We start from the raw sequence: 144179 nt of genomic DNA, 5'->3' as shown, positions 1-144179 counted from the left end.
CCCATTACTCTACTCTATTCAGAGTGCTTTAGATTGTTTTCTGAGAATTTAACAGAACATCTTGAGTCAGGTTATCTAGAGGTCCTTAAAGCAAGGCTGACTGGGATATTGGTAGCAGGAGCCAGCATTTTTTTTAATGTTTGTGAGATTGAGCTCCATGTTATGTTGCACAAAGAGATATCAAATATAAAATTATAAAGAAGTACTTTATTATCTGTTAGAAGGACTGTCAGGCTTTTCATCAATGTCAGCTAAAACAAAGTTAAAATAGTAGCCATTTTTTATTACTCAGGCTTGTGGCTGTGAACAGAGCATAGCGTGCACAATCATTTTGTGTGTCATAAGGCAATTCTGTCCATCATCTCACTACAGAGTGTAAGTTTATTCATTTGAAACCCAGTTTCAACATTATCAGTATTGGCAATATATTTCAATCCAAAGGGAATAATCAAAAACGTATTTCTTTTAATATGTCTTGCTTCATTTTCAGGTGTAGTTTAATAATGCAGAAAACATCAAACTCAGATTTATATTTTTAACATTTTTGTCAGGGTTTTTTATATATATTGAAAGCACTTTCTTGTAAAATGGTTACAAAAACTTTTCAGTTAACCAAATTGTAGAATTTGTATTTTAAGGATTATAAAGGGAAGCAAGTACAGATTGTTTCCTGTAAGTTTGTCTCTCGGCAGAATGGTTATCGAATAGATTTACACTTACTAAGTCAGTTTCAGGTTACTAAGTTTCAGTTGCATGTAAAATTACCAGGGGCCCGGACAGACTAAGTAAAAGGATCTATTTCTCTTAGTGGAGGAGCTGAGAACCAAGGGGCATCAGTTTAAAGTAATTGGAAGAAGAATTAGAAGGTAGATAAGGAAAAGAAAGAAGGTGGTAGGGATTTGGAACTCGCTGTCTTCTAGAGGCAAAAAGTACTTGAATGTGGAGGTGAAGAGCCACGACCTGAAGGGTTAAGGATTTAGTACTGTGCTGGAAGGAGAGATCAGGAACTGGCACAAATATGATAGGCTGAATGGCATCCATCTGTGTTGCAAACTTTCTCTGATTTTTGTAATCACCAGTCCCTTCTGTAGGCAGGTAATGTTAATGAAGAAATTTCATATGTTAGGCACAATCGTTAATGATGATATTTAACATTAGCTAGGGCAAAGCTTTTTTTTTAATTAAAAGTAACAGTGCAAATTAAAGGTGTGGTGTTATTAAAGCTCTATGATCTTGTAATACAAAAATTCTGAATTCTGAATAATAGCTGGCCTGGAGCACTGTATTCAGCAGCCTTTAAAATGGCATCTTCACTGTTAAATCTGCATTTTTTTTAATACTGCATTTTCGAATATATACATTTTTACTGCAATTGAGTCTGTTTTAACCTAACTCAGTTCAAGATACAGACAATTAGCAGTCATTGAATAGGGGTATAAATCTAACAGTGAAAGTAATTCCCTACACATTATGCCCCACTAAATGAAACAGTCTCAGATGAAGGCCTGAATCCCAAATCTCTTGCAGAGGGCCACCTCTGTCATTCAAAACAGAAGTATTAATGTAGGAACAAAACTAGCCACCTATTAACAGGCTTTGTATAACAAAAAAAAGGCATGCACAATTACCTTCATCTGACACCATACAGGTGGGGTCAGAAGTAATTGGGTAAACATCAATCGGGCATTTGTTCACTGTGACAGCTTGTGTGTGGCTCAGCACCCTTGTTCTCCTGACAAAGTACATGGCCTTCTGGAGGGTTGGAGACTTCCCAAACTTGTGGGAACGAGTAAGTAAACAACTGGATACTCAGATTACAGTAAAGGAAGCTGTGGAAGCCATATGGGGGGATGTAATCTGGGAAAGTTCCAAGTGCAGACAGCTTCCCCACAGTTTTATATATGGAAAAAGGCCTTGCCTTTATTGTGTCCAAACAGGTTTGTCTACACAATTATGTTTGGGAGTCTAGAATCTTACAGAGCTCAAATCCGGATGTGGTATCCCTGGGCATCAATATAAAGGAAAAATAATCATCTGAACATGTTTATGGTCACCTGGTTCTCCTCTCACAAATTGAATGTTTATGTTTTAGATGGACAGAAAGACTGCCTAATTTGTTCACTCAGATCAAAGGGAGCTTTTATTAAACTCAGATATGTTTTGTTACTCAAATCATATAAGATTTGGTAATGCCTATTAACATCTGTGTGTGTATACATGTATGCATGTTTATTAGCATTTTATTATCGTCCCACGTGATTTTTATTTTGGTGAGTCATTCATTAGTTTCATCCAAGCCTTTATGAAGCTGAGAAAGCAGTGGATGAATAAATGCTGACTTGCTGTTGTTTCATATAAGGAACCTTTTGCTTCCCTTCCAGCTTTCATGTTTACGGTAGAGACATTAGGCACTGAAAGGGAATACAGGTCTGAACATTTCTGTCAGCAAACAAATTATCCATCGTGTCAATGTGTATCATTGGCAGCAGTGTAGGGAGTCCATCATGTTGCATTTTTGTGGACCCAAAATAAGCATAGTTAGGTTCTTGCAACACTCCACTTATGATCAGCATTAACTTTTCGTGCTTACAGTTTTTAAATAATTCTATCATTATAGACGGCCTATCATTTTCATGGCTTTAGGTGCTATCTACACCCTGCCGTTACAGTCATGTTCATTGGGTATAGCTGAGGGGATCTTCACCTGAATGGGACTCCTGCATCACTGACAAGAAGTGTTTTCAGGTTTTCCCTGAACTTTATGCAGCAAGAGAGGATGCACAGGAGCAGCGAGGTGTTGTGCCTGAGGTAGACTGCTCAAACCTGCCATTACTTCACCTGCACATCTTTAGGCTAGGGCAATGATTGAGGAGCAATTCCTTTGGGACGCTGTTATAGGGTTGTGCCATCTGCTTTGGAAAGACCTGGAGCAGACATATGCATTGACCAGTGTCCCTCAACTTTTGTGCCGTCTGCTCTTTTCAGGCATATGTTACTTCAGCCAAGTTGCCGCTTGTATATCCACCAAAGAAGTGATAAATAATACAATTAGGACAACCCTCTCACCAGCTGCTGAAGGCTCTGCTTTTCCAGCTGTATGTGACTATGATGGAGGACACATGGTTGTCACAACTGTGTGTAGTCATTAGGCCATGGTCTACAGGAATTTCAGGACTAACCCTACCTTTGAACTGGCCAATTGTGCACAACATCTAGCTCCTAAAATTACTTTCTGTGAAAGAAGCAAACATTTTTACTGGTTGCCCAGAGTTGGAATTCAGGTGGCTCTTTACCTCAGCTTAAGGAGGTAATTGGTCCAACTGGGGCTTCCCATTTTCCAATACAACTATTAACAATTGTGTGAAAATGCTGGCGTGACAACAGCCATGGCTTACCTTAGATATGACACCTCAGATGTACATTCTGTTAGAAGGCAATGAAATCTAAGAGCACAAACTATAATGTCACCTCCATCTGATCCCCCAGCATGTGAACATAGGATCACAGATGTGTGTGATGCATGAAAGGCCTGATGCCATCCAGCCAGTGAAACCAGGTAAGGACCAAAAGAGAGGCCAGAAAAGGGCCAGATGTGTACTTATGAAAAATATTTTGTGGGTCAGGTTAGGAGCAGGTAAAAGCACAACCCCATAAATTGCTTTGGGGGCGTTTTGTAGGTCAAGTCTCTGTGGGATTTGTGGCCCTCTGACTCAGAGGAATGATGCTGCTCATTCAGGCATGACTGACACCTGAAAATCCAGTCCAGTGTCAGCACTTACATTAGTAGATATAACTTGGCAATCTGAGGTTGCTGTGAAATTCTGTATAAAATATCACTCCTATTTTCACAACATCCCTGCACCTATTTTAATTTTCTTCATACTGCAGCAGACAAGGAGTTGCACAACAAAATATACCCTGTATAAAAGCAGAGAGCTGCAATTGGGAGATTGAAACAAAACTCCTGTCTTGTTGCAGATCCCCAGTATTTGGAGTGATTATCATGTGAGCACAAGACATGTCAAAATATGTATATAGTCAATTGTAAGGATGCAGTAATGGATATATTTCACAGCTTGTTTTTGCTTAAGCTTTTGTTGCCAGGGGCAAATAAAAGCAATTGGACAGAACGGCTATTGGACAAGTGATGTTTCCAGGGCACATTATTGTCCAAACTCAAACTTGGGAAGTACTTTCCCTGTGACTGATTCTCCATGTTGACATATGTGCCAACTCAGGGACTAGTAAGGTTAACCTATGGACACCCCGTATATACGAATGAGCATTTGGAAGACCGACCTATGGACACCCCGTATATACGAATGAGCATTTGGAAGACCGACGAGATGGATGAGGATGGATTTGCTGGCTGCAGGGGGGCTGCAGGCATCTTCTGTCAGTGAGGAACAGGGCATTTCCATGTCTTCTCTCCCCACTGCGGTCACTGAGTCAGTGAGGCCGGCTGGCAGCCACTCTTCCCACACCTGCTCACTCTCCTATCACAGCTGTTTCTGGGATCCTCTCCCACACACTGTTTTGTTCATTTCTGAACTACAGGAAGTCTCCAGGTTGCAAACAATTCTCAGGAACAGAACCCTGTCATAAGCTAGGGACTTCTTGTCGTTCATTAGAAATTATGGTGGCTGAAGCTGATTCAGCTTAACATCTCAATTAAACATTTTGATAACTATTCCTGTCCTGAATATTTATGAAAGGTTTAAAATCTATGCCGAACAGTAGTAAGACTATGAAATAATCTGCTGTTGCACCACTGCAAAATTCTCGAATTAGGTAGGTCTGGACTCTTCAGCAACAGAGACACACAGGCATGGACTTGATGGGCTGAATGGTCTCCAGTGTTGAAAGGCAATATACAGATGTGATTTATAAGTTATCAAGTGCTACATTCCTCATAGTAAATAAAGCTCGAGTAGTGTATATGAAGAACAACCACAATATCAGAGGTTTCATTGGGGTCCTCCAGAGATTGCAAGTTTGGAACTGGTTCACGATCACTTTCTGAATAAACATTCATTCCAAATGAATAAATGTGAGTTAAAACAACTGGAAATGAGTAATCATTTTGAAAGTTAGTTCAGATTCAAAGCATGAACAGAGACTCTGTGAGTTGTTACATCAATAACTTGGTTGTCTCTAAAACCAAAAATGGCACTTTTCCCTCCGCACAACTAAGACGGAGGGATGTCAAATGTTAGCAGGTTTCTGTAGTGAGGACAAATTGCGATGGCAAGTAAATTATGAGCAGCCCAACTGAAAACTTGTATAATAATCAGGGTTACTGAAGACAAATGGGATTTCATGACATTCTCAGAACATGAGCACGGCAAATGAGTGCTCATGCCTTTGTGTCAGAAGATTATCAGGTCAAATCCCACTTCAGAGATTTTGAGTGCATATACCAGCCTGGTACTCCAGCATGGTAATAAGAGAGAGCTACATTGTTTCAGTCCAATATCTTTTGAGTGAGTCATTCAATCTCAGGAGAATGTAAATGGGTCCGTACCACTATTCTAATAAAGTGGCAGGAGAATAGATTATATAGAATTAGAATCAGGTTTGTTATCACTGACATATGTCGTGAAATTTATTGTTTTGCAGCAGCAGTAGAGTGCAAGACATAAAAATTACTGTAAGTTACCCATAAATAAATAAATATATAAATTGTGCAAAAGAGGAATAACGAGGTAGTGTTCATGGACCATTCAGAAGGGGAGGAGCGAAGGGGAAGAAGCTGTTCCTGAAACGTTGAATGTGGGTCTGCAGGCTCCTGTACCTCCTCCTGGATGTTGAGGGACCTTAATGATGGATGCCGCCTCCTTGAGGCATCACCTCTTGAAGATAAGACAAGATTTCTTTATTAGTCACATGTACATCGAAACACACAGCGAAATGCATCTTTTGTGTAGAATGTTCTGGGGGCAGCCTGCAAGTGTCGCCACGCTTCCAGCGCCAACATAACATGCCCACAACTTCCTAACACGTACGTCTTTGGAATGTGGGAGGAAACTGGAGCACCTGGAGGAAACCCACGCAGTCACAGGGAGAAGGTAAAGCTCCTTACAGACAGCAGCTGGAATTGAACCCGGGTCGCTGGCGCTGTAATAGCGTTACGCTAACCACTACGCTACCGTGCCTGCCCAAGATGTCCTTGATGGTGGGGAGGGTTGTGCCCGTGATGGAGCTGGCTGAGTCTACAACCCTCTGCAGCCTCTTTTGATCCTACACATTGGAGCCTCCATACCAGGCGGTGATGCAACCAGTCAGAATGCTTTCCACTGTACATCTTTAGAAGCTTTCAGAAGTCTTTAGTAACATATCAAATCTCCTCAAACTCCTAAATCTAGAGCCGCTGGCGTGCCTTCTTCATGATTGCATTAATGTGTTGGGCCCAGGATAGATCCTCTGAAATGTTGATGCCCAGGAACTTGAAGCTGCTCGCCCTTTCCACTGCTGACCCCTCAATGAGGACTGGTGTGTGTTCTCCCAACTTCCCCTTCCTGAGGTCCACAATCAATTCCTTGGTCTTGCTGACGTTGAGTACAAGGTTGTTGTTGCAGCATCACTCAACCAGCCGATCTATCTCACTCCTGTACGCCTCCTCGTCGCCATCTGAGATGCTGCCAATAACAGGGGTGTCATCGGCAAATTTATAGATGGCATTTGAGCTGTGCCCAGCCACACAGTCATGAGTGTAGAGAGTGTAGAGCAGTGGGCCAAGCACACATCCTTGAGGTGCGCCTGTGTTGATTGTCAGCGAGGAGGAGATGTCACTACTGATCTGCACTGCCTGTGGTCTCCCGATAAAGAAGTCGAGGATCCAGTTGCAGGGTGAGGTACAGAGGCCCAGGTTTTGAAGCTTGTTGATTAGTACTGAGGGGATGATGGTGTTGAACGCTGAGCTGTAATTGATAAACAGCAGCCTAACTTATGTTTTGCCGTTGTCTAGATGCTCCAGAGCCATGTGGAGAGCCAGTGAGATTGCGTCCACTGTAGACTTGTTGCAGCAATAGGCAAATTGCAGCGGGTCCAGGTCCTTGCTCAGGCAGGAGTTAATTCTAGCCATGACCATCCTCACAAAGCACTCATCACAGTAGATGTGAGCACCAACAGGTGATAGTCGTTGAGACAGCTGACCCTGCTCTTCTTGGGCACCAGTATGATTGATACCCTTTTGAAGCAGATGAGAATCTTTGACTACAGCAGTGAGAGGATGAAGATGTCTTCAACACTCCAGCCAGTTGGTCGGCACAGATTTTCGATTCCCTGTCAGGTATGCCGTCGGAGCCTGACGCCTTGCGAGGGTTCACCCTCTTGAAGGATGTTCTGATGTCAGCCTCCAAGACAGAGATCACAGAGTCACCAGATGCTGTGGGGATTCGCACAGACACAGTGTTATTCTCCCTTTCAAAGCGTGCATAAAAGGCATTGAGCTCTTCAGGGAGTGAAGCACCACCGCCATTTATGCTGTTAGGTTTCACCTTGTAGGAAGCAATGGCATGAAAACCCTGCCACAGCTGTCGTTCATCCGATTGTGTCTCTAGCTTCACAGAGAATTGCCTTTTCGCTCTCACAATGACCTTCTGTAGGTCGTACCTGGAGTTCTTGTAGGGTTCTGGATCACCAGTCTTGAACGTCACAGACCTAGTCCTCAGCAGACTGCGAATCTCCTGGTTCATCCAGGGCTTCTGGTTTGGGAAAACTCGGTGTGTTTTTGCAGGCACACACTCATCCACGCAGGTCTTGATGAAGTCGGTGACAGCCGTGGCATATTCATTCAGATCCGAAGATGAAGCCTTGAATATGGTCCAGTCCACCGATTCAAAGCAGTCCTGTAAACGCTCCTCCGCCTCCCTTGATCAGACCTTCGCAGTCCTCACCACTAGAGCTGTGATCCTCAGTCTCTGCCTATATGTTGGGAGTAGAAGTACAGCCAGGTGATCAGATTTGCCAAAGTGCGGGCGCAGGGTGGCACAGTAGGTGTTCTTAATGGTAGTGTAGCAGTGATCGAGTGTGTTGGCTCCTCTGGTTCCACAGGTGACATGTTGGTGGGAGTTTGTCAGAGACTTTTCAAGCTGGCCTGGTTGAAATCCCCCGCAATGATTGGGAAGGCATCAGGGTGCACTGTCTCATTACTGCTGATCACGGTCCTCAGCTCCTCCAATGCCAGCTTGACGTTTGCCAGAGGTGGAGTGTACACCGCCACCAGCAAAACGGCAGAGAACTCCCTCAGCAGATAAAATGGACGACACTTAACCGCCAGACGTTCCAGGTCGGGGGAGCAGGTCTGAGACAGAACTGCCACATCTGTGCACCACGAAGGGTTAATCAGGAAGCAAACAGCGGTGCCTCTGCATATACCTGATGCTGCCGTCTGGTCCATGTGGTCGATGGTGAAGCCCTCGGGCTGGAGCACTGTGTCCGGAGTGCTGGGAGTGAGCCATGTCTCTGTGAAGCAGAGTACACAACAGTCTCTGATATCCCTCTGGTACTGCAGTCTTGCTCTGAGGTCTTCAATTTTACTTTCCAGAGACTGTACATTAGCCAGGTGGGTGGGGGTGGGGGGGGGGCCTTAGGACCCTGCGTTTCAGTTTTATTTGCAGCCCTACGCTGCAGCCAGGTTTTCTGAAACAAGTCAGACTTTCTGACTGCCTTCAATTTGTGTCACACAAAGATCATTGAATAAGCTGGAGTACACATTATTGAGGGTATGATACTGGCATGGACTGAGGACAGGTTAACAAACAGAAAACAGTGAGTCAGAATAAACAGGTCATTTTCAGGTTGGGAGGCTATGACCACTGGAGTGCCACAGAGATTGGTGCTGGGGCTACATCTGTTCATGACCTTTTGTTGAAGGGATCAAGTACAATATGTCCAAGTTTACTGGTGATACAAGGCCAGGTGGCAATATGGGGTGTGTTGAGGATGTAGAAAGTCTTCAGTGAACATAGACAGGTTAGAATATAAAACATAGAACAGTACAGCACAGGTACGGGCCCTTCAGCCCATAATGTCTGTGCTGACCATGATGCCAATTTAAACTAATCCCATCTGTCTGCACATGGTACGTATCCCTCCATTCCCTGTCTATTCAGGTGCCTGTTTCAATGCTGCTTAAACATAGCTTTTATACCTGCTTCCACCACTTTCCCAGCAACACATTCCAGACATCTACTCCTCTCTGTTTCTTAAAAAAAAACTTGCTTCACATATCTCCTTTAAACTTTCCCCCTCTCATCTTAAAGCTATGCCCTCTAGTATTTGACATTTCTCCCCTGGGAAAAAGACCCAATCTATACCTCTCATAATTTTACACTTCTATCAGGTCTCCCCTCAGCCTCAGTTATTCCAGAGAAAACAATCTAAGTTTGCCCAACCTCTCTAATCCAGGCAGCATCCTGGTGAACCTCTTCGGCACCCCCTCCAAAGCCTCCACATCCTTCTTGTAATGCGGCAACCAGAACTGCACACAATACTCCAAAAGTGACCTAACCAAAGTTTTATACAGCTGCAACACAATTTGCCAACTTTTATACTCAATATCCCAAATAATAAAGGCATAAATGCCATATTCCTTCATTACTGTACTATCCACTTGTGTTCCCACTTTCAGGGAGCTATGAGCTTGCACCCAAAGATCCCTCTGTACATTAGAGCTCCCAAGGGTCCTGCTATTTACTGTTTACTTTCCTTTTATATTTGACCTCCCAAAGTGCAACACCTCACACTTGCCCATATTGAACAACATCTACCATTTCTCCGCCCATATTTCCAACTGATCTACGTCCTGCTGTATTCTTTGACAACCCTCCTCACTATCCACAGCTCTGCCAAATTTTGTGTCACCTGGAAATTTACAAATCAGACCACCTACATTTTTGTCCAGATCATTTATTTATATCACAAACAACAGACGTCCCAACACTGATACCTGTGGAACACCACTGGTCACAGGCCTCCAGTCAGAATAACCCCTCCACCACTGCCTGTCTTCTATGGCCAAGCCAATTTTAAATCCAATCTACCAAGTCTCTGTGGATTCCACGAGCCATAATCTTCTGGATCAACCTATCATCAGGGACCTTATTGAATATTTTGCTCAAGTCCATGTATACAATTTCCACTGCCCTACCCTCATTAATCATTAAATGAATGGACAAGGATATGGAAGATAATGTGGAAAATGTGAGATCGTTCACTTTGGTAGAAAATATAGAAAGGTAGAGCATGTATATTTTAGGAAAATGTGAAGTTGTTCATTTTAGGAAGAAGAACAGAAGAACAATATTTTTGAAATGGAGAAAAACTGCAGAAAGCAGCAGGACACAGGGATTTGGGAGTTCTTGTACATACGATGCAAAGCTAGCACTCAAGTGCAATGGGTAGTAAGGAAGGTTCATTGGAATATTGACCCTTATATCAAAGAGTTTGGAAAATAAAAACAGGGAAGTCTTACAGCAATTGCACAAAGCACGAGGGAGACCACATCTGGCAGTTTTGGTCCCCCTGTTTAAGGAAAGATCTTTCATTGTAGGCAATTCGGGGAAGGTTCACGAGGATGAGCCCAGGGATGGAGATATTATCCTACAAGAAATGGTTGGGATTTGGAGTTTAGGCAATCTTGTTGAAAGATTTAAGATTGTTAGGGGGCTAGACAGGATAAATGCTAAGTGGATGTTTTTTCTCATTGGAGAATCCAGGACCAGAATAGGAGCATCCATTTGAGACTGAGATGAGTTTTTGAAACTCCCTGCCACAGAGAACTGTAGGGGCAGAGTCCTTGTGTATTCTTGAGGGTGACATAGATAGATTTCTGATCTGTAAAGGAATAAAAGGTTGTGGCAAAAGGGCAGGAAAATGGACAATGAATGTTGGATGATCTATGACCCTATTGAATAGCAGAAGAGGCTCGGTGCTGAATGATCCTCACCCTCTTCCTACTACTTGTGATTATGACCACTGGGAGCTTGTCAAAGTTCCATTAAACAATAGAGCATGCTGAGAAACAAATAGTCATCAGTACAGCAGGTGAGCCATCAACAACACCTATTCTAATGCTGCCTGTCTCCTCTCTTTCCATTTCTATTTGGTGGCTGAGCTTTGGGGTCATGCAGGCCCTCCTATTTGGGGCTTTCTGTCTCAGCCTTGCTTCCTCTTCCCTGACCAGAATTTCCGAACAAGCACATCTGAAGCACTGGTAAAAGTGCTTATCCCAGAGTCTGTTACACAAAAGGAAGAAGGAATCGTGGCATGGGGTCCCTTACGATTCAGAAAAATGGATTGTTAAATCTGAACTCAAGGGTACATCCCATTTGATGTACTGGCAGCAATAAGAAATCCGCCACAGTAGGAGTCTACTACAGACCCTTCAATTTTCCCCCTTCTTCCCTGGGACACCAATGTTAGAAGCTTTGACTGCTGGTTTCAAACAAACTTCTCTATCTGTAGCTTGTAGCTGTTCTATACAATTCCTCTGACATTTCATGATACTGTCTGAAAGAATTTTTGGACATTTTTAGAACAGAGCACAACTGGGGCAGATATTTGAGGTGCACAATTCAGGTACCAACAGCAAGCGGAGTCAGCTATCATTTTTATACCTGAATCACTGAGCAAAAAGGAATAAAGCATGTTTATTTCTGGTTAATCTGGACAGAAAGGATTATAAATGGATATTCATCCTTCAGTGCACAACATGGTTAAAAATTACCTGCCCCGATGCAGAGTTTTGTAGTAAGGTTTCAAAAAATTATATTGGGGCTGGTCATTTCTTTAAGATATTTTATTATAATGTATGTTATTGTCCTGCAGGGTTTACATCAAGTTAAAACTAATGAGTCATGTTCTTGCAAACTGACAAATTACTGTAATTTATCATGTCCAAAATTGCCCATAATGCATTTCACCTGAAATCACTGCCTAAAAATGCAAGAATAATGCCTATATCTGTTTTCATGAAAATCATGCAAATTCGCAGACTGAAAACATAAAATTATACCTGTTTTTGAGCCCAATAAATAATTAAGAAAGCAAAAACATTTCCAGAATTTTGGCTCCAACATTTACTGAAGCCCAACTGGGTTATGGGGAATGGAGGCCTGAAGTACATTTTGTAGTTTTTAACTGGAGGGCTTGCATTAATTTTTGCTTTGGGATTCCTGTCTGTCTGCCTGAATGCTCTTTATCCTGGAAAAAGTGTCGTAGGACAGACAGAGGCTTGGGTAGGTCTATTGTGAGAATGAGGACGGGGAGTGTGGGGGGATTTCAGTGGGTGGTGTGCCACGTTGAGGGGAAGGGTACAAGATGGCAATCGTAAAAGGTGATATCGTGACCATGAGGTGGTGTAAAAGCAATTAGAGGAACAAGATGGGGATGAGATGATGGGTAGAGCTTGGGTGATGGGGGAATGAGATGGGATCACAAGAGGGAAGGATTGTTGGCGCAAATGGGAAAACTAACAGATATTGAGGGCTCATTGTGTCTGATGTGAGTGCAAGGTGGATAGGTGGTGATTCTGGGGAAGAGAATAGAGAATGCAGCCGATGCTGAAGTGATTGTGGTCATGAGCTGACAAAGCTGGCAAGAGGCAAAATAGTGAGCAGGAAGGGGTGGCAAGATGGTGCTCACAGGGGTGTGGTGATGGGGATTTCAGAAGGCAGTGAGATCATTACCTCAGGGTTTAGACAAGTCATGATGATCTATGGGTTCACTTGTTGAGCCTGTTGAAAGCGTTACTGTTCCTCCTGACTCACAAGCAAGGTTTCAATGACACTACCACATTGAATCAGACCTTCTCTCTTTATTTTACCTCTTGATTAAATTGGTAACACAGTCAATGAGGTAAAAATATAGTGGTCTGAAAAGGTAAAAGGAACTCATTTAAGAACATACAATGACTGACCACCTTCCGCCCCCCCACCCCACACCAATGACACTTCACTCCACCTATCCCAAACTGGCAAGAGCAGATTAGTCATCCATCCCTGTTTCATATCCATTGAAGAATGACCAAGCACACAAGAGAGCAGAGTTAAGACAACCCACCCATTTACTATCAGTCAACAACATAGCAAGAGGCAAATGTGAGAAAGAAAGCACTGTAAATGCCCATCTTTTCCCCAGCTCATCAATCACAATCTTCTCAGAAACGAACCTGCCAATGTCCCAACTCCATCTCATGGACGGCTCTTCCAAACGACAGGAAAAACATTCGTTTGAAACCCAAGTATCCTTTTTCAAATATGTGGTTTCAACTTTGCTGAAACCACCAGGCCAAAGCTTTTTTTTAACTATTTGAGTTTGAATGGGAATGGCGTATCGGCACGATGTTGACCACGCCCGTTGATGCTCATCATGGATGCTGCATGATGTGTGTTTACCGGGCGGGTTTACAGTTTACATTCCTTCACAGAAACATTGTGCTATGTGAAGGAATTTCTAGCCTTTTATATTTTATGTATTAGTACCCTGATGAATAACTGATATGAAATATTAAACTATTTTTTGATTGAAGGTATTTTTTGCTCAAGATAAGCATATTTGTGTTCTTTTCTATGGAACATTTCATTTGAAAACTGTTGAATGTGTTGTTTTACTCAAGATGGATCTTGCACATTTATAACTTTATGATTTGGAAGATAAACATTAAAAGGGAAGGTCCTGGAATCTATCATCAGGGAGAGGATGACTAAGCATTTGGACAAATATCAGCTGATCAAAGGGAATCAGCATAGCTTTGTGAAGGCTAGATCATGTATGACTCGATGAAGTCTGGAGGAGTTTACTCTGAAGGTGGATAGGGGAGTGCCTCCTGATATATTTCCAGCAGGCATTTGATAAGCTTCCACAAAATTATCAATAAAACAAAAGTAGATGTAAAGAAGTAATCTTGAAAATTAGTTGAAAGGTAAGGGACAAACAGTAGGGATAGAAAAAATATACTGGTTAGTGGAATGTGACAAGTGATGCTTCCTAGGCATCTGCATTTCAATGTATGTATTAATGGCCAAGATAAAAGAACAGAACCCTGCATCTGAATTTGCAGAACGCACGAAGCTAAGAGGTTATATGGATGAAAGCAGGTCTACAAAAGGATTTGTGTGAATTAAACAGATGAGTATAACTGTGGTGACTGCAGTTCAATGTGCAGTTGTATCCTTGGCTAAAAGGAAGTGTAAGTGGAATAGTAGAAAACTAGAAACTGCAACAGAGCAAAGGGTCTAGTGCACAAACACACGTTACTGAATTCCATTGCAGTAAGACAAAATACGGTTGTAATGTGGGCCTTTATTGACAGAGAGTAACAACACAGATTAGCAGACATGTTTCAGTTGGGCAGAAATTTGATCAGACCCATCAGGAGTACTGAATGTACTTCTGATCCCCCATACTTTGAGAAGAATAAATTGGGTTTGGAGTCAGGTTTGCCAAAATTATATTGAGGCTCAAATAGTTAAATTTCCAGATAGACAGTTTAGGTTGCATCCTCTGTATTTAGAAAGTTGAGGGCTGATTTAACTGAGCTCTTTAAAGTGATGACACAGAGAAGCTTTAGGTCTGATGGGGAATCCAAGATAATGGGGTATAATCTAAAATAAAGATAGGCAATTAAAGTGTGAAGTCAGGAAGCACTTCTTCCCTCAAAAGGTAAGGATAACAAGTGTGGAATTCTGTCTGTGAAAGGTTTTGCTTGTTGGATCAATTGAAATGCTCAAGGTTGAGATCCTTAGGTTGTTGTTAGGTATGTCTATAAAGAGATACAATTAGATGCAAGTAAATGGAATTGAGGTTCAGATTATCTGTGATCTAATTAAATGTTGGAAGTGGCTGGAGGGGCTGAATGACCCAATGTTCTGGAAAGTCCTGTATGCAAAACATCATGCAGAATTCTGAGACCTGAGGCGGGGAATACGGTACCCAGGAAATTTTGGAAAACAAGGGTCCGAAGAAAGTTTGCTAAATTTAACAGCAGGACTTCAGGATACTCTCTCCTTGCCCCTTGCCATGGAGAAGCTGGCAAAAATGATGGACCAATGGGTAGTAAATCAGCAGCAGGAAGCTGTAGCTGTGGACCTCTGGATGCTGTTCAAAGCAATCAGAAGGGAGGACGTGAGAGATTGGGAATGTGAGGTGGAGACTTTGGTTTGGTGGGGGGAGGGAAGAGCAGAAAATGGGAAGGAGCAAAAGATTGTGGCTTGTGTGGAACGGATGGTTAATTGCAGCAGCAGAGAGAAAGGTGCCAACTAGAATGACTAGAATGACTAGAATGGGAGCAGGAGTATGCCAAGCTCTCATCAAGCCTGATCCACCATTCAGTACAAGATCATAGTTGAGCAGATCTTTGGCCTCCGCTCCACATTCCTGCCCAATCCCCCATCTATACTTCTGTCTACACTTCCCGCTGCCTCGAGAAAGCAGCCGACATAATCAAAGACCCCTCCCACCCTGTCATTCCCTCTCCTTCCTATTTCCGTCAGGCAGAAGATACTAAAGCTTGAAATCATAAACCACCAGGCTCAAGGACAGCTTCTATCCCACTGTTAAAAGGCTCTTGAACGGACCTCTCGTACAATAAAGATGAACTCTTGACCTCTCAATCTACCCTGTCATGGCCCTTGCACCTTATTTGTCTGCCTGCACTGCACTTTCTCTATAACTGTAACACTATATTCTGCATTCTGTTATTGCTTTTCTCTTTGTACTACTTCGATGTACTTGCGTTTGAAATGATCTGTATGGATGACATGCTTTTCACTGTATCACAGTACATGTGACAATAATAAACCAATTACCAGCCTTTTATTCCCCTGTAGACAAAACAACTATCTTAGCATTGGTAAGCTTATTGGCTCAGTTTCCCCTGAGGTGGAGAATTCCAAAGATTCACATCTCAGTGGCTGATCACTTGTCCTGAGATTGTAGCCAAGAGTTCTCACAGCATCTATCCTGTTAAACACCCTTATGTTTTCATATATTTCTGTGACATCAGCTCTCCTTTCAAACTGCTGAGGCTATGGGCCCTATCACATTATCATGGAGCCATCTCTCAGAAGAGAAATCAAATGAAGCTCTCTCTAATTAGTGAGGTAAATGTAAAAGAACACTTGGCACAATTGAAGAAAAGTCAGGACGTTTCTTCCAATGCTCTGGCTAACATTTATTCCTCAACCAATTTATCAGAATGGATTAATTATTTACTTAATTCTAATTTGTGGGAAGTTTTGTGCATCTGTCAGTTGCTATATTTGCCCATGAGCAACATTTAAGCAGCGCTTCATTGGCTATGAATCACTTTGGGACATCCTGAGGAGGTGTGAGGTGCTAAATAAATGCCAATTCCTTTTTCCTTTTTTATATGTTTAATACCTTTCATTGAGTGCAGTTCAATATGCAGAAGTACCTCTTACTTTGCTTCTTACGAACAGGTGATTGTGATGGCAAAGCTGACCACCTTAGTGAGTTTTGAGCTTTCTCAATCTATCCTTACACTGTGAGTATCTCTCAAATAAACAATGCCGGATCGATGTGAGGGACTGCTTGAATTGTTCTTGATTTTGATTGTATCTGAATGTTGCACTGATTGTAATTTATTGCACATGTAATTCATTATTTATAGTTGCATTGTACAATGTATTTGTATTGGTTAATAACATTCCATTTTTAACTGATTCTTGTATGTTATTAATATCATTACAGGTATAGAAATCATGTTCCATATTCATAATTCAAATGAATATTATCAGAATTAAAATGTACCATGTAACTGCTGCACCAAAACATTGTTTTAAATATAAATTTGAAAGCATTAGCATAAGCATATGGTGTATTTATTGATGTGTTAAATATCATTTTGTAATTTAGTATAATTAAATAAATGCAGAACAACTGTTAATAACATTTAAATAACAAAATGATAAATCTTTTTTCCTTTCCATCCCCCTTCTTCTGTTTTACGTCTTTTTCCAATCTTGCATCTATTGACGTGTACATCTCCACTCATTCTCTCTTCATCCTTCACCTTGGTTTCAGATTAACTGGATTTTTAAGTTATGAGCAAAAGGACGTAATCACTGTTAACTTCAAAAGAACCAGTCCATGAAGATTCAGAAGACTTCTTCTTCCTTTACTTTTCCTGTCTTAACGGCATGACTGTTATAGATTCTTGCTCTCTACCATTTTCAATCTCACCTGGCTTTTTCTGTCATAAATCTCTCTATTCCTTCAAGCTCATTCTTCCTCTCCCATGTGGTGCCACATGAGTAACATTAATTCTCATGTATTCACATCGAAGATTAAGCAGGTTCTGTGGCATAAATGTTCTTATTCCTGATGTGTGTTACCATCTAGTATCTTCTGTAGCCTCATGGTGATTACAAAAGGGTGTTTGGTCATTCTAAAGTCACTATGATAAGCTTAAAGTTGAAGGACACATTCCTCGTTCTCCTACAATATGTTGTGTTCCTTTTTTTGCTGACTTGTCACACAGCCAGCTTCATGGATAGACGTAAATGTATTTTCATTTCCCTGAACCATGAGCTGTGCTCAATCTTGGCAACATCTTCCTCAGTTTCTAATGATAGCTGTTTTGCTATTATATGGTTATTTCTCACAAATACCTTCTGTAATGATTCACTGTAGGCTGTCGGGAGAAATTGAACAAGTATACATTCAAGCAGATGTAATGAACTGTATTTTGGGAAGACCAGAGAATATACAGAGGATGAATAGCATCAAGGTGAAATTGGGCTGGTACAGAGGGACAGGTGGCTTTGGGAAAGGTGAGTTTGCATTGGCGCATTGTAAGAAGATGAGAAAGACTAAGATGGACCAATATAGAAACCCCTCCTGAAGTTGTCTGAAAATCCTAGAATGCAGCCCTTGCTAAATGTAATATTTTTCTTTTATTTGACATTGCTTCACAGGTGAAGACGAAAGTTAAAGACATTCCTTTGCTGGACTGTAACTTTGTGCAATTCTGTTAAGTACTACTGAATAGAAAATCATCCTTGCTCAGTTGTGTTAAAGTTGCTAAATATTAGCATCTATGTGTTGGACTCTGCCACTGAAGTCATATTGAAGTGGATGAAATTGAATTTTGCAAATATAGTACAATGTGTGGTCACTACCTTTATTTTCTCCAGGGCTGAACTTCCAGGGGTATTCCATGGATACTGATTATAAAATGATCTCAAAGCATAATCATGACCTTATAGTACATTTGGTGCAAAATGATTCCCCACTGCTATGAGCATGATGCACCTGCCTGGGTTGGTTGGGTGGCACCTAAATGCAAGGTCATTGTTGGAGACGTAGTGATGGGAGCAAAACTATTCTCATCCTGAACCCCACAAACCCATTGATCCTTCCCCAAGGCAAGACAGAAGTTGGCTTAGCAACTTGCTGGAGTCCTATGACATCCTCAAGGATCTTGGTAACAATGGACTCCAGATCCATGACACAGTGGACTGAACGTGGCCAGCTCCAGCTGACCCTGGGTAGGCGTCATCTGAACTCTCACTTCAGGACTAAAACTTTGGGTGGCTGAGACCTTTATCTTCTATGACCACAACACCATTGGCTCTACAAGTGTTGATTTGGAGTTGACCACCACTTCCCAGGAAAAGGAAGGAATCCAGGCTCCATGAAAATGCTAAGCTGGAATGGACTTTTTGACATCCCGCTCGAGCTTTGGTTAGGTCAGCAAATGTCCCGAGCACCTCCACGTGCTTATTCAACAGCCTATGTCTCAGTTTGTACAATCAAAATCCTCCTCTAGATTTTCTAGATCAGAACCGGTGTTTCAGCACAGAGACAACCTGGCATGGGCACCCTGTGCCGTTCTTTTTGTTTATGGGTTTTTGAATATACACCCCATTAACCATGGTTAAGTCAATGCCTGATCACAGCAATTACTCACAGTTCCCTCAAAGTACTGGAACCAAAAAAAAATTAACCAGATTTCCATCAGGCAATATAATACAAGTAAATCCATTTCAGCATATCTTCTGAGGGAGTACAAAGGGTCAGAAATCTAATTTATCCCTTTCCCCATAAGAGCTGATTATAGCGGATATGACTCATTTTTCAGCTCCCTCTGAAATTTGAAAGGGCTCATCACACTCATGGCAATAAACTCCATCTGGTTGACTGATCCATATTAATAATCACTGTAAATTCTTTGAGGTTTCAACAGCAGGGAGAAACCCAGAGAGCAATAAAAAAAAGGAAGCCATTCGTTTGGATTTGGTTCCTGTTTCCCCCAATGTATCAAATGAGTTTTCTTGCAAGTCAAAAGAATTTGAAGGAGTGAAGGGGGCTGATTTAATACTCCTTTACTGTCTGTTTATTGTTAATATCTTTTTTTCAGCTGTCATTGAGAATTGCCTTGGGGTTGTCTTCGCATTACAATATTAACAAGGTTATGAAATCTAATCACCAAGATCAAATACTGCAGAACCTGGAAATCTGAAATAAAGACAGAAAACTCCGGCGAAATTCAACAGGTCAGGCTGTATATGCAGTGAAAGATATGGAGTTATGTTAGGCGAATGACCTTTCTTCAGAACTGTTTAAAAAAGGTTTTGAGGAAATACTGAGCAGGGAATAGTGCAGCTGGGAGGAAAGTTTGTGTAGAAGGCAGGAGAGATTAAATAACACAAAAGGTTGATGATGCAAGACAAAAAGAGGATGGTGCTGGGATGGTGAATGGATTGAGAGGAGACTTAAATAGGAGAAGCAGGTTAATTACAGCAAGCCCCATCTGAAAAAAATGAGATTGGTAGTTATGACCTGAAATTGTTAAAGTTGTTTTACTGAAGGCTGTAATATGCTTAATTGAAAGATGAGGCAATGTTGCATGAACTTCCACTGAGCTTCGAAAGTACAGTGTAAGAAACAGAGTGCAGAGAAGTCAAAGTACGATTGGAGCGGAGAATCAAGATGGCAAGCATACAGTAGCTTGGATCATGTTCGTGAATTAATGGAGGTGTTCTGCAAGGTCTATGTTCAGTCTCCTCAATGCAGAGGGGACCATTTTGTGATTAGCAAATGTAGTGAAATAAATGGAAAGAATTTTCAGTTTTGTTTTATTTATCAAGACTTTACAGAATCCTACGAACATAAGTTTCCACATAATATGGTAAAATAAGTGCACACTGAATTCTATGTCACTAAGGATTAAGTAATTCTCCCTTCAGACTTCACTTTAGTAAAAGTGGCAAGATAAACATTCTGCTACTGCAAACAAATCATAGGTATGAACGGGAAGAAACAGAGCCAACATTTTTAAGGCTGTGATTTCCCATTAGAACTGGAAAATGTTGCAGATGTAATAGGTTTTAAAACACAGAAGCAGGGAGAGAGGGGTGATGGAAAGAAAGCAGGGAGAGGAAGGATTTGGATGGGGTGGGAGGTAGAGGAAGGTAAATAATGAAAGGGGTGATGGTTCATAGAAAGACAGAAGTAAAATAGGACAAGTAACAAAACAAAAGATGGGTCTACAGGTGGAGTGAATGATAACAGGAAAGGCTTTACCAGAGAAAAAAAATAAAAATCTGCAGATGTTGAAAATCTGAAATAAAAACAGAAAATGCTGGAAACACTTAACAGATCAGACAGCATCTGTGGAAAGAGGAGCAGAATTAATGTTTCAGGCTGAAGACTTTTCATCAGATATACAACACTAAAGTCAGCTGCAAGATGGTCTATGATAGTGATAACCCCAAAAATTCAAGAGAGGTACATTGTGGATTCATTACAGTGGACCAAACAGTTGTTCTATCTATAATTAGAAGCAGTTGTGTATAGGAGAAGACAATTCTGACAGGATCATGAACATATCTTCATTGTGAACAACTACATCAGTCATGAAATTTGCAATGAATAAGGAGATGTATTTCATGCAACAGGGAGACCAGAAACAAGTACCATTTAGTCTTGGGTAAGAGAAAGGAGTCAGCAGTATACCCTCCAAGGTGTATTCCATTGGCTCTCAAGGAGAAATTTAAGACCCATGTAGAGAGAGTGAGCCTGAGATAATTGTGGACATGCTTGCCCCCAGCTGGTGTACGTTGAAACAAAAAGGCAAGCTCAGAATCTGCCTAGACCTAGGACACCGTTTGGACTTCTGAAGAGGAGACACCTTCCTATCGAGATGGTGAAGGCACCTTCCAGATCAGAGGAAATTAAACGTTTTCAGTGTGCTGGATGCAAAGAATGGGCTCTGTCATATGGAGTTTGGTGAGGAGAGTTCATATTTAACCTGTTTCAATGCACCATTTGATGGCTATTGTTACAGAAGAATACAGTTTGGAATCAACACAGCACCAGAGGAAATTTTGCAAAGAGTGGAGGCTACATTTGACAGCCTCCTATAGGATAAAAAACTAGGAAAGATTACAGATAGGATTTTGGAGAAGAGAAAACAGTAGAAGAGGCAGAATTAGACCATGACTGAAAGCTGAGAGCCCTGATGAGCACGTGTATGGAGACGCAATGGAGTTGTTCAAGCAAAATTTGAAGTTCCAAATGAAGGAAGTCTCCTTCATAGGTCACGGTCACCAGAGTTGGTCTGAAATCAGATTCAGCAAAAGTCAACGCAGTGAAGGAAATGCCAAGTCCAACAGATGTTATTTGCATACAATGCTTCAACTAGCGAAACAATGCCCTTTCCCCTGCCACAGTGTTTGTCAAAAACTATTGTATCTGTAATATTTTCCACCTCTGACCATTCTGACCAAAGGCCATGGGCACAATGAATTAGCTGTTTCTCTCTCCACTTCTGCCACCTGACCTCCTGAGTATTTCTAGGATTTACTATTTACCTTTCAGGTTTACATCCACATATTTCATCTTTCATCATAGATTTAAAATCCTTTTTCTGGACATCTAAGAAAATATATGTAGATTTGTATCTCGCATCAAATTATTTCCCTCACAGAAAGAAAAGTGCCATTACCTGAGTCTAGTTTGTTTTTGAAAATCTGAATTTGCAAGGCCTAGAGGAGTGACTAGAGTGATGTGAGTTAAAAGTTCTGAAAGGTCTCCTGTACATATCTGGTTGTCATAGCCAACAATATCAAGATGTTTATCAATGAACTGTTGGGCATGGTCACCTAATAGTTACTGTAGAATTTTAATCCCCAGAGATTGCCAGTTATTCATAGCAGATGGGAGTAGTAAAGGTACACCCTGACAGTTATAGTAGCTGCTGGGATCTCATAGATAGCCTGTAGCCTTCACAATCTACTCCGTTTTCAGCACTGAAAGCTCTCGTTGGCAGATATTTTATAGATCCTGTGGAAAGATGTAACAACTACGTTTTGCCTTGTGCAAAAGGATTGTGAGGAAGGTGCAACATTTGACTTGTCATAGGCCAGGAGTAGCAAAGGTGCTGATCATTAAATTTTCTAAGTTGGATAAGAGGCACCATCCTGGCATTAGTTGTTACACCAAAGCTACTTAAATACTTCCCTACACCAAGAAAAAACTGTTTGGGTTAAGGCCTAGAGGAGAAGATGCTGCATTTGCCTGCTAAAATAGAATTGTAAATTAAGGTCACTGGTCCTCAATCTTCTGTGATCAGAGATCTTGGTAGAACAAGAGCAGTTGCAACAGCATAATCAAACTGATGGATTCTGAAATATCCTCCATATGTTCAACCAGCAGAATCCTGGGAATTGCAAGCAAGGGTGAAGATGACAGCTCCACTAAGCTGACAAAGTGATAGATATGGCAAAACATATTGACTGTAAACCTTGGTTTTTCGGAAAGTCTGAGGTCTCCCAGTTAAAGCATCAATAAAATTGTTCAAAAGTAGACATTAAAGTAGGTTCAATGCATTTTTATAAAACATGTATTTTTATATTTTTATTTAAATATGGTTCTATAATAGTTGAGCTTTTTGTATGGAGACTAGGAAAAAATGGCAGACAAAAATTTCAAGATGTATTTTGATTAGTGATTCTTTTTCTCTTTTATTTTTTTTTGATTAACCATTTGGAATTGATTTGTTTTCATAAGCTCATAGTAGTTTATTCATTGTTAGTCTTCCAACTGCTTTCTATACTTTTGATTTGTAATTTTCATAGCCCATCAGTTTTAATTTCCTGTGCTTTGCTTTGAGCCAATCAACAAAGTGTAACATCATCGCGTGATACCTCAAGTATGACAGATGTAAAGCATGTGTAAGTATAAAGTTCTCATCTTATAAATAGCCAGTCTCCCATGGCAGAGCCTATAAGCAGCTAGGACCAAGTATCACCTTCAACTGAAGCATGGCTAGCTGGCACAAGACCCTGCTGGCAATAAGATGTAACTGTTCAGTTTTTACATTATATAGTCTGTCCTTTTTTCTAGGAAGAATGTTTTTTTTGGTACTATTATTTACAGGTAGTTTCAAAATGTACATCAAATTAGGGAGCAGAGTTAGAGAGGTAGTGGAAGGTAAGTGTTCCTCTTTGAATATAGGGTGAAACGTTGGAAGATATAAAACTGAAACAGTGAGACATCACCAGCAGCGGGATGGTAAATGACAAAGTGACAGATTTCCAGGTGGGTTCCATTATAAATGTGAAGACGATTATTTCCAATGAACACATTTGACAGGAAATATACAAAATGCAAGATTTTTAAGAATAGTGAAAGCTCATAATGATGTCAATTCCAGAATTCATCAGAGTCCATTCAAACAGACAAATCTTAATGGTTTAACTAGTGCAAGAAAAGACTAAACCAATCAACAAAGTATAAACTCAATGTGTGACACCTCAAGTATGACAGATGGACAGCATGTGCAAGTATAACATGACATTATTTCTAATTAAATTTGACTAAAATATTACTCTGCCTTAATTTTAAGAAGTCCATCTAACAACAGTCTACCACACACCTCAGCTGGCACTCCTTGATGCCAAATAAATACCGAAAATGCAGCAACAATAAAAAAAAATCATTAATATTGGTCTCAAAACTGGAAAATTTACTTTGAAAACATCTTCCTGTGAAAATTCATGTAGCTCTCCATTTAAGAACTTGTTTAAAGTCTACAATTAGCCTAATCTCCATTGGACATGCTCCACTGGGCAGAGTGCACAAATCATTTTTCACAAGCAAATTTGGAATAATCTCAGTTGTTTTCATAGAACTAAATAAAAAACACCAACGATCTCATCTCAGTCCATTGTTCCATTACCAGCTCTTTCTTTGAACTATCCAATTTGTCCACTGCACTTTCCCTATGGTCACACAAACTTTCCCCATACAAATGCACGGTGCTAAAGAACTTGCCAAGCAGAAATTGAAAGCTGTCTGACCACCCTGTTGCCAGATGATGTGTTCTTTGACTTGTTAATATTTAAAATGTGTGCTTACAAGTTTTGTACTAGATCATTGAAGGGCAGTTGACAGATTGTAAGCTGCATGAATTGGGCAACTATAACAAGGGATTTCCCACCTGACTTCCTTGTTCCCACTTGCACATTCTGTGATAATCAAACTAAACTGTCGGACAGCAATATCGTTTTGTCCTTAATCATCACCATAACCATGAAGTGCCATACCTTAGACATATAAAAAAACTAATGCCAAATAATCTTACCCTGTGTAACATCAGAAGGAGCCTACATTGAATTCTGACTTTGATTCAGTTCACATCTGTCCCTATCACATGTGGTAAAGAAACAGTAAAATTAACTGAGTATTGACAGCACACAGATGCAAAGCCCTGAAGGGATTTCAAGTTTCTGTTAAAGTTCAGGCTGATCTGATGTGTGACCAGATGATTCTTTGTTTTGAAGCTTTCTTTCTTGCTTTAGAATAATGATGGTTGGCTGTCTTCCAGTTCACATTGCAAATTATTCTGCCATATTTTATAACCAATGCCTCCCTATTCTTTTTCATCCCCTTTTATAATCCCCAGTTTAACAGATAGTGAAGCAACCTAACTCCTAGATTTACATTTTCAGTTCATTGATTATAAATAGGTGTAACTGTTGTCCTGGGGTCAAAAAAGCACAAATGAGTAGCAATGGCTCTTCTTACTTACTTGTAGGCCTGGTTCTTGATGTACACTGCCACCTCTTAAATAGTACAACCGATGTTTGATGAGTACAAGTAATTATCGTCCAAACAAGATCTTACCAATCTCTGGCAAAACATGAAGATAGATGAGCATACTGTATCACTTTCCCAATGTAGCCCCATCCACTTAACAAGCATTCATAGAACTGGTGCCAACTTAATCCTTTGACAATGGGTCCATTGGAACTAGGCCCTTCCATAGTGCCTTTAAATGATTTTGATCCATTCAGAGGCTTGTACAAGAGAAAGGCAAACTGGGCATCATTTCCCCCTTCTCCCCAATCAAGTGTGTAACAGGATGCAGGTGCACAATGTCACCCCGTAACATTAAAGATGATGAACTGCCCCTCAAGACACTGGCACATTAAATTCTTGTGTGTGTCCTCGGCTGCATGAAATGAGTGCACGCAATAGTATTTTAAGTCGTGTGTGTATTGTGAACAGAAATGACTGAGCCTCAGTTTTTTTGGAGTGACTGTGCCATATGCTTTATTAGTTTGAGTTTCAGATGTAGTGCCAATGATGTCAAGAGGAAAACACAAGACTGCAGATGTTGGAATCTGGAGCAACAAACAACTTGGAAGAACTCAGTGGGTCAGGCAGCATCTGTGGAGGTGGGGGGGAAGAAGTTGTCAACATTTTGGGTTAAAACCTTGCATCAGGAGGGTCAAGAGGAACCCTGATTTGTTCATTAACAATGATTACAGCTATTTTTCCAGATTTTCTTGTGTCCACAGGCAATGAGCATCCTCGTGACATTGCAGCTTGTTCCCTTTCTTATTCCCTCTCATTAATGCATGTACTTTCCAAGAAGGGTTTGGGAACTGGTGCTGATAATTTTTCCATCTCCTGAATCCATGAACAGTTAAGGTTTCACTGTTATTCAGATCATTTAACTCGGAACAAACTAGGAATAACACTAAGGATCTTCCTTTCCGTACGACTTGAGTATACACTCTCTCCATCAATCTCATTATGGAAGCTAAAAGTAAGAAGTTCAGAAGTTCCACACTTGCACATTTCTTTCCAAAATTTCTGTATGAGATCAGCGGGAAGAATTCACAATAATGTCAGACCCAATGACACATGATTAACCCATTCAACTAGGAAAGGACAGTGCACTAACTTTTCCTTGTTTGCTATTTCTATGATTGCTGCATCCAGCCAGAACTAGCTGCACAATTAACATAGTAAGAGGTCCCATTACACTATTTCGAAGGAGAACAGTGGAGCTATTCCTGGAGTCTTGGCAAAGAGTTAATCTGGTCATTATCACATTACTGTTTGTGGGAGCTAACAGTGTATAAATTGACTATCATTTATAGGTTCTGAAGTGCTTAGGGATGATATGAGGCTGTGTAAAGGCACAATGTTAGTGCGAGTCCTACTTTTATTTCTTTCTTGAAGACACATGGAGAGTTTGCTTTTGAACAATGCAGTACATCATTCATTGTTTATGTAAAAGAGAAAACTGTAAATGCATTTCTCCTAACACTACAAGCTAGTGTTTTTTAAGTTGGCCATCAAAGCAAAACAATTAATAGTTAAGAATCTGACATTTCATGTTGATTATAAACCCATAACTCTTATTACTATTGTTATGTAAGTTCTTAAGAAGGCTGTCATTGCCAGCCTGATTTTTATTTGGCAAAAGCAATGATAGCATTGACCCAAGTTCACTTGAGGACCTGCCACTGTTCCCGTACATCATTGTTTGATGTTTTTGATAGATAGCTCGCTACTGGTGCCCAGGCTGAACTTGTGAGAATGTTTTTGTTGCTGACCCAAGGCGAGCTTTTGACACAGTCAACCATGACCTGATTTAAAGTGAAATTAGGATTCACTTTGGTCTCTCTCTCCTTCACTGGTTAAAGAGTGACTTTACTTGAAGACAAAAGCATTAAAATAGAAGCTTCAGTCACTAACTTTTAAACATATGTAGCAAGGGATTTGGGTCTTTTCTGAACTTCTTTGATTATTAATTAATTTAGGATTTCACTTAGTTTGGGCTGGATTTTATTATCAAGAAAAGTGTGAATTTGGGAGCAAGTAGGGGAGCTGAAAACAGCTGAAATTGGCAGTGTTTTGGAAGGACATGTCGACTCACAACTCTGAGATTCACTGTGATAGACCCTTCTTGACAAAGGTAGGTAGGTTGAGGATTAACAAAAACTAATTGGTCAACTTGAGCGATACAGACATAGGTCTTTCATCTTATCATTGATTCTGAGTTTCACACAGTTCCAGGAATTTGTCACTGAAACCAAGGCAAGAACACAAAATCAGTAAAGGGGACTGAAGCCAATTCAGGGAAGTCTGCAAAGAAGCTAACCCCAACTTGAGGAGACAGTTTGTTCATGGTCCTTTCGATGAGAGGTTACTCTCATCAGCGAAAGTCTGTAGTTCCCATACTGGCCTCATTAGTCATCTCAAAAGCCACAAAACTGGAGTGGAATTAAAGCACTTCCGATCTAAAGGGACTGCCTATGAAGATGGCATTTTGGAGGTTTGAATACTGCCTGAGATTTGATCAGAACAGCTTTGGTAATGCTCAAGTCCATTAAATTCCACACATGATGACACCTAGCAGCAGCAGCAGCCCACTGGTTACAGATCTGTACCTTCATAAGAGAGAGGTGAGAAGAACAGAGGTTCAACTGGCAGGAAGTTACCCACAGCATAAGGGGAATCCAAGCACAAGATAAACTCCCGACCAGTATCACAGGAAGTGCAGGGGATCAGATTATCTCCAGCCTGCTTGTACAGGCTCTGGTGTTAATTGGACCCACTGGTCTTGCTTTCCCAGCCATTGTCAATGTTATCACCTCCCTCAACGTTTTTGCCATTGGATCATTCTGGGGTTCCACCAGAGACAAGTTTAGGACCTCACAATAATTAGCACATTAATGGATAAAGACCACTGATAGATGACCTGTGATAGCAGTCAGAATGAATAGTCTGTAGATCTGGCTGCTTTTGTATAGGTGCAGGACATTATCAGCTACGAACGTGGCCAGCTAAAATGTGCATTGATCACGCAGCAGTGTTTTCATGTACTTCCACTTTCTGATGTACAGTTGGTGTGTTCTACCCATCGTTGTCCAGCAGTGAGGTTTGCACCTGCAGAAAAACATGTGTAGAGTTTCTTTAAACGATTCTGAGAAGGAAAAAGAAGAGGAAAGTGATGAGGGCAAGGTGTTGAATGCACTGTATTACCTGCCCTACAGGTTGCTGCCCATGATGTCCTGATTATTGTGAGACTCACTCAAGTATTAGCAATTCGCCCATCACAAAACTTCGGGTGAAAGCCAAAATTTATTCCTCCCAGCTCTCCTCACTTCCAATATCACTAACACAAGAGCAATCCTGCAACCAGCAAAGTATCCCTTCCATACTCAGTCTGATGCTATCAATTCTGGTCCTCCCATTCACCAACACATAACCGAAAAGGCCACCTGTTAATGAACAACAAAGAACTGGCAGCATGGAAAATGGTGCTGGCAAAGATATTTATCTCCATCAAATGCAAAAAAAACACCTTGAACAATATGTCAATGTGTAAGAGACCCAAATGCCTATGCATTGTATCACCCAAATGTTACCATTTCTACTATTGTTTTTGTGAGTGCAACCCCTGGTCACAGCAGGCTGCTCACATTCTTACTCTAACTCACAATTGGTTGAAGTCTTCTACCTTTTGGAGCTATGCCGCTGCAGAGAGACACTTGACTATGGGGACACGATTGAACCTTTTGGGGACTGACTCTGGGAGAGGGAGAATGGATGAAAAAAAAATATTTTGAGTGGGAAGCACAGATCCATGACTTTTTTTTTGCCATTCTCTCTCTTGTAATCCATTTGCACTGTTCTTTCTGTGCAGAAGAGCTTACCTCAGGTTAATTGGGTGTAAAACACAGCTGATACTGGGGTACTGTTGAACCTACTTAGTGTGGCCAGAGCCTGCAAGCCCTTGTTCAAAGCCCACGTATATCCATTTGATTGCAGTATTTGCTGTTCTATGTAGTTGGCCATCCTGTGCTTTAAAGAAAACATTACAATTGCCTGAAACTTAAACTTGAGGTGAACTCCACTCTCTCTGCAGCCTTGGGGTATGGGATTCTATCATCTCCTTATACACTGGTCATTCTCTGCAATTGCTCCACAGTTATCCTATTTATTGACCTTTCCCCTGAAATATATCATCTGCAGAATTTGGAGGGAGGAGGGTTGTGCCAAAGGGTCAAGGAAACAGAGGTTTTTGAATATTTTAAGGCATAGGTAGACAGATTCTAAATAAGTAAGGGGGTGAAAGTTTGTTGTGAGTGGGTGGGGATATTTAGCTGAGGTTAAAGCCAGCTCAGTCATTATCTTATTGAATGGCAGAGCAGACTCAAGGGGGTCAAGTGGGCTACTCCTGCTCCTAATTTGAATGCAAGTTATCTTGCTTCCTCCAATGCAGCCTCTATAATCTTGACCTTGACTTCACCATCTGCTCTTGCTCATTTTTGAAGCATGAGTCACTGGTGGAAACCAAACTGGCTGTCTGTCTGATCCACCGAAGTGTGAACATTTGCATGGGATTAGAGATCACTCAAAGGGGTTTAGCTTTTCTGAAGAACTGTCCTCAGCAACTTCATCCATCTCCTGCTGCATGTGTAGAGACCCTGTGGGAGATAAAATATATGAGTGAGTCTTTTCTAGATCAGAATAGTAGAACATGGTTATATATGGTAAAACATGGTAGAACTGGTTATTGATACTAAGTCGACGTGATTGACTACTGTAAGTGTTGTAGGTGGATGATATTTAATTCTGCCATCTGGTAGCAGAGAAACCCTCATCTCTGATGGGCGGGCATCCCACGAATCCGCTGATCTCCAACATTTTCTCCTTCACCACCAATTTATTTTCTTTTCCTCTCCATGGTCTCCCACAAAGAGAGAAAAAGACCTGTGACAGGTGCACTTAACAACTCTCTGGATTTTGCACTTCATGTTGAATCCTGGTGAATCCTGTACCCCATCCACTTCTCTTCATCAATTGCTCCTTCAGCATCTAACTGTTAACATCCAACTGTTTGTCATTGTGGTTGTGATGAATGCAGTCTTTGCAACATTCAAATTCTCCCAAAATATTATCAGCTGTGATACTCTTTGGGGAACCCTGCAGCCCTGAAAGATACAATATACATGTAAATTATTTTAAACATGCCCACATGCACAGAATTCAGACTGCACATTTAAATTTCTATTTGTAGTGTATTTGCATTGAAAACTGAACCTCCACCTTCCACCTCTGAACTCTGGTTTAAAGGTGACTGTGAAACAAAAAGATTTGAATCAGTCAATGCAAATAGCCTGATTTGAATTTATGTACACTTGTTGCCAAGAGGGAAAAACAGCACAATGGTTCGGCTGGTATCTCAAACCATCTGACACTCAATGGCCGTGTACAGATGAATATGAATGCTTTGATACCACGTTCAGTTTGGATGAATTATCTGTGAATGTAAACATAGTAACAGTCAAATGCTGTCACATACTGTATGAAATCCTCACTAGACAACAGCAAGTTTACTGTTGTCCTCGGGTTTTATTTCCTTCTGAGATTTCTATTTTTTTAGCTTTCTTAGTTGTTTTTCAGTTTGCTTTAATAAGTTTTCCTAGTATTCAGCATGTTATTCTGTAAGAATAGATTGTAAGCTTTAAAACTGCATCATTCTTAAACCTGTTGCGTTATAGACAGGTCATGAATTCTTAAAAACTTCTTTTTTTGGTAATACATTAAATTCAATAAACATCTACAAATTAATTTCTCTTGTTAAATATATAAAGGAAAAATCTCTGCCTTTATCATCATTCTGTGTGCTTTGCAGCCTTTCAAAAGACTGGAAGATAGTTTGGTGTGTCTCATTTTTCTTTGTGGCCTTCAGTGAGGTTTCTTTCTAACAAACAACAGATGGGATTTTGTTTTGTAGTTGTTATTTTATGGTTGAGTCAGTTTTAGTGGTTGACAAGAGAAAGTAAAAATGATCTTGACTGCCTCTGAACTCTCCCACTGTCCAGCAGTGTTTCTGTTACTGCATCAGAAAGACAGCCAACTATTGGACATCAGATTTGCTCAGGGACAGTGGCAAGTTTTTTTAGGCTGAAAGCCAGAATTGGGTGTGCACCTCATCCATCTGTTTCCAACCTAAATCCAAATCTGTCGGCATCTAAGTCAAAATGATGTACAGACTTAGAATCTGAAACTCTATGATGGCTGGGTTGCAAAGTTATATATGCTTGCCTTTCAACTAAATAGGCCACCACAATTCAATTGGACTCCACCAAACCACTCTGACAAAGAGCCTTAGATCTGAAATTTTGACTCTGTTTCTCTTTCCACAGATGCTGCCTGGCCTGTTGAGTGTTTCCAGCATTTTCTGTTTTGAATTTCAGATTTTCATTTAACAAACACTTGTCCTGACAAAAATAAATTCCTACAGAGAAGTAAATCAGACCATAATTTTATGCTCACTAAAGTTAGTTGTTGCATTAATTCTGCACTCTAATCTCATGTTAGCTGATAGTAACCAAGGCAGAAATTTCAATCCCTTTGCAAACTACTCTATTTTTTTGTCACCCTTGGATTTCTTCTGGCCCTATTGTTCTACCACGTTCTTCATAACTTCCTGGCATGTCCATTCAAATTTTAAAACAGCTGGACATTATTTTATTTACTGCAATGTATTGTGAGTTCTTTCACATCTGTGTTAGAAGTACTAACTTCTCCTTTTCCTTAGGCATTCCCTTGGGGTTCAGGGTGACTTACTTCCACTCTGTTTTGTTTTAGGTTCTGAGGTGGCTGTTATAGGCGACTGTTGTAACTGCAGACTCTTCCACCGATATGGCAAGTCATGGGTGGAAAGGTGGACATCTTGTAAGGTGGTCTGCTCTTCCTGCTGCTTACACAGAACTTCTTGAAAAATGGATTTTAAGAATTTGTGACCTTTCTAGGTGGCAGCAGGTTTAAGAATGGTGCAGGTTTAAAGCTTAGGATGAAGTCCCACAGAATAACATGCTGGATATTAGTAAAACTCACAAAAGAAAATTGGAAAAACAATTTAAGAAAACTAAAAAAAACAGAGTAGAAATGCCAGGAGGAGATAAAACCCAAGGCCAGCTGTATACTTGCTGTGGTCTACTGAGGAACTCATACAGCGTGTGACAGCGTGTGACTTTTACTATGGATGAATTATCTGTGAATGTAAACAAACTTGAAGTTCTCATTACCATCCCAAATGCTCCATCCCCACTCAGTCACAGGCCAGAGATTCCAAGGAGTTGGTGAGGATGTCGCATTTCTTCAAGGGGGCTTGGAGCACATTCTTGAATTTTTTCTTCTCTCTGCCTGGTAGTCTCTTCCTGTGACAGAACTCGGCATAAAGCACCACCACGTCATGAGCATATGTGAAATACAAGTCCAATGTGCACCTCCATCAATGACTGCTCTTTTTTTAAAAACAAAATCCAGACAGCAATTTGCTCATACTATTAACGTTTTCAAAAGAGAAAACAAGAGGTTTTACTTGCGTTGATGAAAACACAGCAGGGTAAATTAAAATGAAGAAGAACGATTAAAAATGTTAATAGAAATGTTAAATGGTATAATCTCACTGGAGGCAAGTGGTTTCCAACTGCAATTGAATTCCTAATTAAAGCAATGACTGGTATTTATTGTGCAACATGCTTATTTGTGTAGACTGGCTGCTGCTGCTATGGAGCTGTGTCTGTTTCCCTGACTAAGCTCACGGGTTTATTGTACTATCACATTTTGAATTTAGTTTGTGAAATGCTCTTTCCACATTACTGCACTTACAAAAATATTCTCAGTTTTTTCATGTGTGTCCGTGCAATTTGAATTTTACAAACTGGTCGTTTAGAACATATTAAAGGTTATTTTTGCATGATTTCTGACCTAGGTCAAATCATGCAGAAAGAAGCAATGCAGCGGAGGCCTACATATCGGTTGGATAAATAATGATTTATGACACTCTATAATGAATAGTGAATATATGTAAAACAAAATTATATGAATTATTATTCTGACCGTGTGCAATTTTTTTGACCAGATTGGTTCATCTTTGTCACAGAAGATGAATCTGCTTAAACTGAAAGCCAGTGTTGTTTACTTTTTCTGAAATGTGTGTTGCTTTTCCTTTACGTGGTATCTTCTGTATGAATCCATACTGTAGGGATCCAATTACAGTTGCAGGTAATTACACATCTGCAACTAAATAACCAATTCTGTGTTGAAAAGGGAAGTTAGTAATTGTGGAATGATCGCAGTAATAGCTGTTGTAATAAACAACAAATCTTTTCAACATATTTGCATTGTAAATTTGTTTTGATTTGTCAGTAAATAAAGGTATGACCTTGAGGAGATGGTGTTTTGTATTAGTTTGGTTTTACACTCGATAATTAACAGTCACGCAACAAAGATCTGAGACACATTACCCCATCTGCAACTGGATCCGATTCTGTATCTTGCTTTGAAAAAAAAAGCAAACTAATGTTGCTGCATCAGAACACTGGAGACCTGACAGCTTTTTAAAATTTGAGTGGGTTCTTGAAAATTCTCCTCTCTAATAAATGAAAATGATTTTCTTCGCTTGAATAAAATGATGTTATAAAATGCTGTCAGTCAAATTACTCCAAAAAAACAGGGAAATTGAACCATTTGGCAAAGTCAGGAGATTAGGGGTGCTGAGAGTTGTATGCAAAAAATTCTTTTACAATTTGCCACTCTGCAATTTTGGGAAGATCGTAGGGAGTGGGTGGGGGAAACATGATTTTCAAAGCCATTATTAATTCATATTGGAACAATATCTTTGTTCGGGTGACGTGTTACATAATCTCAATGCTGGAAATTCGGTTACCTACGACCACAGGTCGAATAAATAATACCTTGTTTTGGGGAATTTTGCACACAGGAACATACTTGAATGAGCAAAAAAAACTGGTATAAAATAAGTCTACATATCTTTAACATTTTTGCAATCTACAGCCATTTTATATCTAGTTGTGACTCAGTTTAATCTAACAATGTAAAACAGGCAAATTCAATACAATAAATTTGTACTGCATTATAGAACCAAAAACATAATCAAAAGCAATATACCATCGCATGTTCTGCACAGAGGTGGTTGGTCGATCATCCCAATGCTGTTCTGACACTTCTCAGAAAATCCACCATCAAACTGCACCATAGCTGATACTAATTAGATACTCTCCCTCGGAGATGATCAAGTGCGTTGCTAGAGTATCAGGCTGGTGCAGGAGGGACTATTGCATGGTAAAGGGATGGGATTCATTAGTAGGTAGCTTAGTATGAGCTGCAGTTTGTATTTAACACGTGCCATACTTGACCGGGTACACCCTGATGTTATTGTAACTTGAAAGGTGAAAGGTACTGGATTTTATTGGAATTGTAATTGCTATTTCCTGGGAGCAGACATCATTTTGGGCAAGACCACAGGATAAAGGGAATTTCAACTTGGACAGCTGCTGGTGAACTGAGCATTTCAGTTGCCAATACTTGTGGTGTCAGGCCTGGATCATTTCAAAGGATAGACCTAATTAGTAGACCAGTAATCTAAGCACCCAAACAAATGTCCAGCAACTTCCTTATGATCTGAAGCTCAGCTGGGCAGCAGGAAAGTATGTCCGAGTAGGTAATGCTATGATAAATGGGGAAGATGTAGTGACAGTGGCTCATAATGTATAGGTGTTGTATGGAGGTTTAGATCAGGAGGCATCTTGGGGCCTCCACTTTGCCCATAGGTTGGTGCACAGAGGGATCTTAGTCTTCTAGTCCATCAAATGCAGAAAGTAAGCATGGTGGACAGAAACCAATTTGTCATGGCTATCATATGCCGGGCCTTATTGTGAGGGTGATTGGCTTGCTAAAGTAAATAATCTTTGCTGCAATTTACAGAGCTTTGATAAGACTGCACCTGGGCTATTTTACACTTCATAGTTTCATGAGATTGATTGCTGGGTTGAGGGGGATTTCCTAAAATGTGAAGTTCAATAAGACTGGCTTAAACTCTTGAATTGAGAAAAAAATGTGAGGTGATCGCATTGAGACATACAGGAGAATTGACAGGGTTCATATCAATAGGTTATTTGCTCAGATTGGAGAGTCTAGATGCAGGGAATGGTCTCAGAATAAGGAGTTGCCTCGTAAGACTGAGATGAGCAAGAATTTCTTCCTCAGAGGTTGGCAAATCCTTGTAATTCTCTAAGGGGAACAATGGATATGGGCATGTCCAGCAAAGTGGACTTAAGATACAGGATTATATTCAATGGTAGAACAGGCATGAAAAGCTCTTCCTTGTAGACTGTAGGACACCGGATAAATTAGTTGCATGAGGCTAACCAGCAAACAGCAGGAAACATGGTGAAGGGCCAGATTCAAGACTATATCAACCAGCCTGATTTCAACTATGCTAACCATCTATATCCCCTACACCATCCCACCCATGATTTCCACCAGATGGTGAGAGTTAATATTCAACTAGAGACATTACATATCATGAATCATTTCTTTTTGCAATTTGTGTAATCATTGTTCAGCCTATATTAATAACAGCTACAAGGTGCTGTATAAGAATTAATACTATCAAAACTTAGCTTGAAACAGGTTGAAAATGAATGAAAATCTGATTTTTATGCAGTTGTACCATGTACAAAATTTATAACAAAGAATCCTTCCATTATATTAAATCCATTTGTTTCATTCTCCCTTATAGCTATAGTTGAAGCATTATGAGGATGATTTGATGGTTGCAGTAGCAATGCTAGATAACGAGGTACTCGCAAAGAAAACAAATTAAATGCAACTTCACAAAACCTTTGCCATTTGGAAAAGTTGAGGAGAATTCTATTGTATGTTCTAGTCCAAAAGCATACTTATCCAGCATTTAGTTAAAGATTTTGCTTCAACATAGATCAGAAAAATCTGGGACACAGGCATACATACAACATGCAAATATCCTAAGAGAACCTAGCTTTCTCACTTCTGTATTAAGTCATATACTACAGATTCCCATTGGGTTGTCACGTTGTTGCTGTCGATACCCACTGCATAACTGACTTCAGTTGATGTATTCCTGACACCAGGGACTGCAACAATGACATCAAAAGGCAGCTTTGGTCGCTAAGGAGTTAAAATATCTTACTTTTGACTTCCTTAAAATTACTAACTATTCATTTGCTATTGGTATGAGTTCTAATATGCCTGTTACAGTTCATCATTTTGATTCTTTTGTGTAGCTTAGATTGTCGGAAATCTTAATCTTGGAAATTCTGTGCAATATTTGGAATTTCAACCCCAATGTTTTAAAGTAATGTTACAGGAAACCATGACATATCCTATGTATTTTAAAAACAATTTATTAGAATAATGACATCCTTATGGAATCATCAATCATGTGGTTAAGACATAATTGCTGGTAAACCATAAAGATTATATTTTTATTATACAAAGATTGCATTTGTGTGGATAATATTGTTTTTGGGCTTAAATTAATTCAATTAATGTCTGGCTAATATGTTTTATATTATAATATTATGCTTATCAAATTCTATAAAGATGCACGTTTTGATTAGGGATCAGATTCTGCCTTGTCTTTCCTGAGATTCTTTTTAAATGATCTACAGGGACACACTCTACAAACAGGGTTTCATCTCATAGTATTCCCAGGCTGGATCCAATGAACAGAGAGCAGTGTAGCTGTTAATAAGGGTATTCATCATGAGACTGACTATTTTTGGCGTTGTCTATGACAGTCTCAGTAACTTACAATTGTCCCTTGAATATGAACTTATCATTTAATTACGCACTGAGAGACTGCCTTCATTTCAACCTGTAAGTTAGGTTAGTTAAGCTCACAGCAATTCTCCAGCCAATCAAACTGTGATTGGATCAACCTCAGACAGCCATTGCTTTGCTACTTGTGAAAAATCTTTTACCTAGTCCATTTTAATCTGCCTATTGTAACATGATTATTTAAAACACTGGTAAACTGTAGATCTGCAGATAGTAAGGAATATGATATATGCTGCTGAGCTATGTAGTACCAGGAGTTTTTTATTATTGCCAACAAAAACATGTTCCTGGTTATTGTACATAAATACTCCTCAACAAAATAACTGCTTCATAATATCATAAACTATGAATAAGTTTATCCCAAAAAGTTTGGCATTTCTTTTATTTGTTTGATAGTTAGAATAACAAGCCAAAGAAGAGCTCTAAATTTGGAACACCAGAAGTCAAAAGTTATTAGCAACTTGCATTACAAAATCTGTTTTTTTGCCCAACCGGTCATCTAGAAGATACTCAAAATATATCACAAAGGCAAGTTTAGTCTGTGAACTTTTACCTGTTTCAGTGAAATTAAAAACAGAACTTGTGCTAAGTGCTGAAAAGACCACGGGTCTTACTTAATGCACCATAATATCAACAATTGCTGGAAAGCATCTTTGCAAAAATAAAATTCAATTCAACATGATTTTTTTCCTTCTGGTTTGAATGTTCCATTTGATTTCTAGTTCGTAAAAATGTCAAGTTTTTATTCTTTAAGTTTTAATTTTAGCAATTTAAATCTATAGAAAACAAAATGTGAGCTAATCAGCCTTACATTTCAAATGCTCCCATTCTATCGTCTCATGTCCAATTAACACTGTGCAGCTTTCTGTCATGATGCACTGTGAGCTGTCTATAATGACATTCAAGAAGACATCATATTGAGGACAGATTTTTAAACATACAAAGAATAACCGTATTCTTACATATTATAGCTGGGTTACATATTTGGCAGAGTTACTTTAAAAATATAAGTATGCACATGCACAAATATAAAAGGAGCATGAATAGGAGAAAGAGACTACAGCATAGGCAATATATAGGCTGAAGACGTTTATATATTTATGTCTGTTTATATACATCTATTTATAATATGAAAACAATGAATCTATTCTTTAGACATTTCTGCTACCAGCTAAATGGCAAACCATCTCATTAGTCTGCTCTAAACATTTTCAATAAAATATCATGCTGAGACCAAAGAATTCAAACCATGTGTTGCTGTGAGTGGAATATTTAGGAAAGTCACATCATTAGTTTGAGGGGCCACTTTTGATTTTAATATTGTTAAATAATTACCTCAATGTGTGCTTGATCACAATCACAAAATTAAGTTGATACAGTGAAAACACTGGAAATTATGAAAATTAAAACAGGTCTTAATTTCACATGGATTGGGGGGAAAAGTTAACAGAGAAAAATGGGGGAAACACAAGAAATCAATGCATCCTCTTTTAATTCTACTTTCTTGACTTCTACACTCTGTCAAAATAACCTTTCAAAGAAGTCTGATTGGGATCTGGCTCATCACACTGTCACCAACTCACTTTTCATTAGACTGTTACTCTCTGTTAGCCTAGCCAAGCAGAAGAACTCAAACACATGCGCAAATTAAATCGACATCCAAACTCCTCCAATATACAAAGCAATTTAAATGATATTCATTAGAGCGATGACAAGTCCTGATGAGGCTTTCAAGAGCTGAGTCCTTCAGCTTTTGCAGACTCCGTTTCATGACCACTGAGGCGTAACCAAGGCGACTGTACCTTCAGAAAAGCTGACAATTTTACTGTGCTTCCTGACACACCTTCCTCTTCTGCATTCAATACTTACCCATAGATTTAAAGCAAGTCCTTTGCATAGTCCAGACACTGCATGTTCCTGCCAAAATCTTCAGGCTTTAATATAAAGGCCACTTAATTGTAACAATACTATGTACTTTTAAAATAGCACAGGACCAACTTCAGATCTTTGCCTTCCAGTACAATGTTATAGATGACATATAGTTTAATTCGACTTAACATGGCTGTGCTACGAACCACTGAAAAGCATTTATCTTGTTTGCAATAAAATTTGAACCAGTGGGAACTGATTTTTTTATGATTTTTTTTCAAAACTATGAGATCAACATTTAACCTTTTTTTTAGATTTAATTATAGCAATCAATGTCAATAAGAGCTTTAATAAAACAAGAAATATAAATAATCAAGATGTAAAGTTGCTAGATTTGCAAGACCTTATACCTATTTCTAAATTGTGTCCAAGAAAGGATGTAGAAAGCATAATCTGAGAACGTACAGACCTATTGCTAATGTGACTATTCTGATCTGCACTGCTTCGGCCAAGCAGTTCATAGTACTAGGGTATTAAATAATAAAATGGCAAGAGTCCATTCCAGTTCTTCCCCTATATGTTCTCTATTAAGTGTACACATTAAGAGCACAGCATAGTATATGTTGAATACACACTGACAAGGTACTAATCATTCAGTGCTTAGCCATCTCTTCACCCTGCCCCATTAATTGCAATGCAGGGCAGTGAAGTATCACTTCTTTGAAGTGATGCTACTTCTGTACAATGACCCCTTCTGCAAATGTATTGAGCTTGTAGCTACTGACAATGAGAGGGTAATCACACTTAATAGTTTAAATGTCATTTTAGCTGCAAATGCCCCTTTCTTCAGGGTCAGGCAAATGGCTGGGGACATAACCTGAACCATGGTCCCAGGAGAGAGGATATTACCAGGATTTTTAGTTAAACAGAATTATCCATACCTACATATCTCCCTAAGGAGATAATGGTCAGCATTCATATTGACTAATGCATAAGTGTTCAGCAAAGTATGGTGCAATTAAATACCAGACACTCCTCTTTAACCAATTCTTGTTCTCTGGAACTACTGGATTTTCTGAACTACAATCATGCCTCTAATTTTAACTCATTGATAGCTGGCGCACAGTTCTCTTAACTTTGATTTATCCAGAGTGAAAGGTTGCCTCCAGAACAGTGCAGATAATTGGATGTATATTGTCCTTTCAATCCATTGTTGGCTTTGCAAGATATCTCATATTAATCACTGCTGTCCGACAGAATGCCTGATATTCAATGCACAACACCCTTGAGTGTGAAAATGTAATCTGAGGCTGCACAACAATGAAAATGAGAGCTGACAATTAAAGATGTATTCATGCAAAGGCTGGGAATTTCCTTGGAGCTCTCCCATTCCACTACTGTTTGCCAGCAGTTTAATGAAAATCCCTTCATTTATTTTGCCTTCTGCTGATTTTAAGTGTTTTTACACTGCATTAATTAACATGAGATTTTGAAGATAAATATCTGTGACCTTGCAGAATCCAGCTGCTTTTGGCACTAGGTCATTTAGTTCCACTGTGAGAGCCCTTGACCTGTAACAGATATCATTGTGTTTCCAGCCCCCTGCTGATCATTTGGTATAGATAGCCTCCATGGCTGCGTAATAACTAGATAATAACAGATCGTCAGGATTGTCAAATTGGGTTTCCTCATTGCTGAAAACGGCTGCAAAGTTCACTTGAGCTGTGGACATTCTGCTAATTGCATTAGCAATTTGTCTACAACTGAAATGATATGACTTTAAAGCTTTGAACAATTTTCTGTGAGTGTGCAGCTATTTTCATGTGTATAAATGCTTGTGATATTTTTTTCTTCACATTTCCAAGTGGAAATAAGGACAATGTCATGTGGTAATGTTTTCATTGGACAGGATGTATATGCAGACACATAAACACACAGACACAAAATGAATGGCATTAACCAATAATCACCACTCAGACTGGCCACACTTTTTACAAGGGTATGGAATTCCTACGTTGGATTTTGCAACATGTATATTTCTTTTTATTGTATCCTGTTACATTCATACACTGTTTTTGTTGCAGTGGTCCAGAGTGCTTTTGTACAATAATCGATTATGTTAACATATAAAATATTTTCAGTAGAAAAGATGTTGACATTGTAACAAAATTTAAATAAACAATTTTAAGGAAATTAAGAAGACAATGTTGACTTTACATGGAATTCAAATTGCAACTACTTTCTGAATTTAACACTCAGGTTAATTGCAGCTACCGCTCCTGTTTTACATGTTTAAGAACACGGCTCAGCAGAATCCTAGAAATTGTGTAATTAAATTCTCAAATATATAAAACAACCAGAATTTGCCTGCTAACATGTACAGAACATATGCACAGTATGTATATCCGTTGTATTTGACCATGGAAAGCAGGTGACAATTAAAAATCCATTTAAAGTCCAGCAAATACAAAGTGGGATTGAACATTTAAGCTGATTGTGAAAGCTGTCCAGTATATATAGTGTTTCTGGTAAAGAGGTTTAGGGAAGAATCTCAGATAAATCTCAATGTTTTTTGAGCAACACAAATCACATACAAAAGAGGGGTAAAAATTGCAAAAAGCAATCCTGAAGTTTCAATCGGCTTCATGGTTTTTCATCAAGTAACCACTCATTAGATGTTTGTTAGTATCACAGTCAAGCTTGCTGGGTATGGTGGATTTTAGATTATGCCCAATTTTTAAACATAACTCATGGCTCCCTGTCATCCAGAGCTGGTGTAGCGCCTGCAAGAGAGACAGTTGACTGGGACAAAGTCAAGATCATTGAAAAGATCATTATGTACAGGACATAAAATATTATTACAAAAACTGAGACTGCATGCACAAATGTTGGTAGTTTTGTTTGTTAGTTACTAATCCTTTATTAAGTTATCCTTTGGTTTACTATAACCACTCTGTGGTCACAGACGGGACTATGCTCCTTGGTAGTTGGTTTCTGCTAATTTTATCTTAGCAGATAGCTCTCTAAGCCGTGGCATATTGATTTCTTGTTGTGAAGTGCACTGTTCAAGCTCCATTTAAGATTTTCATCTTGTATGTAGCCCTGAGCACATCATAGTGCCATAAATTAGGTAAATTGCACATTTATCACAAATGTTATTTTAAGATACTGTGTAAATGTGACGGCTAGAAGATATACATTGTGTCGGAACAAGCCAGTTCTTGGGTGGGGTTACAGTTAGGTCTTCCTAGCGCACCTGTGAATTAAGGCCTTTCGAAAGGTGCTAACCCCTAAAGCATCTCTCTGTAAGTGCTCCAGTTATCTGACAAATAATGCTTTGAGCAAAACCCTTGCCTGACAGGGCCATAAACCCACTCAAACTCCAGCTTGGAATATGTAATATCTTTACTAGTAATGTGCTCATTACCTGTAGCACCCTAAATGTAGACTATAGTGTGAAAGCAACACAAAATTATTGTAAAATGTTTTAATGGTGCAGTAGGAAAAAAAGTTATGTGAATGACAATAATGGTGTTTCACTTCCAGCAACAAAACAGGGCACAGAGTGCATTACAGTATCTGTGCTGTTTACATGCCTATTTTATACATATATTCTTGTATGGTGTCAGCTGTCAGTTATTTCTGCAAATTAACTGAAAAAAATGGAGATGAACAGACTCACTCAGTGTGCTGGTAACCACGGGTTACCTTTTATATGCCAAAATATAAAGATGCAGTAGGGAATCATGGGAGGATAATTAGGCAGAACAAAACTTACCAATCAAAGGCATTCTACACATGATGATCATTAAAATAACAAGTGAGAGTGCTCATAAATAAGTAAAGGAGGTTACATCATGGAATGCCTTTTTACATTTGTAGCAGGATCTCATAGCATAAACCTTTTGAAGGATTTTGTATATTACTGTTGAAGGAATACAGTACAAGTTGTTTTTTTTTCTAATTTTATTAACCCTTCAAGCACTGCCTATTCATTTTAGCTCTGAACATGGTTGGTTGATTTCCGTTAAATAATACATTTGAAAATTATATTGTGTAATGTCATCTGGACAAATATCATGACAATGAACTGAATAAAGACCAATGCAGATCATTGTTTTAATAATGGCTTTCAGTCAGTGATCTGAAAAATAAGAATGCAGCCAATTTGTTTTTGCAACTTAATGCAGAAGTGCTTCAGCAGTGCTCGGAGGGTTAAAGGTTAAAGGCTGAGAAATACCAGCACACTTAAGTCATATGAGAAAGTGCACCAGGTTCAGTATTAAATGCTTAACTAAATTGTCCATTACGCATGCAGCTTAATGCATCTGAGCGATACACAGCAACTAAATCCAATTTACACAAAATTCCAAACACTTACCATTTTTACCCTTGTAATCAACCAGTAACAATAGCTGATTACGTGCTTCCATTAAACACTGTACAGTTATATAAAAGAGTTCAGATCAGAGTGCTACTCTGCAATAAATCAAGAACATGTGCCAAGAGTTGTTACAGTAGCTTTAAGGCTTCTTTCAGAGTTGTCCTCAAAGCAAACAGTTAGGTTACTAAAGTAAATGCTACTGTTTCTCTAGCTCTATAACATACAGAAGATGGTCCTCTGGTGATTTGCCATGAGTTTTACTGAGATGCAGTTTAACTGCATGCTTACTGGCAAAAGTCCGATTACAAAGTTTGCACTGGAAAGTTATACCAGTCTCATCGTCTTGAGATGGCAACACCAATTTTTCAGAGGGCAGTTTTGCATGTGTAATCTGGCTGCTTATCTGTTCACTAGAAAGTTTTGATAAGTCTCGTAACCTGAAGCCTAAGTGTGATTCTAAGTGACTGATATAGGTAGAAGGAGTTCTGATCTGTGATGCACAATCATTACAAAAAAACACTGGATGACCAGAGTCCAGGTTTTTAAGAAATTTTGTTCCACCTGTCCTTCGAAGCTGGTACTTGACATTGGCTAACCAGTGGCTGATTGTTGTCATGGAGAGTCCTGTAAACCTTGAGATGTGCATTCTTTCCTGTGGGCTGAGGTCCGACATAATGAACTTCCCATCTGTGGTTTGTCTCAGGCTGGCTGCAAACTGGGCCTGCAGTATGAGCAAATGCTGTGGGTTCCAGTTTGACTGCCGACCTTTGCGTTTCTGAGCTGGCGAAATCTCCTCTGGCTCCTCCATAGTGCTACCATCCACCTCAGATTTGTCTGAAATGCTCGTAGGTGTAGAAGATTTTGATGTGTGACTTCCTGTCAGGTTTTTCAGCATATCAGATATATCTGACAAGGCATTCTCGCGTAGCGGCGAGTTTGACATGAATGACACGACTGCAGATGTCTTTGCTGTTGTCACAGTGGATGAAGAAGATGTTGACGACGGGGATGTGGATGACAAAAGCACTGAACCCAAAGAACCACTTTTGTCACTCTTGGCTTTCGTCAAATCAATGGGCTGGTCACTGCTGACATGATAGAAATAACGGTCCACGGGCTCTGCTTTTTTGGCCTGCAAAATTGGTGCGGCCACAGCAGCCTTTTCTGCCAAGCTATTACTCATTTTGTAAAGCATGCTCATAGGGTCCAGGGTAGGCAGTGTAGGTTTAGCTGCTTTCCCCAAGTGAACATTCATAACGGACTGCAATGCACTTAATGGATTAACAAAAGGTTGTTCAGGAGGATGATCTGTAATAATTGCGGTGCTAGTGCACATAGGATTTGTAGTGAGTTTTAAGGCCTCTGTACCATTCTCTAAATGATCCTTCGATGGACTCTCTTTAGCAGTGTCCTTCTGATTGTTGGAAATACTTTCATGGCTCTTAGGACTTGCGTCTTTCGAAGTCTCGCATTTCTGTTGTTCCCCTGCTTCACTGCCACATGGGGAAGGTGTCCCATGTTTCAGTCGGGATAATTTATTCTCTGGCTCTTTACTTTTCTCTTCAGTTTTTGCTACCTTCTCTGTGACTTTCTTCACCAGCTCTTCCATAGCATGGAAATTGTTTTTTGGTACAGGAGAGTTCTGACTGCTGGGTGGTGAAACCAGTGGCTGGCTCTTTGGAGATGCCATACCATCTATGTTGCTATATGCTGATTTCAATTGTGTATTCTTCCCTGATGAACCAAATGGTAACTTCATTATATTAGGGAGCTGGTAGGCAGCATGAATACTGGGATAGCCACTCCAGCTCGGAGTCCCATTCTGAGCTTTGTTAATAGCAGAGGTCACTGTATTTTCTAAAGACTTTAGGATGTCTAGGCCCCCTTTAGGATTTTCTTCCAGGTCTTCTTCTGTCAGATACTGATACTTGGAGGAAATGTCATATTTTTCCTCCTCTTCACAGACTTTTTCTTTCTCTTTAACTTTATCTTCATCGCTTTCAGAATCTTTTTCAACTTCCCTTTTCACTTCAAGGTTTAATTTTGGTGAGACGCTGGCGGGGGTACTTAATGATGATGTGAAAGCGCTTGCTGCTAGAGGAACGGACTGCACCTTATCTTCTAGGATAGCTGATACTGGCGTCGGCGTCGGCGTCTGTGGCGCTTCAACCATCTGCTTCCCTTTCTTGATTGCGGAATTGGTCACTTTAACAAAATGTCCAGTCACCATCATATGTGCAGTCAGTTCCTGCAAAGTATCATGAGAGCTCCCACACTCCATACACTTGAGGATTTGAGACTTCCTCGCCTCAAACTGCCAGGCATAGCTGGCACCATTCTGGTGTCCATAGCGGTTATTTGGTGTGACATAGGGATTTGAGGACTTCTGTAGTGCATCACTTGTGTCAGAGAAAGATGTTTTTGGTGTACCACCTGTGGAATCTGGAGAACTAGGCAACTCAAGCTCAAGCAGCGGCCTTTTCCTGGTGGAAGGGAGAACCTTTGTGGAAATTGGTGTCACGGGTTCCTTCAGAGGCACTTTCTGATAGTGTTTTGTTTTGATCATGTGCACACTTAAGTCCTGAAGAGACTCAAATGAATGACCACAGTACATGCACTTTAGAACCTTCTGAGCATCTTCCTTTCCCTCCATCTCCAACAACGAGCGTTTACGGGGCTTGGACCATTTTTTAGGATTGTTATTGTCAGTTTCATTGTTTTCATCTCGGTAATGTCCAGTTTCATTCATGTGCACAGTCAGCTCCACCAAGGTGTCATAAGCAGCACTGCAGTCTTTACAGCGGAATTTGCTGGCCCCGCTGAAAATGGAGCCATAGAGCTTGCTGCTTTGTCTATACAACTGCACTGTGCTGAAGAGGCTTGGCTCCTGCATAAACCTGGTCTGAGAGACTTGCTGCAATGTCTTGGACATAGCAGACTGATGCCAGTCAAAGCTGCCACTCTCACAACTGCTGCTGCTGCTGCTACTGCTGCTGCTGCTGCTGCCACCATTTGTCACCGGCTCGCTCGGCTGGTTGAGGCCCAGACTCAGAGACGACCAGTAGGAATTTGATAGGATATTGTTGTATATTGCTTTCATTTGTTCTAAACTATCCTGCACTCCTCCTTCTTCAGGTGCTCCACCACCCTCCTTACTTTCATCTTCATTCTTTATGGAGTTGCTTTCAAAGTCTGCCAATCGATCACTGGTCTCGCTGACATGTGACGTGCTGTCCATCTCCTGGCCGGAATACTCAGCAGCTGGAGAGTCCTGGTAGCTAGGAGATTCCTTGCTAAATTCCTGCTCGTTGCACATGTACTTTGAGGATGATTCCCCATCAGCTCCAGATTCACTAGCTTCAGCTTCCTCGTCCCCTAATACTGCTGCCTTCAATTCGTCTGAAACATAAGCTGTATTAAAAGAAGAAAAAGGGAGAAAGAGAGAACAGTTTTAAGTTAATTTCTGCTTGTGTGGATCAAAATTAAATGTGGCAAAACATCATAACTGGTAACATCTGCTGCAAAGTTAGACACTTAAAATGTAGTGTTTCTTGGGTGCATAAAATCGTCTCTTCAAATGTGATTTGCCACCTTATTCTTCTCAAGGGGCAACAGCTTGAAATTAAAACTAAATTTGAAATTAATGAAGCAAATTCTGGAGGTGGCATTCATTTCAAAAGTAATAAATTACATGTATCAACCTCAGAGACAGCAGTTCCTTTCTGTCAATTAATATGTCTTGTGCTTCTTCTACCCCGAATGCATTTCCAAGCCGAGGCATTCACAATTTAAATTTTGTAACCATTATAAATTTCTGCTTTTCAAATCTTAGTCAATTCCAAACACTGCAGTTAAAACACAGCTTGAAATATATAGATTGACTATCTGCATTTGGGTTTCACGTTTCAAAACCATGAAGAAATAGAGGGCTGTATCCATGTTTGCCCTTCTATACTTCAAAATTCTACTATGGAAGAACAGATGGTTGAAAAATTCTGTACTGACTAATCACTGCTACATACAGGTTTATGGAAGAATGTTACTTTCGACCCACTGACATTTAAGTGTGCATCATTTTAATCAGACTTTCACTCTGTCAAAACAGTGAAATGCATGCATGCCTGCAGATGTCAGAAATGGGTGTAGAAAAAAAGCTTTTGGAAAATATGACAATAACAAGATTGCCAAGTTTTGGTATAAGATTTGATGTTTTCATGCTGCAGTAATTTTCTTTGAATAAATTTATAAAATGCTACTGAAAACCCATGAGAGGAGTGAGGTGTATGAAAATGTATGTTGTTTATATTACATGGTTTTTACATTCCAGTTTAGATTTTTTCACCATTAGTGACGATAGAAAAAAGTATCAGCACTGAATGCAAAATCATTTACTGTAAAAACTCATTCTCATTTCATAATTAGTTCAGTAAAATTGAACTCAATTCACTGGAATTAAATAAACCACTGCAATTCACAAGGAAAATTGTGAAGAGGAAAAGGAAAGGTTCTGATTTGAACAGTTGTTTGGAAGAATCTGTACGTGCCAACAAAATGATGTCATCATCCAATTTAAACTAGCAGAAACAGCATGTGAGAAAACAGCGATTAATCACTGCAAATACTAGCATCATACATGAGCCAAGCAACAAATCAGACACCTCCCCCAGAAATTGGAATAGCAACATTTTTTGCTGTTTTGCAATTTTTTTTTCATTATATTCCAACAGGTCAGACCTACAGTAATCATTTAGGGCACTGCTGAGAGAATTGTTTTCATGCATCATCAATGATCAAGCCATAGAACTGTACAAAGAATCAGGTCATCAAAGGATTCAAAAGCTAAAGACCAGTTTTCCACATGATTATTGTTTACAGCTGGGAGCAGAAATGATGAAGAAGAAGGAGTGTTCTATTCTCTTAACTCTGGTCTCAACCAGAACAGGAAATACAATGTGCAAAACACATCAATGAGGACAGCCAGCAGCAAAAAAAAACGCACAAGAGGCCCAAATCAGAAAAGATACTTGGGAGGGTAGTTCAGTTGTGCAAAATGAAAATCAACCTATTATTAAAAATAATATTTTAAACAAGGTCATAAAATTTCACACCATGTAGGTTACCTGGACTGCCCACACCATGGAAATCCATAGGTTTCAACCTATTTCAATCTAGGTTGCTCCCCGTAGATATTGATACACTCCAGGGACTGCACTTGGACCACTGAAAATCCTCACATATTTCTGGGATCTCTCACAAATAGTCAGGCATTCCTTAGGACCAGTACTATTCTGCAAACATTAACACCACTGAAAATACTGAGATACTTTTGCAACCACTTTCAAATATTGACACATTCCAGGGCAATCCCTGTCAAGGTGACCATCATTCAGAGACACCCCTATGAGTACACTCAAGGGTGGCTATAAACACTGGCACACGCCTATGACCTACCGAAGATATTCTTGTAACTTGTGAAAAGACATTCATAATCACAAAGGCTTCTTAAAAATACTAGCAATGAAACCACCCTAATTTCTAACAAACACATTTAGCTAATCAAAAAAAAACATACTACTACCCAAGCAGAAATAGTTGATCACTATATCCCTTAGATTATAGAATTACCTAAGTTTAATGTTACATTGCTAGTGCACAAAACATGGGACTCTTTGGATCTTCGGGGGTTTGTAGACCCCAATTTGAAAACACTTGGCTTTAAGTTGAATGATATTTTCAGCAAAGTAATATTGTTATGCACATGTTTTTTCTTCTTGGGAGTCACACAGAATTTTAACAAAGGCCTATCCTGTTGAAAATTTCCCTGTGGTGCTATTCATTTCTCTGAGGAGACTGTACATATAGGGTCAAGTCCATTGTCCACTGTGCTCTGCTCCAGGCTGTGGCTGTCCAGAGAGGGTTTCATTCCTCAGTTTCTAATTCAAAGGCAGAAATGGTATCACTAATGCAAAGGGTCATTGTGGATCAATATCCGCAGTGAGGCACATTATAGATGGTCTCTAGTGCAATTGACCAATTTACCACTGTTAATCCAGGTTTCTTAAGTTCTTACAATGAATATACAAAAGAAAACATGACCATGTCTTCAGAGATACAATTCAAACTGAATAAACTGGTTCACACTATCTTCTTTCTTCCCCCATCTATTCTTTGTAAAGTGCAACCAGCAAACTCCTTGCAGTAGTCCTTACACCGACCAACAAGAATGGCAAAAAGACCATAATCAGGGCCAGCAAGTTCATGTAACTGGCCTATTATGAGTTCACTCTAATATTTTTAACGTTGGGAGTTCATTGCCCCTTGTTGTCAAACCCACTGCTTCATCCACTATGTATCAACGAAAACACATTTGAAGTACAGGTGATTATGTTTTTTTTATCTTGCTGGCAGCTGTGAAAGCCCAGTGCTCACCTATTAATATAGATATTGTTTCCCATAACAGAAGAACCTTCAGCTGCCAGAAAGCAGGCTGTGGGGGCCAGGTAAAAGAGATGCTTTATAGGTACATAAAGAAGAGGTTCCATCCAAAGGTCAGGGTTACATTTATATTATTATTAGTTTTGAAATTTTAATCCCATTTAATAGGATATCCCAAAGAGTCTGAATAATCACTTTACACTGAAAAATGCTGCCATCGTACCACGTGGCAAGTTGAGAACATGGTGTGATTTCCATGCATGCATCAGGTGTGGAGAATTCTGCTCTGTTGCAATAGTAAATATTGTTGCAGCTTCTCTTCGTCTGCCCTCACTTTCAAAGTAGTGTTGCATAACCACAACTGTCCAAGGAATTGTATATTTACCATTTTAGATTATTAAAATTGTACAGTGCCCAAGGGGGGCATGTCCCAAAACCCCTTGCTGGGCTTTGGTCCTAAACTTTTCATAACATATGAGTTCTGAAAGCAGTGTGAATACATCAATTTTATTGTCTAATAAATTACTGCACACTTCAAATTTCACTGCAATTTATCTTCTTCTTTAGAATTATGAATGAAACATATCTATTAAACCATCATAGGGGGTTTGTAAAAGCTTTTTGAATTCTGATCTTGCAAGAGATAAACAGTGATATATTACTTTTGTGCTATGCTTGTAATGATACACAGTATTCAGTATTTGAGGCCAAAATAGTCAAGTGGCTCTGAGCAAGCACTTCTGTAGAACCTCTCATGGTTTTCAGAAAAATAGCTGGAAGTAAACATCCTGAAAATACAGGCTCCAGCTATCAGAAAGCTACATTTAAGAGCTTGCTAACTGCAGGACACATAGCCGCCAAGACCATAAACAGTCAAACATAAAAATACCAGAGGCTAAGGTAGATGCTGTAGTTGTGGTGAGGGCCTTTTAATGCAGAGCAGTCTGGAGAACTCTAAAGAGACGACTGCGGCCTCGTAATGGATCTTGGTGGAGCCCAGGCATGGTGTCATCTTATCAGAAAATGTAACCCTTTGGTAACTGAGTGAACACTTCTCTATTCAAATAGCTATATATTTATTTTCCTTATCATGCAAAATTTCAAGAAATGATCTGTGTGTTACACACTGAAAATATACATACATGTAAGAAATGTAATCAATAACAATATTTCTGAAATTCCAATGTTAACAAAGTAAAAAAAAATACATAATATTTTTTTAAAAACTGATCGTTAATAAAATGTTGTTGCGGTGCTCAAGATATTAAATATTTCTTTTGAAAATTTGTGACCGTAACAAGAAGAAAAAATTCTATCCTTGGACCACTTCCAGCCTAGTGTGACATTAAGTTTTCACTTTTCTGAAAAATCATATGCTAATCTCCTAGGAACATCACTTACACACTTCTCCCTTGTACTGTGTATTGCATGCCTAGATTTACTAGGAGCAGGGTTTTAGTTGTTTGGTGTGTATCAGCATGAAGTAATTCACTGATTTCAAGGAACAAAAGAGAGTGACTCTACTTCCACTAATGGTTTAAATCATTTTGTTGAATCAAGCATGGAATCAAATATTTTACTCAGTAGAATTCTGCTTTTCACGATTGACAAACTAATCACTAGGTTGCTAGGATACAGAAATTCTGAATACCATTGTCATGGTTAAAAATTAGTATGATTATTGAGTTAGCATATTTTTACATAACCCATAACATTTTTTTCTAACTGTGGAAAATAAAACTACAGACCATATCTAATGATAGAAACTACAGTCTAATTTGTTTTTCTCTGTTTCCTTCTAGAAACTAACTTTCATAAAATAAGCAGACTGATGTTACTGCCATGCCTTAAAGGCTTTAACTCATAACTCACACAGGGTTTTAATAATAAAGTAGGATTGTCACTGAAGACCTCATGCTCATGGAATTTTGGTCCCTTCCTTGAATTAACTAGAAAAAGGAGTAAATGAACTGTTGTTATTCCCATCACAAGACACTTTACAATTAAATTTGTGCTTTCAAGACCTACCTTTGTAATTGTGTCCTGTGGTGAAGGAGTTTTTGGAAGGCTTTCACAATTTAAACCTGATGGGGTTAAAATAAAATAATCTTGGCTGGCTATAGAGGTTAAGGGATATTAAACACATCCATTCCTGTGTCTCACCTTTTGAGGTCAAATTGTGTAAGTCTTCCACTTACGTCATATCATTTTAAGTCAAGCTATAGCATCTGCTTTTGTGCTTTGAATGCAACTGATCACAAATAAAAAATCCCCATACCATTCTGCAAACTCCAATGATGTAATGTATTGGACTGTACTTTATAACTGGTTCTGTGATGTGAACACAAGCTGCATAAACTCTCTCCTCTCTATTCATTGTCTAATTAATTCTGGTGACTAGATAAGTGGGCCTGGTACAAAATTCCTTCTTTATTTGAATTTAGTGGAGTCACATTTCACATCACTTTCAAGTGCACAACATTCTTATTGCAGAAATTGTTAGGTGTAATTTTTTTCTATTATTATTGCTAAATTTCCAACTTCCGCCTCTTCCCCTGCCCCTTTCTGGAAGGTGTCAATGTCTTGCTGGAATCTAGTTCCAGACTTGTGTGGTATGTTTCATCCCTTGTCTGAGTGGGAATTCTTCATGCACAGACATTACATGGATTGTTAGTAGGCTACTGAACTAACCCCATATGATCCTATCCCCAAATGAAATTCATGTACACACATTTGCCACAGATATCCAGGTAATGGGAACCTATGTCAATGTCACTCTTACAGTTACACAGAAACTAATTCTGCTATCCTGGATGTTGAATACAACAGAGTGAGAATTGGATGTGAAAGGATCTTCATATGTCAGGCTTAGTTACTAACCAAGCCTTTGCATGTGCTACAGCTCAGTTGTACAGTGAAGTGCATTACTTTACAGACCATCCTTAGGTAAAATAGAACAAAGGAACACTATTCCATTGGCTGATGAAGGAAACATTGAGGACACAGATTTAAGTTTTTGGTCAAGAGGAACATTTGGGAATGCAAGGATGAACTTACTTCCAGAGGTAAAACCTGGAACTCACTGCTTATTGGGTAATGGAAAAGGAGACGATCAATGACATTGGATGGAACTTGAAGGAAATAAACCTATTCAAATCTATTGGACTAAAGTGATGGAGAAAGTCACAGGGCTGACTGGACTGCTCCAAAGAGAGACAGCATAAACTCGATGGGCCACAGATTCTATGATAACTGATTATATTGAGATTCATTTTGTTATCTATGAAAATGGCCGAGATTTTGCTGCCACGGTGTGGCTGCCCATGGTCACCTCTTGCCTTAAGTTATATTAGCTAAATCTGGAAGGCCTATTTTGTTGGCCTAAAGTGTCCCAGAGCTCAGCACTAGGTCTCCAGCAGTGGCAGGGCCTCCGATGAAGTGACATGGGCAGCAAGCACTGCTCAAAAGACCTGATCGCTGTCAAATACCTGAACCCCACTCCCTCCACCCCAGATTTGGCAACTGGCAAAGCTATCAGAGTTTAAAATGATCCTGAACATACATTCAAAAAATTAATAAAAACTAAATAAAAACAGGTAAAAGATTTTTAAAAGCAAAACAATCAATTAAAACACTTAAAACACATCTAAATAATTAATGACACTAGTCAAACTACAAATAATTATAAATAAAGGAAATTAATAATTTCCTTTCCCTTTTTCTTCACACTCCAAATCTCATTGAAGACAATGGGTTTACAGATGCTGCGTTAAATCTAACCTGGTGCAGGTAGTGAGAGCAAATTCCCCAGCTTAAAAGCTGAGTAGTGTCAATGAAATCTAGCTCTGTCACTGGAGAGCACAGGCAGGAAAATGGGCTTCCAAAAGCACATGAGAATTCCAAAACCCACTGACACTTGTGCTGAGGGGTGCCAGAAGTTTGACTGGAACTGTCATCATTTCCCAACATAATCCAAACTCTTGTCTTAATACTGCATACTGTTCAAATTGTCCTGATCTAGGCAACTCTTGGCTATTAAATATTTTCAATCTTTCCTATCAATAAATTTACATAAAATTTTCTACTGCTGAGATTATTTTGTTTATAGCTTACTAGATAGTTACCACTTTATGTTAAACATCCAGACACAAATAGTCATCACTACATCTTCCCAGTTCTTGAGAGTATAAGAACTATTTTTTCAAAATGCTTTAATTGAATAAAATACAGAAGACATCTCAGGAGTACAGTCAGGAACATGGAGAGGGTCCGCTGTTCCCGCTCACCATGCACAAAATGGAAGAAAATAGACAAGGCTGGAAATAGCAAGCCAAACGGCATCTGTGAAAAGGGAAACAGGGTTAATGTTTCGGGTTGATAACCTTTCAACACTTTGCTAAAAGGTCATATGCCTAAATTGTTAACTTTGCCTCTCTCTTCAATGATGCTGACTGATCAATTCAGTATTTCCCATATTCTCTGTTTTATTTCAGAGTTAAAGCATCTGCATTATTCTGCTTTTGGATTGTTAAAATAGATTCATTCAAATTAATTGGAATAATTTGCTCTAGAAGCAGAATAATTGCCGCGGGATCTAAAAATTATGCTCTGTAAATGTTTTTCCCCAATTCGAACTTTATTTTCTTACCCAGTTTTTGGTTCTCCCAGTCTTAACCAATTGGCAGTAACTCCACTTTCAGCTCTGGACTACACACACCATCATTCAGTGGTGCTGCACCCTGGAGTTCCTACATACTAACTTACCCTGTTTTAATATGGATTCTACTTAAAGGAGCATTTTTGTCCTTTTGCCAAGTTTTCAGACTGGTTAAGTTACTTACTGATTCATAAGCAATCTCCTCCAAAAATCCACTTACTTATCACTGGACACATCTTGACTCATATTATTTTGAAATAGTTTAAAAATAATTACTGATTTAATTTTCATAATATCAATGGATATCACATCATCAGCTCGTAATCACTTGGTTGCATCTTTTAATCACATACCTACATACATGACATAGTTACTTTTAAGGTGGGGAAGGGTTAGATAAATATTAGAGCAGGATAAGATGTTGGCACAACATCGTAGGCCGAAGGGCCTGTACTGTGCTGTAATGTTCTATGTTCTAATAAAAGGAGAGGTGATAGAAAATTTCCTGTTTAAAGAAAATGTTGATCAAATATTATATATTTAAGCAGGAGGCATGGAATTCATGACATTAATTAGATTACATTATAAGATGAAGGAAAGGGTGATTGATAGCCGTCTTAGAAACTTCCATCAACCCAGATCTGTAAAAAGCAGAGCATATTACACTCTATATCATATCATTCAGCTTCAACAGTCCTATTTCTAATTTTATTTCCATTTCTGTGAAAATTATAATGGTTACTGCTGAAAAACTTCTGTTTCATTAACATAATATTCAAAGTTTTAGTTAATGCTTCGAAACATTTATTGAACATCAGATCAAAGAGATCTAAAATTTGAAAGCACAGACATTGAATTTATGGCTTGCACATTCAATACTACTGGTTTCCAATTTTTGCCTCGTTTATGTTAATTCTAAGTGAACTTACATTTCAACTTGACAACCAGGATCACAAAGAAAATAATATGAAATATTGCAATATTTGTTAATTGTAGTCAAATCTGCTATAGGTTTAAATTACTAGCAAACAAGGTCTCCAAATATAGTCCTTTAATGTGGTGAAAGCGTTTTACTAATTGGCCTAAATGCTGCAATTTTTGATCTGTGCACCATGCAACCAATGTTGTAAATTTTGCAGTAATTCAAATGGTACTGAAGTAACTTGGATACATGATAAGTAGTCTTGCCACTGAACCAGATTCCTGTGTAAGTTTTTGCTAAACAATTCTCATTCCATGAGTTGTCTTTCTTGAAGATGCACTACATTTTTGGCACTGTTAATTTAGGGAAATATACAGAAGATAATAATGTTTAAAACATCAACATAAAACATGCATGAAAACTATTAAATATGTTGTAATCTGGTGCCACTTTGTTGTTTGTGGCTGTGAGTATTCAATTCCCTCCACAGTTTCCTTAACAGACTCATATCGTTAAAAACCAGCAAGCATGGGCTTATACAGAGTACACTGAGCCCATAAAGCTGCAAGAAACATTTTCTCAAAAAAAAAGATTACATATGAGCACAATGCTTTTGGATAAACTGAGCCAAGTTTCAGAAGAAAATCTTTTGATACTAATTGTTGTAAGGTTTGGAACATTCGTTCTATATGGCTTGTTGGCTATATTTTCAGGTTTGTGCCCCAGTAGTAATTTTTTGGATATAGGTCACAGCATTATTATTGGCCAGGCTCTAAGGTGCCAGGGAAGCAACAATATTATATTGTTGAAAAAAAGTCTTGTTCTGAACAGATATTTACTCTCAAATGTTTTTTCGGGGATGAGTCTTCTAAGCTCGGACAGAACCTCTGTGGGAAAAACAACAAACTGACTAAAAATACCCATGTGTACTGCTTAATGACTCCTGGGGAGGATATGGAAGGTGTGACCCAATGTCTGTGGATACAATCAAATCCAGTTGAGGAGAGAAGACCTGCAAATAAGGATAAACACTGGTCAGGCATCCCCCAACCCTCCAAACCTGAAATATTTGTATCAATCTAAATATTAACATTAGGCTCCCTTCTTATTCCTTCCAGGCCAATTATTTTGATTAATGCTATCAGCAGGACTGGGCCTTTATTAGAATCAGGCTTTCTGTTCGTGGGAATCTTTTTAAAAAATGAAAATTATAATGAGGTACAGGTGTAGGTTCCTAATGACAGCTGGGAACTGTCTGAGCCTGGAACAATCACACATGCTGTTGTAGTTTACAGCACAAACTTTACCAGTTCCGAGTGGGCGTTGTTGAATTAGGTGTTGGCACATTCTCTGTCTGGCCAGCCCCTCCAATCACCTCGATCTAGCCAAGTGTTAATGCAGTTAATTGAATTTAAGATCAATAATGTTTAATTATTACAATTTGACATTGTGAGATGAATGGATTTGTGACTTGAGAAAATGTGTGAGTATTCCAGGAGAGCCAAGTACATTGAAGCCTTCGAGAGATCACAGGGACCTGCAATCGATTGGTCCACAATCCAATTGACTAATGCTCTGACAAATGTGGTTACCACGTTACTGCAAATAAACATTCCATAAGAATGCTTTAGCTCCTGTCACTGAACATATCCAGTCCAGCACTGTCCTGCAATCTGCTTCAGATTGGAATGGAAAGAATGACTACTGGAACTTAAAAACATCTGTCTTAACGGGGTATGTGGTTTGTTGAAATGAGAATCGTTACTAACTCCTTGCCATCCACCACCCAACATCCCACTCCCCATCAATAAATGTTGAGATTTTTGTACAACCTAGTAATTCAAGGGAAAGTGCTGCTGTTGCATACAGATTTGGTCAGCAATATAAGTGATTGGTTCTGAATACTAACATGAATACGCATGAACTTTTTGTGTATCTCAATTTCACACAGCAGGAACCTTCACTGCAGTCTCAAACATCCACTCGACTAATCGATCATATACTAATTAATGAATACAACATAAAGAATCCTCTTACAAGTCATCCACTTCTGAGGCAGTTCATCCAGATTGAGGATGAGGACTTGCTTCCACTCCACTTATATGGTATTAAAGGTGGTTGATGAGGCAAATGTGGGAGCCACGGCTTGATGAGGTGGAAGGTGGATAGTTTGGGAGGTGATACACTCCTTCCACGACTTACACTGGGCTTTTGTGTGCTCCTTGTCAACATAGCTGAGCTTTTCAACACCATCCCAAATGCTCCTTCTCCATTTTTTCCCTCTTGATTCAGGAATTCCCACAAATTGGATATTACACTCTATCAAGGAAGCTTTCAGAACATTCTTGAATCTTTACCTCTATCCACCTAGTAATCGCTTGCCATGGTGGAGCTCAGAACAGAGTGCCCACTTTGAGATTCTGGTGTCGGATCTTTGAATAGCGTAACCTTTTGACTGAGTACAGTCAGGGCCTCATTGCTGGAGATGTTGGAGAGAGAGCACTGACATCAGCCTGATTAACCTGCCAGAGGATTTGGAGGATGTTGCAGAGATATTAGCATTAGGGGAATCTTTCCAATGCTTTGAGGTGCATGCTGTAGATAACCATGTCTCAGAGGCATACAGGAGGGCAGGGATCACTGCTGCATGGCAGACTGAGCTTTATGCCAGGTTTGATATCTTGATCTTCAAACACTCTTTTCCTCAGATGGAATAAGTCTGTGCTGGAGCACTGAAGGCAAGGGTGAATTTCATCATCGATGTATTCGTTCATTGAGTGATGCCTCCCAGGATATGGAAAGCGGTTACAAATATTCTCCAAATAATCTCAAAATAAGGCCCAATATAGTTAGGTGGTATACTCAATAGCAAAAATAGGATGCATCCTATTTTTTTCCAAGAGGAGCATTAGTCTGGGAGTAAAATAATATTCCTGGCTGATACTGAACTTTTAACAATACTGTTCAATGTTAGCTTTCAGTTAGGATTTTTATTCCTTGACAGCAGTATATTATCATTCAAGTGTTCCTTTCTCCAAACAAGCAACTGAAATTATGGCATTATATCTTGAAGCAGGCATATTTCTGATGTTAAGTACTTCACTATTAATCCCAATGATCCCATGGCACTTCCCTGATGTATGGGAATTCTTTTCAAATTATTTCTCCTATGTTTTATAGAGAATTTCTGTTTAATCCATTTCAAATTACTAAAGGTTCATAGGAAGAGTAACATTGCGAAGCAATTTAACACTTGAGAAGCCATACACCACCAGATTGAACACTAAAAATAGCAAGAGACCGAGTGGATAAAATTGGTCATGGGATCAATGTAAAATAGGTGAGAGTGAATTGGCAGTGCATTTCACAGCTGGCATGATGTTGTTTTCAGTGAACAGTTTGCCAGAAGCTTTTAAAACAATGACCTATCTTTTACTGAAAATACCATAATATATATCATATTGCATTGGCAGACATGGAGAATGAATTAAAGGCAAACTAAATTTTTGGTCTGGATATTCCTGAATATTTGACTCATAAATTGACATATCAGGTTTCAACCATTTTTTCTATTTCTGTATGTAATCCTTTTTCAGTTTTTAGTTATGAATAGTAATATCTATTTTACTCTTTTCAGCATCCTACAAAGAACAATATTTGAATGAACAAAAGCATACCATTAAACATATGCTAATAAACAGAAATTTTTGCTTAAGTACGATAGCAACTGGAATGCATTTGTCATAATCTTAACCAAGGGCAGGGGTTAATGAGTTAGCAAGGTGCCAATTCACAGGGTGCATTTTTCTAAGGATAAAATGTCAATTATTGCAGTGTTCTAATCATTTGTGAATTAAATTTATTGATAATATTTTAAAATATCTTTGAATTCTGAAGGTACAGGACTGTCAAGCAGGTTCATACTTAATACACTAGCTCTAAAACGTAGTCTGTGCAAGCTAATAAATGGAATATCATCTATTTAATGCTATTAATATATCCACAAGTTTGAAAGAAATGTATGTTGCTTTTGTGTGTTTAGTGCTACAGCCATATCCCAACATTATTTATGTAGGCTGCACAGTCCCAGCTCTCTAAGAATGTCACTTGAAATATATTGCTTTGCTCAGGAGTGGTGTACGCACACGCATTAAAAGCCTTTGAATCAATTGTAGCAAATGCATTAAAACTTCATTAGAAAATACAATAAAAGAAGCTTTCTGACTATCAACTCCCCATTTTTATTAGGTTTCTACAAACAAGTGTTTTCTCCTGAATGGTGAAAATCAACTGACTGTGATCTGCTCTTATAACAGTATCTGCTGTGACGCTTGCTATTGTGGCAATTTCTTCGAACTAGCTGGCCTGTCACTGTGTGGATATTGCATTGCTGGCCTTTTAGAAATCACAGCAAATAACAAGCTCTATTTTTGTATTATTTAAACAAATGTCAAGGCCTATGTTGGAAATCTATAATCAGAGATAGTGTTACTTGCATGACACAAGTAACATTGCTATATGCTCAGTGCAAAATAAAATTCCATTTTGTGATGACAACTGGGAGTTGACCATAGTGGCCTCGATTTTCCATCGGTCAACCGTTATCAGCAACCAAATGAAATATTCAAGTCAATGATAAATTGGTTTTGAGATGGTACATAACCACTCCCATTATCAATGACAGTGATAAACTTAAAAAACATTGAGTAATTAAACAAACTGTGGTGAAAATATTTATTTGCATCATTGTTCTTAGTTATGTGCCCTGAAAGAAACTTGCACAGCACAATATTAAAATCATCCCTTCTTCAAACTTGGGTCAAGTCTTGTACAATGAAAGAATGTGTAATCATTTTTTAAGCCTACTTTACACAGGGTGTTGGTTTAATTGTAACTTTCCTGCTCGGTCGGGAGGTAAGTGTAGGAGCCCCAATCCAGATACCCTTGGAAAGTGGAAATTATATGCAAACTCTAAACACCAGGTTAACATCCACTGAGCTCCTCTGGTCTGGTTCATTCATAGATTAGTTAGACATTTCTATTCCCATCTCTCATAACATCATAGAATGATACACCACAGAAATGAGCCCTTTCTGCCCACCTTGTCCATGCCAACCATGATGCTTATCTATGCTAGTGCTATTTCCCTGCATTAGACCCATATTCCGTTATGCCTTTCCTGTCCAAATGCCCTTTAAATGTTTTAATTGTGTCCACCTCTACTACTTCCTCTAGCAGCTCATTCAAGATAACCATCACCGTCTGTGTAAAAAAAACTTACTCCTCTAACTTAAACCTGTGCCCTTTAGCTCTAGAGTTCCTTGACCTGGCAAAAAGATTCTATCTCTCCAATCTAAGCCCTTCATAATTTTATAAACTTCGATAAGGTCACCTCTCAGTCTCCCACGTTCCAGTGAGAATAAACCCAGGATATCCAATCTCTCCTTATAACTACAGCCCTCCACTCCAGGCAACATTCTGGTGAATCTTTTCTGCATTCTCTCTATTGCTACCACATCTTTCCTGTAGTGTGGCAACCAGAAGCATACATTGAGTTGCAAAGGTTAGGTTCAGACCCCAGGTCAGTCTGCCCTGGCAAGTGGAGGGCAAAGGATCATGTGAATACTGGATAAGATCAAGCAGAAGCACTTGTGGCTGATGGCTACAAGAATGTTCCCTCCCTACCACCCCACCCCAACTCTCACCTCTTCCCTGATCATAAAGTTACCAAGGGTGGCACTGTGACACTGCAAACGGTACAGCTGTCTCAGCTCTAGCAGCCTGGGTTCAATCCTGACCTCTGGCACTGTCTATGTGGTTTTGTAAATTCTCTCTGCGACTGCATGGATTTCCTCAAGTGTTCTGCTTTCCTCAAACATCCTATAGATGTGCTGATTGTTGGGTTAATTGGCTGCTGTACACTACCCTTCGTTTGGATGGTTGATGGGAGAACAGGGGAAATGAAAGAGAATAGGTTACAGAGAAATAAATGGGAGAATGGGATTGCTCTGTGTTCTTGCATACACACAGTTCAGGTACTCAATCCTTTAACCATCTTTGGGCAGGAAAGCAATGATAATTGCGTTGGCACAGTTTCCTTGTTATCACAGAATATAGCATTTGAGTAATTTAACAGTTTTGTCCAACTGTGGCTTAATAATAGACTTTAAAACTAACCTTTAAACTGTACTTCCCCAATACACCAGTATAATATTTGTCCATTTCTCACAAAGTCAATCAAAGAATCATAAAAACATGCAATACAGAAATGGGCCTTAAGGCCTACCTCGTCCATGCCTACCGTGATGCCTTTCTATGCTAATCCCATTTTCCTACATTAAGCCTGTATCCCTCTACTCCTTTACCATCCAAGTACCTGTCCAAATGTCTTTAAAATGTTATAATAGGACAGGTACATAGATGGAAAAGGTTTAGAAGGATCTGGGCCAAACACAGGCAAATGGGACTAACTCAGGTAGGCAATTTTGTCAGCATGGACCAGTTGGGCTGAAGGGCCTGCTTCCATGCTGTATGACTCTATGACTCCATCTGCTTCCACTATCTTCTCTGGCAGCTCATTCCACAGAACCATAACCCTCTGTTTGAAAAAAGTTACCCCTCAATTTCCTTAAATTTCTCCCCCCTCATTTTAAACCTATGCTGTCTAGTTCAGGACTCCCTTGCCCTTGGAGAAAAGATTTTGACTATCTATCCTATCTATGCCCCTCATAGTTTTATAAACCTCTATAAGGTCACCCCTCAGCCTCCTACGTTCCAGTGAGAATAAACCCAGCCAATCCAATCTCTCCTTATAACAACAGCCCTCCACTCCAGGTGGCATCTTGGTGAATCTCTTCTGCACTCTCACAATACTCTGAGTGCGTTCTAGCCAAAGTTTTGTACAACTGCAACATGACATCCCGACTCTAATACTCAATCCTCAGCCTACAAAGACAAATATACAGAATGCCTTTTTCACTACTTTATCCACTTGTGGTGCCACTTTCAGGGTGCTATGAATGCTATGAACTTGCACCCTAAGGTCTCTGCACGTCAGTGCTCCTATGTTCTAGGTTGAATTTGACCTCCCAAAGTGCATTAGCTCACACTTGCCTGGATTAAATTCCACCTGCCATCGCTCCGCCCAGCTTTCCAGTTGATCTACATCCCAGTGTATCTTAAACAACCTTCCTCGTTATCCACCACTCCACCAATTTTTGTGTCTTCTGCAAACTTACTGATCATATCTCCCTTATAGATCTCCCAAAAGACTTAACAATTTACTGCCTATTAGAGCTGATTCATGGGTGATTTTGTGCTTAATTAATAACTGATCTTAAATGACCAAACTAACTCCAACTAAAAAATTTATACTCCCATGTAGGGAATGATGCTATTCCACAAATTTGGGCTGTACACAAAGGGATTAAAAGACAACGCTCTGGGGTAGATTGAGGTGACTGCTTGCCTGGAATTTACAACAGGACCTGGTTTTACTAGGTGTTCACCCTTTTTCTTGTTGGGAACTGACAACATGTGGTTGTTATTTTGATTTCAACAACAGCTCTGCTGATTGCTGTCTTGATGAGTAGCTCGCTATATTCTCATACTCAGGGGATGTAGCAAGATCCATCCAGTTACTCAGTAATTTTAATCATAGAAATTTAAACATAGAAAGAGACAATTTGGCTTAAAGCAGATGAAGACATAAGCAGGAAGATTCTCAGCTGAATCTATCTAGAAGCAGTAATCTCACCACATTCATTTTAAATTCTCTGAAAGAGGCTACAAAATCCTTCGGTTAGCAAGATAAAAATAAGCCAAGGATCCTGCTCTCTATCACAATCCAACATCCCCTGTAAGAATTGCCCATGGAACTCAGATGAGAAGGAGAAAAGAAAAGGAACAAAAATTTCAAGAAAAATCTGGTTACTGATATATTTGTTCTATTCTCTGTATATACAATGACAGCTGTGACTTAGTTACATCTCTTTGAGAAGATTCAGGGCCTTCTGTAGACACTCGACTGCATAAATCTAGGCTGATGCTCCAAGGCGGAACTAAGGAAATCCTCAGATGTCGGGGGGGCAAAACATTGGATGAGATGTTAAACCAAGGCTCTCTCCGATCACTCAGGTGGATATTAAACATCTCATGGCACTATTTTGATTCATGTTCTGATCAATATTCATTCCTTATCAACTTCATTAAAAGGAGATTATTGGGTCATTATCAAATTACTGTTTGTAGGATCTTGCTATGTTCAATTTGGATGCTTTGCTTCCAGCTTCACAACAGTGACTAGAGTTCAAAGGTACTTCATTGACTGTAGAGTACTTTGGAATATCCTGAGGTAGTGAAAAGTGCAAGTTTATTTTTTACTGATGGAAATTAACAACCCTGCTTAATTTTGTTTCAAAAACAATTTATCATTCACTCCTTGCTATACTTACAACTATCATCACACTTCGAAATAACTATTTCCTTAATATAATGAAAAGAAAATCACATTTATCACAATATTCAACTATTACTTATTTCTGAACAGATGAATTTAAATAAATGCCCACTGATTAGGCACCAATTCTGCAATCTCCCAGATACACAGCTGTAACATTGAGCAGAAACGAACCAGACTGCAAATACACATTTATTTCTATTCTTTCCGACATTTTGGTTCTATGAATTGCAGGAATCATAGAAATATATATTACAGGAGCAAGCCACTTGGCTTATGTTGGTCTATGCTGGCAAAAATAGAACGGTCTGGCCCAATGTCCCTTGTAAGAACTCTTGGTCTGTAGTCTGCATATCAAGTATTCTTCCAAAGATTTGTTAAAATGAAACCTAGTCCCATTTGCCAAATGCAGGGAAATGAGGTTAGCTCAGGTAGACAACTTGGTAGGCATGGATGAGTTGGGCCGAAAGGCCTGTTTCCATGTTGTGTAGCTCTATGACTTAGAGCTACACAACATCTTTATTATCCACTTAGGCAATGTTACAGGCTCGACCAGTGTTTGGGTGAAAAAAAATCCTCAACTCCCTTTTAATTCTCCTACTGATTAATTCAAATCTGCGTACCATAAGTATGCACCTCCCTGCCAAGGGAAATCAGCCTTCTCATCCACTCTGTCTAGGCCCTTCATAATTCTATGCATCTCTATTACATCTCCAAGTCCAATTTTTCCTACGAGTTAAGATTCTCCAATCCTTCACAAATCTCTTCTGCAAGCTGTCTAGCACAAATATGTCCTTCCTGCAATGTGGTGATCTGAGCTGTAGGCAGCTCACTGCTGTGGTATAACTAATGGTTTACACTGTTCTAACATGTACTGCTTGTTATTATATCCCACATCTTTGAAAAAGGGAAATATGCATCTTTAAGCACCATATCTACCAGTCTTGCTGCTTTGAGGGATCTGTGGACATGTATTGCAAGGGACTGCTCTTTCTCTATACTCTCACTATGTTACCATTAATAGGGCATTAATTGCCATGCTGTTTAACAGATATTGTCTATGATATATTTACAATGATCACTGACATTCTATTCTTAGTAACTATTGTGTTCAATGTATGGTTGGAATGCTGTTTCTTAAAAAATACAGTATTACCCTATAAGAAAAAAGTGGCAAACTTTGGAATCCAAATTCATTTGGAAAATAATAATCATTACTGCATAAAAACAGGAAAGGCTGAAAAGCTCCTCAAAGCACTGTCATTTCACAGCTGACCTGTTCTGCAGTTATAACTTACTGGCCCATAACTTATCACCATTGAGCCATGCCTACTCATTTCTGACCCACATGCTGAACACAAACTTACCTCTTGCAGATTTGTTGTTGTCAACCTGCTTCCAAGATGGCCCAGTCATTAACTATTTCCCAACTGATGAATTGTCCCTGTATGGAGGTAGGACCTTGTGGGAAGTAATGCCATTGCATGAGCAGGGGAGAGGGTTTGTTGGTGGGTTGGGGGCAGATCCACAACAAGCTTTACCAAAAAATTATTGACAACTGGCTACGCCATGTCCCCCAATTTAGTTGGCTGTCAAACATTCAAATACATTCAAGAATTGTTAAAAACAATTCAGAATCTAAAATATAAAAACAAAATTTTAAAAAGATAAACATAAATTTCAGAACACCTAAGAACACTTATAAATAATTAAAATCATTTAACTAAACTCTTGTTATTAACCTTTCTCCTTCTTATCTACAATTCTTCATTTAAATAAATAGGAGCTGTTGTTCCTGCATTAGGTCAAACTCTTGGAGGATCAGAGGGCAAATTCCCAGTTTAAGGCTGGGGAACTGCTGTGTTAACGCTTGGCCATGTCCATTGATGGAGCACATTTAGGAAAGTGCCCACAAGTTTGGGACTTCCATGACTGCAAGGGAATCCTGAACCTAGAGACACTTAAACAGAGAAATACTAGCTTTTCTACAAGTTTTGGTTTATTATGTCTTGTAGAAACATCCCAAATGCTTCTCCTCCAATGAACTCCTTGTAAGAGCAAACACTTTTTTTCATGTAGGCAAGCAGTAAAGATTTTTTTTTTTACACAGTGCTGTCAAACAGAAATTAGATGAATGTTCTGTTAAGCTGGCTTTGGTACAAATGGTTCTGATGTTGGAACTAGTCACAAGAGTAGGATTCTGCAGCAAAACCTTTCACATGTCACCTGAATTGGCAGATGCAACCATATTTTCACATCTCATTTGAACCATCTCTGACAACCCACTTGCAGTATTATATGAAACTCTCAGGCTAGGTGGAACCATAAGGCTTGATGGTAAGGGATAATGACAGCCATCATACACAGAATTTTCAGCATTTAGGGACATTAAGTCCCACCACAGATTTCCTACTTTGAATTTGCTGGTTGCTCTTTGCTGGCAATTTCCTGACTGCATTCAGACACTGAACTCCTCATAGATTGCAACAAGAGTCCAAACTGGTATCAACTCACCAGCACTTACACTGGGGAATCAGCTGAAATTATGCCAGTAGATAGGTTCCTTTAAAAATGCTCAAGTATCTTTAATTGTTTCATTTTTGTTTCTTTTTAAATTTTAATGTTTTAATGTTTAATCATTTTTAGACTTCTTTTTAATGTTTTTGAATATTAGTCACAAATAGAAATATTTTTGATAGATTTAACAGCCTGCCAAATAGAGTGTTGAGGTTGCTTAAAGGCAGGACTTGTCCCGATTCTCACCGAAATATCTGCATTATGTCAATGCAAACTGACAAGGGAGGATCCACAAGCCATGTCAGTCAGCAACATGTGCAGGGAAGGGCGGGGTCACCACAGGCAGGTAAGTCAGAGGGTAAGTTAATAGAGTGCTCCTTTCACATACTTCAACTATAACAATTACTGAATTGAGGGATATTAAACACATCATGACCAGAAACACCAACCCATTGTTTTCAAGAGACTTGGTTTGCTAACAGGTTGGGAGGCAACAGCATGATATGGTGAGATCACAGCAGCAAGTCTGGATCATACAGTGTATACCACTGAGGCCCTGCTCCCTAGAGCGTCCTCACAAGTCTTGAGAGGATGGACAGCTGGTGGCAGAGCCTCACCTTCTATCAAAACCTACCATCTCAAACACTCAGAAACACCTAGAAACTATTACAATTACTTTATGTAATTCAAACAGAAAAAATTAAAAATAATGAATTTAAAACATATTAAAATGCCAGGAAGTAAATACATTAAAATTAAATAAAATCAGTAAATTTAAAGCAAATAACTGAACTTACTTACACACCTGTATCAATTCTACAGAGCTGAGAAACCCCATTCAAATTAATGGGATTGCTGCTCCTACACCAGGTTTGACTGAACTTCAGTTTGATCAAGCCCACTGTACTCCATGGAAGGTTCAGCGACACAGCACAATGACAAATGAGGTGGCATCTGTCATTCAGAATATCTCAGGCCCAGAGCAGATTTACACAAGTCTGGAACAAACTTACCTGGAAGCAGCTGAGGGCCCATAGCTCTCTTTGGACCAGCAGGCACAGCCACAATAATTAGCCCAAAATACCTATGGGAACATCAGTTGTTTACCATGAATGGAGCTTTGCTAAAGAATTCAAATTCACTGCAAGCAACAATAACTTCACTTTAACCAGAAGTGCTACTATATTCAGTTGTATGGTAAGAAGACTAAAAGATTTAGTGGCCTTCCACTGCTAAAGCTGAGAACATGATTCCAGAAGTGCATTTTATTGTGGAGCTCAGAGAATATGGACCACAAAATTAATGCTGAATTATTACTTGAGCCCTCAAATAATGTTGCAATTTCAACTCCTTTGCTGGTCTCAATGTACATGAATTTCGATAGTCTTCATTTCAGCTTTATCACTGTTTGCCACCCTTCCTGGCCTGCACATGTGTATCAGAATCACTTCAAATAATATTCACAGGAGGGGTTTGTCACATTACCATTCAGTATGGAAAAACATAATTAGTCATAGAATATGTGGAATTTGTGCGGTTGGTGTGTCTAGTAAGTTCTCAGTTCAGAAGTCTTCAATAAACACATGCATGGTCAACTCAAAAATGTTTTTGAACTCTAGTAAAATCTCATTCTCCTCTGGCTTGCACGAATGAAATGGTCATAACACAGCTTCACTCCTCAGTATCTTTTTACACGATTACTCAGTTTGGTTTGTCGAAGCATCCAAAAAATACAACAGGAGGCCAGTGAAGTTTTTCAGCTTTTGTCAGAACATGACTCATTCAGAAATCAGCTTAATTTAGCTGCCTTCATTTCATACTTGATAGCCTTCCTCAACTAAAACTCTCTCTTTCTTAACCAATATAGGATCAATATGCATTTAATATATTCCAGATTTCCTCGATTTAATTGCAAAATTGTCTCGCTCTATTTTAAGACTGTGCACCCTTATTCCTACATACCTAACTGAAGTCCTTAACCATTGTTCTTGTGGGTAGTCCATGCACTTGGCGTGCTAATGCACAGGATGCACCTGGACACGCACAATGGTATCCAAAAGCATGCAACATACGTCAGGACACCATTTCTGTATAATTCATTAGCTCACCCATGAGTCTCGGTAGGCGGAGGCCAATCATGCCTGCCTTCATAAGAGATGTATGGCCAGTTTTGCTGGGAATGGAAGGGAACCTACTCTGGCAGGTCTGAGCCCATAGAATCCAGTACTGAGAATATGCCTCAAGTAGGTCCTGCAAGTAAAATACTCACTGCCCTACACAATGGTTTTGCTTTGGGCTTCCATCCAACTTTTAACCTGAATGTGACCCTGAACCACTCCATCATGTGATCATGACTTTAACCTTACTTCCCATACTTAATTGTGAACCCAGTCCGCCAATGCTATTCAGCTGTGATCCTACACACACAGCTTTTGATTCCACAACACCTTCCAAACCACTTGATAATGCTAACTTCACTCCAAGGCTTCATTGAGCCTCTTATCCTCTCACATCTCTCGCACTATAACCAGTAAACTACGCCAATGACACACCTGGTTTCCTCTGAGGTAAAGGCCACTGAATAGGTTAAGCATGGGCTTCCATCCTTTTCCATTACGCACAATGTCCTGGGTTTCAAGTGCAATAGAATTTTGCAGCTGCAGGCTCTATCAAAATACATTTGTTGGTCTGCCACACCCCACACATTTGACACCCTTATTCAGTTGCCAAAGAATTTCTAGGCCACTGCGTTTAACATAGGAATCATCATAGTAACCATGCATCAATTGATGCTGAGCCAGTGAAGAAATTATAATGTATCAGAATGTTAGGATAAGCTTGGTCAAAGTTGGAACAATCACAGAGGATCTTAAAGGAGGAGAGGAGAGCTTACACTCTGATTATAATTCCCTGGAATCTAAATAGTTGAGGGTGACTTGATCCTCAAAGTCGAAAGGGGAAATGTAACTTCTGTTAAAGCTGATAAAAAGATATATTTCTTGCCTAGAAAATCTAAGAATAAGAGATAAAGGCCATAAATTAGAGCAATGCCTTTCAAAAGTAAAGTTAGGAAACACTTCTACAAACAAAATATCACAGTGGATTGGAAATTTTCTCCTCCAAGGCTGGCTATTGCTAGATCAATTATTAATTTTAAATCTACAAGTATTGGTGTTTGTTAACCAATGTCATTAAGTGATATGAGTGAATAGTAAATGTATGGAATCGGGTCACAGATCAGTGATAATCTCACTGAATGGTGGAAAAAGATCAAGGACTAAATGACCTGTGCTTGTGCCTATGTGGAGTGAAAGAAATGGAGAACAGACAAGAAGCCACAGTTAGTAAATCTCTGCTTTTATTACCCACAATGTCATTCTGACAGTTCAGTGCCAAGAACTGGCTGCAATACTCCAGATAGTGTCTCACTATGGCTCTGTACAATTGAAGCTTCACCTCCTCATTTTTAAAGTCTGATATCTGAGACATAATGGATAATACTTAACAAGTATTTTCCATTGTATTCTGTACCTGTACATAAACTTTTAGTAATTCAATGTGGATACCTACATCTTCACCCCTTCATAGTTCCAAGTCTTTTATCATTAAGAAAACATTCCCATGTATCTTTTCAAAATGAAAAAGGCTGACCTCCTGCTTCCCCATATAAAAGTCCAACTTTTACAGAAAAAAAACATTAGAGCTTAGAGATTTTTTTTATCCTGAGTACTTTATTTTTCTCCATTACCATTTTGTTTTTAAATTTATTAAACCTAACTTCTTCATCCCCTTGACTTATTTTTAGGTTCCTTTCTGCCATCGTTTTATTTTGTCCTGTTCCCTCACTTGAAAGCAGTATTTAGCAAGCCTGCCATTTTCTACTTATCCATTAAAATCTTCTCAGCATTTGTCTTCAATGGGTCACATTCCATTTTGACGCTCACCTAATATATTCATAGAAACTTCTTCTGTTAGGTTTATACATCTCCAACTTCCAATAAATCACTTCACTGCTTTTACAGCTCTCCTAATCCACTGGATTTTCAGAACAGAATCATAATTAAAGGATATCATATTCAAGATAAAAAAATATCTGGCATACCAGACAGTGGCATAAACTGCACCATTCAATTGCATTATATCTGTATGATGCTCAGATAGACATTTATGCATCATACCAGTAGACGGGCATGACTATATTATACGTGTGGTGCTTCATAGTCGTTCATGGCAAGCTCACCTCCTTTTCCTAATACAAAGCTTTTAGTATAGTACCCATCTGAAGAAGTTCAGAGGACGTTTGCATCCAATTGTTCAGTTTAAACACTTTTATATTGAAACATATTTTAATGATGCTTGAAAGGACCAAGCCAAATAGCCACAAAGAAAAGCATGGAGACTTCCCATAAAGCAAAGGAAATTAGCTTTGTTTGCCGGAATTCTCCATGAAAAACTCTTAGCAGAGTTTTTTTTAATAAATCCTAAGAAACCTATAAAATGAATCGTAAATCCTACAGAATTTTTACAATCTCATAGCTCTTAGAACACCCAAGGGACTGAGCTTGGATGCCCCTTTCTCTCTTTCAAGTTGCTTTGTTTTGATTTTCCTCCTAAAAAGCTCACTGTTCAAAAAATAATCAAGTATGTATAAATTCCAGAACCTTCACTCACCTGCCCTGACCCTAATATTTTATGTCAGTCTCGAAAATGTAAATTAAGATGTTACTCTGAATTTTTTAACTCCATTGAAATAATGATGGGCAATGTCTGCAGTGCTATTTAATAAGTATGATATATGTAGCCTGTGCAGGGTAAGAAAAATGCATATTATCTCCCTAAAACTAGACTTCTTGTCCAGCAGAAATGCATTCAAGTATGTAGTGATCTAGGGATTTATAGCTTCTTATCGCTACAAGTAGTGACTATAGTTTTATTCGTATAACAGCTTCATAGTTGAACATTTACAAAATCTTAAATGACAAAATTAATGTTCTGTGAGAATAGTTGAAGTGTTCCACTAAATTGGCAGATTATGCAAAAAACTATTGAGAACACTGTTAATCATCTGCTCATGTCATTTACTGAAAGGGATCTGACAGCATATTTACATTAAACACATCTGACTCGCTATTTCCTATGTGTTGTAAGCTTTTTTTTTGCTAGTAACACTGAATCATTCAAGTGATACTCAGCATGCAGAAACTTGGGAGAGTGGGATGGTTTATAGATTGTTTGGGGTGAATACTGCTTTTAATGACTTCAACTCTTGCTGTGAATTAGTAACTGACTGCCATTCTGAAACATGGTTAATTGAATAACAGCTGCTTTTTATACATGAAATGAAGTGGCATTGCATGGTAATTATTGATTTTGCTAAAAAAAATTGATGGCACAAATTGCCAAACCTTCTTCTTTATCCACAAAAATATTAGAAGTAATTGGAAAACAAACAGGGGATCTGATTATTTTTTCCCCAAAATGGATGAACCCTCTGGCCATCAATACATTTGGATTATTGGAGCTACTTTCAAGAAAACATATGGGGTTCATCCTCAACCTTTTCTGCACCACCAGATAAATATGCTCATTGCTCGACAGAAATGAAAATACACTTTTCAGATTCTGCAGTCTGCCACTGCCAGAAGCATTTTCGATTTCCTTATGATGATTTTAATTTTTGCATTAATTTTTAGATCTTTGAAGGCTCCTCTTTAGCTGCAGGCTTCCCCAGCCCCTGAAGCTATTTCTTCACTAAATCCCACTGATTCCTTTCCCTGGCAGTGAAACAATGCTTGTAATATTGGTGATATGTTTGGGAACTATAATCCGCAGCCCCTCCCTGTAGGAATGCACAGTTAACATCAGTGTTGAAATGTGAACATGCAATTCTTATGTGCACACTTTTGTATTGTTTTAGTTTTAATTAAGGTATCTGTACTCTGGCATTCCCCTTGCCAAAGTGAATTCAAAATCTACACAATATAGGCTTCACATATTAGGTCTTCATCTAACTGATTACCAAAAAAAATCTTGTTATCTTGAACAATGGCCACTTTATTTAATCGATCATAACTGAACAATGAATACCCAGCTGTACAACTGTATCATATGGAATTGCAGGTTAGGGTAAACAGACAAGAATGGACCAATATCACATGTAAAGTTTATAGTGACCAATTTCCTCAAGATCTGAGGTACTCATAGGAGTTTGGGGTGAGGACAGATGTGGCAATGCTGGATCTCTACCTTGAGGGAATTTTCTCTGGGGATGAGGCAGATTAATTCCTTCAGTATCCAGAAAGCCAGAAAAACAGAGAATGATGTAATTTGCCAAAATTCCACTACTCTCATCTCCACTGCCCGAAGTACATGGGACTGGCAAGAAGCCATTGTTCAATGCACTGCAGCAGGATAAGTGAGGCACAAGACTATCCGAGGCCAGGGTGAAATCCTACAGGAATTATCTCCAGTATAGTGCAAAGCCACAATTAAAAATACCCATTTAGTGTCATAGAATTGCCATGAATTCCCTTAATTTATTTATTTTAATTTTTATAAAATTGTAAGAAAACAAAAGACTCTTGCCTGCAATCATAGATCATCAAAAATTATCACTGGGGAGCTAAAGGTTTGGGCTAGCACATATATGAACAATTTCTTAATTGCTGATGTCAAAGGAAGGCGCAATTTGTCATAGTAACCTGATCTTCTAATCAGTCACTGCACTCTTTTGATTAGAAACTGATAGCTCCATATCCCTGCTTCTTTCATCTTCTCTGCACATTTCATCACCATCATGCTTCATACAACGCAAGGTGTAGCACTGCTTAATTTATCAATATTACTACTACCAAAGATTTTTCTTGAAGATTCACCTTGCTCACACAAGTCCCGCAAACCTCCATATGCTGTTGAATCTCATGGAGGTCCAGGCTACGACCTCTTGAATCTGGATGTTCAAGTTACCTCATGGTAGCTGATTAAACAATTCACAATTCATCTGCCTTGGAGAAATAGGGGTAAGGGGAACATGAATCTGTGGTGGTTGCTTTGATTTCTGTTTCTTTCTGCCAGAATCCCTCATGTGAAATATGGAAGCTTGAGAAAGTACAGTGACACAAGGACACTTCAGGAAAAAAATAGCAACACTGAGTTTTAAAAATAACGTTAATAAATCACAAACTATATCAAAGAAACCACATAAAAGAAGTTGTCCCAACCAGTCAAATTTATCTGAAAAACAAATCGAATCCTCTCAAACTTTCAGCAGAAAACTATTGAAAGCCACCAGCCTCTTCATTTATGGCACTAATGACAAATAACAAAATGTGTGTTTTGCAAAGGATGTGTTCCATATTGAAGGTCCAATATGTAAGTTTTTCTTAGGTTAAGTTCAATGATTTTATTTAATATCTACAGTGGCATGCAAAAGTTTGGGCACCCCTGGTCAAAATTTCTGTTACTGTGAATAGTTAAGTGAGTAGAAGATGAACTGATCTCCAAAAGTCATAAAGTTAAAGATGAAACATTCTTTTCAACATTTTAAGCAAGATTAGTGTATTATTTTTGTTTTGTACAATTTTAGAGTGAAAAAAGGAAAGGAGCACCATGCAAAAGTTTGGGCACCCCAAGAGATTTGAGCTCTCAGATAACTTTTACGAAGGTCTCAGACCTTCATTACCTTGTTAGGGCTATGGCTTGTTCACAGTCATCGTTAGGAAAGGCCAAGTGATGCAAATTTCAAAGCTTTATAAATACCCTGACTCCTCAAACCTTATCCCAACAATCAGCAGCCATGGGCTCTTCTAAGCAGCTGCCTAGCACTCTGAAAATTAAAATAAATGATGCCCACAAAGTAGGAGAAGGTTATAAGAAGATAGCAAAGCATTTTCAGGTAGCTGTTACCTCAGTTCATAATGTAGTTAAGAAATGGCAGTTAACAGGAATGGTGGAGGTCAAGTTGAGGTCTGGAAGACCAAGAAAACTTTCTGAGAGAACTGCTCGTAGGATTGCTAGAAAGGCAAATCAAAACCCCCATTTGACTGCAAAAGACCTTCAGGAAGATTTAGCAGACTCTGGAGTGGTGGTGCACTGTTCTACTGTGCAGCGACACCTGCACAAATATGACCTTCATGGAAGAGTCATCAGAAGAAAACCTTTCCCGCGTCCTCACCACAAAATTCAGCGTCAGAAGTGTGCAAAGGAACATCTAAACAAGCCTGATGCATTTTGGAAACAAGTCCTGTGGACTGATGAAGTTAAAATAGAACTTTTTGGCCGCAATCAGCAAAAGTACGTTTGGAGAAAAAAGGGTGCAGAATTTCACAAAAAGAACACCCCTCCAACTGTTAAGCACTGGGGTGGATCGATTATGCTTTGGGCTTATGTTGCACGGGGAACATTTCACTGGTAGAAGGAAGAATGAATTCAATTAAATACCAGCAAATTCTGGAAACAAACATCACACCGTCTGTAAAAAAGCTGAAGATGAAAAGAGGATGGCTTCTACAACAGGATAACGATCCTAAACACACCTCAAAATCCACAATGGACTACCTCAAGAGGCACATGAATCTCACAGAACTAGAAGCCTTTTGCAAGGAAGAATGGGCGAAAATCCCCCAAACAAGAATTGAAAGACTCTTAGCTGCCTACAGAAGCATTTACAAGCTGTGATACTTGCCAAAGGGGGTGTTACTAAGTACTGACCATGCAGGGTGCCCAAACTTTTGCTTCAGGCCCTTTTCCTTTTTTGTTATTTTGAAACTGTAAAAGATGGAAATAAAAAAGTAATATTGCTTAAAATATTAAAGAAATGTGTCATCTTTAACTTTATGCCTTTTGGAAATCAGGTCATCTTTTACTCGCTTAGCTATTCACAGTAACAGAAATTGTGACGGGGGTGCCCAAACTTCTGCATGCCACTGTATGTAATGCAATGCAGAATTGCCCAAGGTTACTGCTGATATGAACCCCGACGAAACTGTAAAATACAGTTAAAATATCCCTGCAAAAATTATTTTCCCCTTCCCTTCGTGCCTACCCTCCAAATTCTGGCTATTTTTCACTTCTCCCCCTCCCTCTTCCTTGGGCACTGGTGCCAATAGTGACACCTCACTACTATCCAGCTGGAGATAGTTTAAGGCAGAGTTCATGGAATGAACAGTGACTAATGCAAACAATTCTACAATATGAGTTGGAAATGACTCAGGAACCTCACTTAAACAGGTAGTAGGGATGTCTGAAAAAAGGCCCTGAATGCTTATGCAAATCAGGTGCAGACCTCTGCTCTGCTAAGTTGGTTATATGTTCTACATCCATAAAATGGGAGTAATGATAAATTTAGACTCTACAGTACTTAAATATAGGTATAAATGAAGCGAATAAACAAGCAAGCAAAACTCATCAAATTCATAGCTGACATTGTTGTGTTTGGTTTCACCTCTGTGATACTGATTTTGCTGATGTGCGGCTTCTTATTTGTACGGCATAGTTATTAAATCAGCGCCCTATGCATGCACATCTGTTCTACCTGGTATCACAAGCTTCCAAATCCATTCAGTTGGGCTTCTACCTAATTTTAAATGATTAGGTATAAAACAGCTTATCCACTTACACAGATTTAACATGACAGCAGTTCTAAACTTGAGGTTGTGCATCTTACCTCTCTCACCTCAGGGATAGCTGAACATTATCACAATTCTAAAATACATGCTGTACTGTTAAATTTGTTCTTGCTTTGGTCGATCCTCCAAGGCTCTGCTCATGAATCTCACCTTATTTGTTTATGGTTTATCATGGAAAACGCTGCCTCACACTCTCAGAGATTTTCGTGCAAAATCTAAGGGCTTTTTTTAATTAAATAATGGAGGTAAAGCTATCTATATCACAAAATGAAAGACCTATTGACATTAATCGACAATCTACTGCTTCACAACCTGTAACAAGAATATTCAAACTACTTTTAATTCGAGCAGAAGGGAGGGTCTTAGGTAAGGGGAAAGAACTCTCATTAAAAAATGCAAAAGGTATTTTCAAGCTCTGGGAAGTTGTATCACCTTCCCGCTCCATAAATGACATAACACTACCCATTTTTTAAAAAAGAAATGAGACTGGATGGTGCAATGACATTTCCCCTCTGAGACTAGGGTTGGGATCTACTTACTTAAGAGTCAAAATTGTGACCTATGTTTGGGAAATCTGAATCCAATTCTTAGTATGCACCAGAGACAATATATCATTTGTGTGGAAAAGTAGCACTGGTATATTTAGCCACAGGTCAAGGAAAGTTGTTGAAGCAGAGTAAAGTAAGTTCTACTCTGTGCCAGACTATGTGGTACTTGAGTTGGAACTGTTCAGCATTGATACTAGGCAAATAAAGTGAGAAACTACCATTCCTACATAATGATCCCTTTATTTTAATTAGTAAAAACACTCAAAAAAATCTCCAGTGGGCAAAATATCCTGTTCTTTCTAATCTTCTAAGTGCCATTTTAGAAGACATTTTAACTTAGATATATTAGAATTTCTAGTGGTCTAACCTACCTACCTTGGCTTCTCAAGCACCAATCACACGTTTCCAGATGAGTTCCTTTTGCATGCACTATTCAAAGAAATGTGGCAGAGAATAACTATCTCCAACAAGAGAATGGAGCATACTTCTGAAATTTCTTCATTCTAAATCTATCTTTCATTACTTAAGAGGTTTTCCAGGTGTTAGATTATTGCTCCTTGCCAGGTTTAGTCTTTACCTTAGCATAGGTAAGAGATGAAAAAAGTAGTTGTACACAAATTCTCTTTTGAACAAGAAATCAATCAAAGTTATAAATTACTAATTTTCTCTAATGATATTAAGTACAGGTATATTATTGCCAACATTATTATAGTTGGAATTGAATGGTATCACTTTGTTCCATTCAGGCAGTGGGTATACAATGCCACGTGTAACTGTACTGCACCCAGCAAACACTATAACATCTGCCACCATTATCCTCTCCTATTGTTAGTGTAGAGAATATACATTTTTATGTGTGTTAGTGCTTTCCTCAGGCTCCATTGCTTGCAATGTTGTTTCTTAAGCATTAGGAAAAGGTAACTCTGTGAAGGTATAAATAGGCACAAATATTTAGGTACAAAAAATTGTTAGAATTGTCCTGTATTTGAACCAGGCTGATGACCTCCAGCAAAACATGTCTGCATAAATGGATGGAATGTTATCCTGCTGTCAACACAATAACACGTTGCAGTTCTGGCTTCATCTGTTCCAAACATCAAACCCATTCTAAAGCTCAATCAATGAGAATAGGATGTTATTGTTCACTAAAAAGTAGAAAAACTAGCTGCAACAAGAGAAAGGTGTACAGTTCTGCAAATTATCTTCACTCTAAATCCATTCTTTATTATTTAATAGAATCTCCAGGTATCAGATTATTGGTCCATGCTTTGTTCTTTGAAATTAGCAACAATGAAGAGCTTATCACAACTCTCTCTTCTGATGCATTTGTGGCACATGGCCCGGCTCCCAGTGAACAACTTTGCCCTTAGCCATGCTGCATCAAACAGCATAGTCCAGGAGCAGCCAGCCAGTGACCTTGAGCCAACAAATTGCCCCAGTAATGTTAAACTCTTTTCAAACACTTTGAATTATTATTATTCATGTTTTCATCAAAGTAAAAGGCCGAAAAAGTGTTCCCTCTCTTCATTTCCACACAACTCCAATTTTCTCTCTTCACCTCCTGGATAGAAGGATGCTGCTACGTGCTGAGGAAGAAGTTTTTCCATGATTTTAATTAATGCAGAGTATGTTCAGAAAGCCTAATCCAGCAAGTATTCCTTATGTAATCCTGAAAGATCATGCTGGCATATAGCTTTGACAAATTCGCCATCATTATCACCTTTAGTGTGCTGCAAACCTGGCTGTCCAAGGAAAAGGGTGTTTGAAGATCAAGGCGTTAAGACATGGCACAGATCTCATGGTCTACCAGGTAGTCGTGACTCCTACCTGATTATATCCTCCCAAGACTTGGATTATCTACGGCATGCACTTTAAGGCACATGATCTCCACAAAATTCTTTAGATCCACAGGAAGAATAAGTAAATCACATAAGCACTTGCCTCAGGCCAACATCTCCAGCACTGAGGACTTTATTATACTTCACTGGCCATGTTGAGCAGACCATGCCAATCAAATTTCCCACACAAAACTCCTGAAAAGAGAGTATATTTCAATATCTGTCATAGAGAGAGACCAAGTGAATCAAGGATGTTCTCAAATCTTTTCTGAAAGAATACACATCTCCACACATCTCCACTGCCTTCTGGACTAACAGATCAAAGAGGGCAAGGAGCATTTGGAAAGGCATTGAGAACTTAGAGTCTGTGTATCAGAAGCAGACAGAAGTCTTACAGAAACAAAGCCCTGCATGGAGTCCTTCAAGTTCATAAACTAACAATCCACCCATCCATCAGGTACCTCCTGCCCCATCAGGGGACAAGTCTGCTGTTTCCATATTAGCATCATCAGTCACCTGAGTATTACAGAACCAGAAATCATCCTCAATCCCAAGGGAATGTTGAAAAAGAAGTTTTAATCTTAAAATTAAATCTGGCCCATTTAGGAGTGAAATCAGGGTGCAAGTAGATATATGGTACTCCCTGCACTAAAAATCTTTTAATGTTAGGTCAATTGGAATTGTTAAAATTGATTCTGTAAGATTTGTATTAGATAGAGGTAGTCATGGAATAAGGATCAAGGATAAGTAAATGAAATATAGATTAGTCATCATCTGATTGGATGCTGGAAGTGTTTTGAGGGGCTGAATATTCTACTTGTTTTCCTCTTTACATTTTTCCAAGAATTTTTGGTGGAACACATTTTCTTTGTTATGGAAGACTTCAGGAAATATTTGGGAAATATGTATTTTTCAACAGTTTAAAATAGCAGATCTTGAAATGAAGGATCTCAGCTCATCACAACTAAGTAATTGATTAAAAAAAAATACTGTGTTATATTTTCCTCTGTTCACTCCAAAGAAAAGCTTACATGAATGCAGAATGACAAACAGTATTGGGAATATGTAGCTTCAAAGGGACCTTCGAAGCACACTACAAGCATAAACATACACACACATGGACATGTACTCAAACACGTGTATACACACACACATACACACACAGCATTCAGAATGCCAGTTTTCATTTATGCATATCACACTCCAGTGATGAGACAATTTCAACATTTACATTATTTCCATGGATGGCTCGCTTATAGTTGCTGCTTTGCTGCTATTAGTGTAATGTGCATAGAAGATGGAGGCTATCACCTGGAGTAAAAGTATCCATTTTCCAATCTATATGTATAATGTATTAATTGCAACTTCCTTTCGGAACAGCTTCTGTCTCCATCCTGTGTACGTTACACAACCCTGAATATCAATTGCACAGCGCATGCTTTTTATGTACATCAGGGTTGCATTGTAAGGTAAAATTGATCATGAACTGTAATCTGGACCTTATGGCACATAATGAAACCATGGATTACATGCACATGTGATCAAGTATGTTAATTCATGGTATTGCAAATATGCCCCACATGTGGCAGTGAAGTTAATTGTCACACAGTGCATGCTTGATGCCACCACTGTGACAATGGCCTGCGAACAAACTACAAGGAGTGTGAATACATAATTATTCATTCTTTAATAAGTCCATTGGAGCAGCTATCAATGAATCAACACAGTTACAGGAATGGATAGGATTTCTCTTCATTATCCAGGCAAGGCAAATATATCATCATTGTGGAAGTGGAGTGCTCATTCCTTTGTCTGCCTCTGCACCCTTCTAACTATGTTACTCTGAACCATCCAGCGATTGATTGCAGTGGTTGCAATTGAGTGACAGCATTTTGGACAACATCATGGGTGCATTCTCAGTTGTGCATTCAATTGGTGAAGTTACACATGGTTAACATGCATAATTGCATTATAGATGGTTTACCAGCAGGAAGTTGGCATGGCAAGTACTGATAAAATCTCTCCCTAGCAGTACTGGAACAAATTGGTGCAGGTGCCCTGCACAGCACTATTTCTATCATGCTTTCAATCAAAAATGCATTTCTAAGCCAATGGCTTTCTTAAATTCATTTACAAATGCATTTTTGAAATAAAATATTACACTTGTTTATGAAATAAGTAATGATAAATATTTTGAAGTTTTTGTAAATCTTATTTATCATTTTTGTAAATCTTACTGAATACAATAAATAGTTACAGTCCAGAAACAGAAATGCTGGAAGAACCCAGTCAGTCAGTCAGGCAGCATCTGTTGAAAGAGAAACCAGTTTCAGGTTATGGTTCCTCAAAATAGCTGAGCTCTTCCATCATTTCTGTTTTTGTTTCAGAACCAGCATCTGTGGTTTCCAAATAGTTACAATAAATTAAATAACATGAATTATAAAAAAAAGCAAACAAAAACTGCAGATACTGGAAATCTGAAATAAAAACAGAAACTGCTAGGAATGCTCAGCGTGTCAGGCAGCATCTGTGAAAAGTGAAACTGAGTTAACGTTTTAGGTCGTTGACTTTTCTGGGGAAAGTTCATCGACCTGATATGCTAACACTGCTTTTTATTTTCTACTGACACTGCCTGACCTGATATGATATTATACCTAGGTGACAAGCTTGAAGGAGAAATGTAACATGCATGAAACATACAATATTACAAAATCATTAAATGTCATCTGGAACTCAATGTATATGTTCCTAAAAGTTCAATATAATCCTGATGTTCAATAATCTGTAATGAGAAAAATATCTCAAATATTAATGCATGAATTTAAATATCTTTTTGTTTACTAAGGGACTAGCTTAGATAAATCTAAAAAAAATTTGAAAATGAATATGTGAAAAAATAATGAATATATGGCATCTTTTGAAGTTTAAACGATGCCAAACTTTAACAACAGTTTTTAACCATTTTCTGAGATCTAGGGTGAGAGTGCTGTGTTAAGGGATCAGATGTGCCACTGTAAAGACATAAAACTAACAGTATTTGCCTCCTTACATCTTGAAACTAATAACAACTTCTAGATATTCACAATCAGACAGGGAAATCCAGAATCAATGATTTCCTTAGGGTTCCCTGGATCTTCTCCAGGGTAATTTTCAGGAACCTGATGAAAAAGATATTTATGAAATACTCTGGCTGGAAAATACTCTGAAAATGCTACATGATATCTCATTGAGCTTTTAATAACATTCTGGTGTAATTTAATGTTATTAAACTGAAGTCAATTGCAATCAAAGGGCAAATGGTCAGAGACATACCTTGCACAAAGGAAGATGTTTATGGTTGCTGGAGGTCAATCATATCTGCCCCCAAATATCACTGCAGTAGTTCTCAGGGCTGTGACCTAGGCCCAACTATTTTCAACTGCTTCATCAATAGCACTCCTTCCATTATAGGGTCAGAAATGGGAATGTTTGCTGATGATTAAACAATGTTCTGTTCTATTAAAGAATCTTCAGAAAATTTAGCAATCCATGCCTGCACGTAGCAAAACCTGAATGTGTGCCAAAAAGTGGCAAATAATATTTGTGTCACACCACCTTCAGCAAAAGTTAGTTAAAAATATCCTGACTTTCCACAACGCGACCATCAATGATTCCCTCGGCACCAATATCCTGGAGATCGCACCTAATGGAAAATTTAATTAGACCAGTCAAATAAATACTTGGGATGCAAGAGCAGGTCAATGGCTGGGTATTTTTTTGTGAACAACTCTGCTCCTGTAATACAAAGTCTTTCGACTATCTACATAGCACATGTCTCAAGTCTGAAGGAATTTTCTTCATTTGTCTGAATGGATGCAGCTCCAGGAATGCTCAGGACAAGCTTGATTTGGACCACATCTATCATCGTACAAATTCACCCTCTCCACCAATGGCACCCTGCGGCTGCAGTTTGTGCTGCACATAAAATGCACCACAGCAATTCCTCAAGGCTTTATCAACATTATGTCTCAAATCTATAATCTCTATAAACTGCAAGAGCAGCAGGTGCATGTAAAAGCCACCATCTACAGTTCCACTCCAAGTACACACAACATTCTGACACTGAAAATATATCCTGGTTCCTTCACTGTTGCTGGGTCCAAGCCCTCAAACACCCTTCCCGACAGCACTGTGGTAGTACCTACAGTAGAAGGACAGCAGCAGTTCAAAAACGTGCCTTAGCACCACCTTCTCAAGGATAATTAGGCATGGGCAATAAATTAATGAATCCTTTCTTAATGATCAGCAAACCTTTCTAGCCCTAAAAATGTATCTTTTACATCATGTGGAAATTTTTTACTAAAATGTAATAGATTTTAAAATGATTTTTAAAAAAATTATATTTCAACTTCTACAACTATGTCACAGTTGTGTTTCTTTCTGAATTCTGTGTTCTGAAAAATGTTTGAAGTTTTGCTTTTTTACTTCATGATTTACAGTCCATAAGAACGTAATTGGTTGAACAGCCAGCTTGGTAACAAGAGAACGCCAGAGACCACCAAGATCTGATCCCTAATATCAACCAGTGTCGGAAAAGAGAAAGTGCACAGTATGGAGATCATTATTAGATCATTTGGACTGGTTTCTTCTTAGCCAGTGACAAGCCCATTGCTTTACTGCTGACCATGAAATCCAGGCCAAAAAGCATTATTTTATTGATCTGAAAGTATATGTTTATTTTTGGGTGGTATTACATAATTTTCATGAAGAAACATTAATAGCAACCTGAACTCCATATTGTTAATAACTACAATAAATGCCTTTGAAAAAAAATCACTGCAATTATCATTGGAAAGTTGATTGCTAGGGATTAGTAATCAGTGCAAAGATAGCAATCGATTTCCATAATCATAGGTTTTGCTCATTCAAGATATTTAAGTTTTCTCTAAAGCCTTTCTTATGACAAGCAAATGTCTGTTTATGAAGCTGTTTATCAACCTTTTGACACAATACCTCTCAATCACAAAGCTGGAATTAATGCATTAATCTAATTACATTGGTGCACAGACATATACATCTATGATTGCTCTTAAAAGTTAACTCATCTTTAAGGAACAAATCACCTCAAACCAATAACAGTGCAGAATTCCTTCCTATTTTTTGGGAGTCACTTTGGCTCTGATATTTGCAGGACCCCATCATACAGGCAGGGGTCTCCAATTCAAATTTCAGAGAGATTGAGGCAAATAGTTTCTATATGCCTAATTGGAGGGCACATCGACTCCATTAGGTTCCCCCAATTACCTGGATTAGCAAAACTTAGAAATGACTGAAATTGTGTTAAATTGCTACTAGTGTTTAACCAACCACAGCTTAAAGCAGCCCACTTTATCAGTGAGGGTACCATCACCTATCTGGAAATTTAATTCCTGAATTATCTGGAACTGACATGAAGAAATCCAGTGCTCAGTAACTGCCCTTCTCCTGCATGTCTCATGCGAGAGTTAGGGCAGCTGACCCCCGTGCTGAGGTGACTTGGCTGGTTGGGCAGCCGTACATCCCCAAGTACAGTGGACCTGCCCTGCCCGGTCTTCACATTACTAAATCTGTCACAAGGAATGACCCAGTTAGGATTTCCTGTCTTGAAGTACATCAGTTTGGAACCAGCTCAAGCCCAAAAAAGACCTGACTAACACCTATGATTGTACACCTAATGTGTAAACACATAACAAAAATAAAATGTTTAAAAGCTACATGTGCAACTGATATACTTCCTTTGCCAGACCAGCATCTTGAATTGAGAACAGTGGATAATTGCTCTCATCCCCCTGCAGCCTGATCTCCTTTATCAGATAGCTCATATTGCAGCGGCAGAATTAAATGGTTTACCACTGTATCTCTCATTATTTTTGACTTACTCTGAGCACACAGGTAGGTGTACTGGCTTGATGGCCGTGCACTCTTTCAATCAATTACAGGTCCTTCTTTTTTTTAAAGTCTTACATTAAAATAACAAAGCCAATACAGCGAAGGAGAGTCTATGTTACAATTTCACTTAACTTTGCCATCCTGCTCCCTTAAAACATATGTGTATAATTGATAAGATTTTCAGGAAATGAAGCATTCTGAAAATCTAAATGTGAAATACTTTATGCAGGTATTACTGTTACAAATTTTGTCAAAAGAACGACCTCCTTCTAACCTTTAAGTACAAAGTCTGAATCCAATTTTTTCTGCTTCTCAAAGAATTTTCATCAAATGATGGGAATAAGGATGGTCCCTTCATCCCTTCCGACCTATTCCACTGTTTAACCAGTCTGTGACTGATCTGTATTTTACTTCAGTTTACCATCCTTCGTTCTAAATCCCTTAATACCGGTTTTGAATTTTTCAAAAGTCTCACCAGCTTTTGCAAGATTGTCACTACCCTTTGTGTAAAGAAATTCTTCCCAGCTTCACCCCCGAACAGCCAAGCTCAAAGGTTATACCACTTTGCTCTGGATTTCTTCACCAAAGGAAATAATTTCTATCCACTCTATCATATCCTTTAATCATCTTAAGCAACTCAACTAGATCAACTCTTAATCTTCTATACTTGAGGAAGTACAAGTCAGTCTATGTAAGCTTTGCCTAAGATTTAATACTTGGATCCATCCTGGTGAACCTTTGCTGCACTCACTCTATGACCATAATTTTGTTGCGAGCCGTGATGACCAGAACTGAATGCCATAATTCAGATGAACCCCAATTGAAGATCTTTGCAATTGCAACATAAACTCCACCTGCTGCACATCCCCCGCCCCATTCACTAACTCCTTTTGCTTCTCTCACATTTCATTCCACAATAACAAAATACTGGATTGATTCCTATCATGTAGAGAGTGCATTATCCCAACAGTGCCATTATTCTTGGATAGGTATCGATGTCTGTAGAAAAAAACTTTGCTTCTGTGCTGCAAACCACTTATCTCTTGCCCCAAATAACCATTCATGACCATTGGTAATCAAATGGGATTCATTGAAAGTGTGAAGCACAGCTAGGACAATGGTCACTTGCTGATAAAGATGGGACATTTCATTTGAACAGAGACTTACTTCCCCCAGCCAGGATGCTTTTTACTTAATCAGTAGAAGCCATCATCATGGAACAGAATCATACATTTTAAAAGTTAAATCAATATCCACAATTGTTCTCATTGACCAAGACAGACTTAAATGCACAATAAATGTCTGCCTGTGGATGAACTGAGAATCTTACAAACACCATGGGTTTAAAACAGAGATGATTCAAATTTATTCTCAAGCATATAGCTAGAGATAGATATCTAAGTACTCATCTCCATTCATAAGTTTATGAGCTCTTCATCCCCCATTCCCACAAAACATAGACTGGAACATTCATTAAGAACTAGTGTAACCAAATGGGGAAAAATGAATTCATAATTGTGACCAAGAATTGGAAGATCAATAGCAGACAATCAGCAAAGAGGCCCACTTCCAAGCCCCATCTCACACACTTCCATATACAACTTGCCAATTAGACATAAAGCTAGTGTGTGAATTAGCTGTTAGTTATAGAAAGTGCCTGGTTTTCACTTTCACTCATTTCAATGGTAATGGAAATTGGGATAGTTTCTATAACTGGTAGCAAATTCATAATGACAGCATTATAGGCATGTGGAAAATTGAAAGATCCATCTGATGTTTTTAGACGTAACACCTAAGCAAGAACTTGGGAGTATATATGTTTCACTTGAGGTTAATCCATATCATTTAAAACTTTCAAAATGGCAAGCTTGGCCAACTCTATTTGTGCATGGAAACTGACCTAAATTGAAAACAAAGCTCATCTGGGCTAGGGCTCCCCTTCCACCAAACTAAGCTTGATTTGATTGCAATGTAAGAATTACCACTGCTATACAACATTTGACGTCCACATTTCTGCACTGGAGCATCTGAATGACTCCAAATGCCACAGAACTGCAGCAAACATTGACATAGTCTATTCCCCAGGTACATATCAAAAATATGTTTATTCCTAGGCCACATAATTATGATGCAAGTCACCGCTGATTGCACAGGCATAAAAATACTGCTGATATTTTATGCATCTTTAACTATAGCATGCTTCCCTGCAGTGCATTGGTAACTCTTTGACATTTAGCATTCACTACTGCTAACTATAATAAGGGGTTTTGATTGCTTCTTTTGCAGATGCAGTTATATAATGACTGTGATCAGTTGCATAATTTCACCATACAGCCATTTTAACTTTGAAGATTTTAATTTGCTAATAGATTGTTATTGCCATACGTGGTTCTTGGGCAAAGAAATCCACAGTACCATCTTCAAGCTTCTACTGGCCTGACTGGTGAACAACTAGTTAATACCTCGTTAATGTCAAAGGTGAAAGCTTGACAGTAAGATCACCTGATGCTGCAGAATGTCACTCTCAAGTAGCTGAAACATTCAATTGCTTGTAAAAGAGGATGGGAATGCATAAGCACCCTGTCACTTCAGATGCAGGCACCGGCAGCTCACCTAGACAGGTGACGTGTTAGGACCCATGCTGGCAGCTTCCTGCTGAGTGAGGCTACAACAGCGCCTGACAAATTAAATGGGACTGCACTACCAAAATCCCTGCCAACAGGCCTAACAGTCAAGTGTCTAGCTGGCTGTTATCTGGAAGCACTGGCTGATGCTCTCTTACACCTCACTCCTACAATGAGAAAACTTTCTGATACACCACATATAGCTTAGAGGCAGACCAGAGAATACACAACTGTTAAACAAAATTGCATGCATCAAATAAAAAAAAGAACCAACATTTTTAAACAGGGAAAAGCACACTAGGAATACATTAATAAAGTAGGTGAAAGTGAATGTTAGTTTGTGTTGATTAATGTCGAGGCACATTCTAACTTAGGGCTTGGTTTTATAATTTTCTAAAGTTATCAAACCCATAATTTTATTGTGTCACAGTCAGGCAAGGCTAACCTATGTAAATAAGTAACAAGGGTAGTAGCTGCTCTGGTTATTGGATGTAGTAATGGTGAAAGTACCAATTTTTTTCTGAATGCATTTCTGATATTCCTATAGACAGTCACCATGTCAAATCTTTTGTCAGACGGGACGAAAGTTAAAAGGATTTCCGAAACTCCAATGTGGTAAAGTACTTGTTTTTTTTATTCATCCTCAGAAAAAAAGACTGATATTTGAATTCCGAACCATAAATGAAAAATTAAATTCATAAATTGCACCCAAAAAGCACGATTAAAACAAAAACTTTCCAATATTTGGAAGATTATTAATTATCAGTCTATCACCAATCTAATCATTGCATTCCAATCATCTCTGCTTCCTGAAATCTTTACCCCAACAAATTCTGGCCAAGACAGTTATTGTACACCACATACACCGCTTATAAACTGTATCCTATAATGCTCACTTCCTGTGTGGCAAACAGCAAGGACAAGTGGTTGAGAGAATTGACATCAAAGCAATTTGTAAAACAACACTCACTTGAGGACCTCAATCACATTTCTACAAATAGAAAATATCTCCGATAGGCAATGTGCTTTCAGAAAATAATGACATGCAGTAATACATTCATACCTATTCCTAACACTAGGGAAATGTTGTGCCCACTCTTGTGGGTTTGGTTTTGGGCCTGAATGGCAAAGCTTGACATCTCTTCAATATTTGGATTTGAAGCACATCTCAATGGCAATGACCTAACATAAAAAAGCCTATGCACAAAGAAGAACCCAAGTTTAGCTGCTTCTGTTGTCGTCCTAGCTCTATGGAATATGAAGCCAGGCAAAAGAAATAGGAGGCTGTTGAGGTGGGGATAAAAGAGGCACAGACGTGTTGTAAAGACAAGGTTGGAGGGAGAATGACCAGCATCTTTAATATGCCTACTCTTATCAATTTGCACAACGACAAGTACATTTCAAATAACTGCCTCTAGATATAGCTACCTCAGTCTGAACCAACCTGGCAGTGGAGACCTCAAGTCAGCACTTCTCCCTACTTTCATCTGTAAAAATCTTCATACCAGCAGCAGGGACTGTGAGTGCCTATATATCTTTCTTCTTCAAAAGTCAGCTGATGCACTACCAGTGGGAAATGTGCACACACTTCTTACCAGCTGCACTGGGGGTTAGAATGCCCATTTGGCTAAATTTATAGAGCTTGAAATTCACTGGTACCTATTTCCACAATCAGCAACTGACTGCTCAGTGGAAGTTTGGTCACACATGAAATAAATTGAACATTTAAATTTGAAATATAAAATACTGAAATGTAAAGGAAATGTATCTGCAAAGTAATTCAGTTGGCCCTAAAACTCTGACATCAAAATAACAGTTTTAAGACATATTCATCTTAGCACTACTCTAAAAGAGAGGAACTTTAAAATATAATTTTATTAGCCAAATCTGAATATGACCCAGGATGTTCAATCTGGGATAAAAGATATTCCCTTTCAGAACATCAAAACTCAAAATAAGAAATCAATGTGATTACCTGTGTTGTATGACTGTAATGCAAAATGCTCATAGCAAAGGGAAACTGTTGTGCAATTATGGTAAGACCCCACTCTGACTTGTCGAGCTGAAGATAGTGTATTTGATAACTGAATGGAGAAGAGCATGGAGCAGCCACACTGGAGCTTTGTTATTTTGATAACCCTTGCTCAGACCCTTCAAGTTCCTAAACTGCAGAGGCATTCTGAGGTCTTCTAGCATTGTTCCCAAGAGTACCAGCACACTGCCTCGTTGCTATCAGTAAGGGAGATACGGGTGATGTAAACATTTCATCCTGTGTATTCAGTGCAGTTCAGTGAAAGAAACAGTGCTGTTCTGTAGATCGGATGAAGCAGTGTTCAGCAGAATCATGGGAGGCTGTCAATTTCCCATTAGAAACAAAAAAGTAAAACTAGATAATGGATATGAACAGATCAAGCCTGCTGGGAGCCTGAAGGCTTGCTTGCCTCCGAACTTGACTCCTCCTGACTGCAGGTCAGTTTTACGCAAACAGAGTCTAACAGAAATGTTACTGAGGAAATAATAGCCATTTCCAATGATAATATACAATTTTAACACTGGCGCTCAACTGATTTAGGTGGTCTGTGTGGACCGAGGAGACGTGTCAAGCAGGCTGCCGCAGTTAGGTAAGTCTTTAATGGGTAAGTGGCAGGCTCTGGCAGTCTTATTTCTGTTGTAGATTTGGTTTGTCATTGGGTATCCATTACCTGCCATTCATCTTTGATCTCTTTGGACAGGCCTGATCAAAAGATGTCATTTGACCTACTCTACTTGGCAGAAACTTGTAGAAGTCTCATAAAGGGGCATCCCTGCTATAAATAAAATGACATTATTATTTTTCTGTCCTATCATGTAGAAGAGACAATTATGATAATGCAGTGCCTGTCACTGGAAGCCCAGCAGTTTCCAGCTCCGATGCTAACAGCCAGCTTTTCCATTTGTTTCTATTCCTTTTTTAAAAAGGAATGTGTTTCCTTCATTTCAAGGTGGAGACAGAAGCAAAAAGAGAGGTGGTTTTTCTACAGAGAAAACACATCTTGCAATAAAGCTAAAAACAGCAGTGCTCTGAGGCAATTCAGACTGCAAAACACAAACCATTAAGTTTGTGCATTATCTTTTAATTTAATCTTGAATGATTTATAATCCATCACGCAAGGCTTCAACCATATCCAATTATTCTCTGCTGCTTGATTGACAAGAAAGGTGATTTATTAAGCTAATAAAAAGTGATGTGCACTGAGAGCATAAAAATATAACCAGCTGGACAAAGAGACTTTAAGAAAAACATATTGCATATAGTACTGCAGTAAATGAAAATTTGCAGCATGCATGAATAAGAAAATACAAAATATCACTAAAAAGTCATCTTGTGTAATTGTTCACCTAATGCAACACAAATACTCAAGGGAAAAGGCAGGTTTAAAAGATGAATTGGGGACCGTCAGACTTCTCTTCATAAACAACAGGATACTACTTTAATGTCCAAGACGCTAGCTTGTTTCACTGAGCACCCACTTCAGAACTAATGATGCAATCAAAATTCAAGCAATCAGCCAGAGTACATTGTGGAAGTGCTGGTGTTTATAGCTGGCTCTACATTTGTTTTTATTTCAAAAAAAAACTTCTCAAGAAATGTACAGAACAACTGTGCTCCAAAAACAATTTGCAAAATGAAAAGAGCACCCCTGCTTAAAGTTTATTGCAAGAATCAGTGTGTGGGAGAACACAGAAAGCACCAAAAACAATTAAGCAAAGCAAAAAAAAACGTGAATCTCTGTGGCAAAAACAGTCTTCAGCAAGAATCTTAAATGACAAATCCACCGACTACCTTAGGAAAGATGATGGATATTTTAGGTACTGAGGATATGTGAAGAAATTAAATACAAAGGATGTAAACAGGATGCATAATTAAGACACCACAGGGCCAGACAGGGCAACTGCTGCATGACACTGCACGTACATGATTATGTGGAGCCATGTTTTTTGTTAGGTGCAGACAGCAAGAAATAACTGAACCGATCAAAAACATTCTCTTATCTTTCATAATATTCCTAATATTGGGATTCCTTGAGTGATCAAGCCAGGAGACAAGAGTTTGGATTTGTTTAGCTTGTTAAAAGATACAGTTATAAGGTCCCCTTATTAATATTCAGCTTTGTAAAGGATGTGGGTGGGGGTGTAGGGATTGAGGGCGGAAAAGTGCAAAAGATATTTGCAAGTTGTTGAGATTTTCACACTGTAATATACACCCAGCCTGTCATATCTTTTTACACCAAACAAAAACTTAGTTTCTTTAGAAAAAATATGCCTCCCAAAACTGTGGGCACAATGTTTTAGGAAGCAAATGGGCCAGAAATGTGTGTTCATATTTCATCCTCATCTGCAACAAGATAATTCTCTGTACGTTCATTTCTTTTACGCTCCCATATCACTCAAGTAAGACTAACAAAGTGTACGAACAATACTTTGACATACTACTTGGAATGCAAACGTTTTATTTTTGTATCAAAAAACAACAAAATGTATGCATTGTGAATATCAGCAGGGGGTTCATGAAAACTCTAATACATTCTCTACAGAAATGGTATTTGTGTGGAGATCTACACACTGATCATAAATAAATGAGATTTTTGACAGTTTAGCATAAAGCACATTGAAGTTATTTCTGATTCTTAAGAAAGGATTTCCCTGAAGGAATACTACAGGATGATGCTTAAAACTGTCACCTACTGATGTTGTACAACAAGTTAAATACAATTCATTAAACTGCTGAAATCTTTCAGCCAGTTTTAAAATCCCCTGCTGCGGAAATTGTGCCACCTGGTCTCACAGCTTCCACTGTGAAACTGCGTTGTGTCTTTTCAAACTCGCTTTGTATCTTCACATTGGTCTTTCAGATAGCATTTTTTAAATATGCCAAGGCTTCAAATGTTAATCAGTTTATAATTTTAAATGCTAATATCGTTCGCGGGAAACATTTTTCAGTACTCAGGGAGGTTAAAGCTAATAAGCAACAGCTTGTTACAAAAAGCTGCACAAGTCATTTTTATTTATGATTTATTTGATCATATTGCCATCATAAAAATTCATGACAAAATTAAGCACAACATAACATAGATATCTGGGATTTGTTCTGGAACACAGGTGCCAGAATAATTTCATATGTGGAAGTTAACAACAGAACATCTGAGAAACAAAAACTAAACACTATGCTGATATTTTAAAGGTAAAAGATGCTCAGAGAGGCAAGAGCTAGAAATCTGCATTCTGATACATTCGATTCTGAGCACCCACTCAAGTCAGTATTCCAACAAACTGTTTTATATAAGTATTCACAACACATATCCTGATTAACAACATGTAACTGCCTTTCTCAGAAAGCTGTAATTTTCTTAAAGATATCAAATTATTGTTATAATGTATTTCCTCTGGCCCATGAATTATAATAGTAGACATCATCTGCAGAATGCCTTATTGTTTACAGCAGTATTTTTCATCAAATAACTCAAATTTGTGTGAACACTTGGGAGCGAGTTGAGAGGTACTGAATTGGAGGAAGGCCACAATTTATCTTTAGTCATTCTTTTAAAAAACAAGATTTTATTCCATACAAGTTTGAGTTGAGTGAAAGAGCAAATAGTGGTGTCACAATAATGCAGCTTCAGTTATATTTTCAATCTATGCTAATGATCTTAAACAATGCTAAGAAAAGACAATTAAAAAGACATAACAAAAGCTGTACTTTATTCTCAATCTTATACACAGTTCCTTTCCAACAAATATGCAAAAGGACAGTTTCCAACAAATATATAATGTTCGCTCTGAGGACCTTTAGTTTTCACTTGGGTAGCCTTTAATTTTTTAGCAACCATTCATGTTTGGGCCGGATTTTTATTTGGTTTTCGATTTATAAGAACATGGGAAATAGAAGTGATGAGAAATGAATTACAAGAGACTTAGATTAAAATGTACAGATCTTTTTTAATGACGTTGAACAAAATATTTTTCTCCACATCCCAATCAATACTACTTATTATTAGACCTTTTTTTCCTGTTAAAGAAGCTGTGTCAATACACGACATCAGTATCATGTCCCTGCTATAAGAGGCCACCTAGAGTTGTAATATTATTATCAAAAGACAGGCATTCTAATAAGTATAGAACAACTATTGAGCATCAGTATTACTCTGATAACTTTGCCACGATAAGTGCAATTTAATATTAAACTGAACTAATATTACAATAATTGATTTCTGTGATCTACTCACATAACTCATGGAAATACATGAAACTTCACTGGCATAACTATATAATGCACCCAGAATTAATAAAGCCAAGAGTGTTTGGCTTTGGCATTTCACTTTCAATATTAATATGATCAAAAGCAAGGAATCTTCAAAAGCACTTCAAATAAATATTTTAGCATAAATGTTAAAAGAATTTCCATTCTGTAACCAAGTATCTTGTTTCTGCTGGAGCTGCACCAGGCTACTCTGTTGGTGACTGACTATTGATTATTGAAATAATTGATTCAATATTTTCCTCAGAATATTCCTATGACAGATGAAACATTTTTAATATCTGCTGAACAAAAAAAAAATCACCCTTCTCAGAGTTTGGGCTCTAATCCCACATGGGGCAGATTTCAAAATTAATTTAGTTGATAAAAACCCCAAACATATCAGTATTATTCATGTTGAAGCAACAATTCTAGCAAAATTCAACTTTGAATTTCATGGAAAAGACATGGCAAAAGAAATCATCTTGTTTCTCAATTTGCCTATATGCAAGATCTACATGTTGTAATTTGCACAAAACCACAGCCATAAATCTCCACTGAAATTTCAGAACTCTTAAGCAATCTTAATTTTATTCAAAGAATACTGTAAATTGACAAGCCTGCTCTAGTTATTGTTTTTACAGTTCCTGCATTGAATATTATAATATTCTGCACTAATTTCTTGTTTCAAAATGCTTGTTCTTTGGTAGTGTGCAGGTTTTGAGCATGCATAGATTTGAGAGGGTTAAAAAGGTGGACATAATCTCAATAACAAAAGATGTTTTAAAGCTAGGTGTAGGCTTAGTTTGAACACCAAAGAATAAAAAAAAATGAGCCATAGCTTTGTAACTGTTTAATCCCCAAAAAACAAGAGAGTAGTTGGTAAGGAATATGGATTTGTAGAATGACCACTGAAAGGTAAATCTTCAGCGGACAAGACAAATTATTACTGCATGAAGCCATACATAACTGGTGTAACATCCTTACTTAAAATGGGAAAAAATTAAACTGAATCAAGGAACTGTTCTTGAAACAGCTGCCATGATGGTTCACAGGTATAGTTAACTCTTGGAGACCAGTTGATTATTTTCTCCTCAAGGCTTACAAAAAAAGTTTTCTTTCAACATATTTAAAATAAAACTGGAGGACAGCAATATCCATTGACAGAAACTAATCTGAAATAATATGGCACACTACTGAGAAATATTCAGTGGTAGGTAATAGATGCTGGTCTCAATAACAACACCAACATCCCGTTAAAATATTCCAAATTAACAAAAATTCTCAGGCCAGTTCAATATTTATGCCCAACATTCATCTCCAGCTAATTGTGCTAAATATACTATGTACTGCAAGCATGCCTTCTACTCCACTTCCGAAATTTGGTTCAGACTGTTATCTATAACCTCTAGTACATAGCACATTTCGTGCTACTGACTGGGGATGCACTTCTAGGCAAAAGCATTATGAAACATGAAAATTAAATTCAAGACCTTACAGGTCTGTTCTGATATCTCAAATTTTGATTACCATTCAATAAACAAACATACTTTAAAAATTGGACATCTCACACTGGACAAAAATATATTATTTCTCTAAATGTCCATTTTGAATCCAGTATGTGGATCAAAATCTACAGGTCACATACACTACAATTAAGAATGATTTGTCACTGATATGATACAGTTCTGACAATGTATTGACACTCCTTTTGTCATTCACCAACAGACCATACATTTAATATTTTAAAACAATGTAACATTCACATTAATTTTCAAAATAGGATACATGATAGTTTAAGCAGAAATTTAAAAAACAATAATTTTCATGTTTCAGTTTTACAGGGACAAGAAAAGAATTTTAGTTGGTTTACGAAGCACAATGATAATGTTCTGCTTATTCAACAACATAACATGAGAATATAAGATCATTTTATAGTAATGTGTTTGGGACCAATTATGAATCAAGCATGCTGCTTTTGTCTGTTGTATAGTTATAGTCACAAGACACATTACTGAATGATTTTTTTTCCTGAAGCACGCTCTCCCCTTATCTATCTTATATTCTGGAAAAAAAATTAGAAGTATTATTATAATATCTGAAGCTAGAAGTGAGGCAAACTATTTCACCTTACCATTTATAATTCTTGTTTATTTTCACAAATTACAGCTGAAAACCAAGAATTTGAATTAACCTAATTGACTTTTCTCTGGAATATGATTTCCAAATAGCACACTGGTTCCTTTGATTGGGAGAGACAACAGGTAAGGCTGCACCAGACTACTCTATTGGTGACTGAATATTGATTATAGAAATGATTGATTCAATATTTAGATACATTAAACCACCATTAAAGTGGTCTGACTTCCTGATTAAATGTGCGTTCTATGTCCTGTTCAGTAACCACATCAATGTCACTCCATTGAACTCCTAACTTGTTTGGATCAGGTTTCTCAGCTGGTATGTCTGTAGCCAGCTAATAAAGTGGCGTGGGAGGAGGCTAGCTCTGTTATTGCAGTATTATTCCAAGGCTTCATAGAGCAGCAGATGTGATTGGCTAAATCAAATCTCTGTACAGTCCCATGCTATCCTTGCCCAAACAAGCAGCTTGATGACAAGCTGATTATCCAATTATTTAAATTTTTGTCAGTAAAAAAACATTAAGTAATTATAATCGATTTATCAGCACAGCCAAACTGCAATACTTCTGTTTCGTACCCATTAGCATGGAATATTTCAATCTGAGTAGGTTGCCTTCGTGTACCAATCGTCAAGGATTCCCAATTTCAAAGGCTAACTTTTCACTAAAAAGCAATACTTACAATTTTAGTTTATATCCTAAACAGAAAAAAAAAATTGTAGCTATGCTTTGCTCTAAACATTGGAAAATTTTCTGTAATTCCTAATTATTTGCCATTTAATGGTCCAGAAACTACTGTCAAAATAACAGTCAGGCTAATGGTGCTCACTGTTATTTATGCGCAAATGCTACAGAAAGATGTGAGACAGATGTGAAGCTAAACTCAAATATCCTAATGTTACTGTGTGAGATGCATTGCTCTACCATTAACTTTATTATAAAATCATATTGCTATTTGCCTTACAATGGAAATGCATTGAAAAGCATGAATTTGCTGTTTTTGTAAACTAGTGTCAATAATTTGTGTCGTCCATTTCAATCAGTGTTTAATTTTAATAAAATGGTCATTGTTAGATACTGCCAGTTTAACAACTATAAGTATGGAGCCTCAAGACATCACATTTTAATTGTGGTTGGAAATTATAGTGGACAGCACAGTGGCAAAGCAAGTAGAGCTGTTCCTCGACAGCTCAAGTGACATGCGTTCAACCCTGACATTCAGTGTGTTGTCTGTGTGGAGTTTGCGTGTTCTCCCCACGACCATGTGAGTTTCCTCTGGGTGTTCCAATTTCCTTCATATCCCAAAGATGTACAGGTTGGTAGGTTAATTGGCTACTGTACATAGCCGCTAGTGTGGGTGAGTGGTACAAACTGAAAGAGGTCTTCAGGAATGTGTGGAGAATAAAATGGGATTAGTGTATAAAATTAGTGTAGTAAATGGGTGTTTGATGGTCAGCGGAGACCCGGTGGGCTGAAGGGCCTGTTTCTATGCTGTAAGGCTCTATCATTCTATTTTAAAAATATTAAAAAAATACTTTTTCTTTCTGTCTCTTTTCTCCTGGACTTAACCAAACTCTTTTCCTCTTTCATTTCTCTTGCTGTTCCTGAATTATCATTGAATTTAAACATTCTAATTTCCTTCTCGATCCTTCAATATGATTGGTTAAGAAGATGCACAGTTCCTTGTCCTATTCCCCCAGGACCCCAATGCTATTTTGCTCATTGTGATTTCATTAGCTTGCACTTTAAGAAAACTTGCAACATATAAACATTAAAAACCTAAACGTGCAAGGACAAGACTAACTCACGACAGTTGCAGTTAGGTCTCTGACACGATCAACAATGACCCAATATATTTCTCCTGGGTGCCTCACCATTGCTCAAACTGGAAATGAAAGGGGATAAGTACTAGAGACTTCTCTGGTGCCTGCGAGAGATACATTCCTGACTTCCTAAATGTTTCTGGGAGGACGGCTGAAAACTTCCTTCTGGTTTTCACTCCACTTCCCTGTCTGGGTGTGCAAAGGAAGATCAGAAACTGCCCGAAGATGCTCACAAGGTAACTAATGCAAAGGTAGAGAGTATGCAGCTGAAAGAAACCTACAGCCTAAGGCACATAGGACACAACTGGTTAATGACAAAAAAGTTAAAATTCTTTGTCACAGCTTTCAAGCAAACAACACTTTTGCTCAGACCTTCTCTTGAATGAGCCATGAATGCCAAATAATTTTTTTATTAATTAAAAAAACTATGCACAACAGAGTACATATTTTATCAGCCCTCAGCTGCTTAAGTGTCTAGAAAAGACTGGGCTCTTTTTTCAAGCAATCCAGAGCAAGTACTTGCAAGGGTCATATCTTTTTAATTATCTTTTCTTGCTTTGATTAATTATTCTGTCTGACAATAGCGTGTTTCTAATGCTATTCACCTGCCTTTGATGATTGACAACTTTTCTGTCTGATTCAAAGCAAACAGCTGCTGCCATGATTGCCTAGCAACCAGGATGTGATGGATGAGCCCTAAAGATGGATGGCTACAATAAATCATGTCTCCCGACTATAAAACAGTAAAAAGACAAGAATAAAATAAACCAAAAGTACATTTTGCCTCTTAAACTTTTTCATTTTTTAATTGCACCTGAAATAGACTTGGTATCAGTTGAAAGGAAAGTTTACACATGAACAGAAAGGTACAGTTTTCAATGCCATGACAACCACCTCCAATCCCATTCCACACCTCTACCTCCCCACCCCCCTCCCACTCATTATTTGAAAGTATGTGCAAAATTAAGATATCTCTTCCTGATGAATTATAACATTTACAAACAAGGACCCTGGAAAACAAACTGTTAGTATTAATTAGTGTTTGAACTTCTGCCACATTTTTCCCCACATGCCCTTACTTAATCCTTTATTAACACCTCAACTCTAAATGTTTCTTTTATTTTAAAGTTATATTGCATTGCATCCACTTATTCCGCCCTACACAAAACTTTTCTCCTCTGACCATCTAATTAAAATGAATATTTCTCTTACTAAACATGATCTTTCTATTCACTTACAAAAATGTGAGGCAGTCCCATAATGACCAGCTGGTATCTGGTAACAAACAACTAGAAAGCAAAGTCATCCATCAAATCGTGCACATCTAGGCCTCCATTCCGTCCCAGCTCGTCCAACTCTCAAGTTACAGCTTTACACGGCAAGTCTAAATAATATTCAAAATGATAAATGGCACCATAAGCCTGATATCCATCATCAATCTTTTTTTAAGAAACATCCATCTTCAATAATGTACGTTTGAATCATGTGAAACCAAGAGCTCCCAGATTCATTTACACAACCCCCCAGCACGCTGTGCTGCTTGACTGATACCTGTCAGCCTGTCTCCTAAGTGCAAAATCTGCTGCAAGGGTTTAGGGAGTGGCATTCTCGATAATAGCAGAGCACACAACCTCTTCACTTACTCTGTCAATCTTTTTCTCCCTCCTCTCTCTTTCTCTCCCCGCCCTCCATCTTACCCTCCTGCTCCTATCCCTCCCATTAGTGTGCACTTCCAAAATCAGCAGTGCCTATTCTCAACTCTCTGCTAAGAGGAAAAGACAGCGGTGCACAAAACTGGGCTTTATTCCCTCCCTTATGTCTGGCAGGGCCCATTTGATAAATGACACATGTCATTCTGTCAGTGGGAAAGGGTGGGTCAGTGATATATGACTCTGCTGAAAAGGAAATCGACTGTTTGGCATGGTGCAGCTATTCTCCACCAGGATCTGGTTTCAGAACTCTGAAAATGAAATCTACCATGTTTCAAGTGCACACTGAGGCCAAGCTGACATGCGACCTGAGGAACTCTTCCTCCCTGCCCTTCAGTATTTTGTAAAATTGCTCCTCTGACGGAAACCACAAAAAAGGGCCTCCATCAAACTCTTCGACAGTTACAATTAGAGTGGTAATACATAAACAAGTTTCAGTCCCAGCAGTTTCCCAACATGCAGGCTCCCAGCCTCTCACACAAAAAGGTAAAAATGAGCATTTGAATAAGTGCTTCCCTCAGCCTGACATCTGCAGAGTAAATTTTTAAGGAAAAAAAACATTGGGACAGACATGGGCAGTTCTCTCATTCACCCATCCTGCACCACCCCCACTACCCCCCAACCCTCACCACCCACCCCCCAACCTTTCATTAACTCACTGGTAGGGTGGCATTTCTGAACCTCATTACTGAGAGAGGATTTATGAAGCTGAACCCAATGGCAAAGAAAAGGCATCTGTCAATAATTGCAGGGAGCTGCATTCACAGCTCAAGAAGCTTTGAAATCTCATTAAGTATGCAGTTATCAGGCATAAAGATCAAAAACATTACTCAACTCAGACAGAATCTTATGGAAGAACATTAATTAGCAACAGGCCTACAGTACAAAAACAGACTTCCACTAACACCTGCCCATCCCACTACCAGTAACACCCCCTCCCGTTGTAAAATAATTCCCAGCATCTGAGACTGATCAGCTACATGAAACTGGGAAAAAAAAAATTCAGTTGAGACAGTCTTGGCGGTGAAGAGAGAAAAGGAAGAGGCTGTCAAAGTTGAGAAGGATGTCAGCACCGGCCCTGATTACAGGGGCCTACATAGTTCCCAGGCCTTTCATCATCTCTGCCATCAAAAACAGAGTCTGTGTCACAGATGGATGACTGATGGCTGCCAGTCTTAACTGACCTTGCCAGGCCTCCTGGGCCCCTGCTGGGATCCGGACCTCAAGCAAAAGGCTTGATCTAGCAGGAAAAAAATCTAGGCACAGAGCCCAAACCTGGAGCTACATAAAACAGCACCCTGCTTCCTTTAAAAAGAGTCATAATTGGATATTTTTTTTCACAAAACTATTTAATATAAACTTCTGCCCTGATTTAAAAATGGCTATACAAAAAAGTTGATCACTATTGTGTTCCATATACTGACTCAATTATATTCATATATTGTCACAAAAGAGGACCAGATGTATTTTGTTCCAGAACTGCTACTTGACACTATAGATGACAACAAAAGGATATAGAATTTTTCAAAGATCGACAGATTTTTATTCAGTAAAGGTATCAAGGTATATGGATCAAAGGCAGGTAAATGGAACTGAGGTACACATCAGCCATGATCTAACTGAATGACACAACTTGTCTGAGAGGCTGACTGGCCTACTCCTGTTCCTATGATCATAACTCCATGGGGTACAAATTCAACTTTGGTCGCTGGTGCTAAACAGACACTATAGAATCGGCCACCCCTTGTACTCTGCTCCATTGAACTCATTGGAGTGGAGTATTGGGAGGGGAGTGCAATGGCTGGACAATACTTTTATATCCATTAAGAACTAGCAATTCAAGAATACACTTCTACAGATGAATGAATGCTCCCCCCAGCCCCTGCCTCCCCAGCGTAGTAACATTAGATAACTCTGCTCTGCATATTCGAGACTTGTTACAATTACTTAACATATGGAATACCAGTTGCAAATGGAATACCTCATAATGCCAACAAACACCACGCATATATAACAACTAGAATTCATTTTGCATTTTGCTTGTCAGCAAACAAAATATATTTTAGGTTGTCTGAGAACATGTTTCAATAAACAATATTAGGTTTAAACATGCCTGGTTTCCCAATTGATAATCAACTACCATTCACATTACCAAATCTACGTGCAGGCAGAATGGAATCCATTCAAACATAGATCAGATAGTATAATCCTTCCTAACATAATCTATGGTAAACCAGCATAAAATGTCACCTCCTGATCCCTGGATTTCACATAGTTCTCAGGCTGGCATCTTCCAATTGTAGACAGTGAGGCGGCATGACACTGGTATTGGTATCCCGCCAGCTTTACAGTCCCTATGGAAATGAAGACGTTAGTGTGTGGCTGCCAGCAACGCATAACGCCCTCCACTGGCATCTGCCCAGCCCCTCTTACGTGCAAATTTAAAATACAACTCAGTTCTCGTGACTAGGGTTCCACTCTTCTGGCGGGCATGATTATCAGAGCAGAGAGCTGTCCTGCTGTGACTGTATTATAAGTGGGGCCACCTCTGATCATATGCAGCAATAACCATGGTTAAGAAGTGATGTGGGTCTTAACCAGGGCTACTACCATATCGGAAAGCCAGTTTTAGGTTTCTTTGCTAACCACCTTACTTCATAATTACTTCACATTATAACACAGATGGCAGCTAAAAATACATACCAAGAGCTAAGAATAAGCAAGTTTTGTGTTTTTGGTCATGGAGTAAATGATGAAGTGAAGCACTTCTTTGCAATGGATGACAAACACCCCATCCTACAAGATAAAATGACTTAGTTACGCTTTCCCCTTCCTTAACAGCTGCTATGGGTGATGAAACCAGATATTCATAATTGATAACATGTGCCCTGACAATACAGATTAATAATTCATAATTACATATAAAAAAGAAGTTAGCTATTCAAAGCATTCTTCAAGTATTGCACTTTTAGTTAAGAGCAAACACTTTAGGGTGTGCAGAACACGATACTCTGTATGTAACACATTAATCAATGAACCTTTTCTGGACTCTGAATTTGAAAAGACAGAATTGATGGATTGACGGATGTGTACCTTCATGCTTTTCCCTCACTCTTAGCTCAGCCCTAACAATCCTATGAGCCACATTGTTGCAAAATGAACCAGTCTCATCCTGCTAACTCACCCTGGCTTCACTGCATTCCCATAACCCTGCAGCAGTCACAATTCATTCTAATCACTTTACAAAACAATCTTTAGCAAAAGAAAAATGCAGACTTGTGAGCCAATTTAAGAAATAACTGCTGATACATCAGTTATTGACTATTTCACTCCTGCTCATGATAGTGCTCAAGGCAAAACTGGGAACAAAATGACAGCATCAACTGTATGCAATAAACTGTTGCCCAGGAGAGCACTGAAACCTTAATTGACAGCTGTCAAGCTAATGGAAGCAATGTCAGTTGATTCTGGAAAATTCTGTTTACTGGTTAAATATTTCAAAGAAACTTTCAGGCAGCCTTATGGTTATGCTTTTTTTCCTCCTTTTCTCTTTGTTGTTCATTCCTTGCAAAAGCTGAGAACGGCCATAACTAATCATTCTGTCAGTTGGCTGCTCGGGAGAATCTCCATCCAGCAGAGCAATGTGTGGCAGGTTTGCAGGCAAATAATACTGCAACAGTCAACTACAAGTACCTCTGTAGGTACTCTACCTCTCACTGCTTCCCTCATGTTTGGGATGATGGCAATAACAACTAAACAGATTATCTTAATCCAATGAGTACAATACTGCTTTCTGCTTCACATAGTTTATCTCCATGATTGATTCACTTTACTTGGCATAGATCATTTTGTATCTAAATAGGACAACACTGTTGACACATAAATTTTAAACTTTTATATACCAGGGTGGGAAAATGAATAACAAATGCATCCCCTGCTTCAATTTTTTTCCATTTTCTCAAAGACTTCCTAATACTTCTTAAAAATTCAGTTCAAAACCCGAATAATTTTACATCTTACTGCATGTGATAATGGAATAAAATGTTTCTGCCTACAGCTGGCGTGAGGAAACTAGAAAATCTTCTCATAGTAATATACGATCCACACCTCTTTTTTTCTTAGAAAGTGTATTATGCTCTACATATACCTTATTACATTTGATCGTTGTTGATTTCTCTCCTACTGAGCCCATAAACTAAATCAATCTTTTTACAGATTCTTGGCGACAGTTTTAGTCTTCTCTATTAGACAATTCACAATGTGCTGTCACAATGCAGCAAGACATAAAGAATTTGTGCACCTGTCTGTTATGTCTACAAAACCTCCATTGCTGGGGGTTGTTCATTGTTGTTGTTATTCTACCAGAGACCATTAAAAGGCCCTAATTCCTGTGACATGATTATCCAGGTACCAAAGCCCATTTGTCACCTGCAGCAGAAAATTGAGTTAATGCACAACTAAAGGCAACTAGGACTGTGTAATATCAACTTGATTACATCAAACTAGCTGCAAACCTAATTCTGCTGTATGACAGTGCGTGGAGCTTGTCATCTCCAATCATTAAACCTGTCAGGAATCCATCAGGTTTACAGCTAATTAGGTGAACACTAATGAAGCTGGCAAAACAACTTTTCTTTTTTTACGGCTGAGCGGACCCTTCAGTTTGGGAAATCTTGTGTATACTCAATCCGCTCAAGATTGCTGGGGACTGATTTCCCGAAGTTACCATCACAGCACATCAGCCGACATCTTTTTTTTTGTGTGTGTGTGCTACTTCCATCACTACAGAGCAATCAATTTGTCATCACTCTTTGTGTACCACAAAGCAGTCATGAACCTTATAACTTGCAGCTGTGAGGGCCAAGAGAAAAAAAATTACAGGAAGTTGCTATGCCTCTAACAAAACAGAAAAAAAATCATGCACAGCTCACTAATTTGTCTTCATCTACCCATCAACAGCATAAATACTCTTTTTTTCTCTCTTTTTAAATAAGTGGTCTTTCAGTCATCAACACCCCCTTCCCCATATCCATTAGGCAAAGGCATTTTGATAAAGTATGCCAAAGCCTGTGTATGGGAAAGAATGAAAGCACTCACTCTGCCAACTTCTGATTGACCATTAAGCTATTGATGAATGTGCCTGTCAGGAGAGAGACAATTAAATCAAATATGAAACAAAGTCGTTTTGACGGGTCATTTTGATAGAACAGTCCTATTCTTCCCTCTCTTAGAAGACATGCCTTTAAGTTTGTGTCAACATCTTTTTTTTTCCTTTTTTTAAAATAATCTCGTCCAATCTCTTGGTCTTTAAAAAAAAAGGAAAAAAAGAGGAAAAAAAGAAGTGAAGTGGTTTGACAGCTAGATGACAGGGCAGGTGTTACGTCATGGGCATGTGCGTTGCTATGGTGAGTGATTTATTGATGTTTATCGGGAATGAATAGATCAAAGCACGCCAGATGACAGGCAATCAATCACGCATCAAATCAAGGATGGCAATTGTCTATAAAAACCAGTTCCATTGCACAAGCCCATTGTTGATGGTGGAGCTTCCTAGTTTTCTGTCCAACACACACTGAGGCGGCGGCGGCGGGGGTCAACTTAAACTGGACTTGACATTACATATACAATATATATCAATTATACATTTAAAGCAGAATAAAAAAAAGTACAGAGAGGAAAAGCCCCGCAAGCCCTGTCTGTCAGTCAGTCAGTCAGTCGGAGCGGGCTGAGTGTCAGCTGACAAACACTGTTGTTTGTTTTTGAATTTTTGTAAGAGCTCTGATCTTCCCTTTTTTTGGGGGGGGGGGGGTGGGTGACGTGGTGACACAAGTTAACCAAAGAATGGGAGAGAATATTTTTTCTCTCTCTTTCTTACAATAGGATGGTTTTCACCCAAGGTAAATGAACCCGTTGTCTCCCCACCACTTCCCCCCCCCCACCCCCTCCCCCAGTCCCGTACCTGCTGAGCGCCTGGGCGCTTGCTGCTTCCTCCTCGGCATGCTGGCCGGAGTTAGCCCGACTGATCCCCAACTCCTTCCAAGGTGGCTGCGCGGCGGCCGGGCGGCGTTTTCATGCAAACAGCGACAGGGCTTCGGGCTGTCGGATCGGGCAGAAAGAGAGAGGCTCAGAGAAGATTGAGAGGGGGAGAGAAGGGGAGGGAGGGAGGGAGAGGGGAGCAGGCAGGCACTCACTCACTCAGAGCCGCGCAGCTCTCTCTCTCTCTCTCTCTCTCTCTCTCCACAACACATCGCCTCGGCTCCTCGCTGCGAGCTGCAACAGGCAAGCTCAAAAGAAAACGAGATCATCGCGTCACCCAAAGTCGGCATTCTTTAACTGTCAACTTCCAACAAACAAAAAAAAACAACACTCAACTCGTCAGCATCCCGCAGCCCGACCACCAGCAACCCTCCCCATCCTGAGCGCAAGGGTCAGCACATGTCAGGAACCCGGCCGGGCTACACTCCCCGGGATGGTTGGATATTCCCAAACAGAACACTTCTTAAAAACATGTTAATAGTTATTTTATCGCGTTTCTTGAAGGGGGGGGGAATCAGATTCAAAATGATTAAGTGAGGTGGATTTATACCCCCCTCCCCCGCCCCCACCATGCATCTGGTCTCCAGCCGCCGTACCACGAATTGTTTGAAAGTGCTCAAGAGAGCTGGTAGGGGCATCTACTCACAATTGCCGCTCCGTTGTGCGAGGTGTGTGGCTCTCACTGGCAGGGATCTGAGGCAATTCCCAGCTCGCCGGCGCCTCCCTCCCTCCCTGGCTCAGGCTGAGTGCAGACCCCGGCGGCACCTCTGCCTCATGGGCAGCCGGCCAAGTCTTCAAGCCCGCGGGGCTCTGGCACGGCTTTGTCGGGGGAATCCGCCAGCTCTCTGCCGATCAGATGGTCCACAGGCAGATCTCTGGGCGTTCAGGAACCTCCATTTAGACAGGGATCGATTGGGTTGGAGCTCGATTGCGTGTCCCTTACGGAAATGAACATCAGAAGCAGGGGACGGGCTGGAAGTGTGTTGAAGTGCTTTGGCGAACATGGGCCAGCGAATGCCAAACAGTTTCTTGGCTGCCTAGTGCACTTTTTTTCTCTCTCTTGGCAGATAGGTATTTAATGACAGCCAGAGCAGATCAGGGGCGATCTTTCTGTCCCAGACGCTATTTTAAAGATGTCAGGCAGCCAGTAGCAAATTCTTAGTGGAGTTGAGCGGCGGAGCCAAGGGCAGATCTGACTCTTGACGGTAAGGTTAGAAATGGCCAATCTTCCCCATTCTCTGAAGCCCTGGAAACATTCCAACTGTCTGAAAACTGGGCAGATTTAAATATCCTGCGTCACAACTTCATGTGCGCCGTGCCGAGTTTATCTCTAATCTCTTTGCTCTCGCCCGAAGTTCCTGCGCCGAAATCCGCTTCACTTTCAGCTGGTGACGAGGGCTAAGTTGTCTCTTTTTCAGCTTATCACAGGATGAACATTGCAAGTCGACGAGTCCCTGGAAGTGTGGGTGCTCCTGGAAATGACGAATTGTTTGACGAGAGAGAGAGAGGGAAAAAGTGGTGAGTTGTCAAATTCTGCTTCTCCTGCCAAATTTGGTCAGCTTCATCTCATCGCCAATCGCAGGGACTCTCCATTCAGTCTGATCTGATGGGAAAAGCAGCGATCCGACCGGCAAAAGAGGCTACCTGCATCCTCCCCGGATTGCCTTTAGGGCTGACTAAGTGACTTTCACGGAATCGAGATGGTTTTAGCCCAATCTAGACGTGCACATTCCGTTAGATCCGCCCTAACATCTGTCCGTCTAACCATTGGCGCATCCATCAGTGTCACGCTGTGTGCACACTCCAACAACGACACCAGAGCACATCAGGCACGATCTCTCAGTGTTAGACACAACACAACACAATACAGTACAACACAATACAATAATACGGCAACAAAACAGCCTCGCAATCACTGCAGCCCGATTACAAGCAACTTCATCAGCTATTTCACCCAGTTATTGACATTCACAGGCACCCGGGCACCGGATTAGGATAGAAAAGGGAGAACTTTTCACTCAGAACCACTATCCAAAATAACGCCACGTAATTTCATGTAATGTTGAACTATGTCCGTCCTTAGTTGACCCCCATCAAGTATGTTACATCAGTCTTAATTTCTGATTTAAATCTGATTCTTCATTTAATAACTCGATTTTAAAAAAATCTACATCCCATCAGATAATAGCAGCATTTTAAACAGAGGTAGTGAGGACGTGCAGTGTTTGGGTTGCATTTCAGTTTGGGAGTACTGCTGGAACAGACACGGTGTGTTTGTTTATCGAGTTTTATACTTGTCTTTCATTCAAAACAACGAAGTGACCTGACAGTTTAAAATGAAGTCTTTACGGTAACATTCCAGACTACTGGAAGTTGTCGAGTTTCTGATCTTGCTTATCGGTAAAGTTAAATCATTTCATTCACAGCAATTCTGCCTGAACTCCAATTCGTACTTAAATGCGCTAACTCCACCATGGATAAAAATTAAAATAGAAGTACAATGCAAACTATATTTATAATCTAATCGTTTTGTCCCCTTTGTCTCGCTTTCAATGGCGTGCAATCCAGATTGCAACAATTTACTGCAAGAAAAACTGAGTCAAACACACCTGTCTATTAAATCTGGATCACTCAGCAACGTGAGAGTGTGCTTCGCAGAGTGCCCCTCCCCAAAACTGGATAAAATCCTTCAAATAAATCATAAATGATGTCGCCAATAAGTTTATGTTCTGTTCCAATGTCTATTCTTAATGAACGCCCTGTAAAATTATAAAATACGGGTTGGACACTTATGATTTCCGTAATTGTCACTCTTCAAAACCCAGAAAGTGCGACAGCGGTTTACAAACTTCACACCATTTTTTTGAAAAGTTGATCAACTTGTTTATTTATTTATTGTTAACAATATAACGTCAACCACCCCTAATTATTTGGATATCCATAACTTCGTTTATTTTAACTTGGCTGTTTTGCATTGCAGTTACTCTAATTTCATGCATCTTAAACAGTTTGCTGCAGACGGCAGATACATAAAATTGCGCATTGCATATCTGTACATTGGAATCATTTATAGTGACATTTTTAATTACCTATTTACTGGAGCGTTTTGATGTATACGAATTAACAATCACCCCAACACAAAGTAATCGATATAGATTACATGCCCAAATTCGATAAACAGTGTTCCACTGTTTTTTTTTCCTTTTTGGTAGAATACAATCTGCCTTCCAGCGTTCAATAAAACCCTCCATGTGCTAAAATGTACTGTTATATTCAGCACTAAAAATTGATTTTACTGTATGGGATATTAAAATGAACTTTTAAATTATTCCTGCGGCGTCCGAGCGCGCGAAATTGATTCGGCTTTCTTGGTTGTGCTTCTGCAGAATTCATGCTTAAATATTTCTAATGTATTGGAATAAATTGCGCCTGGCGCGGTACCAGTGTCCAAGCTCCTGTAAGAGTCAAACGTCCTGGGGAAAAAGGTATAAAGGGGGGTGTGGGAGAAGACTCTGGAGCCCTTCAGTTGGAGTCGTTTGCCCTGCCAGGGCTCAGATGAGTGATAGTTGTGGGTTTAATATCTTTCCACTCGCGATTGTAATCATTTGGGCGGGTTCTCTGCAGTTTCTGGACTCCTAACAATAAATCTACCAGGCAGATATTCCTTGCAAAGCAGCTTTTGTGCTGGAACCGGGCGAGAGCCTCACAGTGTGTACTGGACAGAGATTTTAGTTTGCTGGAAGTCACTCTTATTTGAGCCGATGCCTCTCAGACGACCTGACATATATCTGATAAGCTCATTTTGAGCGTTTTCTTTATTTCACCGCGTGCCACGTTTCCGTGTTCTACGAAGTCTGGCGTCTTTTCTGCTTGCTGGCTATATTTATATGCATCCGGTAAATGCATGCTCAGATCATATCCTGTTACACATGTTATTCGCAGGTCATTAGTTAAGCCCGGGGTAAAGGAATTTCATTTTAGTTTAAATGAATGCAAGCCCGTCAAGGCAACAAACAGCACAGTGGATTGAAGTTTGTGTTGATTGTCGCGATTTGAATTTTAGTTAAAGCCGCGTTTTGGATTCTTTAAAAGTCTGCTCGGTGATCAGAGAATGTAGAATTACAGTTTTAACACATTAAACTAATCCCCCAAGGAATCTTCAGGGCTCTAATGCACATCGACTTAATCAGGTGAGGGATCCGAGCTGAGGTCAAAGTCACGTTAATCAAAACAAACGAGTAAAATTAGAGACTTACTGGGCTGTCTTTTGAAAGTTATAACGTCATCTCTCTGTTCTTAGCTTTAAAAAGTATTACATCAAGAGCTGTATTGTAGAGGTAATTCTTAATTAAAGAGAGTGGATTTTCAGTTTGTTTTTCGCCAAGTAACATTGTGCACCAGTACTTCCGTCTCTGTTTTTAAGCTTAGTTGCTGTTGCAAGGGCTGGGATTCTAATTTTCAGCAGTTATTTAATTATTGCCATACTTGCAATCTAGAAGGCTGACTATGACAGGGTGGTGTTCGAAGTTTTGGCTCTACTGGTCTCTAAATGAAGCACATCTCCCACTTTGGGTTCAGCGGTGTATCCGAGGAGGGCATTGCTAAACTGCAGCATTGCGAAAGGAAAATATTATAAATGTTGCTGTCTGCGTCCTCGACTCTGACGCATTTTTACCATGGCAGATAATTTCATTTTCTGCGGAGTCCAAAAATCATATCCTTTTATTCACATTTTAAATTCAATCCGTTTGATTACACAAAGCAACGTGCAACAAGGATGATAACGAACTACAAGGAGATATGTCGACTGAATATTCATTGAAACAGTAAAAATGCTTGATTCATAAAGTAGCCCACTCCCAACCTTCTGCGGACAAATTACTTTGGTCTCTAAACAACGTGCCAAAATCAATTATAAAGATTTACGTACTTTCTGTTGAGCCAAATGTTAGTTTACAGTTCCATCTTAAAGCGGGTAGGTTTTCATTCCGAAATGCATCAAGGTGCTGGTAAAATCACCAGCCAAAGCATCATTAGTACAGCAGGATTTTAGCAGCGGGCGCTACCCGCGCATATACTAGTTATCTTTCTTGGCTAAGTATTTTCAGTCCTTCCTGATGCCTTTTTTTTCCTTCTGCGCTTAGCGGTATTTAAAGTGCAAGCATATGAGTCTGTGTTCAAAGTGGGAAGTTGATTTCCAATAAAGTAAAACAAATCCACTTTAGTTTCTTAGTACTTCTCTTCCATAAAGGATTGTAATTAACAGTTCTTACAGAAAGTTTACTCTAGTACACGCACAGGCCAGTGTTGCTGCACTAACTTTTTTGGCAAACTATTTTTCAGTTTATAGGAATGGACTGTTCTTGCAAACATCAGGAGTTGTCAAGGGACCAATAGCTGACTAACAGTTTTTTTTAATAACACCTTCCATTTAATTTATGGTTTACACCAATGCATTTTAATCATTCTTCAAATTCTTTGCACTGTTAAATGTTTCCATTTTGTTGCACAACAAACTGACCTGTGAATGTGTTCCACCACTTCATATCAGAAAAACAGGAGAGCATTAGGAAGGCTGCAATCACGGTATCTCAGTGAACTGAAAGCTTCCTGCAATAGATTGAAAAACCTGTAACAAGATCCTAAAAACTTAGCTCTAAAAATCTAAAAGTATTTATGCTTATCAAAGCAAAATAAAAATGATCTGAACCCAGGACAAGAGTGATTCACCATATTGATTCTCATCAATGTTAGTGATAAAAACATTTATTCTGATAGTTGCCTCAGCTGTCAGCAGTTAACCTTCCCAACGCTCATATCACCTGCAGTTGAGTTATCAACTTACAGCTTACAGTTTGAGCAGGTGCTCCTGTAGAGCATTAGTTGCTTCATTTAGGCACAAAAGGAAATTATTCAAATTAACATATCATTTATCTATAATTTTTCAGGAGTAAAGAACCACTATGTGATCACAGGAATTCAATGTAGTATCACTGAAAACCAATATTAGTCAGAATGGACTGAATGTACAAGGGAGTGCTACTTTATTTCAACCTGACTGATTATTGCCATTATTTGTGCAAAATCTGTAGCCCAGTAAAAGACTGAAATAAAAGGGAACAAGCTACAACAGTTTGCATTTATATACTGTCTTTGTGGATAGGATATGAAATGTCTCGTGTTGCTGTGCTAAAATGCAATTAGATCAAAAATTGACATAAGGACAGGTAACCAAAAGCTTGATCAAAAATGTAGAATTGAAGAAAAGAGGGATGTGGAGAGGCAGCATAATTTAGGAAATAAGCTCAGAAGCCTCCTGTACCGTAGACATTTACTTTATTTGGAGATACACTGGGACCACAGTTCATGCTCATTTTACATGTAATCTTTAAGTCTGGATGAAATCAACACAGTCATTATACACATTGGGCAGATGAAGAGTATTAGCATGACACTATTTTCTCATTCCAGTAAGAATTTATCAGCAGTAAGAGGAAAATTGTTTACAAACTTACTTTCTACATACCTGTTTTTACAATTCCACAAACACCTTTCATGCAGTATTTATCTTCAAAGTAGGTAAATTGTACTCTAAAGTAACAAAACAATCTTACTCTAACATACAACATCACAAAGACAGTGAGGGAACATTTTGTGGGGAGATGTAGGAAATTTCACACTGGTAATTATGACCTGACTTCATCTATTTTCGTCTCCTGGTTAGTAGCAAAGATCAGGTATCTATAATGACACCAAACCCTGGTCATTGTCATCAAATAGCACTTCATAATGCTTAACATCCTGCGCTGAAAGGAAGATTGCTTATTGGAAAGTTTTGTTGTGAGATGATGCCTACCGTTAAACAACATTGATAACAAAGTTTTAGAAATAATGTATTGTCCCAAACCATAAATAAAATAAAACTCTGCTCCATCTGCACCCCATCCCTGAAAAAATAAAGTTTAACTATTTCTTGCTACTCCTTCAAAATATTTTAGAGACAGAGTACAATATAATCAATTTTTACCCTGGAAGAGAGTCCTTATAAATTCAAATTTGGTAATCATTTGTCAAACTAAAAATAATATTAGTATTAATAATACAATCAATAACTCTGCTGAAGCTACAAATAAACAAATGCAAAGATATTTGTTTGTTACATGATAGCATGGAATAAATTAGATTTATTATCAGATGCAAGCAACACACAATCCAAGTCCAACTAACTTATTTATTTTTGCTTTGCAAAGTTAGTTTTGTAGTAAATATTTTAGTGTAATAAGTGCTTTCCTACAAGTTACATCAATGTACTCTTCAGTATGCTAAGGAATGTCTGAACGGTCTGGAAACCAATAATCATTCTTCATTAATCCAACTAATTTTGCCAAAGTCAAATTATCATTGTAAAGGTTATTGGATTAAAAGTACTGTTATGTTATTGCAGTTAATAACAATTACACATTTTTATTCTCAGGCATTTAGATCCAATATTGCTGCTGTATGAATATTAAAAGCTGAATTAATGAATTATGTTCAAAATGTGCTTAGTTGGATGATAGATTGTCCTTGTTTTGTGATTGATGTAACTGTGGGTCTTACAAAGAATGGAGCAGCTTTACGTTCATTGATAATTGATAGGCATAGCATGAGAACACTAGAATATATGAGTTATAGATATTTTAATGTCAAACATATGAAATATAGTCTAACTATGAGAGTTTGCATCATTTCTTGTATTTGGACAAATGACATAAATATGCTTAACTAAAATTGATTTTTTCGTCTATTAGAAACTTGATAGCAAATTAAGAGAGTGGATACTTGTATTTTGTTCTTCAACAAATTCATATGGCACTTCTAGTATGTGGTCATAATTTTTATTCTTAATGTGTTTGTAAGGTTATGGTGGTAGTGTGATGCAGATAATTCCTTGAGATATGAGAGAGTAGTTAGTTTCTTTCATTTCCAGAATCAGGGTTACAGTGGAGAATGTTGATAAAGCACTGAGAGTGCTAGGTTGATCACAACACATACTGCTAGTGTCTCCAAAAGTGCATCTCTTCAAGACTAACTGCATTAACCAAATCTGATATTTTAGTTTTCAGTCAATCAGTGTGCTGTATTTCAAGCAATATGATTAAGTAGACATTAATTTGAAATGATTCACATGTCCAGTTCTAGAGATTGGCTTCACTGAATTACATTATTTTGTTGCTCTCTCTACAGTTTACTGAAAGTGAAAACCTCTGGCATTTTTGGAAGAGTTTGTTACCAAGCATCATGTCAGCTGATTGTTTCTTTTCAATACGCACTTAATACCAATTCTTTGAACTGATGTGTGAAATAAATTATCGGAATTATCACCTTATGCCAATTCAAATTAGACAATGATGTATGTATATAAGCCATCCTGGACAAATGTGATGTTAAATATGTACTTGAAGTAATTCTTTTTTTTTGCATTTTACTGGAGGATGTTGTGGGCTAAATATTGTAGAAATGAGAGGGACAAAGAATATTATTTTTGTGATGACTGCTTCATAAGAAAAAAAATCCATTTTCTTCTCTTAGGTACTACAATTGATTACCTTTTGGACACCTTAAAGAACACTGTGTTTCAGAGTGCAGACAGAATGGTAGACTGCCCTTAAAAATTCAAATATTGGCTGCTGTTGTACTTCCCTTTTGCTTCAGGGTCATTTCATTTCCAGGTAGGTGACATTACTAGTTTTAGGCTGCAATCATTTAGTTGCCTGACAGTAATGGTATTTGATGCATCGCAGAAGAGCATTGCAAATTACTAAATTCCCTGCTGATGAGACATATTACATCAGAATAATGCAAAACCTTTATAAAATTGTTGAGACGCTGGGTACCCATAGTGGCATTAATTGTACTGGTGTTTCCATGTCTGCAGCAACAGTCAGTGTAGATGTTTGAGTGAACTGCAAAAGCAACCATTTTAAAACATACCTACAGGTCTTTATGACCCTGGTGGTAAACTGTTGAACGTTGTTGCTGATTGGTCCAAGTCCATATGGCTTCTTCAGAGGAATGGGGTACGATAAAGGGATCACGCTGCAAGGATCCAAATTATCAGATTGGGTTTACATAGTTTTCCTTTACATATCTTTCCATGGTCATTGTTAGTACATGTTTGAAATTGAAATTTAGTTAGAATGAATGTATTCGTACAGGTTGGTTAAAATTGTCAAGAGTTATGTTTTTGTTTGGATGGTTGGTAAATGGCAAAGAGCTGTTTTTTTGTCTAACTGTGCAGATTCACTATCATTTTGTTGGCCTCAAGGATACAATAGTTTTGACTATTCCATGACCTAGTGCTATGAACCTAGTATGCAGAAGCAGTTTGTAAAGTACTGTGATAAGGCTCTGTGTAAATATTTATGCAGGATCAAATCACCTAAAGTAAGTATTAGATGACACCTTATCATATATATTGGTAGACAATGATGTGTAGCAAAAGTGTCTTACCTAATTTGTAAAAAAAATACTTTGCATATCTTGTCTGTAGGCATTTTACGTTAGAGTAACCGATAAAGACAAAGGCGGTATTATTTTCCTAATGAATCAACATGAAAGCATAAATGTAAATTACAATTATGTATCCACTGTATTACTAAATGTCAATTCCAGTCATATCTTTGTGAGAAGAACATATATGGAATATATGCTAGTACATCCTTTTGCTATATTTCAACATTGTCCAGCTCAGGAATAAATCTGTATGACATAATGAACAGTTTATCTTTGCACTGCATTAGATTTAGCAATAGGAATCAACAGAGATCCAGTATACTCGGCAAAATTGTTTAAAACTCCTAATGTTCAACTAGACTGAAAAGTATACTGAGATAAAATTCTATTAACAATGGATTCAGCTGTTCACAGTTAAAACTCACCACTTCTGACAAACACTTGAATTTTATAGCTCACCAAGTGGTTTAGTAGGGAATTCACTGTCTTCTTGGGACTAAGACTGTTACATTCCAGATATGACCTGGCAAGTGCTGAGATAGCTGATATCAGCTGTGTTTGCAGAATGAGAATTGGTCCCAGTGTCCTGGAAATATAGACACTCAAAACTCAGACTGGTAGTAACCCTTGCTTGAGCACTTTGGTTGCTATGCGGGTATCAAAATGGCATCAGTAGCATACAAGTGTACTTACGGCATGAGATATAGAGGAAAATGTTTTGGTGAAAGTAAGGGCAGTGATTCTGAACACCTTGCTGGTCCGTATGGTAGAGGCTGTTTGTGACATCAAATCGCAAACAATACTGATTTGTTACCAGCACTGTCACTTTGGAGCTCAACACTCCGTTAACATCCTGTCGTAAACGTGCAGAACTGAACAAGTATTCAGCAGCAGGATAGATAAGTATTATTGAATTGGACCAATCATTGTTTGCAGTTCACTGGCTGGTTTATATCTTCTGTCTATTGCTACAATTCTACATGTTTTTTTTTTGGTTCTACTTGTATTCTTTCTCATACAATTTTTGTATAATTAATGTTTAATTTATGCTTGTCTTTTGAATACTGTGTCTCTATTGCTATGTGCCTGTGATGCTGCTGCAAGTAAGTTTTCATTACACCTGTGCATATGTATACTTGTGCATATGACAATAAACTCAACTTGACTTAGGAACTTGCGAAAAATCTGCTGAAAAACCTTTTGCTGCTGAGGCTTCTGCATACACCAAATGCTTTCAGATTTGGAAGTATTAGTAGGTACTTATCTTGGAATCCAGCAGGACCAGGAAAATGATCAAAAGCCTGACAGACCAGGACAGGTTGCTGAGAGAGTGAGGAGGATGACTGTCAATGAGCTCCCAGGCAGTAGGTTGGATTTGAAGTTATTCACACCACCTCATAGTTTTCCATCTTATTTTGCAGCAGAGCGGTCACTGCTACTGCACATTGAATTCTCCCTTGCCAAAATCAGTGGGCAGAGAGAACTTAAAGGTATTGCCATAGTCCAGCATGCTATTGACTACATACACATTATTTTGCAATTGTCATTTGCCAACTGTGTCTTATATTGGAACCCAAAAGGGATTCCAGAAGCAATGATTTATTTGCCTGCATCGTTCTGGAGGAGCTACTGGGCAGAGTGATTGGGGTGTCAAGATGTATGGAGTTTTGCTGCATGTTGCAAACCTCACTTTCATAAGTGCTGTATAGCAGCATTGGTGAAGAGGGAAACAGTTCCAGGTCAGTGCCCTGCATTAAATCTTTCAGGTCTTCAGCCTGAAGCACTGCCTGATCTCAGTAGCTCTTATGCCAACAGTGACCAGTATGTGAGCATTAGGATATGTGGGCAAGCTTGTCTTCTCCCAGTTAGTAACTACTGCATTGTACTGTGAGTCACTTCTGCAAGAAGAGTGAGTGTTCTGCAATGAGGTTGGTTGAATTGTCATGCAGTGTCTGAACACTGTGTAATATCAGTGCAAGCCTGGCGCTAGTACTAAACACATGAAAGTGCAGTGGAGTAGGTAGATGAGAAGTCTGAATCCTGAATGACATATTGCCAGTATGTGAGTGATGGGACTATCAATGAGGCGAGTGGTGCAGATGGTGCAACGTTAGTGTGAAACTCTCTGTCACAGACCACTCAGGTGAGGTTATTGAACTTCTTACGGCACTGCACCCAGCTGGTCAGGGCTTTGATGTTGCTCACAGTGTCTTCTGAGGGGCTTCCTGCCCCAAATAGATTCAAGGCACTTCTTCCACTTTCCATTTCCTCCAGTACACTGCCCGTAAACAGTGATCTCTGAAGTTGTGCCATTGCTCACTTTCTGCTGGGTCAGCTTCATTTGTAGAGTACTCACCGGCACCTGCGGTGGCCATTCTTTCAGAAGGTGAAGGGTAGCTTTAAGCAGTAAAGTCCAACTTAACCGGTGCTGGTCACTCATGGTATTGTCCACTTGCTGGTGTGACCAGTCAAGCAACAGCATGAATAGCGTCGACTGGATGTTTTCAATCATTATAATTCGCAACATAAAGACACCTTAGTGCCTCCATTACACTGAATAGGTACAGGTTATGTCCCATGCAATCCCTCTTGTTTCTGGGGGCTATCAAATTTAGTGTACAGGGTTCCTGAACAAGATTGTTCTCCAGTAAATTGTGCAGGGAGAGAGATCAGACCAGAACAGGAATGAGGTCAGCTGTGCTGACATTCACTAGGATGATGTTTGCTGTCTCGGCTCAGACATGAAAGCTAGTCAGTTTATGCCTGTGGAGTCACAAAGTATGAATTAATGATTGAGATGAGAAAATTAGAAAGCGTAATATAACAAAGTTTACATAAAGTTCTACTGGCGTGTCTCCAGATTAATAGATGTAGAATTGACTTTATCTCAACCAACAAACAATCTGCTGGAGGAACTCAGTGGGTCAAGCAGCATCTGTGGGGGGAAGGAATTGTTGGCATTTTGGGTCAAAACCCTGCATCGAATATTGCTCCAAATTCCAACATCCTTGTCCCTTGTGTCTCCATTTATCTCAACCAATCTTATTCCAGGTCATGACAGCTTCCTGTTTAATCATGGAAACAGTTCTTAAAGGATATGATGATTTAATGGACAATTTTATCAATTTTATTTACATATATCACAGCACGGTAGCATAGTGGTTAGCATAACGCTATTACAGTGCCAGCATCAGGGTTCAATTCCCGCCGCTGTCTGTAAGGAGTTTGTACATTCTCCCTGTAACTGCCTGGGTTTCCTCCGGGTGCTCCAGTTTCCTCCCACATACTAAAGACATACAGGTTAGTAGGTTGACATGGATGTAATTGGGCGGCATGGGCTTATTGGGCCGAAGGGCCTGTTACCATGCTGTATAAATAAAGTTTTTTATATATACTGCCCCCAGAACACTCTACGCAAAAGATGCATTTCACAGTGTGCTTCGATATACATGTGACTAATAAAGAGATCTTATCTTAATTCCTTACTTCCTTCAGTACTCTCCTAAGTGCCTCTCTAAAATCTCCCTCCACCATTGGAAAAGATTCTTAGGGATAGGATTTATGAGCATTTGGAAAAGCATGGCCTAATTAGGGACAGCCAGAAAGGCAAGTGCAGAGCAAGTCGTGTCTTATTAACTTGATAGTTTTTTGAGGAGGTGATGAAGATGATCGATGAAGATAGAGCTGTGTTTAGTGTCTACGTAGATGTTAGTAAGGCATTCAACAAGGTCCATCATGGGAGGCTCATTGTGAAGATTAAGATGCATGGGATCCACAGTGACTTAGCCGTTTGGATTCAGAATTGACTTGCCCATAGAGGGCAGTGGTCGATGGGACTTATTCTGGCTGGAGGTCCATGACTAGTGGTGTTCCGCAGGGATCAGTACTGGGACCTCTGCTGTTTGTGATGTATATAAATGACTTGGATGAAAACATGGATGGGTGGGTTAGTAAGTTTGCAGGTGACACAAAGATTGGATAGGGTATTGTGGATAGTGTAGAAGGTTGCCAAAGGATACAGCAGGATATCGATCAGTTGCAGATATGGGAGAAGAAATGGCAGATGGAGTTTAATCTGGGGAAGTATGAGGTGTTGCACTTTGCAAGATCAAATGCAAACAGAAAGCACACAGTTATTGGTAAGACCCTTAACAACGTTGATGTACAGAGGGAACTTGGTGAGAGGGGGAAGGTTCAAAGGAGATGTGCGGGGCAAGTTTTTTTTTACACAGAGTGGTGGGTGCCTGAAATGTGCTGTCAAGGTGGTGCAGATACAATATAGGCATTCAAGAGGCTTTTAGATAGGCACATGAATATGCAGAGAATGGAGGGATAAGGGATATGTGCAGGCAGAAGGGATTTGTTTAATTTGGTGTCATTAGCTTAATTGGTTTGACACAACATAATGGGCTGAAGGGCCTGTTCCTGTGCTGTACTGTTCTATTAATCCCCTTCCCTCTTAGCTTCTTCCCCCTTCACACATACATTTAGCATCAATGCTTCCTCACAGTTCCCTTCCCAACAGCATCCTCCCCTTCCTGTTCCCTCTCAGCTTCTTCCTTCTTCATACTCACCTCCCCCTCAGCTCCCTTCACTCCCGCTGATCAGCTCCCTCCCCTTCACACACCCTTCCTTTCACTTATCACTCCAATGCCACCATCCAGCTTCTTCCCATTCACTCACCCGCTCCCACAGCATTCTTCGCCTTCAACCACTCATTCCTTTTGCAGTGGAGGGGGTGTGTGCACCTGTCACACCACCTCAGAGAGTGTAATCTATGAGAGGATTGAGGTGTACACAGTGTGCTTTGCTGGCAATGGTGAAATCAGCAGGAAGGAGGCTGAAGGTGGCATCAATGGCCAACAGCACTACTGCTTCTCCTGGCTTTGCAGCTGAAGTTAAATCTGTTTTCCCATGTGGACTCGATTGCTTCTTGGACCATATCCATGACAACAAAAGCCTGATACCCAATCTATTCAGGGAAGCCTTATTGGGTAGTGGGAAGTGTGGCGAGGGTCTTAAAGCAAGTGCTAAGCTTCTCATTTATATTGGTTAAGAGCCAAATATATGTTTTGAGCTGGGAACATATGCATTTAGCTGACTCTTGAGATTCTTTTGCCACAGATTCAAGCTACAGCCTGCCGGACTCAATATCAAATAGCTATCCTGCTAGTCTGTCCAACATTTTCTGTTTCTTTGAACAATTTTCAAGCATTTGGTCTCTTTAACAATGAGGTCAAATCCAAAAAGTTGCTAAGTATGCATTGTTAGCAACATCCTAAGAATGAGGCCCAATAGAACTTGCAAAACTTCAAATAATGTTTGTTTTAGTAAGAAAATCTCTCATTTCAATCCTCCCCCACAAAATGGCCAATTTCGACATTCCCACAACATAAATCCTATTGTATGATGGAAACTTTTTAGCCCAGAGATTAGGAGGTAAAAATTTCTTCTTGACCACCAATGCTAAAGACATACGAGATTATCAGTCACAGACTACACTCACCCCCATCCAGTCAACTTCACTGAAATCAATAAATATATTATTTGGAAGGATATTTTTAGTATTCTTTAAAATTTATAATAAGGTGCATGGGGAGCAAATGACTTATGTACATAGCATACAAAGCACTGTGTATTGGAATGTTTGACCCTTGCTCATTTATATATAGTAACCTTCATGGTTTCCAAAGCTGCATGAGAAGCACAAATTTAAAAGTGTGTTCCGCTAGTAGAAAGAATTGCCTCAACAAGTAAAGTGGTGGATTGGAGTTGGGAGCTGGTACCATGTGTCCCTGACCTGCAGGTGAACACCCGTGGTAAGGCGTGCCCTCCCAACACCCTTTATCCCAAGGGTAGTTAATTGCCTTCCTTAAACATTGGGTCAATCACTGAAGATTTCATGATGGGTATCTCATATGAACTCTCTGCTTATTTCACATCCGATTACAAGGAAAATATTTTTGAACCTGACAAGATTTCAGGGAAGGCAATGTCCTAGTTGCTACTGAAAATAAGCTATCAGTATTTTGGTCAAGAAGTTCTCTGGTTTCTTGGCAGTTAACCAGTGTCAAAAGCTATTTCTTTCTCCCTTATGGCTCCCCCTCAGAATTCCCTGGCATCCAGTACGCTTACCAAAATGTGGCCAAAGACATCCTTGGAAAAATGTTTTGTTCCATCAATAAAACGTCATGCAGGCAATAAAGATCAACCTTCCAGGACTGATACCTCACACATTAATTCTGCTTTAAGAATGCAACACATAAGCTTTCTTCTTCCAGTTGAGGCCTGGTCTAGCAGTCAAGGCCCACTGTTTGTTTAAGTATATATGCATGCTTCAGAGTTGCACCAATGTCAATGAATGTGTCGCCAATTGATGTCACTATTGCATGCCCCAGTTGTCTCAGTATATAAGAGTTTCATGTGTGATGACAGTGATATTATTAGGAAAATTAGCAGTTGCATTAAGGCGTCCATTATATGGCCTGTGAAATATGTGCTATTCAGTAGGATTTAGCCCCTCTTATAGGTTTTTCCACTTCATTAGGAAGGGGCAGAAATCTTGCTCAGACCTGATAGCTGTATTCCCAGTATACTTTCAACCTGGATATGGTATACCCAGAGGGCATTTTGGGGGTTGTAATATATTTGTCATATGAACTCTCTGCTTATTCTTCTTCAAGCATAGCATTCAATACAGGGAACACTGAATCAAAAGCACTTTTGAACCTGAACAAATGGTCAATTAAAACATGTAGAAAAAATATCTGCAAATACATTTGTACCTCAAACTAAAGATTATATGTAACAATACCAAGACAATAAAAGGAGGAGACAATATTGACAGAAATGAGCACTTAAATCTCTCACTGGCTGTAGGGAAATATGGTAGTCATGCCATGGTCATGTGAGGAAGGAACCCAGCAGAATGCTTGAAGGGTGTCTGTTTTAAAGCCAGATGCAGGAATTACTCTTAAAAAAAATCATAGTCTCAGGAGATTGGTTAAGACATTTTGCACCAATATGGGGACAAATTTATTCACTCTGAGGATGGTGAACCTGTGGAATTCTCTGCCACAGAAAGCATTGGAGACCAAGTCACTGCATCTATATAAGATAGCTTTCTAGACACAAAAGATATCAAGGGTATGGGGAGGGAGTGTGAAAATGGTAATGAGATAGATGATCAGCCATGATTGCATTGAATGGTGAAGTAGGCTCAAAGGCCAAACAGCCTACCCCAGCTACCATTTTTTTTTGTTACTATGTACAGAGAGACCTACACATTAATCCGTTGTATGTGGTATGAGTTAGTGCTGAGGATAACTGTAATACTCTTCTATTTTTTTTCTTAGTAATGTCGCAGTTGCTACCGCGGAATGAACACAAGACGCGAGTCGTAGAGTTTCAGAACAGAACTGGTTTATTTTCCCGCCTTGCGCGGGCCTTTTAAGGGAGACTGTTCCCGCCCAATGCAACCGGCAATGACGTATATGCTACGTCATCAAGTCTTTCCCGCGTGCGGGTTCTCCCCGTCGCTCAGGGAAGACGAAGGCCCACCGCCATCTTGGGCCTCGCCGCTCCGACGCCGTGCGACCTGACTGCCGAGCCGGTTCGCTTGCCCGGACAGTGAGTCGCTACAGTAAGGTCTTATTGGTTTGAGACTATTGTCAAGATGATTAGTTGATGTGCATAAGTTCTTATAATCGGCCCTGGTGGCAATGGTGATTCTATTATCTTTTCACTTTCTCCATAGTCCTACATTCCTCCCCTTAACGACACAGCTAAGATTGGAAATTTGCCTTGTGCCATCCACTAAGACAAATCCCAATCCACACAGTTTGCCCTCCTTTGCAAAATAGTTTGCAAAAGCAAAATAATTTGAATATCTTCATGGGTTACTAAATATACAATAGCATGCCTGGATCACATCTAATTGATTGAGACAGATTTTTATAGTACAACTAATCATTTGCTGCATTTCCATGTTTTCAGGTATCTGTGTTACAAATATTCATTTTAAGTTGGAATGCCTGTTAAGCAAGTTTGAAGTCATAAGAAAAATATATCAAAAATTCATATCCTTTTCATATAGACTAAAGAACTTAAATTCAAATGCCTAAACTTAAGAAATAATTAATTGGAATTAATGTTATTGGAATACATGTGTGTGTACATAGAGTATACCAAAAGGATACATGCATACTATTGTAATGAGCAGCATCTGGTTATAACATCCTGTTAAAAATACCAACATGTTTGCTTGTAAAATACTTAAATGCTACTTATATTAGAATAATTTGGAGCAATCTTTGTAGACAAGCTTGTCCATTACACTTGATACAGGTGCCAAAATGGGCTTCCCATTGACAACAAAATATTCAGAATCCATTCTGAGTATTCTTACGCAATTCTTTTGCAGAATATTAAGGCATTCTCTAGATTGTGGAGCTAGTTGCTACTTCCTACATTCAGTGTAACTACCTTTCTGGAATTTATGGATAGTCTTTCAATGGTGATTTGGAATATGCTGCCTTAAAAAACATTCGGAATACTTTAAAGTGATTAATAGACCACGTAACTGTTTCAGTATCGCAATTGAGAATCTGAAAACCATTTTACAAAATTGCATTGTGCAATATTTTAAATGGAGTATCAATTATGTGTTATACATATATTTGTAAGATGGCATGTTATGTTAAAGCTCAAAAAGTGGAAGATATTAGTTCCTTATCACTGAATGGTTATTTGCAGAGTCACTTGATGCATACAAACTTATTCAATGCTTTGTCTATGAGACAAAAGTAGATTAATCACACCGATGATCTCTTTTTTCAGAGCAGGCCCTCTTCCATCTTATCTTTGGCTATTCTTGTGCCAATGTGGACTCTAGAGTCTGCATTTACAAGGCAAGTGACATTTCTGCTGTTTATCAGCTGACATTCATTGAAAAATCATAAGTATGTAATGCTTAACATTTTAGGAAAATGGCCCAGGAGAATATGCACCATAGAGGGCATTGGTTCAATAAGATAACCCGCTCATTTCGACTCATATTAAATCCACCAATAAAGTTCTAATCTCAATGCCAGAAAAGACTTTTTCATTGAGTGCGTTGCAATAATTGTGTAAGGGGGTAAACATCAGCTAAACAAAAGTGTATAATGATTAATCTTCACATATCATTTATTCACCTCCACACATAATAAGTCTGAAAATCATTCCCTATCTGTCCAGCTTGTAATTAGAAAAGATCAAATTGAGCCAAATGAATGTGATCTGTCAGAATCTTTAATTTGGATCATCCCTATTCAATTTTGGTGGAAGAAAGTAATAAACAGAATAATCATAAAGGGAATCATATGGGTGTGTAGAATTATAGAAGTATGAGGCAGACAACCGAGGCACATAATTACTCACCGAGAATGTGAGTATAATTTAATATAAAGTATTATGCTTCACACAACAATGTGAGCTTATGGAACAGAACACTGCCAGGTGCTGAAAATGAGAACCATTTCAAACATTAAAAAAAGGAAACGCACAGATCTGTGATTTCATTGGAAGTTAAAGGACAGTGGCCTGATGGTACAAAAATAAAGAAATGAAAGCTGCCTCCTTCCTGAATTTTGAGCAAGAACAAATGTGAAAAGATTGGAGAAGTGGAATAATCCCCCAATGTAAAACACTGGTGGAAGATTTCCTAAGTGCATTGTTATGTGTAGCTAAATTGTAGAAATGGATTTATGATTCTGTTACACACGGTGGAAAGAGGGAAACCTTCTTCTAATATCTTAGAACCACAGAATGATTACAATGTGGAAGGAGGGTATTCAGTCCATTGACTGCTGACTGACTGTAAGAGCAATCCAGCCCCATTCTACTGCCTCTTCCCCATAGCCCTGCAAACTTAAAACATTTTAGATCCTTATTCAGCTGCTTTTGAAGGCTATAATTGAATGGCCTCAATTATTACCCATGGCAGTAGCATATTCCAGATCGTAATCATTTGCTGCGTAAAAAAGTTTATGTCTAGACTCAGTTTTGTGTAACGTACAATGTATGTCATTGATAATGCCTAATCATGCTTCAACATTTTCTAACAGAAAGCTACTTTTAAATTGGTTCATTTTTTACAAGACATTTATATGATGGGAGGATAAATACTAATGAGATAATTTTTGATATTATTTTTGTATGGATTGTGATGTTAAGTAATTACTTACCTTGATTTGAAAATTGACAAACACCACACTCATTATGTTCAGAAGACTTTCGGGAAGTCTCTTTTGCTCTTAGATTTTGATCAAGGGAGATGAAAACAGAGGGAGAGACAGTGATTTCTTTGAAGACCATAAGATTTCAAATAGGAAACTGCAAGGACAAGCCATGGCCTGGTTCAGAAGTTGTAATATACATGAGGATAATATTGCAAGACAAATGCTGTAAATAATAACGTGGGGAAGTGTAGTGAGTTTGTTAATTTGTATTGGTCTGTGAAGACAAGTTGCACTCATGCAATTAAGTTGGGTGATCATGATGGTTTCTCTGTATGTGTACTTCGTGGTAAATAAAATGGTTTACAATCCACATTTGGCTTTTCCTTTGTTGATACAATCGAAGAATTGAAGAAACAAATGCTAAACAAATAACTATTTAGTTAATGTGTGGCTATTGTTTCACTACTGGGTGGCATGAAAGATCATTGACTTGAAATGTTAACTCTGTTTCTCTTTCAACAAATGTTTCAGATATGCTAAGTATTTCTAGCATTTTCTGTTTTTATTTGGCATACACATTGATCTGTTGTATGTGGCAGGAGTTAGTGCTGAGGATAACTATAATGATAGACTCATTTCTTTTTTTCTCTCTAGTAAGGTTTTATTGGCTTGAGACTATTGTTAAGATGATTAGTTGATGTGCATCAGATTTTATTATCAGCACTGGTGGCAATGATGATTCTGCTTTAGTCTTTGATAGTTTGCTTGTGGTTGTGTTTCTATCCCCCAGTGATTCAGTTGTGGTATGTGTCTGAGGTTCTGGTAATCTAATAGAGGCTCCTGCTCGCCCATTGCAGTGCTTTACTGCACACAAGCTTCCTGTTCAGACGATGCACATTTTGAACAAGCAGAACCATTCACTGAATATATCTAATACTGATAGGAATTTCCACAAGGTTATTATTGAATCATCCAACATAATTAATATATTGACCCCGAGGGACAACATGATGCTTAAAATTTATTTGTCACATACTATTATGCCCTTTCTCCTGAAAATCATCTTCATAAATTTTTTTGCTCTGAACTTGGGACAATGACAATTTCTATATCTTTATATAGAGGTGTGTCAAATATAATTAGAGGCAAAGTGACAGGTCTGTGACAGAAGCCACATTCTATGCTTTGCAATGTTGTATGGCATGGGCTGAGAGCTCGGAGCAGATCTGTCGGCAGAATACCTCAATCTATTTCTAGCTCAGGGAAGTTGTTACTCCTGACCGTAATGTGTTCTGAGGGGATACCTGCAGTGTCAAAGAAATTTGTACTATGTATTTCTTCTTTAAATTACACAACCCGTCAAAGGAACTTATAATGGCACTATGCACCTGAAAACCAGGCACATTTCAAGTACCATTTAACGCTTTCACATAATGGGTTCATTTGTTACACTCCCAGGGTCAGGCTTTAGTACAATATCAGTTCCTTAAATGATCCAATACTGGCCAAAAATAACTCACATATGCAGTAATATACTGTTATAACATTACCACTAAATTTGTCTTGAAAAGCTCCAAATAGCAAAAGCCAATGAAATCACTCATTTGCTGATTTGGCTGTTAAGCTTGAAAGAAAACACAATCTTATTTACAGGAGAAAAATAGAATATCACTGTTGTGTTTGTAACTGCACAGCATATTTTAACTATTTTTTAAAACACATAATACAATCTGCAAAAGTAATGAGTAATTGAATCAACAGCAGAGATCTGTACAAGTAGTGGAAAAAACTGGAGAAATTTACAAATTCTCGAGCAGTATATATAATAGTTTATTCTGGCCTGATTTGGTGCTGTGGTACTGTAAACAAGGGTTAATCATTGCAGTGGTTTTCAGAACTTCATGTTCTCGAGGGAATGTTTTGGCAGACTACTGTGTATTGTATGGGGTCGGTTGCACTGTCCAGGGGTCAGGCAGGTCATTTGATAATTGCACGTTGAGACTTCCACACCAATGAGACACAACTGCCAAACCCATCTTGACATCTTCTGTGGCTATCTTTCTGTGCGATTGCTCCACTGGTTAAAACATGGAGGGCTGTAGTAAGTAATTGGATGGATAGTTCAAATCTGTGATCAGTGGGAGTTTACATGGTAATAGCAGTGCATACTTTGCCAGATCCGCATAGCATTTTCACGGGACACTTGTTCTTAGCAGACTGTAAAAGAGAGCAAGATACCAGCACAATTTCAAATTGAGAAAGCTGGTGAGAGGTGGCCATTATTCATACTGCTGCAGGGGCTACAAAGGTATATAAAGCAGCCATTCATGAGATCAACTACTTAAAGTAGAAATAAAAAGAACACAAATACTCTACAGTTTAGTTGTGCAGATAAAAGATTGCCGGGCAGTTATAGTGATGCCTGCTGCTACACATTTGATTTTATTAATGGCCCTATGTTGAATTCTGCTTCCTTTGTCTTTTCCACCATCCCTTCCCTTTCATGAAATAGTTGAGTTTCACCTGGTGAAGGTCACTGTCTGAGATAATTTGAACAAGATTTAAAACTATAAAAAAAATCAATAAATGGTGTTCAAGCTGAGGGTTTTTTGTGTAGGGCAGGATGCCAAGGTTCAGAGAGCAAGTACCGACCTCCTCTCACCCACCCCGCTGCAGAACTAGACACTACCCAGGTCTTTACTCTCTAGGGATGGTATAATTTCAGCAAAGCTTGATGTAACCCATACATCACTGTCTCCCACACTAGGTGTAAAATTAAACTCTAACATATAAAGTTAAAGCAAAATGGGATAAAAATTATTAGGAGTGTAAATAGGATCAGAGTAGACCAAACACAAAGTGGGGTATTACACCTTGTAATTTATACTGTGTGGGCCATTGATGCATTGGTAGTACATTCCAAAGTGTGATGCTACATGTAAGTATACAGATTGATTAACAAAATGAAATGATATCAGCAACTTTGAGGTAATTTAAAAAAAATATCAACAATTATGATAAAACTTGATTCTTAATTACATTTGAAGAATCATTCAATAGTATCCATATTATTTAACACTTAATTACCCAGTTAGGTTAACTTTAAGCACATGTGCCTAGGAATTAGATTTTGGTTTGTTAGTCAGATGTTTTAAGTTTAGCATTAATGCCCAATCAGGACTCTCCAATGAGATAAAAAAATGGGAAAATGCATCTTCAAGAAAATCAGTAGGGTGGTTTTCAACCCAATTGCTGCATTAAAACATGACTTCAGAGGTTGCAGATGTCATAAGGAATCCTAGGAAACAGGCCACAGCCTTAAGGAGCTTTCTCCATGGTGGCCACACAGCAGCAGCATAAGAGGCTGCCAAGGAGGGGCAGGAAAACTGGGGATGGTGGTGGTGGTGGTGGTGGTGTGGGGGGTGGGGGCAGGGTCATGTTTATTCAGTGTGTGGGGTTATCCCCCCCATCTCATATGATTGTCCTCACAGACTGACTCCCCTGCCATGTTTGAGTCCCATGACACTACAAGGCATTGACTCATAATTCAGGCCAACATTGCAGCATATCTGTGCATGGTTTTGAAGGCCTGCAATAAACACCATGAGTGCCAGCAGTTAAGCAATAGATATGCAGAACATTGAAATAGTCAGCAACACATTGATGTCCCAGCCAGATCCCTTTAACTCACATCTCCTTGCCAACTTGCAGTAGGTTTATTCCTTGCCTTACTGGGAGTTTGTTCCAAGTTTTATCAGTATGGAGGAGGCGAGTTTCGCTCTCTTTGAGGATGTCATCATGCACACCAGAAAAATAGCATCTGTGCAAGGGCGAACCATTCACAGAAGGTGAGAGACAGTGCTTCCGCGTGAAATGGATACTATTGCATTGAAACGTATGAACTAAGTTTTGTGTACAATTTCGACATAAAAAATTATTCATAAATGTCAAATTTATAGGTTGCAGTCTTCGAGAAATGAATTTTCTTCTCCTCTCCTGAAGGCACTGAGCCAGTACTCGTTCCATTGTGTTAGTCACCCTGTGGTACCTTGTCCAATTCACCAGGAGCAGTGACTACCAGCAAGTTATTAATTATAGTGGGCACAACAACAGATTCGCCTCTGCCCTCATATGGCAATTATATTCGAACACTTACAACATGAATCACTAAATATCAATTAGAAACAAGAATTCAGAGGTCCTGCGGCTAATTGTAGGCTTCAAAATGATGTGGCAGATACTAAGGGTAAAAGGAGCCAATCTTGAACATTTTGAACAAGAGTTGATGGATTTTTATCCACTCTGCGGGAGCTGGCCATCACTGACAAGGCCACCATTTATTGCCCATCTCTAATTGCCCTTGAGATGGTATGTGGAAGTGCTCCATCCTTCTGGTGAAGGTTGGGTAGGGAGTTCCAGGACTTCAACTGAGCAGTGATGAAGGACTGGAAATATATTTCCAAGACAGGATGAATGACTTAGAGGAAAACTTGCAGTTGTTCACATGTGTCCATTGCCCTTGCCTTTCTTGGTACTAGGTGTTGTGGGTTTGGAAGGTGGTGTCAGAGTAGCCTGGCCATTTGTTAGATGGTTCACACATAGTGTGGGGGAGGGTAGAGTCTGGCTGCCCACCACCCGCCAATGGGATCCAACCATGTGTCGGGCTAGAGCTTGGGCCTGGTTGGGTGTATAAATCGACAAAGCAATCAGTCCCCTCCCAACACCCCTGCCAGCCCAGCCCAGCCTAGCTCCTCGTCCAGGTCAGTATGACTTGCATGTGTACTTTCATGTGAACAACATACCCAAGTTTGCTGCATTCGTGGCAATCGTCATGTCAGGCACGGAAAAATTCACAAGCACTTGGACTAGGGCATATGTGTTGGACCCAGAATCTAACTTAATAACCAACCAGAGCTCACATTGGAGGAAATGAATATTTGGGTTGATGGATGGGATGCCAATCAAATAGACTGTTATGGCCTGGATAGTGTGGAGCTTATTGAGTGTTGTTGGAGCTGTAATCATCCAGGCAAGTGTTTTTCATTACACTTCTGACTTATGGATGTTTGAATGGTAAGGTAAGTCACTTGCCAGTGGATACTCAACCTCTGACCTGATCTTGTAAACATAGTAATTAAATAGCCAGTCCAATTGAACTTTTAGTCAATGGTGATCACCAGAATGTCGATGGTGGAAGACTCAGTGGTGGTTATGTCATTGAGTGTGAAGAGTAGGTTGTTAGACTCTTTCTGACCATTGTCTGGTACCTCAGTGGCATAAATGTTATTTGCTGCTTATCAGCACATGTTTGATCATGGTCTAGGACTTACAGGCATGGACCCCCACATTTTCTGAGGATTTGAGAATGGCATTGAACATAGTGCAATTGTCAGTGAACATTCCCATTTCTGAAGTTATGATGGAAGGAAGGTTATTGATGAAACAGCTGAAAATGGTTTGGTTCAGGAAACTGCCCTGAGGAACTCCTGCAGTAATGCCAAGGGGTGGGATATTTGACCTCCTGTAACCCATCTTCCTCCGTGCGAGATATGACTCCAACCGTTGGAGTATTTTGTCCTTGATGCAATTAATTTCAGTTTTACCATGCCCCTTGATACCCCACTTGATCAAGTGCTAGATATCAAAGACAGTCACGCTTTTGTCATCTCTGGAATTCACCCCTTTCATCTATGTTTGTCTGCTGGTAGTTTTGAAAGAAGTTGGACAATTTCTGTGGAGGAATATGGTAACCAAGTGGTGAAATTATTGTACTGGCTCACAGAGTTCTGAACCATTCATCCAGAGACATGAGTTTGAATTTTACCACTGCAGCTGGGGACTTTAAATTCAAGTATTTAAACTAAACTAGAATTTCAGAAAAATAATGAGTTTTAGTAACAGTAAACATGAAGCTTCCAGATTGTTGTAACAGCCCATCTGGTTGAGTGATATCCTTCAGGGAAAGAAATATGTGTTGCATCTTAATCGCTTCCTCAGTCTAGGGGCAGTTGGGAATTGACAACAAATGCCAGCATTGTCAGCACCATCCACAGCCCATGGGAAATTTGAAAAAAATCATTTACAACGTAAGCTTGCATGAGGGCCAGTAAGGCAATTTGTGTGGTCGGCAGTTTGCTACGGATATGATCAAGAAAGCAGCAAGTTAGCCCTATGTTCATAATGAGCACTGAAAGAAGAATGAGTTTAAATTAGAACATGTAGAAAGTTCAAGGTGTGGAGAATAATAACCTTGGTCATGTTTTGTGTCGATGGGCATGAGGGACAGTCGGTGATGCAGTAGAGGCAGCTGAAAGGATGATCTTTGTGAGAAAATTCATAACGTCCTCACACCTAGTCAAGACGAGGGTGTAAAGAGCAAGAGTGACCAGTTTAAGGAGATCCACTGAAGTAAAAACAATCAAAGTGGTCTTTGTTTTCCAGGGTGATCTTGGAATAATAAACAGTTCAGGCAGGGAAAAACAAGACCAATTACTTGTAACTCAACCAGATCTGATGATGAACTATATGCTCAGAGCTCTGCACTTCTTGGGTACTTGAAGATATAAAAATGGGTGTGATATCAGTGGGAACAGTCTGCAGGAGAAAACTGTGTTTGACGAGATCATTAACTCCAGTGGTCCTATGGTGAGAGCAGGAGCTGGGTGATTGGATGTTCAAAAGTGCTATTTTCACTGAGTTGTTGGAGAATACTTGTTTAAAGGTTGATATATAAAATAGTTGGGATGGAAGGGGATCGGGAATGTGGTTGATGAGAGAAGCAAGGAAATAGTCAGAGATTGCCTTGTCTGTATTCGAGATGATAGAAATTGAAGTTTTAAGGTCAAGATGGTGACTGTGAATGTGGGTAAGAGAGTTGATGTGGAGGTTAAGGTAAAGGGATGACAGGAGGGCAGTGAACTCAGAGACAAAAGGGTAAGATGAGTTAAGATCGGCTAACTCAGCATGGACTGGGAATTAAACCTGGGCCTTCCTGTTCTTTATGACTGAGCTACTTACTGGATACACTTTCTGACCCATTGGGGAAAATCAATACATTTTAAATAAAACCTTTCTAATCTCTTCTTTCAAAATCTAGATTAATTTTTGAATTTCATTTGATATATTTTTGAAGTAAATGATTCAATGTTTTTAAATGTTCTTTTTAATGGGGAGTATTAGAAGTGCAGAAGGCACTAAATAAATCCCTATTATACCTTGTGAACTTCTTTTCACCTCTATTCAGACATGAAACCCTTTAATCAAGAATAATATATTAAATTCACATGTTCTCTCAGCTCCATGCTTCTTTCATGAGGGAATCATTGAGCCTGTACAATTTTTTTAGCTCTGGGGACCCTATTCCATTTCACCCTGGTAGTAATAGATGAACTCACATTTTGGAGAAGAAACGTAAGGTTTACTCTCCATCCTCACTCAACATACAACGCAGTTCAATGATTCTTCTTCTCTGTGCTAAACACCATTAATTAACCATTTTTTTTAGCATGTCCTGATTACCTGCAATTGTAGTCACAAATGTGAAAGAAGCAAAGAGAGAGGTTGCCTTAGCAGACAAAGGTCCTCTCCCTGTTACACATTTAAAAACAGTCTTTGTTTGCCTTGACATAGACAGGAGCCTATTCATCCTACTGGTAACTGCGTACAAAATGTTTTCCACACAGTCTGAACATGGATTCCCGGAATCTACTCCATGAAGTATAGTTTACGTGAGGATAATAAATTGCAGGAGGTCGAGTCCAATTCATTTTATTTTTAATAATTTGCATGATCTTTACCTCTGAGTGGATTACATTTGAAAATGGACAAGATTACAACTGTGTACATATATGAAAAAGGATAAAATTGAAAATACAGCAAGATATGGGTAGAACATCAAAGTGCACAGTTAAACTAAGTGAAAATATAACCCCAAATTTACAGAGTTTACCTCAAGCTGCTGCATGGAAAGAAACAACACTTTTGCCAATTTAGTTCTATAGAGCAAGCCATAAATCTAGTACTATCGCTGTAAAGCACTAGACTCATGCAGATTTACAGCAGTAATCGAAGAGGGAGAAGTCGTTCCAAACGCGATGCTGTCACATCATGTGATAAGTTTTGTATCACATTTGGCTGGGACATCACCTTCTTATCTAATGGGATTTATCAAGCTGCCTGTTGTATAAATCTAGAGTTGTGCATAGGTAGTAGTAAACTATTAGGTTTATTTTTCAAGCATGAAAGCACCTTAATTCACACACATTGTAGGCATGAGATTATTCTTATTTATGAAATAAATCCAGCTATAATATACTATTTATCATTGGACTCTTGCCAGTAAATAATCTGTACCTTAATACTCTAATGTGTGGATCTACGTAAGGTCCTCCATGGTTGTGTCTGTACATGAGGCATATCATACACTGTGCAGTGTTCAAAGAGCAAAGGCTACCTCCTGTACAAAATTTACCTCTGAGGCTGTTGTGCTGCCAGTATAAGGTGTTGACTCACCTGCTCACCCTTTGGTAGCAATGATCTTCTAACTACCCCTCACATCTAAAAGTAGGATTGATGTAGATAGGAGTAACCTCAAACCAGGACAAGCCTGAAATGATACAGGGAAGAGGCGACATTTCAAAAAGATGAATGCTGCTTTCTTATAAAACTAAACAAAAATTGTGATGAAGCAAATTGTTTGTTTACTGACGGTAGACTCATTTTGATGATGTAAATTCATATGTTGCTCAATGGCTAATCTGCTTTATGTAGAAAAAGCACAGGGAAGCAGTTTCAATGCAGAATTCTGTGCACATTTCAACGTTTTACCGTAAAATCATAGAGGAATGGAAATCCCCTTTGACCGTCTTTCGTGCACAAAATGGATATCCAACACAGAGTGTGCTTCCCAACCAACAGGCCTGAGCCAGGACTGAACATGGGCTTGGTAGTGTCACGTGGATGAGCCATTGGTGCCTATGGCACTTCCACTCACTCATTTCGTAAAGGCTGTGCTATATCACTTGCCTCATTGTGAATGCTCCAAAGGTAATCCAAGGGTTATACAATTGACATAAAGACTGACTGCATGCCAGGAACAGAACTAGAGAGTGCGACTGAGGCAGGCAGATTTTGCCTGCCTTTCCTGGAAGCCTAAAAGAAAAATCTCATGGTGGTGCTCCCTGCTAGACCAGATCCAAGTGAGCAGAGTGGGTCTGATGCATATTCCAAGGGTGATCTTCTTTCACTGAGAGAACCACCAAGGCCACTCATTGCACATGTGATCTATGGTTGCTTAAGGCAACTCCACAGATACTTGAACAATAACTTCAGGTAAAAGATGTCCCATGTCCAATCATCTCAGAATGTAGAATCATAGACCTCAGAACTGAGTCTGTTCTAGTGTTCAGTTTTTACTTCATGTGTAAACTAAGCTTATCATTCTAACTTGGAATGTGCAGGAATTACCTTCGACCATCATTGAATCATCTCTCTGCCTCTTTCTCTTGTCTTCTTGAGTAATCTCCTTAAAACATTGCACTTTAAAAGGCTTTGGACCACCCATCGTAATATCACTTCCATTGGCTTCATATATATACTGTGCTATTTTACCACATTAAGAGTAACAGAAAGTGCAAATTATTGAATTTGTTGTAATAGATTGACTGGATTGACACTGTACCTCATTCAAAGTTATGCTTGGTGATTCTGAGGGGGTCTGATCGGGTAGATGTTAAGAAAGTGCTTCCCCTATTGAGAGAATCTAGAACAAGGAAGCATCAACTCAGGATAAGGCCTCAAACACAAAAAAGTAAGATAAGAAAGATCTTCTTCTTTCAGAATGTTGTGAATTTTTGGATTTCTCTATCCTGGAGGACTGTGATGCTGAATCATTATGGATAGATTTTTGGACTACTGGGGAATCAAGGATTATGGGGTTCAGGCAGGAGAGTGAAGTTGAGGTCAAAGATCATATTAACCATTGTTTTGTTGAATGGTAGACCAAACTTGAAGGGTCATCTACATGAACAGTTTCTGTTGAACCAGTTATGGTGCCCAGGTTGGTGATGATAAAGGAATAAGAAGTTATGCTGGGCTGTGAGGTTATAGGTTGTAGCGGCATATAGTTCTGTTTCTATTGAAAGCAATTGATAGATCTTTGGAGTCAGGCTGCTAGATCTGTTCTGAGCATAGTATTATCCCTACACTCCATCTTAGCAGATACCCTCATGGTGAAGATAAGATGTTGCTTGCACAAGAACTGTGTAGTGAGTACATTTGCCAGCATTATGATGGATATCCACCTATTTGACAGGAATGTTTGGTGGAGTGACTTTATCCAATATATTTTTTGGATTTTATTTTGCAAAAGCACCTGCAATTAATAAATATAAATTAGGAATAGATTATGTAATTTAAGAATCTGAGTAATTTCTTATGTTTATTCTGATTAAACACTTACACTTTTATCCACGGGTTCTGCACAGGTATAGGAAGCAGCAACAATTCAGTTGTCAATGTAACGGAGAATGATACTAGAAGAGGTTTGGAACAAGAACTGTTGCGCGTAACCATTGAAAAGGCATGTGTAGCTAAGGCCCACATCAGTGCTCATGGCTGCATCTTTGATTTGTTGGAAGTGAGAGGAGTCAAAAGAGTTGCTCAGGGTAAGGACAAGTTCTGCCAGGCAGATGAAAGTGTTGGTGGAGGGGAACTGGTTGGATCTTCGTTGCCGAAAGAAGTGGAGGGCTTTAACACCTTCCTGATGGGGGATGAAGGTGTAAAATTACTATCCAGATCTGATGGGACAGGCATTTATAAAATGGACCAAAAGTGATGCTTACTAAGATTTACAATATCGTTTCCAGGTTTTCCATTTTTGCTTACATGCACTTTATCGGGTGATTTTGTTACAGCATGCTGGCCTTTCTATTTTTGGTACCTGTATATAGTTTTTAAATTCATATGTGAGATGTGAACATCACTGGCAAGGTCACTATTTAATGTCCATACTAATTGTCCTTGAGGAAGTGGTGAGCTGCCTTCTTGAATTGCTGCAGTCCTTGAGCTGAAGGCACTCACAGAATACTTACGGTCGGGAGTTTCAGGATCATGACCCAGCAACAATACAGGGACAATGGTATATAAAACCATAGAGTCAGAGAGAGAGAGACAGTATGGAAACAGGCAATTCAGCCCACTGAGTCCATACATCCATTCAAATGGTGTGTAACTTGCAGGGGAAGATGTCGGTGTTGTTCCTTTGTCCTTTAAGGTGATAGAGGTTGAAGGTTTGGTAAGTGCTATTAGAGAAAATTTGCTGAGGCTGCAGTGCTTTTATTGCTGTTATACACTGCAGCCATGTTGAGCTGATGATGGAGAAACTTGACTGAATTTATCTCCTCTAAGCCAAAGGTGTGGCTGTGGGAATCCAAGTAGGTCCAAGCTATGTCTGCCTATTTTGCTTCTTTCTTTCCTTCCCTTGACTGGACTGGTAGAACTGCTGCCTTGCAACTCCAGTGACCCAGGTTCAGTCCTGACCTCTGGTGCTGTCAGTCTGCATGTTCACCCCATGACCAAGTGGGTTTCCTCCCATGTCCCAGAGCTGTGCAGGTTGGTACGTTGAATTGCCACTGTCAATTGTCTCTGGTATGTAGGTAAGTGATAGAGTCTGGGGAAGTTGATGGGAATATGAGGAGAAAAAGCTACAGGGAAACTTAGTGGGGGAATAAAAATATTCTGTGAGCTGGCACAGACTCGATGGGCCAAAATGCCCTCCTTATATTTTGTTAGGAAATATGGAAATATCTTCCACAACTACCTTTACTACACTTACTCCCACCTTGCTTCCTGTGAATCCATTCCATTCTTCCATCCCTGAAAAATCTTAGATTTTCCTCAATATCATGGTTTCCTCTCCACAACTGTTGACAGGTCCTACAAATGCATCTGCTCCATTTCCTGCATTTTCACCTTCTCCTCCCCACACAGAACAAGGAGAGGGTTCCCATATCTTCTACTACACCCATTTCATTCCACTGGAATCCACATTCAACCATCAACTTCCGACACCTCCAATGTGATGCCATTATCGGACACTTCCTTTCTCCCATATTGCTAACAGACTGTTGACTCTATGCTCTGGTCCACTCTTCAGTTCCATCAGTATCCATTCCCCTTCAGACAGCACCTTCCCATGTATCTGCCTTTTTCCATCATACAAACATACTCTCCAGGTGAAGCAGCAATTCACTTGTACTCATATTTCTCACAACATGAAGGAGGCTATTCAGCCCATCGTCTGTGCCAGTTCTCAGGGCATTACAATCAATCCCATTCCCCAATTTATTTCCTGGTAATGTGTTCTCTTTCACATGCCCAGCAACTCCCCAGATTTTCCTGTCATCCATCTACATTTGGAGCAAACCATAGTAGTCAATGAACCTACCAACTAGCACATCTTTGGGATGTGGGAGGAAGCCAAAGTACTTGTGGGAAACCCACATTGTCACATGCAAAAGGGGAACTTGCAAATTTCACACAGGCAGCACCTGAGGCTAGAATTGAATCCAAATCTCTGAAACTGTGAGGCAGCAGCTTCATCCCTTTTAGCGCGCTGCATTCAATGCTCACAATGTGGTCCAGAGCACCTCTATTCAGTGAATGAGTGTAACTGTGTACGAGAGGAAATGTGTGCAGGAGTAACCCTGTGCCATGGTGACCCCGAGCTAGGGTGACCCTGTGCTTCCAGTTGCCTGTCACTTTAACTCTTCAACCTATTCCCACTTCGACCTCTCTATATTTGGCCTCTTACACTTTGCTAGATTTGGGGAACAACATCCGCTTCCAATTAGGCATGTTACAATCTTCTAGACTCAACACTGAATTCAACAATTTCAGATAATCAACCATTCCAGCCTTGTCCCTTATTTTTACAGTATCTAGTTTTCTTCTCTCTTCTTCTGGCATTTCTGACTTCTTTTGTCTCCTATTTATGACCCCCCCCCTTTGTAATTTACTACATGCTCTTACCTTCTTTCAGCCACCCCCCCCATATGTTTGCATCACTCAATGTTTTCCAAGCTCAACCCATCACAGAGCTTCCCTTTTGTTCACTCTTCACCTCCCCATACATTCAATGCAACTTATAATTTGTTTCATTCTCAACTTTTGCCTGTTCTGACCTGAAACATTAACTAGTCTTGTCTCCACAAATGCGTCTGACCCAGTGAGTATTTCCAGCATTTCCTGTTTTATTTCAGATTTCCAGCATCTGCATTTATTTACTTTTGATTGCTTGTGGAAAACATTAATGTTTAGGGTGATTGATGGGGGTATCAGAGAAGAGAACCGTCTTGTTCTCAATGCTATCCTGGTTGCTTGAGCTGTATGAAGGTAGAACAATGGCTTTTGCAATGGGAACTTTCCCTACCAAAGTGTATTTTCCCAAGGAGAAGATATGGAGGGCTGTCAATCAGGTCAATTCTTCAAGAAACAGTTCCTCCTTTGCCCATCTGCTTGTCCCTTCCCACAGTAACATCTATGTAGAAGTGCCTGCGTGTGAGTAGTTCCAGAGATGCAGGCAGCTTGAGGCAGAGCTCTTCCATCTGCCTTAAAGACACCGTTAGCTTATTTGCTCCATGGGACTGACTTATGAGAGCCAGTAATAGTCAATTAATCTGCCTCATTTCAAGGGAGGCTGTGAAGCTGTCCTGCTGGTAAGGTGCACTGGAATGAAAAGTAGGGTGTTCTTTCTCTTTACATCTTCATTCTAAATGAGTTTCATTAAACAGTCATTAAATGGCATTGGAATGTTCCATCCCTCCATCATCTGGCTACAAACTCAATTTCTGGTGAAAGAATGGCTGAGCAAAATGCTATTAGTGAGTTTTTGCACAGTCCAAGTGTAGAAGGAGTTTTGGCCTGGATAGGTATAAATGTCCATGTTTTAAGTGTCCCAGTGCTAGGGCATTAATAAAGGAATCCGATCAATAGTATGTTCTTATTAGTAATTTGTAATTTGCACATGCCCATCTAAGAATGTCTGGGTACATTCAACAGACACCATCTTTTCTGGTAGGAGATCTATGGACAATTGGCAGCAGATTTTCCCAGCTCCAACCACCCTGCATCACACAAAACAACGACAGGAAGTCCAACCTTAAATCTTAGGAAAGTGCCGGGAAACCTTGCTGGGGAGGGAAGTTGTCATCTCACAAGCATCACAGAAGTCGGATTCAACAATGATACATCACAATTTATTTTGTAGAGGTGGAAATACTTGTGCAGCTTCTTACATGAAAAAGAATTTGACAACAAAATGGATCTGTATTGGCTGATTGGGGATAAAGTGGAAACCTTGCAGTGGGAAATGGAAGATAAAAGGATGGAATGATGTAAAATATGGCAGGTATCAGATTGAACCATATGAAATAAATACATGAAAAGATATAATTGGTTACTTCAATTTATCTGTGACAGAATGGGAATCTATACAGGGTGAAATTGGAATGAAAGTATGACCCTGCATACAAAATTGAATTGTAACATGAAGCAATTGGTCATGAAATGCACATGATCCATGGGTGCTATCGGTTATGATATTAAGTAACAACCAGGAGGTGGCAGAACAGGTCAGAATCAGAGAACACCTCAGAAGCAGTGACCACAATATGGAGAACTTTAACATTGATTTAATGCTGGAAGGAGATTGAGCACAAAAAAATCTTTTGAACAGCAGATTTTGAGAGGTAATCTAATGAAACCCAGCCCACACTACACAAGATCATGAAGCCAGTACAGAGCAAGGACACAAAGGGCCAAAGGTATACATGTGAAAAGATCAAGGTGAGCAGCAATGGAAATGACAGGAAGCATCTGCTTTGCCCACTGACAACTCTGCAAAGTTTGGATGTTCTTGAATTATGTGTTTTGGATGATAAATTAAACAGTGGCTATGGTGCCTGTTCTTTTGGATGTGAAAGAAATATTGGCACAATTTGCAGAGGAGCATTTAATTCTCCAGTGATTTGGCCAATATGACTCCCTCAGCACATCATGCCTTCCATGATCTCAGCACATCCCAACGTTCTTAAAAGCTAGTGAAATTATTTCAAAGTATATTATCTGGTTACTCACTCAGTGGGATCTTAATAAACAATATGCCACCTTGTTTAATTCCTTTGCATTTTCAAATATATTCCTTACTTTAGGATGCCCTGTGAAAGTGATGAAGTGATATAGAACAGGAAATTATTTGTTTAATGGGTAATATAGCAAAAATGGAATTATTCTGAAAATATAAAAATACAGTTAACACAGTAGATCAAGATGAATATTAGGTTATTGTAGAAGGGAATATTTAAAATTTAAAATGTTTTTACACATATATAATACAGAATGAAGCAATTGAGCCTATCAGTGCTGTGACTAGTCTCCAGAAGAGATCCATTTAATCCCAATCCTTTATTATTTTCATAGTTTCCTCTATGTTTCATTTTTTAAAAAGTATTTATCTACTTCCTTTTAAAAGCTATTATGGATTCTGCTCTCATTCCTGTTTCTGGTAGTGCAGTCCATGTGCTAACAACCCTTGGCATAAAAGGAAATATTTCTACCCTCTTCTTTCATTCTTTTGCAATGATTTTAAATTTATGCTCTGTACTTAGCGACTCATTGATCAGTGGAAATAGTTTTTCCCTATTAATCTTATAAAAATAATGTATAATTTTGAACACCTCTGTCAGATTTCCTGTTAACCTTTTCTGCTCCAATGAAAATATCACAAGTTTCTCCAATTGCTCCTTGTAAGCAGTGTTTCAGCCTTGCTTTTTGGAAAAGGTGTTGTTTACCATCTTAGAACATAGAACATAGAACAGTACAGCACAGGAACAGGCCCTTCGACCCACAATGTTGTGCTGAACCAATTACATAAGTGATAAAATGCCCGACTAAATTAATCCCTTCTGCTTACATAATGTCCATGTCCTACCATTTCCCTCACATTCATGTGTCTATCTAAGAGCTTCTTGAACTGACCTATCATATTTGCCTCCACCACCATTCCAGGCACCCACCACTCTCTGTGTAAAAAAACTTGCCCCACACATCTCCTTTGAACTTACCCCCTATCACCTTAAATGCATGCCCTCTGGTATTAGACATTTCAACCCTGGGGAAAAAGTACTGACTGTCTACTCTATCTATGCCTCTCATAATCTTATAAACCTCTATCAGATCTCCCCTCAGCCTCCGTCGCTCCAGAGAGAACAACCCAAGTTTGTCCAACCTATCCTCCTCGCACATGCACTCTAATCCAGGCAGCATCTTGGTAAACCTTTTCTGCACCCTCTCCAAAGCCTCCACATCCTTCCTATAATGTGGTGACCAGAACTGAATGCAATACGTCAGATGCAGCCAAACTAAAGTTTTATAAAGCTGCAGCATAACTTCCTAACTCTTGAACTCAATGCCTTGAGTAATGAAGGCAAGCGTGCCATATGCCTTCTTTACCACCCTATCAACCTGTGTAGCTGCTTTCAGGGAGTTATGAACATGGACCCCTAGATCCCTCTGCACATCAACACCATTAAGGGTCTTCCCATTAACAGTGTACTGTCTCTTTACATGTGATCTCCCAAGGTGTAACACTTCACCTTTGGCTGGGTTGAACTCCATCTGCCATTTCTCTGCCCATATCTACAACTGATCTATATCCCACTGTATCCTTTGCCAGTCTTCTGCACTATCCACAACACCACCAGTCTTCGTATCATCTGCAAACTTACTAACCCACCCATGTACATTTTCGCTCAGGTCATCTATATACATCACAAACAGCAGAGGTCCCAGTAAGGATCCCTGAGGAACACCACTAGACACAGACTTCCAACTAGAATAAGTCCCATCAACCACTACCCTCTGTCTTCTACGGGCAAGCAAGTTCTGAATCCAAATGACCAATTCGCTGTGGATCCCATGCAGCTTAATCTTCTGGATGAGCCTCCCATGAGGGACTTTGTCAAATGCCTTACTAAAATCCACGTCAACAACATCCACAGCTCTACCTTCATCAATCACCCTCATCACCTCGTCAAAAAACTCAGTCAAGTTAGTGAAACATGACTTGCCCTGCACAAAGCCATGCTGACTGTCTCTAACTAGGCTATGGTTTTCCAAATATTTATAAGTCCTATCCCTAAGAATCCTCTCCAGTAACTTCCCTACCACTGACGTGAGACTCCCCAGTCTATAGTTATCAGGATTATCCCTGTTTCCCTTCTTGAATAATGGAACAACATTAGCTACTCGCTGGTCCTTCGGGACCTTGCCTGTGGCTAGATAGGACACGAAGATATTGGTCAAGGGCCCAGAAATCTCATCTCTTGCCTCTCTCAATAACCTGGGGTGTATCCCATCAGGCCCCGGGGACTTATCCACCTTGATGCTCTTTAAGAAACCCAACACTACCTCCTCCTTTATCTCAAAATGCCCTAGCATATTAGCATGCTCCACTCTGATCTCCCTATCCTCCATGTCCTTCTCCTTAGTAAATACTGATGCAAAGTACTCATTAAGGACCTCACCCACATCCTCCACTTCCAAGCATATGTTCCCTCTTCTATCCTTGAGTGGTACTACCCTCTCCCTAGTTATCCTCTTGCTCTTAGTGTATGAATAGAATGCCTTAGGATTCTCTTTCATCCTACTTGTCCCTCCTGGCTTTCCTAATTCCCTTCTTGAGGGGAATTCCCTTCTGTCTTCTTTATAATCCTCAAGTGTTCTGTTTGATCCTAGCTTCCTAAGCTTTACATGCTTTTCCTTTCTCTTCTTGACTAAATTCACCACCTCTCTCAACATCCAAGGTTCTCTTACCTTGCCATCCTTGTCCTTCCTTCTTACTGGAACATACCTGTCCTGTACTCTGTGCAGTTGGTCTTTAAACACCCTCCACGTGTCAGATGTAGACTTGTCCAAAAACAGCTGTTCCCAATTAACTCTCCCTAGTTCCTGCCTAATGCTCCCGTAATTTGCCCTGCTCCAATTTAATACTCCCCCACAAGATCCATACTTATCCTTATCTATAGCTATCTTAAAACTTAAGGAGTTGTGGTCACTGTTCCCTAACTGTTCTCCCACTGAAAGGTCAGTCACCTGGCCAGGCTCGTTACCCAACACCAGGTCCAGTACGGCCCCTCCTTTCATTGGACTATCTATATATTGATTTAAGAAAACGTCCTGGATGCATGATGGGAATATAATTCTTAGAGTAATAGATTTCAAATTGAAATTCAAAATTCACAATACCTTCCTCATAGCAAGGCCAGTTAATTAGTATATGCTAGAATTATATACTTAATTTGGTTCAATATTTTTGCAGCATCTGAAGAGATTGATATTATGTCTCTCCCTGTCAAGTCAAAGTCATTTTTATGAACGAAAAAGACTATCGGTTCAGGTACTGACTATTGAGGAACACTATTGTTCACAACTGAGAAGTGTCTATTTATGTGCTCTTGACTTCTTCTTGTTGACTGCCCTTCAGCTAACTTGCTATCCATACTTTCACTTTTCCTTGGGGACTAAGCACCTTAATTTTACCAACAAACATCTTATCGTGGCTCCTTTTCCATCACCTTTTAAAAATTGATATATAGCATTATAGTATTTTCTTTATTGTTAATTCTCACTCAGTCTAATCTACTCAGAATTTCAGATATGATCAGTCATTTTCTGACAACTTTCAAGATGATTATTCATTTTAAACACTGTACGGCACCTGGATTATTTCTAATGTTCAGCTGACTGTTCAGAGTTCAGAGTTTTGTGGTTTTTCTTCTTGTTCCTTCTTGATAGACTGTATTACATCCCAAATTGTCGTAACCACTGGCACACCTCCCGAATCTAAAATGTTTTATCCTGTCAGATTTCGGTCAGAATTCCTGAATGCATGGAATTAGACTCTGGAACCTTTTCCACAATTGAATTCCAGCAATCTTCTAATCTGTATTGATTGTGGTATCATTTCCTTCCCTGCTGCTGCATTATCATTCTTCCTATCAACATCCTTTGTGAGAAACATAACAATATTAATTTGGCTTTTCCATCATTACTTCATCCTCCATAAGATTTCTTTTCTCCAATCTATTTGCCCAAATTCTATAACTTTTTGTGCTCAGATGTCTCTTCGTATTTTGCTTCATATTCATCATTCTGTTTAATGACTTTTGCTTCCCCTCAGCATTTCGATACTCTGCTTGATCTTCTCTCCTCTCGGTGCCCCTACGTACATCCTTTGCCACCTTTTAAAGATAACTTACATTAATGTTGATTTGTCTATTTATTAAAGAACTCAAACTTTTGATTACCCCCCTTTCCCTCTTCTAGAAATAGGTTTTTGTTTGTAGCCTCATCATTTCTTTTTTGAAATATCTCCATTGGTTGATCTTTCCAGTTTTTGGGGATCGATTTTTTAATTCATTAAAATTTCCTTTTTGTCAGTCAGGTGCTTTTATCTTTGACTGTAATTCTGCTTTTCAATTTTTATATTGAACCCAATTATGTTATGGCTCTGTTTCCAATGTGTTCTGCTGTAATCACATTACTTCACAGCAAGTCAGGAGTAAAAGCAAATGGAAGGGACATTCAGGATCCCAAAGGTGACATATAAAATGACCAAGGGATAGATATTTCAAATTATTTTGTCTCGTGAACGTACATGAAGGTAAA

The 144179-nt window shown here is 39.1% G+C and overlaps 1 protein-coding gene and 1 long non-coding RNA gene across 5 annotated transcripts; one reads left to right on the top strand and one right to left on the bottom strand.

Annotated features, from left to right (window-relative positions):
* Positions 1 to 40639: 40639 nt before the first annotated feature.
* Positions 40640 to 106418, bottom strand: tshz3b (teashirt zinc finger homeobox 3b). 4 transcript variants are annotated; one of them, XR_007957346.1, is made up of 4 exons: positions 105386 to 106391; positions 104663 to 104799; positions 43223 to 46636; positions 40640 to 41624 (listed from the first exon to the last, which is right to left on the bottom strand). XR_007957346.1 is itself a non-coding variant. In XM_052028236.1 (3 exons), exons 2-3 carry the CDS (start codon positions 104700 to 104702, stop codon positions 43422 to 43424), a joined length of 3255 nt encoding a protein of 1084 aa, XP_051884196.1. In that variant the 5' UTR covers positions 104703 to 104799; positions 105386 to 106418; the 3' UTR covers positions 40640 to 43421. The 4 variants fall into 4 exon arrangements, 3 of the variants coding, with proteins under 3 accessions (XP_051884196.1, XP_051884197.1, XP_051884198.1); XM_052028236.1 differs by having other exon boundaries at positions 40640 to 46636; positions 105386 to 106418; XM_052028237.1 differs by lacking the exon at positions 105386 to 106391 and adding an exon at positions 105076 to 105084 and having other exon boundaries at positions 40640 to 46636.
* LOC127577235 (uncharacterized) lies at positions 105813 to 122390 on the top strand. The gene is made up of 5 exons (XR_007957347.1): positions 105813 to 105944; positions 106158 to 106257; positions 112966 to 113131; positions 113311 to 113450; positions 121590 to 122390. It is a non-coding gene; the product is annotated as an uncharacterized LOC127577235 (long non-coding RNA).
* Positions 122391 to 144179: the final 21789 nt, after the last annotated feature.

The sequence above is a fragment of the Pristis pectinata genome, chromosome 13 (genome assembly GCF_009764475.1).
Source record: "Pristis pectinata isolate sPriPec2 chromosome 13, sPriPec2.1.pri, whole genome shotgun sequence".
Taxonomy (NCBI): Eukaryota; Metazoa; Chordata; class Chondrichthyes; order Rhinopristiformes; family Pristidae; genus Pristis; species Pristis pectinata.
Note: the sequence above shows the minus strand (reverse complement) of the source record. Positions and strands in the feature narration are given on the sequence as shown.

Coding starts and splice junctions, on each gene's coding strand:
- tshz3b (XM_052028236.1), bottom strand. CDS start 104,702: ATGCCGAGGAGGAAGCAGCAAGCGCCCAGGCGCTCAGCAG. Junction 46,637..104,662: donor AGCGCCCAGGCGCTCAGCAG/GTACGGGACTGG, acceptor CTTTTAATACAG/CTTATGTTTCAGACGAATTG.